We start from the raw sequence: 119,223 nt of genomic DNA on the forward strand, positions 1-119,223 counted from the left end.
GGACTTTTAATTAATGGTGTAACCCACCATTTCTATAATTCTACTCCTACAAGAAACTTATGCAAACGAGTTGCAGTATCGGTAATGAGTTTGCCTCTCGAAAAAAAATATTTACCTGTCGGTGTGGCTCTTTAGCAACTCGGATATGGGAAACATAGACACACAAGAGCAGTATATCGCAAAAAGCCTAAAAACGGAACATCCTACTATACAGGAATTCTAGTTGTCATGATAAATCAATTAATTAAACCAATACCAAGATCTTTAAAACTATGCGGATATAACGTCAAGATATCTATGCCGGACAAAACAAAGAAGATAACCTAAAACCAAAAGAAAATTTTAAAGAAGTGACCGAAGAACCTAAAAAAAAGGTAACGGAAACTAATGAACCAGAAACATCGGAAGAAATACCTGAACCAACAATTAAATTTTCTAAACCACAAGAATCAGAAGCCCCTATGGTGATATGCCAAAACTCTCTCGAAAACCAAATTATAAACAACGATACCAATAACTTAGATAAAACAAAACCAAAGACACCCGAACAAATACCACAACCGCTTGAAATAAATTCTCAAACACAAGAAACAGAAGCTCACATGGAAGAAAGCCAAAGTTTTAACAATAATAATGTTGAAAACAAAATCGAACCTCACAACGACAACATCGTAAATGAAGCAAACATAACGCTAAAAGAAAAAGTAGAAGAACCAGAAAAAAAAATCGAACTTCCCTCAGAATATCTTTGCTTAGATTATATTGGGAGGCATATTTACAACTTAAATTTATTCTACGGCTTCGATAAAACAAAATGCTCGGAAGATGAACTATTAATATTTAAGGCATACAAAAAAGCAGAATATGATTCAAAATCAGAGAAAATTCGAAAGGCAAATAAAAAGGAACAAAGCAAATAAGATACCCGTCGGACAATCAAGGGATTATATTAAAAGCAATACACAAATCCAAAATAGTTTTTCATACAATCATGATTACTGGACTTAAAACTAAAACAAAAAACAAAAATAATACTTCAGAAATTAAAACTATAAAAATTATATTAGAAAATAAAAAATATTGAAAAAATTAAAAAAAAAAAATTGTAAAAATTAATAAAAAACAAATTAAAAAAAAAATACAATATCCATAAGCTTTAAACTAAGATAAAAAAACAAAGGTATAACATTAAAAAGTAAAACTACAAAAATTACCAAAAAAATTTTTATAAAATTTAAAAAAAAAAAAAAAAAAAAAAAGTTTATTTTAATTTTTTTTTTTTTGATTTTTGTTATATTTTTACAACCCCAAGGTCAATAGGACTACAACAGTCTAGGACTCTTGTTTTTTTGAATACAACTCTGTTTTAACTCTTTAACTTTGAAACTCAAACCACGTGATGGGTTGCTGGGTGGAAAAACTAGTTAATTACAGTACTACCTGGGATTTGGTGAGGATTAAACTTGGAACTTCACACAAAGCAAGCGCTTTACCACTACACCACTACCGCATGATAGCGTACATAGCGTTAGTTATATTTAGAGCTGTTTGTAGTTTTGAAAGTCACGGTTTCGAATATCTTTTACATTTATAATTATGGAAGTTACATTAATGAACTTGTAACGTCGATAAACATTTTCCTTTTTTTGATAACAATTGATTCATTGTTTTACAATATATAACTAAATAATAAAGTTAATGTTTCTGTTCAAAAAAAAATTTAACATTAAAAAATCACTATTCTATCTGATTGGCTATAATTTATTGTATTCTATTTTAGTATTTATGTTAGTGCTTACATATGAATACTATTCATTTGTAAGCACTTACATAAAAATTATAATTATTTTTTTTTTTTTTATAGAAATTAAAAATTGGACTTTTTTTTTTTTTTTATTAATTTTGAATTACTAAATATGTATTTTTACAAGTATAATTTTAGATGTATTTTTTAAAATTTTAAAAATTATTGGACATTAACAATTATTTTATTTGTACATAATTTTTTTTTTTTTAAAGTCATTTATTGAAAGCGTATTTGTAATGTTTTTATCAAATCTTTTCTAATTTAGGATAACTAAAGACCTTTAAAGAAAGTTTTTAAGTAATTGCCACTTTAGTATATGCTCGTGACTTGTGACCGTGACTCTGAGCGTGACTTGTGACCGTGACTTGAGCTCGTGACCGTGACCCCTACCCCCTCCTCCACCCTTAAGATGGTGATTTTCAACTTATAGTCAGTTTTTTGATGAATTTATTCTGCTAGTTGGGTATTTGAGACAATTCAGTTAAAAAAAAAAATTTTTTTAAGGACTCAGACGGTACTTTTTAAGCATTTCTCCCCCCTCCTCGTTTTTTTGTGGAATTGCCTTTGATTATATGTCTTTATTGTAAATATATAAAACGGAAAAAAATATTTTTAGATATTAAAAACAAACCATAATTCTTAAATACTGTTTTAATGGAGGAACAAGACGCAACTCAACTTGGTATACAAGCAGTTGGAAACGACCCCGCTTTGTGGAAGAGAGTTATATCCAAAGTCGAACGCAATCTAGTCATACCAAATTACCCCACTCAAAACCCTGCACTTTTTTTAGAGATTATACAAACAGAAAAGTTCACCCCACCGTTATTTAAGAAACTTCTCTCAACGGAGAATAGATCAGCAGAAAATGGATAATATGAAACTGTCAAATCTTTCGTTTTTTTCTGCTCTATTTTTGGACGAAGGCATAGTTTTGGCTCTGGGTTTTAGTCTTTCCTCTTGATACTGAATGGTGAAATAAAAGATATTAGGCAAAAACTAAGAGAAAAGATTAAAAGCCATCAATCCAATTTTCAGCACAGAAATCACTACATTGTCAGAAAGACAGCTTTTGAAACCTTGAAAAATCAAACCTGGATCAATTCAGAACTTGAAAAGTCAATAAGAAATGTGGCATCTAAGTGGTATGAAATTTTACGCTGCATCCTGGACGTCGCTCTCTATTTAGCTTTAACTAGTCTAAGCTTTTGAGGTATGTTTGCAGTTTATGTTCATAAAGTAACTTTAATATTGCTTGGAATATTAATCTAGATGAGTTCATTATGGCATGTGGCGAAAGTGTTATTGCTATTGTCAAAGTGATCCACACAAACATTTATTTTTCCGTTATTATTGATGAAACTATGGATGTCTCATTCTAAACAAATCACTTTTGTTCTTCGATTTGTCCAGTAGTGAAAAAACATTTTCTGAAGATAGAATATCTGGAGATTAAAAAGGGTTTTGACATTGCAAAGCTAATTATAGACGTTTTGGATCAAAACCAAATTGAATTTTAACTGTAAAGGCCAGGGCCATGATAATGGGTTTAACATGATTGTTTTGTATAAAGGAGTGCAGTACAATCATAATTCTCTAAAAAAATGCTCATACTTTGTACATGCCATGCTGTTGCATTTTCTCCATCTGGCTGGTGTTCATTCTGTGGAATCCTCTACTGTAGTCAAGATTTATTTTGGTAACATCCAATTATTGTATAACCTTTTTAGTAGTAGCTTCATGCGCTGGAAAATTTTGACTGAGGCAACTGAGCTGTCTTTTGGAGTGCGCGCATAGGTTCTGTGCAACCATTGTCAAAACGACCTAAAGAAATACTGAATTCATTTAAACTGACTTTAGTTAAGTTAGTTAAAACTGATTGCATCTTGGTTAACTTAGTTTGGGTTCAAAAATGATTTTGTTAAGAAAAGGAAAAGAAAAAGGAAAACACTTCACGGCGAATCGATAAGTATACCCGATTTCCACGAAAAAGAAACAAAGAGTTTTAAATGCGAATTTATTTAATGCTGCTCTTAACACGGTACACCACTAGCATATAAGAAGCAGAGCGGACACTGCTAAAAAGACAACGGACATATTTTCGTTCATTTTTAGTGATGAAGAAAAACTTAGTGAGAAAGAAAAATGCAAATCCCTAGCAAATCTCTACGTAGATGATGTAAAAGAAGAAGAGTTGATTAAAGAAATCCGCCATTTAGATGTTCATGCAGAAAAAAAGAAACCTTTTATCTATCAAGTTCCAAAACTAAAACTACCAAAAAGGTCTTCAGTCAAAGTTTTTTTCCATCTGCATTTTGCTTCGCATTTTCAATACAATCCTAGATTCAGTGGCTAAAGGAGAGCAGGCATTAAATACAAATTGGATCAACTATGACTGAAGAACACCTTACTAAAAAACGGTGATTTTAATTAAGGACAACCTCGCTAAGACTTGATCGTACAAAAATTTCATCTCTAGTTTCGCAATGAAGAAAGTCCGAAAAATAAAACCAGTGTAATCTGACTAGCCTTCGTCAGTGATGGATCCAGGAGAGGGATCTAAAATGTGAATCTGAAAGTACTAAAATTTCTTAGAATTGAAGGATTATTTTTGGAGAAGCAAATGTGATAAAGAAAAAATAAAACATCTTTCCCCACTGAAAATTCCCCCCTTTCCCATTGAAAATTCCTACGTCTGTCACTGGTCTTCATAATTAACATTTGCTGATATATATAATTCCATTTATTTTAATTTATATTTGTGTTTGCGTTTTATCATACATAACAAAGTTCAAATATTGAGTGTTGTTATGTGTAACAATACTTTATACAAAAATAAATATTGTTTTCATTAAATTGTATTATGATAGTAGTCATAAATATTTATGATAGTAGTCATAAATATTTATGATAGTAGTCATAAATATTTATGATAGTAGTGATAAATATTTATGATAGTAGTGATAAATATTTATGATAGTAGTCATAAATATTCTGAGAAACAATGATATGACTCTATAAAGTAATAACAGCGGTTTTCTTAGCGAATGATAATATAAGATTACTAATAGTAACAACATAAGTATATATATATATATATAGCGATTTTTATATCTAGGTTAGCGCTAGCCTCAGAAGCTATCATGTTGCCACCGCTGGGTAAGTTTTATTATATAAGGAAGGAGGCGTGAACTTCCTTTCAAATGCTCTTCAGCGGTGTTCTGTGATAAGACCTTAAGAACTTCTTGAGGAACCTATAATAAATAATATATGTAATAGATTTTAATAGATTGAGCCGTATTTCCACCATTTGATGGAAATACGGCGCAATCTATTTCAATCTTAAAGTTATTCAATCGTTCGTCACTCATAGTAGATCGTAAATAGTTTTTTATTAGCTTCAATTTGCTAAAATCTCTCACTACTTGCAACAGCACTTGGTATGGTAAGCATTAATCTTAATGAAATGTAAATGTTTGGAACCACATTTTGAAATCCACTGAATTTTATTACATTATAAAGTTTAATACATTTATAGTTTGATACATTTATAAGAGGTTCAAAAATATCTTGACGTGAAGGGGTGGGTGCAGATTTTAGCTCATCAAATAATTCTGCGTCATTGGTATTGCAATTACTAATTTTAATTTCAAATGCAGATCTTTGCAAAACTTAAGTAAGTCACTATCACTAAGGTAAATTCTTCAGATTATATAAAATTACCCAAGTTTTATGAAATTCATTCAGTTGTTGAAATCTTTCTTGAAAAGATGCTATGGCATTATTTAAAATTACACTAAAAGCTTTGTTATTAAAATTGTTCTTTGGACTTATTTCAATCTCTACTTTCATAAGCAAACATTTATATTTTTACGGCATAATCTTATTTCAATAAAAATTGGTTCAACTTCCAAAGATTCAGCCAACTCTTTTGCATCAATTAGAGAATTTTTAAAACCAATTACCCTTTATTTTGTCACAAATTTTGTAGATGATTTCATAAGTGAAACTACCGAGGCTATATCCATGGCTGAAAAGGTGCTCATCTGTTCAGAAAATGTGTAAACTTCATGATTAATGGAAATATCAGAAGAGTCTGTTTCACTCAAAGTTGCTGAAGCATCGTAAAGTTCCACTACTTGCTACCGTATTAGTTTTAAAAATTCAATTCGACTTTCCCATCAAGTGTCACTATATAGTTTAAATGTAAAAGTGAATACATGATTTCTCAGTATGTTCTATCTAGATACTGAAGCTAAAAATAGTGTATATATTTGCAGGATTATTCCAAAAAATGATATTGACTCAGTATAAGGTGTTGCACAATCGCTTATAACTAAATTAGGAGAATGACATCCACAAGGCATAAAAAAAGCTCTTGGATTTAGTTCACAAACTCGAGCTTGTACGCCTTTATTTTTATCCTTTATATTTGCCCCATTATCAAATCCTTGCCCTATACAATTCGTTAAATTTACATTTACATCCTCCTACAACTTTTGTGCAGTTTCAAATAAATATTTTCCAGTGGGTTTTTCAACAGTTTGATAAGTTAAAAAATGTTTTTTAATAAATAAATTAAAATTTAAAAAAGTTAAAAAATGTTTTTTAATTAAATCTCTTTAAGAAATATCAACAAATCCTAATGTAATGGAGAGTTGTTCGGTATGGCTGACATCAGAGGTGCATCCTAGAATTATACTAAAATATTTTGCATCTCTCACTCGTCAAAAAAAAAATTGTTTTAAATTCCAAATGCCAATAAAGAAATTAAATTATTATGAGTTGTTTCTCCTCAATAAGTTACATGAGATTCTTCAGAAGAAATATTTCGTAAATGCTTGTTCAAATTTGCATTGTATTTGCTCAACAGTTCCACTGGGCCTCAAAATTTCCATTTTGAGGAGTAAATAATCTGTCGGAAGAACCACAAAAAGAAGTTGCCTATGCGATCTAACACAAGTCGAAAGTGATCTCTTTCTCTAATAATTAAAGGTTGCAAACTTTTGTCAATAGTTTTATTTGTTTTACGCCTACGACTAACATAAAACCAATTACCAAAACACTTAAAATGTTCGGATGATTTTTCCTGCAATTTTAAATATTCAGTAATGTGTTTCCAGTTATTTATTCCAACAGTGGAATTAATAACTGGACAGTAAATACTCTCTCTTTCTCTCTCTCTCTCTCTCTCTCTCTCTCTCTCTCTCTCTCTCTCTCTCTCTCTCTCTCTCTCTCTCTCTCTCTCTCTCTGTATATCTCTCTCTCTCTCTCTCTCTCTCTCTCTCTCTCTCTCTCTCTATATATATATATATATATATATATATATATATATATATATATAATTAATTAGTAAAAAACGCTTATCTAACTTTTATCTTCGACTTGAAGTTTCACCATTGCTGGATCATCAGGAAGAGTTACTAAATCTCATAAGTGTTTTTTACTAATTAATTATTGCTCTGTTCTTTAAGAACATGGAGCACTCTATTTGTAAAATACACTAACATAATTTACATATATATATATATATATATATATATATATATATATATATATATATATATATATATATATATATATATATATATATATATATATATATATATATATATATAACCCTTAGATGTTGTCCGAAAGTTTTTTCGATATTTTGTTGAAAAAAAGTAAAAATTAAAATGCAAGACCGGAATTTTTTTTTTTTAATAATGATAGACTGCCTGCCCCAACCAAACCCTCAGTCGATGTAGCAGCACTCCCTTGCGGGTCAGGCTATTTGTCAGTCGATGTAGCAGCACTCCCTTGCGAGTCAGGCTATTTGTCAGTCGATGTAGCAGCACTCCCTTGCGAGTCAGGCTATTTGTCAGTCGATGTAGCAGCACTCCCTTGCGAGTCAGGCTATAAGATAGTCGATGTAGCAACACTCCGCGCATGATTTACAGTAAAAAAAATAAAAATAAAAACATTTTATTAAAAAAAATAAAAATAAAAACATTGTTTATATTGTTAAAAACATTCAAAATGTTATAAAAACATTCAGAATGTCTTTAAAAACATTCTGGTCAATTAAATTTGCGTTTTTGTGGTTTTTTTAAAAAACGATTAATTTGTAATTAAATTAATGGTTTTTACTTTCGTCCAACACGGAAATGTTGGACGAAAGTCAAAAGTAATTAAAAGTGACGTATGTGTTGGCGTAAGAATCACTTTTTTCCTTCCGCTCTTCCTAAAGCCAACAAACTATAGAACTATATATATATATGTATATATATAGTTCTATAGTTTGTTGGCTTTAGGAAGAGCGGAAGGAAAAAAGTGATTCTTACGCCAACACATACGTCACTTTTAATTACTTTTGACTTTCGTCCAACATTTCCGTGTTGGACGAAAGTAAAAACCATTAATTTAATTACAAATTAATCGTTTTTTAAAAAAACCACAAAAACGCAAATTTAATTGACCAGAATGTTTTTAAAAACATTCTGAATGTTTTTATAACATTTTGAATGTTTTTAATAATATAAACAATGTTTTTATTTTTATTTTTTTTAATAATATAAACAATGTTTTTATTTTTATTTTTTTTAATAAAATGTTTTTATTTTTATTTTTTTTAATAAAATGTTTTTATTTTTATTTTTTTTACTGTAAATCATGCGCGGAGTGTTGCTACATCGACTATCTTATAGCCTGACTCGCAAGGGAGTGCTGCTACATCGACTGACAAATAGCCTGACTCGCAAGGGAGTGCTGCTACATCGACTGACAAATAGCCTGACTCGCAAGGGAGTGCTGCTACATCGACTGACAAATAGCCTGACCCGCAAGGGAGTGCTGCTACATCGACTGAGGGTTTGGTTGGGGCAGGCAGTCTATCATTATTAAAAAAAAAAAATTCCGGTCTTGCATTTTAATTTTTACTTTTTGTCAACAAAATATCGAAAAAACTTTCGGACAACATCTAAGGGTTCTATATATATATATATATATATATATATATATATATATATATATATATATATATATATATATATATATATATATATATATATATATATATATATATATATATATATATATATATATATATATATGTATATATATATATATATATTTATATATATATATGTATATATATATATATATATATATATGTTGTTAGGTCAGGTTATCCTGTTACTGGTAACATGTAATGTATAATCTGCTTCATGTCCTGCTGCCTTGTAGGATACGACTTTTTAGGCAAAAGCTAGGAGATGCCAACCTCGACTTAAAACACCCCCTACTTTGAGGCATTTGTTGAGTAAAGGCTAGAGATGATGCCTCAATAAAAATACTCATCCTGGGCAGATGTTAAATGCATCAGACTACTGTCTTGCAGAAGGCCTTCTAGGCAAAGATTTATGGCGTAAACAGGTTCTATCCGTTGACTAGCCTCGCACCCCTTCTTCATCTATTAGGCTGGTGCAGATGTATTTTTAATACATTGTTTCCAGTTTAGGATGTTGAATGCTGGATCTTCTTGACTCAATGCACCGGTTTTGCTTGTGTCTATGTTTTTATGATTAGGCAGCCCATTAAATTATTTATTGATGAGGGTACGGCTCTAAAACTCAGTTTTTTGGTTCTAAGGCCGGCTGGTAGTCTGGTTTCCCGAACTCTGTGGTAGCTCTTAGAGAAGCTGATTCTATCAACAACTGAAAAGTATCAAAGTATTAATAGTACCATGTTGCGCATGGATGGTGTCCCTGTTTCTACTTTTAATGTGCATTGCCGAGGCCGCATTTGGAGCCCTTTGTTACGGCTTAGAGTTTATTTATAGTAATGTGGCAATAGCTTGGGCTATTAAACAGTGTTTTGAGTATAATCTATGCTTTGAGTCAAGTTCTTTAACAAATTTAAAAATGAATAAAGTACCAAAAACTGTAAAGCACAAAAAACCATTACCATCACCAAGTTTTCTAAACCTATCATTCACTAATATTTGTGGTCTTCGAAGGAACTTTTTTTCTGTTGAGTCTTATCTCTAGCAAAGTTTAGAAGACCTTTTTGCTTTTTGTGAGACTAATTTGAGTTCAGCTGTCTCATCTTGCGATCTTAGTGTTTATGGTTATCTTCCTTTAATTCGTAAAGACTCCAATAGTCACATGCTTGGCCTGGACATTTACATTCGTAAGAACTCACCCATATGTCGTGAAACTGTAACTGTAACTGTAGTGTAAATCATCAGACTATTCTTTTATGTGCTTTCATTTAGCACCACTTCACTCTATCGCCTTTCTCTTTGTTCTATATTGCTCTCCTTTATCTCGAGAATGCACTCTTTTTTACGTTATTTCTGATCAAATTGACCAAGCACTCTCTCTTTATCCATCAGCCTATATTGTTGTTATCGGTGACTTTGATGCTCATCACACTGAATGGCTTGGCTCTAGTGTCAGTGATTTTGCAGGCATCAAATCCCACAACTTTTGCCTTTCTCAATCCCTAACTCAAATAGTCAACTTTCCAACTCGCTTTCCAGACAACCCAAATCATTTACCTTAGCATAGAATCTTTTGTTCCCTCTCGACAATTCCAGGTCAAACTTCACTCTCCTCCATGGTTTTCCTCACATTGTGCTGCTGCGATTGCCAATTGAAACCGTTACTTCCATGTTTATCAGCATAACAATTCTCCAGAAAACAGCGTCTGTTTATTACTACAAGAAACCATTGTAAAAAGTTTTTGTCTCACGTCAAAGCCCGCTTTTCTCAGGTCATGAAATCTTGTATTTCATCTAAAAAATTAGACTCTCGTGACTTCTGGAGAATCTTTGATAGCATAAATGATAAGGGCAAATTTTCAATTCCTCCTCTCTTGTATAGTTCAGACTTTGTCACCTCACCTCAAGACAAAGCTGAATTTACTAAAAACTTTTCATTAATATCATTTCTTGGTTCCACTAGCTGCGTTCTACCTGTTATTGCCAACGAACAGGTTGATCATTTGCTTGACATTCGGATCACTCCAGTTTCTATATCTAAAGTGATTTCCTGCCTAGACTCTTCTACAGCCTGTGGCCCGGACAGCTGTCGTCAATACTCTCAAAACTATTTAACAAGTGCTTATCAGAGTCTTGTTTTCCAGCCTTATGAGTTTTTAACAATAGAAATCATTAGTGAAAAAGCTAATTCATTGTCATTGTATGAAAAGTATAAGTCCTCCGAGCGGTACCGTCAAACCTTTTGAAGATTTATAAGAAGTATAATAGTTAATAATAAGTTAATAATAATAAAAAATGTCTTTTCGTTGATATAAATTTAAATTCACTAACTTATGAAAAAAATCTAAATACAAAATCGTTTTTTGATATGCTTTTTAAATATAATATATACTAGAGTTGCTAACCGGAATATATCGTACAATTCCGGAAAAATAAAATTCTTTCGAAAGGGTATTGAGAATCAGGAATTTTTTTTTTCGTACCGAATTTTACGAAACAAAAAAAAACCGTCGATGTTGATTTTGCAAATGCTACTTATGAAATGCAGCCTTTCGCAAGTTGAATTACGAAATAAAACTATTTTGCAACATACGAAAGTAGTGGTTACGGAAGTCGCACTTAAGTAGTGGTTACGGAAGTCGCACGAAACGAGCTCTTTTCATAAACAACGTTTCAAAGTCTATAAAAAAATTTTTGTTGGTCAAACGGATATAATTGTGAAAAATAAAATTTTTATATACCAAAATGTTTATAATAAAATTTTATTTTCAGTATTGCAACATATGAACATTTTGAGGTTTTATTTTTTAAAATAATGATAAAAAACCAAATTTCTTTCGAAACGAAACTCTTTTGCACCGCAACTTGCGAAACAGTTTTTATCGGAAAAAAACTTACGAAACGCATAATAAATATATTTAATTACGTTTAATGAATCAAATACGTATAATTAACTAAGACTTAGTTAGTATAACTAACTAAGACTTAGTCTAAGTAATTAATACTTGGACCCTAACTAACTAAGTAATACTTGGACCCCTGCTGTTTTTAATTTATATTAATGATATTTATTTGTCTTCAAAAATACTTAATTATATTATTTTTGCTGATGACACAAATGTTTTCTTTTCTGACTCAAATTTAAAAAATATTTTTTATATTGTAAACGCAGAATTAATATATCTTAATGAGTGGTTTGAAGCAAATAAACTTTCATTAAATATTGAAAAAACGAAATATATTTTGTTTGCTAAGTCATCTAAATCCGAGAACCTTCCACTCAAATTACCTGAACTAACAATTAACAATATTAAAATAAAAAGAGTTTTTTCAATGAAAATACTAGGAATAATTTTCGATGAGAATTTAAATTGGAAAAGCCAAATAAAGCTAGTCGAGAACAAAGTTTCAAAGACCCTGGGGATTATGTACAAGACAAAACATCTTTTAAATAATTTATGTTTAAAAAATTTATACTTTTCATTTATACATAGTCATTTTAACTATTGTAATATTGCCTGGGCAAACAATCATTTATCTTTCCTAAAAATTATTTATACAAAACAAAAGCAAGCAAGTAGATTAGTTTTGGGCGCAAGTAGATACGAAAGTGCCGAGCCGTTACTCAAAGAAATAAATGCTCTAAATGTATACAAACTAAATATATACCATAACTTGTTATTTATGTTTAAACTTCAAAATGAAATGATTCCAAAATATTTTTTTAAAAGTTTCACTCGAATTAATCATAAATATGAAACAAGACATTCAATGAGTAATTACTACATCCCACTAACATCACTCAAAAAATCTGACTTCTCGACTATATGCCGGGGACCACGCTTGTGGAATTCGGTTCTTGACGAAAATATGAAAAAAATAAAATCTATTGCTACATTTAAAAGAACTATAAAAAAACACTTACAAAATTTAAACATTACGTACATTCTCTCATTTTTTTGAAAAAAAAATCGAAATAGTTTTGTATTTTTAATTTTTTATGTACTTTATTTAATTTTAATATTATATTGAATATGTATATGCATATGAAGCGAATTAATTTTTTTTTTTTTTTGCCTATTGTCTTTAATATGTATACGAATATGTGCAGATTTGTAATTTTTTATTTGTTATTTCATATTTTAACTTTATCTTAAATTTCTTCTTTTTTTAACTTTAAGTTCTTTTTTTAACTTTAAGTTTTTCTTTAACCTTCTAAAATTTCTAACCAATTTTTTTTCTTTAAACTTAATAATTTCACTCTTTTATGTAATATTGGAAAATGTAAAATTTAATTGTATTTTTTTTTTTGTATTTCACAAAGGGGCTTGATGATAAGTCATTTTGACTTCTACTTGCCCCAGTCAGCTTGTAATTATATATATTTGTTTAAATTTATAGATAACATTGTAAAATGTGTAAAATGACGAAATAAATAGAAAGAAAAAAAAAAAATTAAAATACTAATTTTTTATATGTTATTGATAGTTTCAGTTTTAAACTTCTATAAAGAATCAAGACTTGCATAAGATATACTTTTTAAATGTCATTTAATGAATAAGAATTAAATAATGAAGATAACTTGAACAACGTTAATATACAAATGGAATTGCGAAATCGGGAAACAATTACTTTGTTGAAATCAAAAAAAGACCTAATTTAAGTGATGAATGCTAAAACTTAATTATATAATAAAATGCCTAAAAATAGCTCTTACTTGTTTTCAAATAATATAATTTTATGTTTAGTCAGTTTCAATTTTTTTATTTTTGAGGTGCTCCGTTATATGCTGCTTTGCTTGTATTACCTCAATAACAACAAGTAAATTAAAAAAAAAATTAAACACATCCTTTTCAAAGATTTTTTCTTAAATGTTTTCCTTAATAAATAAAAAAAGTTATGGTGGGATGAGCATTTGTTGTCCCTTGTACCATTGGCCCTAGAAAATGCTTTGATCTTCAACATCCCAACGTTATTGGGACTATGCAACTGCTGAAAGTTTTAAAGCTTTAGCTGTTTTGGAGAGAAGTAAAAAATTAGTTGCGAGATTTTGTCGCAAAAAAACAGGTACGTACAATACGACTCTTCCCCGGGTCTTTGCACCTGGAAAAATTTTTAACATAGAAGCTCCCCAGGACTTGACAAGCGCTGAAAGATTCAGAGCTGTAGCTAGTCTGAGAGGTAGTGATAATTTATTTGCAAGATTCAGTAAAAACTGACAACGGCCAAACAACACTTAAAGTTCAATTAAAATGGAACCTAATATTTTATATATGAGAATAAAAATAGTAAAACTCCAATTCTGTTAAGCCAAAGGCAATAAACAACTGAGTAGGAAGTTAGTCAAAGTCTGTACTTAATAAATATAAACATATATAAACACTGGCATAGGGACATGTTGCGGAGGGAGCATTCTAACTTTCTTAACCTTTCTAGGTTATATATAGATATTTTTATATATATATATATATATGTGTTTATATATATATATATATATATATATATATATATATATATATATATATATATATATATACATATATGTATATCAGATATATATGTATAAATTATTGAAGAATCATTTAGTATGAGAATCATTTATTTATAAGAATCAAATTATAATGCATTACGGAAGGTGAATTTGCGCACGTACAACTTCCGCAATAGCAACTTGAAATACGGAAGATAAAAATGCGAAATTTTTGTAAGTTTTTTTTTACGGCGAACAACCCTTATATATACCCACTTATTGATAAACCAACTAGGATAGCTAAAAATTCAGCAACTACGATTGACAACATCCTTTTAAAACACTTTTTAGAAACGTCATTGAAACATTGTTTATTGTTATTGTTTATTTTTACAACATTATACTTATCATTTTTTTAGTAATTTTCTACTTTGAGGCTCTTTGTTTTCCACTGGACATCTGTCCTTTTGTACTTTTATCTCACTCTGCTCAACTCTTTTTAACTTATTATTCATCCCTAAGGCGTTCACTGCTCGGTGCAGCTTCACTAAAATGCTTTGCATTTACAACAAAAATTTATTTTCCGCGTTGACTGCGGAGCAACGACTATCTTCCTGACTACCACATGCACACTAGGTAAATTTATTTACCTAACAAAACCTACAAAGAAGATAACCTACTACATTAACAAACACATGCTTATGCACATACACCTCACATCCTGAATTAACGCTTTACTTTTCTCTTTTTAATTTATTTTGATTTTCTTCTATAATTTTTCTTTATAACATATTTTTATTAATAAATATTCACTGTATACGACACAAAGTCAGCCATGCTATACATACAGTCTGTTCAACTGACTAGAGGCTACCTGCTAACTGTTTTAGAAAACAAATAATTCTACTCCACTTCAGATACTCCTGGTTTCATTACAGTCACGTGACATATTCACAGTTAATCTTATAACTAAAACAAAATTTTATACAATCCCAGATTATGAGTTGTAAAATATATATACAGATTATTAGTTTGTTAAATATATACACAAGTTATTGTGACTATAGTGGTGTAATTTTATTTCAATTTTCCAGATTATCAAGTTGCAATAGTTAGTTATTTTTTTAAAATACATGTTGTTGTAAAATACATGTCACATAAAATATAAAATGTCATATAAAAATATAAAATGTCATTAAAATATAAAAAATACGTTACACCATTTTTAATGACCTTCAACCAATATTATACTAACAGCTCATACCATCGAGACAATATATTACAGTAGACACACACAAAGTACGCTGCATTGACTGTCTACATTACATACACATCTTTAAAACTCAAAACAGTTCACAAATCTCACGGACACTCGTGATACTGCAACAAAACACTGCACTTATCGACACTAATGTCAACAAAGTGACTTACAATTGTATGCAAGTTGTACTGAGCCCCACGAAGTGTCCTCTGGTCCCAGTGTCAATTCAGAAGTCTGTGGCAATCGTCCTTACAGGATACTCTGAGAATAGTCCTTTTGGGATAACACAATGGGATACCTTAACAAGATACCCGGGTGTATACCCAGAGTGGAACTTTTTTTGGGATGCCTGTCTCGGGCGAAAGTTGGACAAAACTTTTGTTGGGAAAGTTGTGCGAAACTTCTTGTGTTCATACTGTACCATAAGGCACGAATCCATACTGTACTCGAGACGTCCATGACACACTTAAATCGATAATGTATGTTTACCACCCTAATAATACAGACCACATGATAACTACTTATAAAACGAATAATTTTGCTCCATCACTGATATTGTCTACACATCACACTTGACACTAACGACAATTTAGTAATACAACAGTATATGACTCTTATCTCGACTATTGTTTATTTTTATTGCTTATTTTTACAACATTATACTTATTATTTTTTTAGTAATTTTCTACTTTGAGGCTCTTTGTTTTTCACTGGACATATGTCCTTTTGTACTTTTATCTCACTCTGCTCAACTCTTTTTAACTTATTATTCATCCCTCTTTTTAACTTATTATGGTTTAACAAACAAGACATTTTCTTGGATAAAAAGCTACCTTACCGACCGAAAACAATATGTGATAAATCCGGATTCTGGTAAATTAAATATTCTGTGCGGAGTACCACAAGGTTCAATTTATGATTTTCACTCGAACTAATCATAAATATGAAACATTCAATGAGTAATTACTACATTCAATGAGTAATTACATTCAATGAGTAATTACTACATCCCATTCAATGAGTAATTACTACATCCCAGACATTCAATGAGTAATTACTACATCCCACTAACATCACTCAAAAAATCTGACTTCTCGACTATATGCCGGGGACCACGCTTGTGGAATTCGGTTCTTGACAAAAATATGAAAAAAATAAAATCTATTGCTACATTTAAAAGAACTATAAAAAAACACTTACAAAATTTAAACATTACGTACATTCTCTCATTTTTTTGAAAAAAAAATCGAAATAGTTTTGTATTTTTAATTTTTTATGTACTTTATTTAATTTTAATATTGTATTGAATATGTATATGCATATGAAGCGAATTAAATTTTTGTTTTGTTTTGTTTATTGTCTTTAATATGTATACGAACATGTGCAGATTTGTAATTTTTTATTTGTTATTTTATATTTTAACTTTATCTTAAATTTCTTCTTTTTTTAACTTTAAGTTCTTTTTTTAACTTTAAGTTCTTTTTTAACCTTCTAAAATTTCTAACCTAATTTTTTTTTTTTTTTAAACTTATTAATCACTCTTTCATGTTATATTGGAAGATGTAAAATTTAATTGTATTTTTTTTGTATTTCACAAAGGGGCTTGATAATTAGTCATTTTGACTTCAACTTGCCCCAGTCAGCTTGTAATTATATATATTTGTTTAAATTTATAAATAACATTGTAAAATGTGTAAAATGACGATATAAATAGAAATTCTTAAAAACGTTTCTATGCATTTTATTTTTAATTGTATAAACAGCGAAATAAATGTTAGAAAAGAGAGAGAAGAAAAAAAAAAAAAATATATATATATATATATATATATATATATATGACACAAAAAGATTTTAAAAAAAGTGATACTTGCAAATGATAGGAAAATAAGTAAACAACAACTAAACTATAAATACATAAAAAGAAAAGCATTGATTTAAATCTTTTATGCATCTCATGCTCAACTCTTAGAATGTATAACAAAAATCATACCAGAAATGAAAAAAATTATTGCAGAAATTCTTGTGATATAAAATGGGGCTTTTTCTTAACTTTATACATGCTGAGTCATACAGGGTTTTTTTCGAAGCTTTATAAATAATGAGCCATACAGGGGCATACCGAAGAGATCATAAAAGTTTAGGGAGAAGGGGTGAAGTATCTGTTTTTTGCAAGTTGGGATAATATAAAGACTTGCCAAATGCAGGCCAACTAATTTTTGAATTAAAATTTTTTTGGGATTATAGATACCCCTCTGCCCCCTAAGAGACAGTCTTTATTCCATATAAAATTAAAATAAAAATAAATAAAAATAAAAATTTTAGTTTCGTTTATAAATGCTAATAAAACGTCAATAAACTTATTTAAAAAAATACGAAGACTTTATAAATATACTTGGTTTTTATGAGTTTTTTTCTGGCTACTTTTCAACCTCTCTGCGGTCCATGACACTCTCATTAATATAAATGATTATAAATTATATAGATTATAATTGATCCTACGTACCTTTTTCATGAACACAACTTTTTAAGTCAAGGAATACTAAGACAGTTTTAGCATAATGAGGTGATAGTTGGTCAGAATGATCAATGACTGTTAGATTGATAACTGATCAGACCATAGTACAGCTTTCTAATCTTTTATAATTGCCAGAATGAAATTATAACTGCCGTGGCGTAGTTGTTAGAGCGCTTGCTTTATAACCAAGTGATCCAGGACTCGAAGCGAGCTCTGGCCATATTTTGCGTTATCGGTAAGGAATATAGCATTAACTTTCTAGTTAATGCTTTTTCGCGGTGTTCTGTGGCAAAACAGTCTTTGTGCAACTAAAACAAAAATTAAAAAGAAAATTAAACTACGCTCATTTTATTTAAGTAAAGATGTTGATTTTAACATTTTTAAAGGTAGCTTTAGTTATTCAAACAAGTATATCTGGTTCAAACTCCGAGTCAAACTATATTTTACTTTTTTGGAAAAGCTTTTATATTATCTGTGTGTAATCGATTGTTTTAAACAAAATTCATACCAGTTTTTATTTCTTGAAGTTCATTACTTAAATTGTTAATATAATGTTGCAGAGATTCAATTTTTAAATTTAAGTCTTTCAGTGTTTCTTTGAAAAACGACATTATGGTTTCTTCTTGATTATTAAGTAGTTCTCTCATCATTACAACGGAGACATATTCAGTTGATTTGCTCATTTTATTAATGTTAACTTTTAAATATATAAGTAATAAATAAATTTGTAGATTTAAAATTTCTTAAATTTATCCACGCGAAGAAAAGAAAAAACATGTCCGATCACAATTAAACTTACTTATAAAAAATGTGTTTTTATATGAGCCAGCATAATATTGTTAAGGTTTTATGCTTTGAACAGATTATTACTATAAATAAATAAAAAGAGGTCCTTATATGGATGCTTGAGGAATTCCGCATATGTTAAACAAATTAAATGATTTTCTTTCACCCTCAGCCACAACACAAACCAACTGCGTTTGACTATTTAGTTAACTTTTGAACCAAATGAATATATTTCCAGCTTTCCGTACTACTTGAACTTTTTTTTTTAAATTTGTAAATATAGTACCTAAAGCTTTTCTTAGTGAAAACATCCACATGAAACACTCACAGAAAACACCCTCTTTTTTAAAAAGAGGGCGTTTTTTGGCTATTTAAAAAATTTTTAAATAGCCAGAAATATTTCTTGTAAAATGAAGAATTTAGAAAGTGTAAATAGAATTATAGTTCTAAAAATGTCTAAATTTTTAAAAGCTTTTACATTTCTAATCAAATCCAGTTTGATCGCTGTCATATTGATCGATGTGTAAAAAAATTGTCAGAAGATTTTAAATTTGTGATGTCACCACTTGGTAATATTTAGAGCAGCCGTGGTGCAGTGGTAGCGCACTTGCCTCAGAAACAAAGGATCCCTAGTTCAAACCCTATCTCTGGACAAGTTTTGCAACATCGCCGTCTAAAAAAATTGTCAAAAGATTATTAATTTGTAAAGTCACCAAGTTTAATATTGGTATAATTTATGCTGCAGTTAAACCATGCGGAAAAATTTATTGTTTTAACGAAACTGAAAAACCTTAAAGAGTAATATTATTTATTATTAACAGTATTTGGTAAAATCATTTACTCTCACATTCTTTATTATCTTTAGTTCTTCTTTGTTTTGTTTTGCCTTTAAGTTATTTATTACTCCTCAAGTCCTTTATAGTATTGGAGACGATTTTTATATATAAATATTTTTTTTTTTGGTTATTATTAAATCCTTTCTTTGGCTCTTTAACCAATTTTTTACACGAAAAAAAACGTTTTACAATATAGAACGTTTGATGATAAAGATTAATTAGTTTTATGTAAAATATTTTATGTAAAATATGTAAAACGAATGTTTTATTTGATTTTAGAGCTGCGTACTTCTTTGTAAAAACCTGGTACACCCTATAAATTAAAAATTAAAAATAGATTATAAGCATTTCTTTTTTTATCTTAAACTTAATCTTGATATAACGTGACCATAAATGTTGCAGGAAAATACGAACATCCTTGTAAAGCATTTTATCTTTGGAATTCGGAATATTTGTACTGAAGCTCAATTTATTGTTAGATTTTTTTTATTATTTCAATGCATAGAGAAATAGATTTCAAATTAAATGACATGAGTATATATATATATATATATATATATATATATATATATATATATATATATATATATATATATATAGATATATATATATATATATATATATATATATATATATATATAATATATATATATATATATATATATATATATATATATATATATATATCAAAGTATGCTTAAACTAAATATGTAAATATATTTAGTTTAAACATAGATTTATAGGTTATTAAAGCACTTATAGACCGTTTACTGAAGATCAGCCTAACTTACAATTTATTGCGTTATTTCTGACGTGGGCATGTTCCCGTATAATGAAAATGCCTTGATGCTACGGTAATGAAATATACATGTCAGTTTACTTCCTATCTTAATCAAAATATGTTCAAAAACAGTTTGTAGGTACTATGGAAAATAAAGATGAATTACAAAAAACAGGGAATGTAAATAAAAAGCAATATGCCTAAAGAAATGAAAACAAGTATAAAACTTATAAGTATATTTGAATTAAATATATTAATGCTTAGCTAAAAAATAATCAAAGCAATTTTTTTAAAAACCAAACTTTCTTTTTTAATTATCTTATACATAACATGGTGTTAATAATATTAGTGATCCCCGGTTCAAATTTGTTATTGATATTAAATTCATTAGCATAGCATTCATTTAATCATTATTGCGTAACTTATTTCTCTTTGTTAGGTTTGATTAGTATAATATTAACATTTTAAACGACATTATGTCTATGCCTAAAAGCACACCAATTACATAAGGTACATGTACATTTACATATATATATATATATATATATATATATATATATATATATATATATATATATATATATATATATATATATATATATATATACATATATATATATATATATATATATATATATATATATATATATATATATATATATACATATATATATATATATATATATGTATTTATGTTTATTGAATTAAATAGTAAATTAAAACTAAAAAAAAATGATGTATATTTTTTTTGTCAACCAAATAAACAATATGGGAGTATCCTTCTTTTATATATATATATATATATATATATATATATATATATATATATATATATATATATATATATATATTTATATATATCTATCTATATATATATATATATATATATATATATATATATATATATATATATATATATATATATATATATATATATATATATATATACATATATATATATATATATATATATATATATATATATATATATATATATATATATTCTCTTCTTCTTTTTCTAACAAAATATTACAATGAGTTACTCTATCTAATGAAATTAATTATATTTAAAGTTTATTATTTTTAGTACTAGGGCTAAAAAACACAAAATATTTTTTACTTGCTCGACAAATAACTTTTACTCAATTTATTCTTGTTATTCTAATTTAAAAAGTTTGTTTATGTTTATTAATGTATAATTACAATTATTTTTAGAATAAAAATGATTAGCAAAACTATTATTTTGGCGGTCTTAATGATGGTGTCTATGATGAGCAGCGTAATAGCAATAGGAATCATTGAAAACCAAACACCAATAAATTTTATGACATCGGCATGGCAATCAACAACACATAAACTCATTTCTCATAAGGCAAATAGAAAATCTGGTATTGATATTTCAAAACTCTCTCTGCTCGAAATTTGTAAGACTTTTAAAATTTCGACACAGAACTGCTCGTGTACATTGCTTATGATGAAGCCATTATGTGACTTTTTAAATATAACAACTGTATCGATAAAGTTTAAGTGTGATTCTGTAAGTAACACAGGAATAGCCATTGCAAATATTATATCTTCGGTTCTCGGACTTTTAGGCAATGGATTAGTAATTGTCTTTGCTTTTATGAACCGAAAAGATTCCTCGAGATTTAGACATTTAATATCTGGTCTTGCGCTTGCTGATTTTGCATTTGCTGCTGTTCTATTTTTGATGAGTGTACCTCAAACATGGACTTGCAAATGGGTATACGGTCTAAATATGTGCAAGTTACTACGCGCATCATTGGCTGGTACTGCAAACATTGCTGTTGGATTTATAGTCATAATTGCAATAGATCGATTCTTTGTCATCATGCTACCATTTAGTAAATTATTAAGTGCAAACAGACTGCGTTTTATTATATATTTAAATGTTTTGGTGGGAATCGGATCTGTTATACCTCCCTTAGTTGTGCTTCAGGAAGGGGAATTTACAACATGTGTAGAAGTTTGGAGCAAGGATAAGTCGCGCATTTACACATGGTCATTGTTTGTTTTGTATTATGTTTTACCAATAGTTTCTCTTGCTGTGTTATACGGCGTCATAATGGTGCGGTTAAAAAGATCATATCAAGACAATAACATTTTAAGAGATAAGCAACTTAAATCTCGATATCGAAACAATAAGAATGTTATGATGATATTTGTATCAATTTTAGTATTATTTGCAATCTTGGTTTTACCTAATCGAATCTATTGGATTATCAACGACCAATATAATCTTAATAACATAAAAAATGCGCAAATTATAAGGTTTCTCAAAATGTTTTCCGATATACCCTACGGTCTTCATGCCGCTGTCAACCCCATAATTTATTCAGTAGTAGATATAAAATTCAAACAACAGTTGAAGGTTTTTTTTTGTGGTAAAAAGTTTGCTAATTTTTCAATTTATTCACGCAAAACAATTATTTCAACTATCTTGACGAACAGTTAAGTATCTGCTTCAACCATATCAATGGACAGTAAAGTTTCTACATCAAGTTGTCAATAAACCAGTTTTAGAAATACGATACCGAATTATTACACTCTTAATATGAAGAATGTTTCAAATTAGTTATATATAAACTTGGCTTATTATAATAAATTCAAAAAAATTTGATTGGATTTAATTTTTTTATATATTTATCTAAAATGCTTTTGCTTAAATATCAATGTAAATGCATAATTTATACTAACATAATTTTGTGGTTGTATAATTAAGTAGAATATTTGCATTTCTATATAACTTTAGATTTGTATATAAATGACTTAGTGTAACCTGGGGCTCTTTAAATTTACTTATATAGTTGTTATTTTTTTGTTATTTCTAGTTTATGTATTATTTTGATATATTACATGAGAATTAACATATGTAAAATAATAATAAAAAAAAAAGAGTTTATTTTAAATAAAAATATAGAAACAATGTCAAACTACAAAAACTTGAAATATTAGCTTTATTTAACAAATCGAGAAAATTATTAGCGTATTTGACTACGGATTAAACTAAAGTTAAACCATTGAAAACTTGAACTGATAAGACAAGTAATTTTTTTCTATCTTGAACTATTTTTATATTATAGAAAGGCTTTTAGTTTCTTATAACCTTTTTCGCAAAATGCCGTCAGACCATCGATGCAGACTGCTTGGTTAGCTTGCAGACGAGCTTCATCTTATTGTATTTAAATCTTGATTTACTTGCAGAGGTACTTAAATGCTATGCAGCCGTAGTGTTGTGGTCAGAGTTCTGGATTTAAATCTGGTGGTCTGTGGTTCAAATCCGACTTTGGCCTTATATATCATTGATAAGAAATAAAGTGTGATTTTCCTAGTTCTATTCGATTCCGCGCAGGACTGTGATAAGACTACTACGACTTTTTGTAACACCTAAATAACTAACCCACCCCACCCCTCCAAAAAAAAAAAAAAGAATTACAATAATTTTTACCAATAAAAAATAACATAGTTTAATAAACAAGACTAAATGAATTATTTTAAATTGGCATGAATTAAATAAACAACACTTAAAAAATTCAAACAATTAGTTTTGATCATATCACTTTTGAAAAAATAATGAAGTTTCAAGTAAGATTAAACAAAATAAACTTAATCTTATCTAGCGCCGTACTATCGCAAGTGCAACAAGTGCAATCGCACTGGGCCCCCTATTAAATAAATTAGAAAAACTTTTCCAATACCATAAATTACTACGAATTAAAAGAAAAAAAATTTTGTTTAGTTTCTGCACAGGGCCCCCAAAAGTTACAGCACGGCGCTGATCTTATCCCTTATAATATTTGAGATTCTTGAGATTATTAATTGAGAGTTTTCTTTTAAAAATTTTTGTGTCATTTATTTTTCACATTGATATTTACACATCGATGTGAAACAATGTTTGATAAAACATCAATGTTTTGTTTTGAATATGTTTACACGATTTTACGTTAATTTGAGAAGATAAGTTTGCTTAAACTCAAATATTATCTCATTAGATATCAAATAGTGACGTTTATGGACCTTACGTAAAGTTCCTGCACCATTCGTAACATTTCTGGACCTTGCTTTTCACTCTTTTTTCTTTAATGAAGTAAATTCCAAATGCACAAAAATGTTATGTAAACATTTTTTAAAACAGTTAATTTCTTTTTTTTTATGATAAATTAGTCAAGAATTTAGTTGATTAATTAAAGCATTGTAAACATGTTCAATTAAAAGATCTATTGCTTTAAAGATGTCTGTGTAAATAAATATATAGTTAATATTGTCAAAAAATATTATTTTAGTTAAAAGGCTTTAATATTAAAGAGCTTTTTCACATTGACGTTTCTATTCAATGGTTTTTATTTTCATTAAGTTTTTACAGGACTATTTATTAAGATTTTAGAAAGTTATAACTTTTAATACCAGAGTAACAAGGCTAATTTCATAAATATGCAACAAAAATCAGAAAGACTAGAACTTAATATATTAAAAATCAGTTAGTAGTTATAGCGCAGTGGTTAGAGTGCTGCCTAAGACCCTAAAGGTTCGAAGTTCGATGCCAACTCTGGCCAGATAAACGACGTTTTTTAAGGGGGAGGCAAGAACTTTTTTGCAGTGCTCTGTGATAAGACCTTTTGGTTTTCTTAGAGCAACTTAAAAACTAAAAAAAATAACAACTCAGATTGAGGAGCTGATAAAATTTGGCAAATATATGATGTCACGGTTAAATCATTCATTTCAGGTAATCCAGTGGTCATACGTTGTCCACAAGACACCCAGAGAACGTTACAATTCTTTCCGTCCATCCCCGATTTAAATGATACGTCATTAAACCGGGAGCGGAGGGGTACTTTTTCAATTGCGTCCGTTGGACGTCGTTATATACGTTCGAAGTATAATGTCGTTAATTAAATACCGAAGAATATAGATAGTTTTTGATCAAGTGATCTTAAAAGTTGCCGACATACTATATAGCAAACAAAGCGAGCGTTTATTAGCATAACGTATTTTATTACAGTATTTTATGTTAGATTTTGATTTTATTGGTTATTTTTGGTTCGTGAAGAATATAATTCTCTATCTCATCATATAATCAATTTATTTATGTTTAAATTAAAACTCAATGACAAATGTATATATAAATATACATTTTCAGTAATTCAGCATATTGTAACATAATAGGATATTATTATATTTTATAATTATTCTAAATAATAATTCTAAAATATTACATATAATAATCATATTCTATTATATAATGATAATTTACTAAAATTGTTTTACAAGAAAATTAAAATTACTTTTTTTTTCAATAACTGAAACTATATTTTATTTTGCAAAGGTACTTCATAAGTGATTTTTTTCGTCTTTAATTTCATCAACTCTTATAGCGCATAGCAAGTTACATAACTTTTACAACTAATATACTTTTTTTTCTCCCTCAAGTCCACACTATATAAATAATAATTCTAAGAAAAATTTAAAACTGTTTATTAATTTACATTAGATATTGTTTATTAATTTACATTTAATAATTGTCTAGGGTTTTAGAGTTGAATATTTTTTTTGTTTTTCCAAAAAAAATCCTCACATTTTAAGTCTGGTTTAAGAGTTTAAGAAATTGCAGAACAAGAAGGAGTCTTTTAAGATTGTTAACATAAATAAAAAGCACTGCCAAGAAGAGAATTTTCCAGACTTCACATATAGTCGTCATCTTTTTTTAATTCATTTATAAAAAGAATTAGGCCCAATATTCCAAAACAAGATAAAGAAAATACTGCAGCACTGTCAGACACTTTTTAATCTGTTAAGCAGAAGCAAAACTACATTACCTACTCTAATTACATTATCATCTTTATATCTCAACAGCACAAAAATGTGGAAGATGATTTAGTTAGCCGTAAAAGTTACTTAGGAGGAGTTGTATACTTATCGAAAGACTTGAAAATGTTGCTGGTTGTCACTCAAACTATGACTTAGTAAACGAAAAGACAACCACTTTCAGATTACCAAGGTATCCATAAGAACATCAGGGATGAGTGAAAGCAATACCAAAATAAAATTTATCAGATAAACATGATACTGTAGTTCGTGGAAAACATTTTCCATCAAACTTCCAAGTTATTACAGTAAAAGAAGAGAAAGACCTCGAAATCCACTTGTGTATTAGAATTAATTCTCGAGTGTTTAGTGCTAAATCCTCTACTAGAAAAAAGAAGAATAACACAAGCTGAATGCTCTGTTAGATCAATAAAAAAAGATGAACTTTCTTTTTTCAATTTTCAAAATTTGTAGAACTTGAAAAAATTAATCCACAGAAAGCATGAGTAACATAAATTCTTGAAATATTCTTGAGTAAAAATATTAACATGAGGTTATTGTTCGAGCTTTTGAATATTTTGCACGGTCGCTTAGTATATAAAATCAATTAAGAAATCGTTTTCAACTTTTTAGTATTGCTACCCTGACACATATAATTTCAAAAGTTTCACTTTTGAAATTATATGTGTTATATCAATCGTTATACTTTTATTTGTAGTGTTTTTTCAAAACCCAACATAGGTCAAAAACAATGTATAATATTACTAGCTAAAGTTTATGTTAAAACATATGCTAACTTATCACCGGGAACAGTTGTTTGATAAATCATTAAATGATGGATTGAATCTTGCAAAAAGCTATATTGGCTTTCATAGTTGTATGTTTTTATGGGGGACCAAAATATTTAGATAAAATGTTACAAGTAAAAAATTTAGGCTCGGATTTTGTATATAATCAAGCTATTATCCTAATCGACCAAATTAAGAAGGCTAATGAAAAGTTATGGTATAATTAATGATAATAATAGAGAAAATCAAGTATTTTTCAAAAGATTTGATTGCTGATCTCCATGGTTAACAACTGATGGGATTTTTTTACTTTTTAATTTCGTGCGTTTATTAAAGTGTATACGAAACAATAGGATAACTGAAAAACCTGGTGAAATTGAGTTTTATTATAGAATAAAAAAAGTAAGATACATTTTGTTCAATTACATTGGCACATCAGACCTTTGTCGATATTTCATGTCCTGTTTATTCTTGTATATTGCATGTATTTATAATGTCACCATAATTACAAGAAATTATTTTCATATTCTTACAAATATATTATTTACATGTATGTGAATATAACAATTATTGTTAAATGCATTGACCTGCGTCAAACAAGAAACCAAAGAAGCTTTAAAAATGTTATGTTAGCTTTTGTTGGAGTATATAAAATGTTTGGATTTTAACTTTTGATGATATTTTGGTTAAAAGTATTAATTTATATTTTTACTTTTTAACTCTTGTTGTCAATGTTTCATTATACATAAATATATAAAAGTATTTTTATTATCTTTTATTTTTGTAGGTTATTTTTTGACTGTCTTTTTTGGAAATGATTTTAACATTAGTATAAGTTTCGCCGTTTTGTTGCTGTCTTCTCGCAATATTTTGACGCGCACTGATATGGGGCTAAACAAGAGTTACTGTTTTTTAAAAGTTTTTGAAATGAAAAAATTGACTTCTTTATAAGACTAAAAAAAATTATTTAGTGAACAACGGTCTAGAGTAAGCGTTCTACTTAGTCTATATATTTTTAGTTTTTTATTTAATCAGTTTCTGCTTTTTGAGTAATAAACTTAAATAATGAAACCACAACCTCCACAGCCTCTGATTAATTATACTTAAATAAATATACTAATCAAAATAAATAATTTTTAAATTGATATTTAAATCTTAAATAAAAAAATTATTCTAATAGCTGAGAGCATCAAACCAAGAAACATAATCCTCCACATTTTTCATGCCGTTGTATACAATGAGAAAACCTGTTATTTTAGTACGCCTCTGACTAAAACTCTTAGAAACAAAACGCGCTACAATAAATAATAGTCTTTAGATTTGGCGTATATTATGAGGACTATTTGGCCTATAACAAAACGGAGATGGCAAGTTTCGAATGAAACAAAAAAGTTAGTTTTTTTTGGTATACATTTATTCATTTCTTTTAAAGAAAAAAAAGTCAGCTAAAACTTTTTTTATTTTTCTCTTTAATAAGAACACAACATGTCTTGGCAGTTTGGGATCCCCTAAAGTCAAATTTACAATAATATTTTAAGTTAATCATAGTATTTTTCTTATTAACTAGCCTTACATTTTGTAAAGCCTGGCAATAAACAAATTAGTTATAAGTATGAACATTTTGAATTATTTTTTTATGGTTTCAAACTGCTGTTTATGAAAATAAAAAAATTAGCGGATAACCAAACCCAGATCAAAAATACATTAGCATCATTGATTCATAGTGGTGAACGTGATACAAATGTTGGAATATCCTCCACACAATAAGTCTATGCCATCAATAGAAGAGTTTGATAAAGAAGAAGTAAAACTTTAAAATAAAACATATTGTGATAAAAAGGTAATCGAAATGCTTGCATTATTATACGCAACAAATGGCTTTTTTTGATAACTCTGAGATTAAATACCTTCTTCATTAATACAAATTTTCTATGTTAATAATTTTATGTTATTGACATTAATATTCTAAGAGGTCTAAGAAATGGCTGTTTAGTGGTAAGCCTGAACATTTGCAGATTGTTTTAATACATACAAGGAGAAACCTTAATACCATATACCATTTTTTTATTGTATTCTTTAATAACATTCTATAATGGTTTGGAGACAGGTATATCTCAGTGGGCATGCATCGTCCAAGGGACGTACGTCGGATGTCTTATGGACGTCTGGACGTCCAGGAGACGTCTTACGGACAACCTCCGGACGACGCGTACCCACTGGGATAATACTTCATTCACCATATATATTTATTAAGTAAAAATGTCTTTTTACTCAAAAGAAATGACCTTCATAAACTATATTAGAATAAAAAAAAAAAGTTTAGATAGAAGCTGTAACACCTTACATAGTTGTAAACTTACTTAAAAATAGCTTAGATACTTGTAAGGTACATACAATTTAATAATTCCTTGCATAGCATATCGGATATTAATACCTCGATCTATACTTTTTTTCTTTTAATTTTAATTTCTAATTTAGTTTAAAAAGGTGGCGTATATTTTTTGCAGACACCTGAATTCCCTAACTATTCCTTGTCTTTTAATTTTCTTTTCAATCCATCTGTTTTAAAAAATTTTCTTTTTTAATTTTATGGTGTATTTATTAGCAAATTTTGAATGGAATATTTTTACTTATCAATTAAAAGTTATAACATTTATTAAATAGAAAATGGCTATAAAGGCCTTTGGAGGAAGGGATGCACTGGCAACTTTGAGGCTTGGATTTAATATATTGATGGCTTCCTTTTTACTTTACAAAGAAAATATTTAGTCGTATGAAAAAAAAATTATTGTAAAAGTTCCAGTCACAATTGGTTTACTATATCCAGTCAGACTTTTTTTTCAAAGCTGCCGTTTTTCAGTATCTATAGACTGTTTATTAAAAAAAAAGCTTTTCGGGTAAGTTGACAAATTTTTCACGGGGTAAGTTGGCTCATAGCATTTACTATGGAAAAAAATATTTATTTTTATAAAATTATTTTTTTTTATTATTTTTATTTTTAACAATATTGAAAATATTTATTCTTACAAAAAAATTTAAAAAAAATTTTGTTTAGTTTTTTTTTCCACAGATAAAAGGTGGGTTACTGTTTGGCTTTTATACGGACTAATATTTGGTACCAGCTAAAAGTAATATTAAATTTTGGGATAAAATTGTTGCAAAAATTAATTTTAAAAAAATTTCTATTAGTTTTGCACTTAATAGTGCATTAATAATCATTTTTATAGTTTGCGCCAACTTACCCCGTGGTGGGGTAAGTTGGCGCAAATTTTTTTTTTTGTTTGAGGGTCCGGAACGGCCCCAAGAATTTTTTTTTATAAATGAATACAAATTTTATAAGATACCCTAATCTATACTCTTTAAGACTACACTTTAATATTTTTAAAAAAATGTACTGTTAGGGCTACAGAGCTCATAGAGTAAAAACCGAGCCAACTAGCCCCGGTCTCCCCTACTATGGCATAAGGGATCAACTATTGAAAAAAGTATATGTTAAAGAACGACTTTATTTTGTACCGTCATATAACTATTCAAATCAGCTTAACAATAACAACGTAAACCCAACTAATTATACTAATGGACTAAATGAAAATGATCTTTTATTTATTCAACCTTAAACTTTTGATACTAACGAAGTGACTTCAGTTAATAATGTCTTTAATAATAATAGCAACATTTCCATAATTTAAAACTTAGATAACTTTATCCTCTCTTTTGATTTCACGAGGAAAAAATTACTATCGATTTTGCATTTAAATATAACTCAATTAAGTCGAAATGCATCACAAAAATCAAACCAATACGAGATTTAAATTTGATAAATATAATAACGCTTAATGAAACCAAAATTAACGACACATATCTAACTAAAGATATTCTTTCAAACAATTATGAGACTCTATTTAGAGACAGAAAAAAACAGCATTAATGGAGGTGGCAGTGGAGGTGGAGGTTTGTCTTAAAAATTACGTTTAGTGATCACTGTACAGTTTTTGGAGCGGTTGATGGTATTACTGAAATAGTTAATTACTCAAAAACAATCAAAAGCAGGCAACTAAGTAATAAAAATATAACAATCATATCCAACACAATCAATAAATCTAACATACAGTTCAAAATAAATGACAACTTGACCAACATGTAGAACAACTTCAAACTCAACATTTAAAATCTTACCAGTTTTTGACAAATATTTTACGCTTGCGCATTCTCAGCATTCTATATTATTCAAAATAAAAAGGTCTTATTTTAATATATATTTTTATTGTTTTTTTATTCAATTTTTTAAAGTTATTTAAAATTTTATCTTATTTATAAAATATTTGTTTTCCAATTACTGTCAAGGTATGTCATCTGACCTAAGACACGCTGCGAAAAATCTTTCGCAGTGTGTGTAGCAGTTAGATAGGTTAACATTAGGAATAGATAAGCATGCCTCACGCATTCTTATAATTAATTCATTTCTTCCAGCTGGGGTCGTATTTCTTCGCATGTTATTCTTAAGATAAAAAAAAATCTCTTCACACGAATTCAAGAATGGTGAATAAGGTGGCAAATATTTTATTTGAATGTTCTGAGCCCTTTATCTCAACATAATGATGATATCTGACATTATCCATCATCAGGGCGAACTCTTTCTCTGTTCCCAAAACTTGTACAACTTCATCAACATTTTCATGAAACAAAACTGTGTTGGCTGACACTCTGATAGCTTTGCAGTGAATAATATTTAAACCATTGACGGCCAATATCATCGAAACGTTACGCTGCCTAGGGCTAATGATCGGGTTTTGTGTTACTCCTCTTCTTGCCCATGAATGACTGCAAAACATGTGTAAATTAAACCAACTTTCATCAATAAAAACAATATTTCGATAGCGATGAATAGGCAAGACTTAAGAGTACCACCTAATATATTCAATTCGAAGATTTCTTACATCATTGTTGTTTCTTCTTTCATAATTCGTTGAGTAATTTTATATGTGTATCCAAGATTGGTTACCCATCTCCAGACAGTTGAAATTGATAAATTTACATTTAAAGCATATTTAGTTTTAATTATAGTTGTCGTTGTATTATGTTTATAAGTTCTTTAATTCTTCTTCTAATCTCATCATTATAAATAACTTGACGAGCGCCACCTTTAGAACCAGGACGTGTTGAATTCGTTTGATTGTACCTTCCTAAAATTGATTGTATTGTGTTTCGATTAACTCCTGTTAACGATGAATCTTCAGATTTTACCTTGATCAACTAGATTTACAATAAGATCTCGCATGTTTGGGAAACGGAATTTCGCGGCATGAAGAATCAGATTAAGTTTTTCGCAGCAATGAAGTTTCAGATTGAATTTTTCTTTCATCAACACCAATCTTAAAACAAATTTTTGCGTATTTTGGCAAACAGAGTTTTGCTGCATGTTTAATGAAATTCTAATATATGTGCATGCGCTAAATGTTTTAATAATGTCTTAATAAACCTTTGACCATATAAACTGCTAGACACGCTTTACTGTAAATTAATATTCTCAAAATTTTGAACCAAACATCTTTTAGCACAAGACGTCACATTTGGGCATTCAGCAACTTATAATATCGTTTAGGTCGAAAATAGCTTAATGTATTTAACAATTTTAAAGTTTTAATATTAATTATATATATTATTTTGTTTAAATTTTGATTTTCAAATAGAATATAGGTATATAAATATCATGATTTTATCTTGTTCTGAATGTAATTACACTCAAAGTTATACTAAAGGGGATTCTTTTAATGTGTAAGTAGCTACAAATTATTCTTCGCTAAGATCCTACCTTATATTTCAAATATAAATAGCATATTATTTTGATATGCCAATTTTTTTGTTTGTAGTTTTTCGAAAGATCTGGAATTAAGGAGAAAATGAATACAAGTTATGTGGAGGGATGGTTTTACTTCAAGTAAACTGTCTAAACTATGTGGCAAACATTTCACTGGTATGAAGGAAGTCTTTGGACTTCACAAAAGAAGTTAAAAAAAAAGATTTCCTCTATATTTGATTTCCCAAAACTTTTATGAAAAAGTATTAGAAAAATACTAAAAAGCAGGCAAAGTATTATTTCAAATAATACCACAATTGATTCAATACAATAAGCGTAATGTAACTAATCTTTTTGCAATGACATATGTTGATTTAAAACTTTTAAGTTTACTTTTTGTACCATGTATATTATGTACCTACACATATAATATATATGTAGGTACATAATATACATGTTACAAAAAGTAAACTTAAAAGTTTTAAGTCAATATATCTCATTGCAAAAAGATTAGTTACACTAGATTTACTGTATTAAATTATTTGTGATATTATTGTTTACATTAATGATATAATTATCAACATGTTGTTCCTAAAAATATATATATATTTTTAGGAAGAATAATGTTGATAATTATATCGTTAATGTAAACAATAATATCACCAATAATTCAATACAGTAGGTCTAATGTAAATACTTTACAATGGCATACTTTACAATTACTTTTATAGTGGCATTTATTGATGTAAATGTTTGAGTTTACTTTTTGTGACATATTACATCTTTATATTTTTAAAAACACTGTTGGAAAGTGTAAAATCAATCCTAACACCAATGGTTAACGGTAAATTGGTGTATTTGATGAAAATAATATGGAAACACCAGAAAATAGTAAAAAGTTTTTAAAATTAACTATTAGTAATCTTGCTGCTAAATAAAAGGCAATTAAAATGCTGCAGCAATCCAACTGTTGTTTAATAAAAAAGATTAAAGACTTACGTTCATTCTTTCGTCATTTTAAATCAAAAGATATGAATCAAAATCATGAATCATACTATGATTTCTGAAGAAGTATCAACAACTTAATGGTAAGATATCGCGACGTTAGAATTATTTTGTTCCATCTCCACTTTTTGAAAAAATCGAGTTTTTATAGTTTTTGAATAGTTTTGCACTATGTTTTTCTATTTTATTTATATAGAAAACATATAAAAATTTTAATACGGTGTTGCATGCCATATTGCATTGTTCTATCTCCTAAATAAGCAAATTTGAAAATGTTATCTTATTTTATCTCCGATCAACCAATCATATATTTACAATTACATATTTGTACGGAATAATTTTGTTGTTATTGTAATTTTCAAAATGGCAACTAAAAATATTGACCAAAAAATGGAACAAGCTCTAAATCAAAACGAAGGTATTTTTTCACTTAATTAGCGTTATAATTTTGCCAATTATTTATTTTGATTATCCAAAATGCATAAAAAATAAAATAATTTATTATTTATGCATCCTAGATAATCAAGTAAAAAAGGTAATGGAGTTTTTTAATCTTTAGAGTCGCTTGGTATTACACCTTCTCGTAGGTCACCCCATAGTGGAACATCTAGAAAACGTAAAGCTGATACGAGTAATTGGAAACAAAATATAAGAAAAAATGCAACGTCAGTCGGGTAAAGCTTATAAAAATTCAAAAGGTAAACCAGTGCCTGAAAGATCTATCGCAACGCTAAAAAGTTGCAGAAATTGTAAGTTCAAATGCCCTACTAATATAAATAAGATCGAGCGTCAAGTTATATTTGATAACTTTTGGACCTTAGATGATAACGGTAAAAAACATTTTTATTCAAAAACTACCGAAAAACTAGAGAAAAAACGCTGTCGGACAGCTGCTGGTGAAAGTTCGAGAAGAAAAATTATAGCTTATTATTATAGCTTCTTTGTTTCTAATACACAATATAGAGTTTGTAAATCCTACTATCTTTCAACATTGAATATTAGTAGCCAAAGAATATTTTACTTTCACAAATCTAATAAATACTTAACTACTGGAATGCCAATGCAATCAAAATTTGGAAGACATGTAAAAAAAAGCTCACCGGAAGATTCTAAAAAAGTTGTACGAGACCATATAAATCTTTTCCCAAGAATTGAGGCCCATTATTGCAGGAAAAAGATATTTAAAGAGTATATGGAAGGATCACTCAATATAGGTAAACTGTATGATCTTTTAAAATATGTTGTGATGAAAATGACTATATACCAGTAAAAGAACATATGTATCGTTATATCTTCAATCACGAGTTCAACATAGAATTTCAAAAACCAAAGAAAGATTTATGTGACACATGCTATGAATATTGCAACATTGTTAATGCAAGCAATGAGCAGACAGATAGTTATAATAAGCACATAATATCAAGGAATGATACCAAAACTGAACGTGAAAAAGATCGTCAAAATGCTGATCCTAAAACTGCAGTTGTTTGTATTGATCTTGAAAATGTTTTAAGTTTGCCTCGGGCTAATGTTGGAATCTTTAATAATAAACGGAAACTTTCAAATTATAACTTAACTGGTCATTGTTCGCTTAACAAGAAAGGTTATTGCGTCCTTTGGCATGAAGCTATGGCTGGTCGTGGAGGAAATGATCTTGCCAGTGCTGTAACATGTCTGCTTCTGAAAATCATGGATGACCTTGACATAAATAAGTTCATACTTTGGTTCGATTCATGTGTACCACAATAGTTTCATGTCAGCAGCTTTATGTGAATTTATTATACGATACCCACAAATTAAAGTCATTGAGCAAAAGTTCTGCGAGCCAGGTCACTCTAGCATTCAAGAATGTGATAACTTTCATAGTCAAATTGAAAAATCTCTCTCTGTTGCAGAAATATTTAGTCCGCTTGGACTAGAAAGAGCTATTAAAAATGTAAACTGTAAAAAACCATTCTCTGTTTACCAAATGCAATTAATAGATGTGAAGAATTTTTCAGTTGTTGCTGGTTTTTCAAGTTATAAGTTAGTGCCTTATACAAAAGTTAAAAATCTTGTTTATCGAAACGGACTGCCATACCATGTTTTTTTTAAAACCTTTTTTTCAGACAATTATTCACAAGCTCGTATTAATAAGTTTGTCAAGCGAGCAGCATCAAGCATTATTACCAAACCATTAAAGACAAATATACCAATGGCAGCTTGTTTACATGCTCCTTATCAGTCTTTATTTGCTGAAAAAGCCAATGATATCATTTCCATGTATTCATACATGCCTGATGTTGTTATTGCATTTTACAAAGCATTAATAAAGTGATTTTATATATGACTTTCTCTGTTATTTGTTTAGTATTGATATATAAAACATATAATTATTATTATTATTATTTAGAAATCTTGATAAAATTTCTTATTTAGCTTATTATTTATAATAGTTTTTAATAAATACTTAAACTCTTAAAATAAAATCAAGTTCATCTTGCATAATGTTTGTAATTAGATTAGTTTAATTGTTGTGTTAATATCTGTAAGACTTAAATAATTGATAGGAAATTTAAAAAAAGCTATTTCTTTGATAAATATTTTTCATCCCTTTTCTATACGCTATATATTACCCTTTTTTTATTATGTAGCGAAGTGTTCTGTTTTAAATTAGATGTCTTAGTCTTGTTCAGAGCCGGCGCGAACAGGTATCAAACAAACTTGTAAGAACAGTGCAATAGCTAGTGGGTCGGAGCCCCTCTCAAAATAAATTTTAAAAAATTCCATTTTTAGGTATTACAAAAAAAAAAACTCCTTTTACTTTAAAAAGAGTTCCCATAGATTCGCCGGGTCCCAACCAACCCTAATTTAGGGGCGTGGGGGTGCAACAGCACTGCGTAAGAAGAATGACTACCTAGAACAAAATTTCATCAATTTTCAACATATCTTCGTTAAAAAATGTAGTTAATATATTTAATATATAAGATGTAACAAAATAACATTTTTGTATCTTACAAAATACCAAAGTTATTTTGTTATATCTCCAAAAGTGGGTGGGAAAATATGGGCGTTAGCGAAATTTTTATAAGTTTTTTTTATTTAAAAATAAACAACGGAACAATCATAAATCTAAAGAAAATCTTTAATTCCCAAATAATTTTTTCAACTTAGCAGCAAACAAACTCAAACTTTGACATCGATTTTCTCAGTTTGCAAAAACATGGACTTAAAACAAGATAATTCTAACGTCGCGATATATAGTTTTTAATAAGAGTAGTTGTTAAACATAATTATATTTGTGACTTTTTTATTTTATTTTTCTATTTAATTATTTTAAATATTTGTTACTTATTTAAGTTATACCTTTGGGATTAATTTGTTTTAGTCAACCTACTGTTGAAATATGGTTTTAATTTAGTAAGTTTTATGATTAATTTACTGCATTAATCATTAGATAACAGTTAGGGAAAAATTTAGTTCATCACAATTACGGTAGGAATAGCGATGAGTTAAATATTGTATTTGTTGTAACAGTAATAATTGTTGTTATGATTGTAATGTTGTTGTGATAACTTGTGTGTGTGTGTTTGGGTTGTGTATCATTTACATATTCTGTTTGTCTTTTTACTATGTTATCATCTATTTCTTGATACCCCAATCAATGATGCCCAATTTTACTTGATTGGGTTTTCAAGTATAAATATAATGTTGTAACTAAAAATATATTTATTTAATCTATTTAACTTTAGAGAGCTATGTCTGAGTCTACAAAACAGTTATTTTGCCGAGTTTTACAAGAAAAGTTAAAAAGCATTACCCATCAGAATAACAAAGCTTTGCTATAACATTACATTTTTATTTTACTTGAGCATATAGTTATGTTAGGAAAACATTTATTAATGCACTTCTTCATCCAGGAACTATACAAAAATGGTATGCAAGTGTCGACTGTTCCCCTGGATTTTGTAAAGAAGCTTTAGTTACTCTTCATAGCAAAGTAAAAGAGGCTCAAAAAATTGATTAACGTTTTGTGTGTTCATTGATGTTTGATGAAATGGCCATTTGAAAAAAAATTGAATGGACAGGCGATAAATTTTCTGGTAAAATTTATTGATGGTGCTGATTTTAATAATGATAGTTTACCCAAAACAAAAGAAGCTTTAGTCTTTATAATAAACTGTGTAAATGGACATTGGAAACTTCCTGTTGTACATTTTTTAATTGATGATTTAGGTGGTTGCGAAAAAGCTAATATTGTTAAGCGTTGTCTGCAATTTAATTACGAAAGTGGTGCAGAAATTATAAAATTATTATTGCTAAATATTTAAAGATAAGATTGCACCACAAAGCTGACTCGATTAACGATTTACGACATAATAAACGTATACAAAGTGTATTAACAAAGCAAATTTTATTTTCGAATCAATAAAAAGTTATTGTTTGTATTAATGTAATGGATAATAAAACACATAAAATTGTATTAACTGTTACGTTTTCTATTCTAAGAAATCTAAGAATGCATTAAATTGATAATTGATACAAATAATAAATTTAATAATATTTTAAATAATAATAATAATAATTATAATAATAAAGTTTACAACAAAATTTAACATTTAACAAAAAGTTTTCTATTCTTATAGCTTAATTTCGTTTGTATTGCGTTTTGTTTTGCCCAAACGTAACGTCACGCACTAAAAGATGGTTGGCTTCAAAATATTTTATTTACGGCGAGTCTATCAGTTTATATGGTTGAAGTTTTAAACAATATCTTCAATAATCTTAAAATATCTAATTAAGTTAAAAATAAATTTTCTTATTTCTTTCTATTAAAAAATATGAAATCGTCAATGTGATTAAATCTCGAAAGAAAAAAGCTGTTGTGGTTATTCAGATATTCCAACAATAATTTATTAAAAAGTCATATGATTCAACTTCCCCTAATTAACAAAAGAATCAACTTTTCCGAACTAACAAAAGATTCAACTTCCCCTAACTAACAAAAATATTTAATTGAAAAAATGTTTGAAAACATACCAAATATCAAAGGAAGTGACTTACAACTGATTTTCAAAATGCAATTTAATCTAAACCTTGTTATTTAGCTATAAGTTTTGCAAACCGAGAACTTCAACCGAGTGGAGAGAAGTTGTGGAACACTGTATTCAATAATGACCTCGAAACCAAATATTTATATTTATATAAATATTTATGTTAAATGAAAAAGCATAAAAGTCCTGCTAAAAGTTTTAGAATACATAACAGTTATAATAATTAATTAATTTATTAATTATTTGGTTATTTATTGATATGTTTGTTTTATTATTTTAATAAAATAATATCTTTGCATCGTAATTATTTTATTTTTTAAATTAGTTACTTTTTCTATTTAATTTTTGTTTATTTTGTAATACTTTAACTAAAATAAAGTTGGAAAAATTGAAACTTTAATAAATAATAAAAACTAACAATAAAATGGTTTCGTTAAATTTTTTCATTTTGCAAACTAATTCTTAAAGTTCACACTATGAAATGCTAAATTTTTTAAACGACACTGTTATCTTTTTTATATAATATTTCAACAAACTTATATCATTTATTAAAATTTGTAGAAAACTGACATTTTTTAAAAATGTATTTAACTATATTTTACCTAATGATGTTTTACCTTTTAGGGCTAGGTGATAAAACTAACGTTTTTCTTTTTCAGGACGAGTCATTATTATTAAAGAAATTTATCAGTTATACTAAATTTCTTAAGTTGAATTAAAAATTTATAAAGAACTGAATGTAAATATTAAAGTATTAACAAATAATGCTTACTTAACTTGAAATATCAGGGCGGTTAAGTAAATAACGCTTAAACTCATGCTCCACCCCAAGCGTTTACAAACATTTAATATTATTTTTAATTTTATTATTAAACAAGAAGGTAAATTCAGCAAAAGTTATGAAGATAATGATTTTTGTAGCGGATTTTTCAGTCATTAATATTTTCTTAAGTGTGCGGTTTGTGTGAATTTATTGCAAAATTACTAATATGATATTTAAAATTATTATTATTCAAAATTATCTAAAAAAATAATTATTTATTCAACTATTACCCTTATAGAAAAAGATAAAAGTTTTAGATTTCAATTCAGTTTACTAAACAATTGTTTTTAAAATAAAATGTTTGCAGTATTTAATATATCTGTATTAAAGCAAATATTTGTTAATTTTTTTATATACATAGTGCTCAAAAACGATCTGACTTTTTTGGGCGTTTTAACTCGCTGTAATTACACGAATGCCAAACTTTTGTTACCCTTGTTATTTTTTTTTCGCTTTATTGGGGGAGGGGATTTTCATCTCATTGTAAGCAATGTGTAACAGATTTGTTTTGAAAGATAATTTTATCAGGCTAAATGATTTTACAATGAAATTTGAAAGTAATTAACCACAATATAGATTTGTTGCTTAGCAAAAAATTGGATGCTAATGGAAAAACAAGCATTTTAGGCGGTCCGCTACAGTTTTGCTCTACATAGAGGACCATTAGTGGTCCACTATGTAAAGCCAAACTATAGTGCTGCTGGGTATATTAGACCCAGGTTCAGATACTTTTAAAGAACCTTTTTATTTGTGATAATATAAGGAAAACGCCCAATGTTCAAGCAAATCTAGTAACCAAATTAATTTTTTGTAATGTCGATAAACTGCAGCAATTGGTTTTTAATTTTTTAACATAGCAATCGGTTTGTGACAGTTTGTGTTCATTTTGTAACTGGTTTTAAGAATAGAATAAAAAATGACATGTTTAAATATAACTTTAAAAAGGAAAATCGTTAGAATATAATTAATTAAACATGTTATATATAATAAAAACACTTTTGAATTATGCAGGTTCTCGATTTAAATAAGCATATTTTTTCAATGTAAAGTTTTACGCAGTTGCTTTCAAACAAATGGCATCACCAATAACTAAATAACTTTCAAGACAGCCCAAATCAGATACAACTTTATAGCTTTATTACCATTCAGGAAGCAGATGCTCTTATGATAACGGCAGATTTTTATTTTATATGCAAAATTTATTTTTACTTTATGTGGTTAAAATGGGAACTTTTCTTTTCAAACAGTTTAAAGTTTATTTTTTGGGAGAAGCTAATATCTATGTTCTATCAAAGAATATATTAGAAAAGTTTTTTTTTTCTCTTTTCTAATCATAACTTACCTTTTTTTTAATCTGTCACTATTCTTTTTTAATCTCTTTATCGTTTTCTCTATTTTTAATTAAGATGAATAAACGGAGCAGTTTTCATGATCTACGAAAAGTAAGAACAACAGATAGAGTCATTATAAATGTTGGAGGAGTAAAGCACGAATGCTTTATACATACAATAAAAGCTTTTCCGGACACTCGTCTATATTGGATTGCTGAAACAGCTTTAAAAGTAAAAGATTTCGATCCCGGATCTAACGAGTTTTTTTTTGATCGTCACGCTGGTTGCTTTCAGAATATTTTAAACTACTTTAGAACAGGAAAGTTACATTGTCCAAATGATGTTTGTGGACCACTTTTTCAACAGGTTATTTTTTTTTTTTATTTATTTACTTAAATAAATACCTTTAATTTTTACTTGCGCAGTAATCAGGGGCCGTAATTACTGGAAAAAGTGAAGTGGTACAATTTATAAAAAAAGTTCTCTCTACCTAAAAATTTCTTCGAAGAAAAAACAAAAAACTTTCAAAAAAATTGGAGGGGGGAGGGCAGTTTCGCCTGACTCTTATGGTGTTGTCGGCCCTGGTAATTACTATATTATTAAATTATTAAACTAGTTTTGATTTAAATAAATCGTCAAAGTGTTGTATTTTTATTTTATTTTATAAAAGTTCTTTATAAATATTTTATAAATCTAAAACTAAAATTATATATATAAAAATTACATTTACATGCTTTTTACAGTTTCTTGCTGCCTTCTCCGTTGCCGCAACTATGTTGCTTATATAGCAAAAACCACAAATTTTTTGATTCCAAAGTCCTTCTCTAAGCACTTGCAGTTCAGTCGCTTCCTAATATTTTTTAAAAAAATAGTTTGCTAAAACTAGTTCGCTTTAATCTATAAACAAAAAACTTATTATGTTATATTTTTAAAATATTAAACTTATAAAATATTTTTAATGAATTCTTTTTTATGATATATTATGCATAAATGAAAAATTAAAAAAGTATTGAGTGCAGAATATCAAAAAAGTATTAGGAAAATTGTTCGATTGCTTCTTATAAAGTGACGTTTTAGGTACTAAATTTAGTACTTTTATTGGATTTTTTGATACTTTGAAACTTCTGTTTCTTAATTAATTATTCATAAAATGCCCTCCTATTTTTATTAACATTATTATGAATTCAAAAGTTATTTAATAAGCGCATAGTGAATTGCCCACCTCTTGAGTGGGATAGTTGTATTAATCAAACAGGCAATAGTTTAAATAAATAAATGTTTTTTTGTTATTTTTGTTGTTCTTAGGTACAAAAAATAAAAAATGACTATATTTAAGAATTTAACTCAATTTAAAATAGTTAACTTGAGTATGATGTTATAATTAAGATATTATGTTTGTCAATATGTATATTTTTTTATAAATAGCCATTAATTTAATTATAGGAACTTGAGTTTTGGGGAGTTGATGAACTGATGATGGAACCTTGTTGCTGGGGAAACTACACGCAGCATCGAGATGCTCATAAAAATTTAAAAATGTTTGATGAAATGGTTAAAAATGAAAGTAATGCTTACGAAGAACTCGATAATAGAAAATACAGCTATACCAGTAGTTGTTGGAAACAAACCATTCAAATTTATCGACCAACAGTATGGGCACTGCTAGATAAACCGTTTTCATCAAAATATGCACAGGTATTGATGAAAAAATTATTATCAAATAGGTTTATATAAAGGATATAATTTGTAATTGCAATTTAATTACAACTTTTTTTTTAATTAAAAAGTTTTATACTTTTTATTAAACATTTATATCGTTAATATTTATATTGATAACATTTAATTTTATGGTGAATATTTTAATTAATTTTTAGTCTTAAGTTAATAAATTTGTTTTGTTAATTACTTGAGGAGACTCTGGCTTTAGGGTCCAAAAAATTTCAATTGAAATTTGAAGCATGTTTGAATACAGAATTGTCTGGAAAACATTAAAATTCAAAAAAGAATTCTCAAAAATATTTAAAAAACTATTTCTTCAAACTCAACCTAAGAAATGTTATAGCTATGCATTTAGGGTTAACCCACTTTAAAAACTTTAACTTTTAAAGGTTAGAAAACTTTATTAACTTTGAAAATTAATTTTAGAAAATGTAGTGTATAACAAGTGCCCAATAAATTTTTAATCAGTGTTTTACATCTACAACATATATAACTCATATTTTTAATCAGTGTTTTACATTTATAACATATATAACTCAAATTTTAATCAGTGTTTTACATATATAACATATATAACTCATATTTTAATCAGTGTTTTACATATATAACTCATATTGCTATAACTATTTTAGTAATAAAGTTTTTGATTTACCGATTTCGTTTTTAATATATTTAATTTTTGTTATGTAATAAATTTTTTTGTTTTGCAGTGTAAATATATACATTCCGTAAAATAATAACAGTTTATACTGATAGCAGGCTCTTATTGAGCAATAAATTGTAAAGAATAATAAGTTTTGTACACTAAATAAAATATATTAAAATAAATGAAAATTCAAAAATAAAGAGTTTAGAATGTGAATTTAAAGTAAACATTGAATTGTTAATAGTTTATGATTGAGAATTCATTTATTAAAACAAATTTCAAGGGGAAAAAAAATGAAACTAGAAAAAACAAAAAATAAAGTGACTTTTTCTTTATAAAACAGAATATACACTTTTCATGCATGAATGAATAATCATAAGCTAATTTCACATCTTCTAAAAGCTTTGTATCATTTATAACTAATCTCTGTCTGAATTTTGCCGTAAACAATGCTCTTTAAACGTTGGTCTTTTTATATTTTTTTGGTGTGAAATGAATTACTTCCAGGGCTGTCCCGAACGTGGGGTATAGGGCGTATCCCCCCCCCCTCCCTCCTTCCTCAAAGCTATTATATATGCATTTGAGTTGATACATTTAGTTTCAGTTGACAAGTTTTGTTGGCAATTTTCAAACATCAAGGACCTTTTTTTTTTGTGTCTTTAGTTGGCAAAAGACACAATTGACACCCCCTCCCCTCCTCCTCATAAAAGACATCTTTGGGACGGCCCTGATTACTTTCAGTAAGTTTTTCGTTCTGGCCTCGTTCTAATTTATACCTGCTCTCCTTTTAAATGTTTTTGCAATTTTACTGCTGATAATAATATTACTAATAATAAACTTTTCAAATAAGTTTTTAGTTTTTATTTTTTAACAATTTTCCCAACAAAGTTAAATCCAAGCTTACAATACTTATTTTTTCATTGATAACTTATATTATAATATATACCAAATATTATAATTTTTCTCGTCGTTATTTTAATATATTTTTTACGAACTACATATCAAAGTATTTTAGACATTCAGAGTTAAATGCTTTTTAGCAAATCAGACAGGAGAGACAATACAGGAGAGTATAATGATCATTTATAAGAGTTAGAAAAGAACTTAAGAATAATAAAAAAGCACCAGAAAATCTTTTACCACTCTAGGTGATAAAACTAACTTTGTTCTCTACTTGCTCCAGTCATGTAAATATATGTTTTTATTAATTAAGACTGTAAACAATTTTCTTAGTGGCAAAGACACCAAAACAAAAAACAAAAAAAAACAACGTAAAAAACGTTTTTAAAAATGTTTTTTTTTGTTTGTTTGTTGTTCGTGTATTATCTGTTATTTTATGATATAAATTCAAAAGGTTTATAAATCTAAAACCAGTTTGGAAAAAAATAATTTAATTAAAATAATTAACTAAAAAATCTTCGTATACTTTTGGATATATTACACTGTAATATAGCGTAAATGTTTTTTAGTTTTTATTTATCGTTATTTTATTTTAACGCAACGTTTTGTTTAACGTTTATTTAACGAGTTACTTTGTTTTGTATTTTTATTATTGACATTTTTATTTAAAGGGGCTTGGTGATAAGACAGAACTTGTCTTCTTCTTGCCCCAGCCATGTATTCATATATTTGTATTGCATAAACTTGTAAACTTTTCTTATCGGCGAAATACATAATAATAATAATAATTCAAATATTTTTGTAAGAAATGTTTTTTACCGTAAGTTTCTTTTCTACCACGAGATCTGACTGCGCATAAAAATGAAATTAGTGGAAAAAGGTAACTTTCTCACAAAACGCTACTCCACTGTAAACTGTGGTAAAAAAAAAAAATTCAATTTGATATATCTGCAATATCTAAATGCAACCACTAATTTTATTTTCAGGTACTTTTTGTTAATGAGCCAATGTCCAGCACTGAATTTTGTTTAAATATAAAAACGCCCATAATAATAATTATTTGTTTCCGTTTTATACAAACATTTCGTTTTATATAAACATTTATATAAACAATTCGTGTTTATATTTTAAAAACAAAATTTTTTTTACTTAAATTTTAAACAGTTATAAACAGGTTTATCTGTTCCGTTATTTATCAATTTTTACCAAAATATCAAAACAGAAATTAAAGTACAATAAAAATTTAATTTTTTTATATTTATAAAAAAATTCTTATGACTTTTTTTATCATACTCTGTTGATTTAAATGTTTTATAATTTTTAGTTTGTAGCATTTTTTTCAATGGTAGTGATTATTGCTTCAATGATAACATTTTGTTTGCAAACTGTACCCAGATTTTTTAAATATCAGCGAACATTTGAGTTACTTGAATATATTTACTGTGCAATATTTACTGTAGAGTTCTTTACACGATTAGCTTGCTGCCCTTCTTACAAGTCGTTTTTTCGATCTATTTTGACCTATGTGGATTTTGTTTCAACTATTCAATTTTACATATCTTTTGTTTTGAAAACCAGTAGTTTTGACTTTTTATTTGTGACCCGCCTAATACGAATATTTCGTTTATTTCGATTTTTTAAACAACTTAGCGGGATGCAAGTTATTGCTCAAACGTTAAAAGCAAGCATGAATGAGCTGATGTTATTGTTCTTGTTGGTGATGATTCCAATGGTTATTTTTTCCACACTCATCTATTACGCTGAAAAGGTAAATACATTTGTTTTTTTACTTTATTAAAATTATGGTCAAGAAAACTTAAAAAATATCATATTTAAAGAAAATTAAAATCTATTTATGGTACATATTTCACCTTTGGGATAATAAAACCATTAAAATGTTACTAAAAAAATACTTTTTATTGATTGCTACCTGATTGCTGATTGAAACCTATTTTTATTTGTTACATATCACAGAATGCCTTATGCGCATTTATACAAAGCTTTAACAAATTATGTTTCACTTAATACTTATGTACTATGTAATAATTGAAAATAGACTTATTGCATTTTGAAGCTATTTTAGATATCATTTGGATAAATTTATATTTTCTTGTGGCACTTTTATCAGTATTTTATTAACGTACCATTTTTAATTTTGTACTTTTGGTTTTTTAAACTTTTAGAGTAAAATATTTTTTACTGGATAAACTTACGTTGAAAAGTACTTTTCATTCAAATAGTCATTATAATGGCTTAAGTAAATTAAAAAACTAAAGTTATTATAATTATTTAATATTCATTTAAAATATAAAGAACTATAGCCAAAACAATCATGGCGCAGTGGTTAGAGTTCTGGCTCAGAATCAAGAGATTCGAGTTTCGATACCGGCTCTCTGCCCAAATCTTTTGGGTTTTTTGAAAAGAAAACCAAAAGGTTGGTTTTTTTGAAGCACCTTAATAAAAAAAATTAAAAAAAAAAAAAAGAAAGTTATTTGCGTTTTCCTAATTGTTGAATTTAATGCTTACCTTGATTGAACGAAGTGAAAATTTAATCTAGCTTTTTAAAAATGCTAAATTAAATTTTCTCCATAAAATCTTTATTTTACCGCTGAACTTTATATTCAGTTTTCCTCGTTAAAAATACACTACTCTGTACTTGTTAGAAATATACATTTTATATGTAAAAATACGTGGTATATAATTCAGCATATTGTAAGCTATTCCATACAGATAAATAACTGCGTTTGCTTACTATTTTTGCTTTCGCATTTTGCTTTCTGATAGGCTCACTTTCTTGCTTTCTTGAACAAAGGGTAGAAGGGTAGTAGAAGCTAATTCTGACCTAAAATACTTCCTGCTTTGAAGCACTTTGTTAACTAAAGGCTAGAGATAGACAAATGTAAACTGCATTTGGCAACTGTCTTGAAAAAAAGAATCCTAGGTGAAAACTTTAAGGTAAGCAGAAATTTTCTGCTGACCAGCCTCACACCTCTCCTTCATTATAAAGTTTTGTCTAGATGTAACCTTTTTTTAACTTGTGTTCTGCTTAAGATAATAAATAGTTACTCTTTTTGACTCTGCTCAAGAATTTTTGTCTTGCCATGTAGGTTTATGTAACTTAGTGCGGTAGTGGTGTAGTGTTAAGAACTGTAAGTTAGTGCGGTAGTGGTGTAGTGGTAAGAGCGCTCGCTTTGTAAGCGAGAGGTTCGGAGTTCGACTCCCACCACGTCCCTGGAAGTACCGCGCTCAACTTAGTTTCTCCGCGCAGCGGCCTTGCTCGGCAAGGTTCGTGTTTCGGAGTTAAAGAGTTGAGAGAGGGTTGCACCACGAATAACGACTAAAAAAAAAAAAAAAAAAAAAATATTTAAAAAAAAAAAAAAATGAGTATCCTCCTCGACTGTAGTGGCCCCCCTCGGGCCTTGGGGAGGTGAATAATCTAAAAAAAAAAAAAAAAAAAAAAAAAAAATCTTTCTATAATCTATTAACGAGGGTAAGCTCTAAAACACAGTTCAATGATTCTGTGGCTGGATGATAATAAGGTTTTGAAAACTGTATGGTAACACTCAAAAAGGCAAGTTTTATTAAAAGCCATGTTGCATATATTGTCTTTGAGTCTCATCTTAGATATGCTTGTCAAATATGGGGACAAACCCAATCTCTAACATTTAAAAGATTATCTCACCTCTAAAATAAAGCCCTAAAAATATTCTACTCTCAGCATTTTAACTCTAGTCTTAATATCCTCTACTACATATCAAAGATACTTAAATTAAAAGACCTTATTCAACACTCCAACTGTTTTTTTTTCGTAAATAGCAACATGAAACCTTATCTTTTTGGAAATTGCAACATAAAACCTTATCTCCTCCATTTCCTGATTTTTTTACTTATAAAAAAAATACTCGTTATCAACTTTGATCAGCTAAAAGCTTCAGATTATTTATTCCTAAACATAGAGCTGTTTATTATAGCCGCGAATCTATTAAATATCAGAGCATATGCACAAGGAATAGTCTTCCTCACAGTTAAAATCTCTCCCTACATTTTCAAAATTCAAAAACAGACTATTTAATTTTTTATTAAAAAAATTAAATAAGTCTGTTTTCTCAATTTATTATTATTTTTTATATCACTATTCTATTTCAAACTCTCACTATTATAAATATTGCTATTTTTATTATTGTTATAATTGCTATTATTATTACTACGTTATTTTTTTATTATTATTACTACGTTATGTTATTATTGTTATTATTATTATTATTATTGTTATTATTATCATTACTATTATCATTATCAGATTTGTTATTTTTATCGCTAGTATCATTATTATTATTATTTTGATTATTATTACCAATAACTGTTCTTATTATAAGTTTTTATTATTATTGCCTATTATTATTACTGCCTTATTATTATTATTGCCTATTATTATTACTGATACTTATATTACTATATTATTTATAATGTTGTTATTGTATATTATAATAATCGACTTCTCTTTTATTGCTATATTTTAATTAGGTATATAAAAGTCTTATATTCTAGATAGATTTATAAAAGTAAATTAACTTTATCCTAAATATATCAAACTTCTTAATTATTATTCCGTACAGTTTTTAATTTAAGTATCGTACTGTTTACGTTTTTTTTTTAGTTTTTCATTATGGTGTTTACTCAAAATTAGTACTTGTATTATATGTAAAATTAGTACTTGTATTGTATTAATATTCCTTGAAATGTAAAATCTATTTCAGAATACATTTGATTTGATTTGAATGTTGCCAATGTTAGTGCTTCAGTGTGCATTTCCTTGAACACATAATGAGCTCTTCGTGATGACTTTAGGTTAGTTAGCAGAACTTAAGCGGATAGGTTATTACTATAATTGCCAAATATTATCTGTTTGAGTTTTCTATAATAATTAAAATTGTGTCCATATATTAATTAATAATACTAAATATGAAACCGTCATTACCATCAAATCGCTTCAACTATCTTTAAATAATAAATAATTTGGATCTTTGAAGTAACTTTTCATCATAGAATCTTGCCTCTAACAAAATTCACCAAAAATGCTTGCTTGCGAGACTAAATTAAATTATTCAATTCCAACTTCGGATTTCAATTTTGATAGCTATTATAATTTGATTAAATATTAATAGTCACATACCTGGTCTAGAAATCAACTTAATTATCAATTCACTTATTTTTGTGAAGACAAAGGTCTAAATTATCTGACAAATTTTTATTGTGCTTTTGTTTAGCGCCGCTTCACTCGATTACTTTTAACTTTTTTTTCCATTGTTTTTATAAAAATATGTTCCAAGACTAAACCCTTTTTAATATTATTTTATGATTAAATTTACAAAGCTCTTACTTGCTTCTTATACTCAAATATAGTTATTATTGGTAGATTTAATACTCATTACAATGAATGTTTTGGCTCTGGTACCACTAACTATGCTGGTACTAAAGTTCAAAATTTTTGTCTCTTTTATCCAGATAATTTCTTCTCTATTTTTTACTTAGATAATTAACTTTACGAGCCGCTTTTCGAACAACACAAATTTTATTTTTGCTTGTTAATTTGCGTCTTGTCTTGATAACCAATAGCTTGTACGTAGTTCTCTTTCGATCTGCTTTAGGTGGTTGAGACCTAATTATGATCTTATTATTTATTTATTATCATTTAATATTTATCAAGTGCTTCTTTTACATCGGATTCATGCTTATAATTATCCCTATCTTCTTCAAGCAATTCAAAAAGGTCTGACGCTAAGGTACATCATTCAGAAATCACTAAATCTCGTGTTTTGTCTCAGGAACTAGGTTCTAAAGACTTGAGAAAGTTCTTTTAAAAATGTTAGGAATTTCAAAGAAACTGAAGTAAGGCTGTTTGTATATATTAGGAGTGTGACGCTCTACTCCACAAAGAAGACTTTTTTAACTTATCGTTAGTTTTTTAAGGAATATAGTTGGCTGGATGGCATTTGACACATTTTAGTCGCCAAATTTTTAGTTTTTGGCAGTTTTTAAAAATTTGCTATTAGAGACGATTTTAGGAATAAAATTAGGGTATTTTACTCCTAAAATTATCCCTAATAGAAAAAAAATGAACAGTAAGCTAAGAGAAATAGAGGATTAATTAAGAACCATCCGTTAGAAATGAAATGAATTCCTAAATGTCTAATGACTAATATCTAATGACACCTCTATCTTGAGCTGTTGAAGTTTTGAGTAAGGATTTTTTTATTGAGGGTATAATAGGGAATACCGTTGACGTGTTAATAACATCAAAACTTATTTTTGAAAAAGATTTTTTTACCATCTTTTTCAAGCTTGATAAGATAACTTGTTGAGTGCTCCATTTCAAACAGAACAAAAAATACGAAATTTATTCACTGAGTCTTCCTCTTTACATCTTCTAGGATTATTGTTCACAACGGACCTTTCATGGAAACTATGTATTTGCGAGATTTTGTTTTACAAAACTAGCATTACAAAATTTAAAAAATTTATAAAATTAAAATTTTGATTTGAAAAATTCAATCATTTGACATTTTGTTGCATTTAATTGCACTACCCAAAAAAAAATTTATTTAAAAAGCGATTTATAATTTAAAAATCAGTTACATCTTTTAAACGAATTAAATTATAAATGTGCATCTGCTTACATATTCAAATTACATACACTGCTACATACACATGCAAATTTACACACACACAAAAAAGTAAAACTTAATTTTTTTTAGAGTGCAAACACATTGTCTTCAGCAAGTATTCCAGAATACTTTTGGTGGGCAATCGTTACAATGACGACAGTTGGTTACGGAGATGTGGTATGTCATTTTACGCCCTGTTTATTTGTTTCACTCTAAAACATATCTATACATCATGCTTCACTTATTTGCAGTTACTTAATAAGAGTTGACTATACTTTTTGGTTTATTATTATATTACTTAATAAGACTGTAGTTTTTGGTTTATTTATTATAGGTTCCCCAATCAATTTATGCAAAAATTGTTGGAGCAATGTGCGCATGTTCAGGCTTATTAATAGTTGCTCTACCAGTTTCGGTAATAGGAAGCAACTTTACATTATTTTACTCTTATGCGCAAGCTAGAATGAAACTTCCCCAACGAAAGAACCTTTTAAATGTAGATAAAAGTCTTGTTACTGATAATCAAGGTGTGATTTGAAAAACTCGCAGTAAATATAATTTGATTTTAGAACGTAATTTATTCCCGTATCTTTTAATTTATTCAAATTTATGCAGCTCTCGATGAACATGCCTATTTGTTGTTTTAGAGGATTCCCTTTTTACTAAAATGCTTAATTTGTCAACATCAAGTCAAAAGAGACGTTACGCTATTCAACCACCAGTGTTTCAGCATTCTTTACAGGTTATTCTATCATCAAGATCATCCTTAAATTCTGTAATAGAAGATGCTACTTTAGAAAATGCTACATTAGAAGATTCTCAAGTTGTTATTAAAGATAATAAAGTTCTAAAACTTTCCGAATGATTGCATGCAAAAAAAAAGGCAATCGTAATTTCAATAAAGTTTTATTTCATCTTTAAATAATTCTTTTTTATTATTGTAACTTGGTACCTAATTATATACATACTTATAGAGAAAAAAAACTATTATTTATTTTATGATCGGCAGTCATTTCATTTCTGGAAATTATGTTGTGATCTCTGGGTTAGCAATAAATATTAGTATAATTTTGCTTCAATTTTTAGGCTAACAATAAACATAGTATGTTTTTAAAATTAATTTAAATGAGACTTAAACTTACTTATTAAACTTACTTAATAAAAAAAGCGATTAAATTTTATTCAATAACTCCACATTATTTACTTTATCTATTATTTTTACCACTATTATTACCTTTATTTACCTTTTTATTATTGTTTTCAAAGTCATCGTTTTAAATCTAGCGCTGCCAATTGAGATAACTATCTACTTGAGATAAAAAAAGAAAAGTTTAAATATTAGCATTTAATATCATAGTTGAACAAGAGTTAGTACATTATATACATACATACATACATACATACATACATACATACATACATACATACATACATACATACATACATACATACATACATACATACATACATACATACATACATACATACATACATACATACATACATACATACATACATACATACATACATACATACATACATACATACATACATACATACATACATACATACATACATACATACATACATACATACATACATACATACATACATACATACATACATACATACATACATACATACATACATACATACATACAAAAATATTTCATCACCTTTCATCAACAAGATATCTAACTTCCATGTCTGGAAGTAAGATATCCCAAAAACCAAATTTACTGGCCCTCCTCCTCTGGCTTCCACTTCCTCTATAAAGCAGTATAAAAATTGATCCATAATTTCATTTATTCGATGGATAGGTCCAATTTCAATAAAATTAGAAAAACAAATCCAAACCATTGCACCACTTCCAACACTATGCTTAAAAGTTGTAACCGTCTGTAAACTGTATTTTCGGACACTGAAAGTTTCTGTTTTTAATCGGTATTATTAACGCTCTCAAAACAATTCTTTTTGATACGACGAATAATTTTCTGTTAGAGAAACAAAGTATTTTCCGTAGTCTTTCGTCATTATGTTCCGTTTCTAAGAGACTGCTTTTATTTATTCATTTCATTACTTAACATACAATTTACTTGTTTATGTAGTACTTGGTGGCAATTTCTTTTTAATTATAATTACATGCCGAAGCACTAGTTGAAGTACCAGTTCGAAACCAGTGATAAAAGCACACATCTTTTAAATTTGACATTAAAACTCCTTTAAAAAATGTTAAAATTGAGTAAAACTGCCCGTGAAATAAACGTGTTTTTGGTTTACGCCTGCGACAAATATGTGTCTATACAGCTTTTAACTTTAAAAGTGAACCTAGATGTGCCGGCTCGGTAAACCCTTTGAGTACATTTGGTTGAGAAAGCTTAAACTATGTCCATAAGTGAAAAACTGAGTGGCCGTCGTGCAGTGGTTAGAGCGATTGATTTAGAAGCAAGAGATCCAGGGTTCAAAGCTCTGGGGATATTTTGCGCCATCTAAAAAAAAAAAAAAACGAAGACTTATTTAAGATATTAAGATGTAAAATATCTTTTATAAAATTGTCTATTATCTTTACTATGGTATTTCACAAGCTTTTATTCTGCCGGTTCTTGACAATTAAACCAGATGAAGAAGGATCTTGAAGAAACAGTTGAAGAAGGATCTTGAAGAAACAGTTGAAGAAGGATCTTGAAGAAACAGTTGAAGAAGGATCTTGAAGAAACAGTTGAAGAAGGATCTTGAAGAAACAGTTGAAGAAGGATCTTGAAGAAACAGTTGAAGAAGGATCTTGAAGAAACAGTTGAAGAAGGATCTTGAAGAAACAGTTTTCACAATACCAATTCTAGTTTTCATAAAATATTTAAGCGTTAAAGATATTTACTTCAAGTCAATGTTCAGGGATCTCATGGAAAAACTGCATTTCCAAGTTCAAAGATTTGCTATCATCATGCGTTTTGCCAAAAATCCTGTTTTATAGTCAAGATAAATCATTTGCTTATCAAGGGTCAATTTTTTAGTTAAAACTAAAGCAACAACATAACGACACCACTGATTTACCGTGGTAATTTTGCAATAGTTTTATAGCTGAACTGACCGTTTGGTTTCTTACATATTTATTTATTTATTACAGAAATTAATAAAACTTGTACATAATAAGTTTAATAGTGATAAAGGAAATCAACATCAAGTTTTCATATTCTGAAAATCAACATGATTGCAGCCGAAACATAATAGCATCATAAACATACTTTTAAAAAGAACTCACTGTAGTTTACATTAACTAAACTCTGCGTTAATTTATTCTTACGGTTTACAACACAGTTTGTAAAAAAATGCTGAGGTTCTGGATATTCATTGATTCGTTGGGGCCAATTTTTTAAAATCAGGCCATATTTTTAAAGTTATATTTTGATTAAATTGATAAGATAGACTCTAGATGTAGAATATAAATTTCAACGTATTGTTAATATTGAGTAATTTTGTATTGCATTATACTGATTTGACCAAGCTTGCATACAAAACTCTATGTATAACTGGTTCATTTCTTTTTTCATAGCTGGAAAGCTCCGACACCTTAATAACTTGTCGAGACAACTAAGAATTTGATTGCCAATCCAAGCTACTACTTTTACTTGTACTTTGATTTTGAAGTTGTTAGATATTATAACTCCAAGATTGCGCTAAAAGCATATTGGAAATATATTGTAACCGTTACTGACAACGTCAGCCAAAAGCGTTGATTTATTAATTAGTTTTTCCGACAAAAAATTTGCATTACTTCAGTCTTCTTCACGATGAAATTAATTAGGCAGTTGTACGAGCAATATCAGCTCCGGACAGTTCTGTTGATGTCCGCTTGCAGTTTCTCATAAGCGGACATCGACAGACATCATAGCCGCAGCTAAAGATTGAGAACTAAGTTCCCGTCGCGGATATAATCATAGATGATTTTTAAGTTATAGTCAATTTTTTGAGAAATATAGTCGTTTAGTCGGGTTTTTGACAAATTTCAGTCGGGTAAATTTTAGTTTTGAGGATCTATTTTATTTTAAGGAACCAGTTGGTATTTTTTAAGCATTCATTGCCTCGTCATTATATTCCTAAAATTGCCAATGGTTCAATTATAACTTGTTTTTTAAATTTTATATAGTTTCACACAATAACAATAATCAATACGTACATAAATTGACTGATATAGCCGTAGTTGCAGTGTAATTAGTTCAACTGACTTAAATAGGTGTGGAGGAAGTGGAGCGTACATATATTCTTTTTCTGCACTCCTATAATTCCATATAAAGTTGTATAAATAACAGTGACTAAAGGGACTAATAACCTCCAAAGATATATTCAATTTTTGATAAATATATTGTTTAAATAAATTCTTTATCAACATGTTAGTGTCACAGGGCAGGTTATATTAACATTATAATATTTTATGCTAATGAGTGTTAACTACTCAGTGGACACGGGATTTAAAACTATAAGACGTCTTTTAAACGTTTTGAATGTTTTTTGAACGTTTCGGTCTATTGACTTCGGACGTTTCTAGACGACAAGAATTTAAGAAAAATTACAAAAAATCAATTACAATTTATATTAAATTGAAAAAAAGTTTTATGCAAGACACTCTTTTAATCAATAGAAGAAATTTTCTAGATTTGAAACTTTTCAAATCTAGAATATATTCTTTTGTAGAAAAATTTCTTTTTTTTCTTGCAATAACCAGAAAAGGTTTATCTTAAACAATAAAATGTTATGTTCTGATAAGATCTAATGTCTATAGACTCTAAATCTTATCAAAGCAATTTTTCCAAAAATGACTTATTGTGTTTCATAAATGACCCGTTCATTTTTTTTCTTTGCTTGGTGCACACCAGGGCTGTCCCTAAGGTTGGTAGCGCCTCGGGAAAACGTAGTTACGGCGCCCCCTCACTCTCCATTAACAGTTAGAGAGGCCTGACTAATACTGAATCAGACCATCCCTAGGGGGAAAGCAACAGGGAATCGGCACAGCCTTTCCCTGTTGCCCTCCCCCTAGGGATGGTCCTGTTTCTCACTAACCAAAGAAAGGAGCTAAAGTTAAACTTTCATTTTTAAATTTTCAGAATTAAAATTAACGAGTTAATTTATTTTACACCAAATCAACAAAAACAATTTTTATACTTTTTTGTAATTAAAATATCATCATGTTATCAGCACCGGCTATATTAAGAGCGTGGGGGTGGAGATTTGGGCGAGTCGTGTGCCGGCATTTAAATTGGGGTGAAATTTTTGTCATTTCACATGTTATAATTTTATACTTGTAAATTTAAAAAAATTTTATATATATGAAATGTTCTTTTTTATGTTATATACAAATTAAATATTTCATTCAATATATTATTTTCCAATTTGATTTGTTATTATTTTTCTTAAAACTTACCAGAAATTTTATAAATTTGTCTGGAACAGCTGGATAAATTTTGTACACATAAGCGGCAAGAAGGCTAAAGCCGGCACTACATGTTATATAAGGTTGAAAACCCAATTTAATTTTACACACAGTTGGCTAATGAAATGTAAATTTATTTTTTACAAAAGTAACTAAATTTTTACCTTATATTGTAGACCAAATATAGGCACTTGGAGACACTGTAAACAAATATATAGAAAGCAAAAAAAGTTAAAATTAACTGGCGCCCTTTATTAACTTGGCGCCCAAAGCACGGATGCCTTTTTTTTGCCTTTCCCTTTCTGCGGCCCTGGATCTTGTGGGAGATGCTTTTTTCCATGTAAACATGAGCTGAAGTTTCTCATTTATTCTTTTTTTTTATCTGATTAGTACTCAACAGAAACTTAGTTTTATCTTTTTTAATATATATTTTGCCGTTTAAAAATATTACAATAACCAGATTAATTTTACAATTTCTACATTAGTAACGACAGGACTTTTAGAAGATCGTGAGGATTTTGTCATGAAGCCCTTTACAATATATGGTTAATTTTTGACAACAAAAAAATATAAATATTACTATAAAAAAAAACAATATCTGTTGTGAAATAATAATAAACCTTATGCAAAAATGTTAAAAAGCCAAGATAAAATGTTAAACCAAATAATACACAAAACAAAAACACAAAAAAAACAATTAAAAATAAATCAAGATATTTTCAACCAAAAATATAATTTTTTCAAGTTTCTGTTTTAATGAAGTAAAAGTCAGTTTGGTAGAAAAATCAAAATTTGGTTAGACTATTATGTTCCTGAGATAAGGACCTCGGTAAGAAAGAAAAAACTGGTCTTTTCTTTTGTGGCAAAAAAGACAATAAGATTGTTAATAATATGTGTTTCTGATGAAGGTAAAAAGATTTTAGCTTTGTTCTATGAGTGTTTTCTCATATAATGTTCGCATAGTTTATATGACTATGTATAAATGAATAATAAAATCGTGTTAACTGGTGTTTTTCTAAATATATTTCTTTCTTTATAGAGAATCCCGTTGCATTTAGGTATTATCAATATGATTTCTCCAAATATGATTTTCACTAATATAATCCGAGAAACTTAGTAACTTTTTCTCTTTTGATTACTATATTATCAATTAAAAGGTCTGACATTATATGGGGCAGTCTCTGTTTTTTGGATAAAAAGTGTCCATTTAGTTTTTTCTATATATAGAGGCTATTTTGTTTAAACCAATCAGAAACTTTTTTGAATTCATTTGTCATATTAGTAAAAAGCATAATAATATCTTTATGAGACTAAAAAAAGTATTTGTCATCTGCAAAATTTTTTGTTGGTTAATTTGATGATTTATGTATATTAAAAAAAAAAAAAGTGGACCAAGTATGAATCCTTATAGAACACAACATGTTATATTCATTAATAGATGAGATATTGAATCTTTATTGCAAACGAACTGTTTACGGTTTGTAAGATAACTTTTGAACCATAATAGGGTTTTATATTTAATATCATATGATATTAGTTTTTTTAACAGGATTTGATAATTGACGGTATCAAATGCTTTAGACAAAGCAATAAACACTCCTATTGTAAAACAAGAGTCTTTAAAAGAGTCAGTTATATTGCGGGTAAGTTGAAAAATGGTATGCTCGGTTGACTTATTTTTTTAAAACCAAATTGATTTTCGTATAGAATTTAACTTTTAACAAAATAAGAGTAGATTCGATTATACATTATTCTTTCTGAAATTTTTGAAAAAACTGGAAGAACTGAAATAGGGCGATAGTTTGTTATACTTGTACGACCCCTTGTCTTCAAGATTGGAGTTACTTTTGTTTTTTTTAAAGTATTGGAAAAAGACCCTTGTGCAATGGGTGCTCTGAAGATTTTATGAAGAATATTTTTTATAAGATCGTAGGAATTAATTACAATATTTGTGTTAATATCATCATACCCAGTTGCTTTATTTCGTTTTAATGACTTTAGGCAAACTCAATTTCATTAAAAGTTAACTAAGTACAATTTAGATTAGAGTTTATTGCTGTTTCAAACTCACCATATGTGAATAAATTTATACTTGGTTTAAGTTTTCCAGAAACCTGCTTGATGATTTGCCAGACGCGTTTAGAGTTGTGATATACTTATTAAGCAAGTTTGAGTATTAACTTTTTTTTTACTTTTTTGCGATTTCCAAATAAGTTTTTATAAGTTTTATAATTTTGTTAATGTTTTTCTGATTTCGATTTTAGGTATTTAATGTATAGCTTCTGCTTAATTTTGACGATTTTCTGAGACCTTTTGTAATCCAAGGAGATGATATTTTTATATCGTTTAAAACAGATTTCAATTAAGGGAAAATTAGAATCATAAAATTGGTAAAAGGTTTTGAAAAAATTGTTGTAGATAATGCTAATACTATCATAAAAGTTAATATAACCCCAATCTATAAGTGATCATTGTTTTTTGAAAAAAATCAAATTATTATTGTAGATGAGCCGTCTTTTTATTAAAACCTTTCCCTGCTTTTTTTTTTTTTAAGTGTCAAGATAAAGAAGTTGAAAGTTATTCAAACTTTTAAATTATTAATTATCAAATTGATCATCAAACTAGAGCTTTTAAAAAAGACTATATCTATATATGAAGTTTTACACGTCATATATAGGTGCTCATAAAAAGACGGTTCACTGTAGTTTATCTTACCGGTTATTTAGTAGAACATTAGTGGCAGCCGCCAAAAAGCGGCTAGCCGATGACTGACCACTATATCACATGTAGAAAAGTTATTGGTTGCTTACTTAAAGGAGATGCCACTAATGATCTACAAAGCAACCGATGATCAGTACTTTAATGAACCACTCCAAATGCCTTTATTGGCCCACTGCAAATCGACTACAAAGATGTTTGCTGGTGTTATTTTGACACTACATATTTAACTTACGTTACATCACTTATATTACCATGTGATTATTAAAAAAGGTTTCCACCGAAATCAGCTCATATCTCTGCATCAATAAATATTGGTGACATTTGGTGAAAAAATTTCTGATAGTTTACATAAAATCAGTTTATTGCTTGTGGCAGATAAAAAAAATAGCCAAACTTATATTAGGTCATTTTAGGTCACTCGTCAGTCCATGTGTTGTCATAAAATATTCCTTTATTATAAAACATCCGCCATTTTGGAAGCCATTTCAAAAAAATGGAGTGGCTTCTAATTTAAAATAATGTCAAAGAAATATGTTACTGATTGATGATGCTTACAAGTAATTAATTTATTACAAAAAAAAACTTCCATCTAAAACAGAGTAATAATTTTATTCAAAATAACAAAAAAAAAAAATTTATAGTGACTTACTTGCCCAATTTGTATAATTTTATAATATATCAATAATTTCTTTAACACTTTAAAAACTGAATTAAAACTAAGACAAAGGCAGTTCTGCATAAATTTTAATTATCAAAATATCTTCTATTTATTTCTATTCATATTTTGTAAAGACTTTGGAGCATTTTCAATGCAAATTTAGTTACATGCATAAGAAATGTAAGCGCCTCATTAATCAAAAATTTAATTTTCATAGTTTTTTTTCAAAATTTATTTTACTTTGAATCCAAACCTTTGGATTTTGGGGCCCAGGGTTTTAGCTTCCTGTTCTCCCCTCTCTTAATACTGCACTGCATGTAAAAAATGCAATTAGACTTGTGGTTACCGTGTCGAATGTCACTTATTCTCTTTAACTAATTTAGGAAATATTTGAATCATTAGTGGCCGTAGAGTATACACCGAGATTGGGTATTGCTTTTGGACAATGTAATAGTTTCATGATTTAAAACATAAGTGGACAAAATATCGCCACAATAACGTTGCTTGTATTGTGTAATTGTATAACAAAGTGTAATTGTGTCCACCACTTCCATCGTAACCAAACGATAATTTTTTTTATTTTATGGACATTTAAAGTATTTCTTTAGAGGCCATTAATCTACAGCTATTAAAAACAATCATAACATTATACAATAACTTTAATTAGAGTTATTGTATGACTTTAGAAATATTTTTAATAAACATTAAATTATAAAATAAAACAAAAAATATAACCTTTTTATATACATTTTTATAATAACTCCCCTTTTATATACATACGCACCTAAATATATATAAATATATATATATATATATATATATATATATATATATATATATATATATATATATATATATATATATATATATATATATATATATATATATATATATATATATATATATATATATATATATATATATATATATATATATATATATATATATATATATATATATATATATATATATATATATATATATATATATATATATATATAAATAAATATTTCCGCTGAAATATTTTTGTAATATCAAATTTATTTTAAAGTTTCATATATGGAGTCCGCCGAAATATAGAGAATAAAGTGTTTACAAATCTTTTTATTAATAAAAGTTTAGAATAAACGTAAAACTTTCTATAAATTTGGGAATAACAAAAAATATCAAAAAGTGTAGAAAGTTAAAATACTTCTTCTTCGGCATCATTATACACTTTCCCATTGTCAAAGTATGAATCTTCGTATGAGTTTGTTTTGGGAACCTTTTTTAACTTGTATTCACTTCTACTTATCATTTTATTAAAAACTCTTGTAAACTCTTTTATCCAAAATGCATTATTTTGGGCGTATAGTTTTGCATATGTATGAGCATTAGAGTGACGGCAAGGATTTCTTCGTGAGGTTGGTGTACAAGAAACTGTACCAATATTATCTGTGGGTGTAATAATCCATGAAATACTCATATCAGAGTTTAAAAGTAATGGACTTCTTTTTGATTCTGGCAACTTATCATTAGGTATTGGATTTTTTGGTTCTTGCCATTGGATTCTTGTTCCATTGATGTTCACCTGAATCCACGGAACTATATCAACAATCATTCGGAAGTAAGCATTATCGAGAATACTTGTTGGAGCCAAAGTTTCACCCGGCAACGCTGTTGAAAATCGGTTATCAACCCAGGCGCCAACAAACCCTGAGTTTTGCAAATGACATCTTCCGAGTGTGTGCGCACCTAAAATAGCAACAGCCTCTCTAGTGTTGAATCCAAACTCCCGTTTAAAAAACCCTAATGTTTTTGATGTCCCATCGCTTCCTTTTGGAAAATCGGAATTGGTTTCAGAATCAACAGGTGATGTATTGCAATCTTTTCTGCCTACTTTAAAAGTTTTGAGTCCATCGTATTTATCAGGAACATTGGCTGTAGACCTAGTTAGAGCAATAACTGCTGCTAATGCATAAAAATCGGCTCTTGACATTTTTCCTTTGTAAGAAACATCGTATAATGCATCTAGTCGATCCGTTACTCTTTTTAACCCTTTGTTGGATGATAATGAATGATCTATACAACCGTTACATTTTCCTTTACCAATGCAATCGTGAAACGCTACACGAACAGTGCCAGCAATCATCGGTAAGTCATTACCATGTTTAACAGATTCGATTAGATTTAAAAGATCGGTTTTTGCTTTTTCAAAATAATAACTTGTAGGAATAATTTGAACTGAATTAGCGAACAAAAAAAAAGTTAGCGAATACGCAATTGTTGACCAAACTATTTTGTTTTTCATTGTTGCGTTGAAAGTAATTCCAAAAAGAATTTGAAGCTGAAAAATATATCAAGCTTTAAAGTTAAAACTAATTCAAAAGTTTGAGTACAACGTAAAGAATAAATTAAAGCTATAATAATAACTTTAACTATATAATAATAAAACTGATTATCCTTAAAACTTTAACTATAATAAAATAATATAATTTATTACTGTATAAAAACTTTTCAAAAAAAAAATAATATAATTTTGTGTATTAAGTTATACAGAAGCTTAAATTTAAATAGGGTCTTGTAATACAACTATTTCAATTTCCAATAGGGTTTAAAATAGGGCTGTGTAATATAATTATGTTAAATTTATATAATATATATCCGTAAAAAAGTTACCTAACAAGGGCGTCTAATCGGTTCAGTCTTAAATTTCAAAACAAAAACAATATATTTTTGCTTCATTGAAAATTTAAACATACGAATATTCATATCCATTTGTAATTATATATAATAAACAACATTTGGGAATAATTAAAATCAAATTTTTGATGACTATTAATGGAAAAAATTCTTTTTAAAAAAAGTACATTAGTGAATTAAGTTTAGTTGTTTTAAAATTAAATAAAAAGCAAATTACATTACAAAAAGTTAAATGAGTCATTGAACGATTGATTATTGAACTATTCGCCCCCAATGGGTAATTATTTTTTTAATTACCGATGCGTTTCTTAACTGGAACGCTAATATAAGGAGATTTCTGTATTGTTTTTGTATTATTGAAATAGTTATTATTAAAATATTGATAATTACAAAAATATCAAAAAACGCTAAATAACTCTTATCTTGATTGATAAGAGTCTTATAAGACCTTTTTATCTTTTATAAGTTTGGGGTGTTCTTTTAGCATTTATTACTATTAAGATTATAAAATATTATTATAAGATTATAAAAATTTATTGTTATTAAGGTTATTATTATTATGTAGATGTAGAAGAATATTATTATTATGTAGATGGATTGCGTTATTGTTCACTTTTATACGTCAAAAAATATTTGATACTAAATTCTTTAAAGATTGGATTTATTAGAAGGTAAGAACTTGGCTATAGTTCAGCTATAGCTGATCATAGGGGTGAATAAAATATTTCAAAAACTAGAGGTGCGTAATTGAAATGGTAACTTAATCCACAACAAATTTTCATGGGTAGGTGGCTTGAGTGGTTAAAATGTTGCTTATGTTTCCCATCTAGCTCTGCTCAACCCTTTAGTTAATAATTTAAGTATTTATAAGTAGGGGAGACCGGGAAGGCTTTGGACAACTTTCCTACATTGTTAACATTATGACCAAGGTTTAAAATAACGTGAGACTTATTGAGGCGGTTTCCCTAAATGTGAAGCGAGGCGAAAGCCTTACGATGCTTGAGGCGTATGCCTTGATTTGTTTGAGAAAAAAAAAATTTTTTTAGTCAATGAAAAACAATGAAAGTAACATTGAAGTAAAATCATTCTAATTTTAACACCACCAAAAGACACAATGTAGGAGCAGTTTAAATAAAATCATTCTAATTTGAACATCACCAAAAGCATAACTATAACAGAAAATTGTAATTATAAAAGTTTATGACTCCATAGTGTACAATCCCAGTATCATAAAAAAATTAGAAGTTCCAAACTTCCACAGATTCAAAATAAACATGGTCTAATCTCATAAATCATAACCCATTAATCACTGCTAATTTCACTAGCACTAGTGTTACTAATAGGATCCTTGAGGAAATTATCTAAAAAATTCACATCACAATTTATATTTTCTACTTCCTTTCCTCCACGGCATGTGGAAATACCTGCTCATCAACATTAATTGAAATTTTTTCTCTACCTATAGGAATTATATATAATTCAGTTAAAGTCCAAAAAAAAAGTAAAAAAACATTAAAATAAATATTTTATGCCTTTGTTTTTTTTTCTCTTTATTGTACGTTGAGATCCTTCTTTGACTTCAAGATGGTCATCAAGAGCTATATTTGCATCAAGATCTTCATAGGCCTCCACCTCATGATTTTGTAACTCTGACATTGACTCATCACTAGAGTCTACAACATCTAAACAAAGGTGATCTTCAATTTTTTTCTACTTTAACTCCCTGTGTTTAGTTTTTGAGCATAATGTAGACCAAATCATCGAGTTTCACTTGCTCCAAGCGATAACTTTTCTTTTTATGCACTTATTCATTAAAATTTTATAGCTCAGTAACATGAAAATCAAAAACATATAAAAACTAAATTACTTTATACTATTACTTAATTGAAGGACTTCCAATTCCGTTTACATCCAGAAGCACTGCAAGTCAAGCTCAAGAATTTAATGGCGAATGTTTCAAGATCAGGCGTTTGATCTCCAAAAGCTCTCCACCAATCTGCTGAAAATAGTAATGTTTTTTTAGTAAATGGATAGAATATAAAAAAACAATTATTAAGTTGTTGTGGATGTGATCCCACTTAGGGTCCATCCACTGGCTCATCAAAAAATTTATATATATATTGTCACTGACATACTGAAAATAGTGAAAACACATACCTAGACTTTTCTTCTTCTTCATGCTTATTGCATTTCTCCATCCAAATAAATCTTGTGTATTTCAAAGAGAACTGCAAATCCATTTTCTCCCTTTCTTCTGAATCAAGGATCAATCTCTCCATGCAAGAATAAAGAATGAATTTAATATCAAGATGAGTAGAGAACAAAGGTTCATATTAGAAATGAGGATTTAGAAAATATGCAGCAGCATGGAAATGCGTGTAAAGCTGAGAAATCCCACCGGCTATCTATAAAATCTCAAACAACCTGATACTTTGTAATATTGTTGTTTAGACATCGAGCAATTTTTTCTTTTGCCCTATCCATAGCTTCGTAAATGAATTCCATTGGAGGATACTTCTCAGAATCTACCGTTTGAAGAACTATAACCAAAAACTTCGTTGTGTTAAGCACATAAGCAACACATGGCCAAAATAACTTGCTTTTTAGATTTATCTTTTGCACATTTTCCCCCAATGATCGAGATGCATAAACACTGATTTTCCACTTTCTTGAAGTAAAAAATGATCCATCCCTTGCTGAAAACAAGCTTTGCAAGGTAAGAAATGCAGTGGTAAATTATGTAACAGTAGGTTTCACCAAATCTCCATCTGTAAATTTTCTTGCCATTGCGAAGACCCATGCATAGCCGTGGATAAAATTTATTATTTTCTTGGCCTTGGTGAACACAGGAGCATGGAGGTGAAAATTGAGAATATTGTCCCACATTAAGTCAATACAGTGAGCTGCACAAGGTGTCAAATACAAATTTTTCTCTTCTTCATCAAGATTCGCGTAGCTGCTTTAAAAGCCGAGGTATTGTTATCACTCGAACAACATTCTTTTCTCCAACTTTCTCAACGACTTCATCAAGCAATCTAAAAAGCAACTTTGCATCATTCGCCTAATCCTATCCATCAATATACTTTATTCACTTTTTGTCAGTTCAATCATCAGACATAACACAACAACCGATCTCAATCCACGAAGTTTTCGCTTCATCAACAATGACAGCAATAGCATTTTTCTCTATTTTGTTTTCAACTCATGCATAGATGGGGGCAATCCCTTTCCAAATTATATACTTCATTCATTATGGCCCAATATGATGGGCTCGTAGCTACATTAAACGGTATTAAGTTCTTTAGTTTTTCTTTCAATTCTCATTTAAAGTAACTTGATGCATTTGATAACATGTGAAACATTCAACACTCCCGCAACCAATATTTGCTTGTTGTATAAAGAAATCCATGGGTCCACGAACTTTTTTGTTGATCTTGACAGCACTTGAGCTTTTTCGTGTTTTTTGTAATTTTGGATCACCTTCAGTAGCTAATGGCTTTTGTATTCCCACTCAACAAACCTCCTTTATTTCTTCGAATCTTGTTCCTTTACCCTCGGTCTTTTTCAACATAAAAGGTTTCATTTCTTCTTGAACCTCAATGGGAACTTGTAGACAACTTACAACATTCTTATGCATTTTTGCAAGATGTTCCTTTAGTCTTTTAATTCCACCAGTGATCCTCTTCTGACAAAAATTGTAATCAACATAAATATAATTTTGCCTTCCTACGACGTGATCGGGGAAGTTCAACGTAATACTTCCAACTGGATCAGTCCTACATTTTTTTGACGACTCTGCCATATCTTTAAGTTGCAAATTTGCAAGTTTGCAAAGCTGCAAATTTTAAAAGTTGCAATGATCAAGAAAAAAAAACAACGACAATAATAGTGAGCTGCAATTGATTTTACAATTCCATGTAATGAATCTAATGATTAGTTAATACGATTATGTGGGCATATAAGTATAACTTTAGATTTGATTATAAAATTTCAAAATATATATGTTAGATATATATTTTATAAACTTGACTAAATCCCCCATTATCATTTTATTATATTCATTTTCTTAGTAAAAGTAAGATAAAAAAAGCAGAACTCTGTTACATTCTTTATATTTAGATTAATATATAGATTATATAGATTAAATTGTATTTTACTTATAACAATATATTAAAATCTTTTTCAAATCTTTTTTTTAAACTTTCCGTTTTTCGATTTTTAAAATGGGTTCCATATGAACGCACTCATTCAAATCGATTGTAACTATGTTACGTATTGCGTAATTAACAACTTCCAACACATTCCTAGAACTGAATATTAGAATCAAAATTTGAAGCAGGCTGGAATTGTTATAACTATTGTCGGAGTAGAACCAATAGTCGGAATCGAGCGCTGGAGTGGAACATTGTAAATAACCATAAACATTGTAAATAATAATAAATTACAATAGAATCTCCGATCCTATTTTAATAATTGCTATATATATATAGTAATTATTTTGGGTTTACACCCGAAGGACACCATCAGTTATGAAGAACCGAAACTAAAGTGTTTTTTTTAAGCGGCAAGAGTAAACTCATTCGTATAAAATTGCGTTATTAATATTTAAAAAACCAATTGGCATTTTAAAGTACAAAATGTAAATACAGTTTCATTTTCACACATTTTTAAGTTTTTTTGTTGAGTTGTAATATAAAAAGTCATTTTGACCCCGTTTACTCTACTATAAGAGAAAGGAGGGTAAGTGTGCGCAGTCTGTTAAGAGTGCTCATGTGTAATTCCGACAATTGGCAACACTGCAAGGAAGAGTCATTTTCTTGTGTCTGTGTGACTGTCTGAATAATACAAGAGCACGTGTTGTTTAGTGTAATTACTTATCCGTGTTTTGAAATACCAGGTAAGATATGATTTCCATACTTGAGCATGTACATTTAAAGAAAAGGAGTTTATTTAATATTCGCATTTATTATTTATGAAATATGATAAATTTTATATTGAATAATTTTTGTTCCTATTAATAAGTAAGGTTAGAATTTTAATTTGCGTAAGCTGTTGCGATCTGGTTATTACTTTTAAAACACATTACAAAAAAGCGACCAAGAGTGCGCATATAAAATGAAGCTTGAAGACATAGAAAATACGAGTCAAGAATTAAATAAGGCTAAAGCCAATCGAGCTAAAATAAGAATAGAATTTTCTTTAAAAAAATCTAGTTTTAAAAACGTTAAAAAATTTAAAAATGTTCAAAAAGCCAAAAATGTTGAAAATGTTAAAGTTATTAAAAATGACGAAAATGAAGAAACGACTTTTCCAGCTTGTGGAGAAGCAGGGCAAATGGATGAAGAATGGATTCAATGCGGACTTTGCAAGAATTAGTGGCATGAAGAATGCACTAGTTATGAAGGAACTGGACCATTTATTTGCGATCATTGTTAGTGCGCAATCCTACCCTCTCATATGCAGACTCTTACCCTCATGATCGGTTTAAAGTGCGCAATTCTAATTTTTTATAAAATTTATATTTTCAAGCTTTTCTTTCAACGCAATATTATTTGTATAATGTCTAATTTTTTATAAAATTTATATTTTCAAGCTTTTCTTTCAACGCAATATTTTTTGTATAATGTCTAAAGTTTTTTTATATATTAAAGATTATTGTATACAAGTTTTAACTGTCTATCATTTTAATTACTCTTTTTATAAATAAAAACTCTTTAGGTGCGCACTCTTACCCTCCTTTCCCTTATATCCAAAAAATTTAACATCATTAAGGTGGCTACCCACTATTTAAAAAAAATCTTTAAACGATCCTTTTATCTCCCCATATTTAAACATTTCAATTGCATTGGAATAAAATAAGACAAAAAAATACAAAAAAATTTATAATTTTAATATTACGTCATTAATTATGCGCATAATTAACTCAAAAATAGCATATTTTCTAACAAGGATAACTAGTTGCAGAGTTTTCTAAATTAAGTGAAACTTTTTAAAAACCTTGCTTCTTATATGAACTGTGTGCTGAGTTAAAAATAAGACTGATATTTTTATTTAATTCTCTGAAATTTACAGTTTAGTATAAATCCCTAAAAAATGACCCCATTGACCCAAATTTTAATTTGAATGGGATACCATAATATATATATTTTTGACTCAGCACATTCATCTAACTAAGTTTTATCTCTGTAAAAAATTTCAAAGAAAAATATTGAACAAAACCAAAGATATCTTTGTTAGACGGTAGAAAATCTTTAAATGGAGAAAAATGCATTGGAAAAAAAAATATTCAAAAATAAAAAGCTACAAATTCAAATAATTTTAGTACTTTTGATCTATGTCATTTAGCTCGGGAATAACTTAACAGTGTTGATAAGAACTTGGTAAAAGGTACAGTAAAAATATGGAGAAAAAGTGCATATTAGTTCTGGAGAAAAAAAGTTCCAATTGTCACTAAGGCCGTTGCTAAGGAACTTTTGGATGTTTACCCCTTTTTAAGGAACAAAATTAGGGCAAGCTTATAAATTTTTCTTCCATTGTTATACATTTTATTATTTATAAAGGTTAAAACTTCCAAAAAATAGAAAGAAAAATTTTTTTTTTTTTAGACTTTTAATAGTGGGTGGCTACCCACTATTTAATAGTGGGTGGCCACCTCAACAAATTCTTTGATTAGGTAATGTAACAAAAACAAATTTTTTCTCTGTTTATCGAAATTTTTTGATATTTCTTATTTAATTTGAGTATGCTGAGTCTGAATACAACATTGGTTTTTTTATTGCATCAACCTTTTGATCATAAAACCAAGAATTAAATTAAACATATAATTAATATTAATCATATTGCATGAGATGCAACTTTAGTCAATATATTACATTTTAGCTTAAAAATGTTATGCTATAATACAAAACGTTATGTTGCATCACGTTACATACATATATTTCATAATGTTACATTATGTTCTAACGTAATAGTCTCCCAAAATCTCAAAAAACACAAGAAGTGAACAGTAGATTGTGGTTTTCTTTTATGAAGTTTGTCAACATCGCGTATCAAACACCAGATGAACCACCCATCATAGCTGCATCCCTTCTGTTCTGGTATCTTTTCTCCATTGCATGGAGATATCCTGATGAAAACGTTCTCCATGCTCTTCACTCAAATCACCCAAATTTGATCTGAAAAATTCTATGTGTGAATGCAGACAATGCAGCTTTGTTTACATTCTGCATTTCATATCTCCGTACTGTACAATTAAGTTTTCCGCTCGCTCTTTATAATTATCACTTTTATTGTTGCCTAAAAAACTATTAGCAACATGTCTAAACGCAATCCATGCTTCTTTTTCAACAGTAGACATTTTGTCCTCCAGCTCCTTACATGCTAACATAACTTTAATCTGTGGACCAACGAATACAGCTGCTGAACTTTTTTCATCTGACACCTTTGGAAACATCCCATAAACAAAGAAAACATCAGTACTTTGTGTATCCTCCTTGTAGACTGAGAAGAAATGCTAGCATCTTAAAGTCTCCACATGCATCCTTCTTGTAACTGTTGTAGTTGATTTTCTCAAGCAACAACTTCACGTTCTTGTAGTCTTCCTTTAGAACGGAATGAACTGCTTGAATCGAAGAAAATTGGTTTCCGTTAGGGAGAAAAACTGCCTTTAGACTTCTCGTTGAACTGTCAATGAAGAACCTCCGCTCTTCAGAATTGTGAACAATGTCAATGTCATCGAAAAGATCACGAGCGTCATGACAGTAGTAAAGTTATTCTGATACTACATAAAAGGATGCAAATGTTTCATGTCTTTTTCGGTATTTCGAAGTTCTGCAGCTTGGATCTAATAAATTCCATTCTTTCAAACGTGATACCAGATGTTCGGCATTTGATTTAGTGAGACCTAAATCTCTTACTAAGTCATCAGTCTGTTGGTTCGGGAAATGAGGTTAATCATTCGGTTCCCTGAAATTATAGTCATCACGGAGTTCATCCGGTGTGTCTACATCAGAATGGTATGCAGCTGCTTCTTCGAATTGAGGTGGGTTAGGAACAGGCAATTCATCACTGTGTGGAACTAGTCCAATAGAAGAGGGTATACTTGGATAAACTAGAGTCAGCCTATCCTTTGGCTTTTTAAACTTTGAAATGTCAACCATGCAGAAATAACAGTCACCATGATGGTTCGTCGGTTCTTTCCATGTTCTCGGAATCGCAAAGGGCATTGACTTTCAGATTCCACGCAGCCACCCTTTCAGAATTGATCTGCAGCTGCCACAACTGTAATGTGATGCCCACGATTTTTCCTAATCTCCCATAGCCATGCCAAAATAAGCATGATATGCAGTAAAGAACTTTGTACCACTGACAATCTTATGTTTAGTTTGTGTTGGACTAATATAGTAACCACAAACATAACAGAATAAGTCAGGACAAAGCTTGCAGGATCTATTAGACATATTCACCATTTCATATAACAGTTATAATGAATTAAACTGAAAATAAAAAAAAGAATATAATTAACTTATTCTCTTAGTAGCATTTGTTAAAAAAATCGTACCCAAAATGTGCTAATATTTATTTAAAAAAATGCTTTAAATCAACATAAATCAACATAAACAATAACAAAAGTAGTGACCTAAAAAACTAGAATCAGGAAAAGGCATATTAAAAGTGGGATTATAGAAAAGACACAAAATATACAAAGCCACTGACAGTGGTTCGCCGGAGAGAAAAACAAATCCACGAGTCACTGTGAATGACTCAGTGGAGAGAATGAGTTAAAATCTGCATATATAAATAATGTTATAAATGCATTACACATATACGAAAACTCCGAAATATACTTTATGCTTTTTCTCAGGAAATCTTGATGATAGATCAAAATCAATGGTACCACTGAAATCAGCATACCAAAATTATGTAAGAAACATTCAAAAATTAACATTATCAAAAATGTTGTTAGAATAGAATGTAATAAGGGGATTTAGAAAAAAATAATTAAAAGTATGTTAATAAATCATCAATTGTAAAAATTATTTTTTTAGGCTTTGTTTAAATACGGTGTAGATACGTTGTTAAATAAAAACATGAAAAAAAAACTCTTCAAAAATATTTTGTTCCATAAAAATGGTCTGCGAAAAGTAATGCAAAACTTACAATAATTTGTTTGAAAATATGACCGCTTAATAAAATTACCATTGCGTAGATATTTGTTTTTATATTTTGACAAATACAAATTATAAAAAAGTACTTGGGTAAGAATAAATTTTTCGGCAATTTTTACCTCTCCTCCCTCTTGTCAACAACTTTTCAAACTTCCATAGACCCCCAATAAAATTACGCCAACAGTCATTTCCGCCCCCCCCCCCTCTTCCTTCCTTCAAAACAAATAAATTAAATTAAAAGGGAAAAAATATATAATATAATGCAGACTATGTACTTACCTGAATCATTTTTGTTTGCGCACCAGACTGAGGCAACAACAACTTTAAAAAAATAATAGCGTTACGAGTAAAAATCTCGTGTGTAGTTATTTATTTCCGTATGTGTCAGTTTTTTTTAAAGTTCAACGCAGTTTTTACAAAGTAGGAATATAAATAGCTATATTAAAATACTGAAGGTATTTATTATTTTTAAAAACATGATAAGCTAGAGGTAAGTCGAAGTTAGGCAAAGTAATTTTGTTCCAGAGATGAGCTGAACGATAAGTGATACAAAATTGATTGAATTTTGTTGGACAGAGTGGTTCATTTAAATAATAATTATTCCTCAAGTTAAACTTGCTTAATGGTTTCAAAATAAAAAGGTCTTTAAAAATTAAAGGATATAAATCATACTTCCACATATAAACAAAAGATAAATTTTTATATACGTTTAGTTTATATATATCGAGGATTTTCATTTGATTAAAAAATAATGAGGAGTTTGCGAACGGATCCGCAGAATTAATTAAACGGATCGTATGTTTTTGACGGCAATAGAGACTTTTTAACTTGCTTTGATCAGTGCTACCCCAGGCAGCAACTACATAACTTATATAACTATAAATAAAAGAGTAATAAAGTTTAGTTAAATTATTTTTAATTTATTTAAGTTAATTTATTTTTATCTAAATGATTATGAGTTTATATGATGTTTCCATGTGATATTTTCGTCAATGAAAACCCCAAGGTATTTAGTTACAGAATCTTTTTTTATTTCAATATGGTCAATAAAGAATTTTTGGAAGATTTAGGGGTAGAAAACGTTTTTTGGAGTGCGGGTGGAAAAAAGATATTGAAAAGGGATGACATTTTATTTGAAATTAATTTTTCCTTAGAAGGTGGATAAAAGAAAATCTAATTAGTTTTTTTAGTGATAAGTGATAATTTGCTTGATTTAAAGCAGTAAAAAATCGTGTTTAGTTCTAGGTTCAAAAGTTGAAACATTGTAGTAATGTTATTATGATATAAAAATAGGTTTGTACCGGCAAACATTATTGTCTTTAATCTGGATAGGTTATGAAGATCGCTAATATATATAAGAGGTCCGAGAATAAATCCTTGCGGAACATCACAGGTAATTTTTAACAAACTCATTAGTGAAGGAGTGATAATGAATACAAATTATTTGCGATTAATTAAATAACGTTTTAACCATTTAAGAACATCTCCATTTATTCCACAATGTTTGAGTTTTGTAAAAAGAACTTTGTGGTCAATGAAGATGTCTAAAGTATGCTCAGATTTTTCAAACGATTCAGTGATACTACGTGTTAACTGGAGAACCGCGTGTTCTGTAGAGTTATTTTTTTTTACCCATACTGATGGTTACCAATGATTTTCTGTAAATGTGTGTAAATTCTGTTCTACATAATTCTTTCTAGAATTTTGAAAAAACTGGAAGAACAGATATAGGGCGATAGTTATTAACATTTGTTAAATCTTCTTTTTTGAATATCGGTGTAACTTTTGCTATTTTAATTTGATCAGGAAAAACTCCTTGTCCTATTGATGAAAAAATCTTAGAAAGAATGTCTTTAATAACTCCTTATGAATTATCAATTATATTGCTATTTATATAATCAAAACCACTCGCTTTGTTTGGTTTTAGCATACTAAAAGCAGTTTTAAATTTCTTAAATGATAATTCAAAAGATTAATCAAGATGAGTTGTTCCAATGGGCGAGATATCAATTTTTTTATATTTGGAACTTTTTTCTAACTTTTGCTAACTAACTACTTTTGGAATTGTCTCAGTCCGACCTGAATCAAAAAATCTTTAATTAAATAAAAAAACTTTTTATTTTAATATCAATAGGAGTAGTTTCAAAAACATTTTCAAAAATCTCGTAATGTTGTTAGGCGAAATTAAGCACGCCTTTTAAATAATTTTGGAAAAATGATGAAATAACATCAAATTTAAACTAACCATGAGCGAGACTAGGTTTTTTCAAACCGAGACGAGACCGAGACGAGAAGTTAGTTCATCTCGTGAGACCGAGAACGAGACGAGAAGAGAAATTTAACAATTTTTGAAAACAAATTTATTAAAATTCAAATAAAAAAAAAAAATGAAAACATGGTTTTGACAAATAGACATTTGTCAAATGTAAACAACTTTTTCAAATATTAATTCAGAATTTTTTTGCCAAACTTTTCCAACAAGACAATGTTTTCTCTGATTAAGATGATTTGTTCTACTTTTTCTGGGTGTAAGTTGTGTCTGGATGATCGGACGACATTTCCACCTGAGCTAAAAACTCTCCCTGATTTAGTTGAACTTGCTGGAATAGCTAAAATTTGTCAAGCTAATGAAGAGAGTTCTGGCAATGTATTTGAATGCAATTTTCACCAATCAAGAATCGGAAAGTCATTTTTGGCATCAGGGAGATATTCATACTGGCACATATTGCTCAAAATAGGATTCAGTTCAGATGTTGGCTCTTGTGTTTCAAGTCTGACGTTTAACTTGCGCTTCAGTTTTGAATTAGGGGCCAAATCTGCTAAAAGGACTCTGGCAACAGATTGGCACTCAACAATATCCTTAACCTGTGAGGCTAACCATTCTTTTGTTGTTTGAAATTTTTTGAAGAGCTTCAAGTGAAGTCCCTTTAAAGCAGGATTTAAGTAGTTTGCTGCAGCACTCAATAAGTTTCCAGTGTGACAAAGAGGAAATCTTTTCTCAATGCAGCTTTTCAAGTTTTTTGCATACAAGACACCGTAGCCATTTTTTCCATCCGTCTCAATAAATTGATCAATTTTGTCATGGATTAAATAAAGAGAATTGGCAACAGTGTTAACTGTTGGAATAGACTCAGCCGACTACGTTTCTGTAGCTTCTTTAAGTGGTGCCAAAGTTTCTACTGCTCCCTCGATTGATTTCCTCTGTGATGCACTGATGGTCTTTGAAGAAAAAATATCTTCATTTGCACATAAGCTGATAATTGCACTCTTTACATGTAGGACAGAAGCCATGCAATCCAGTTCACTATTCCATCTTGTGTCAACAGGTTGGCGTAACTGTCTAAAATTGATTCCTTAAGCATCTGATTCTGATTCAAGCAACTCAACTGCAACTGTTGACTGGTGAGTTAAAGAAGCCAAATCTTTGCATGTTTGCAACGCATCATCCATTCCAGCAGTCATTCCAAATGAGTCTTAAACTGCACATTGCAAAATATGATTGTTGCACAAGTATTGGTCAAGGCGCTTTGACAATTTGACTGCAAGTTTCATGTTTCTTGCCTAGTCGTTCACGCACTACATTGGCAAATCAGCAGGCAAATTTAGTTCTTCTACGAAAGAATCCAGCTTTCCTTCAATTAAGATACCTGTGTGTCTGCCAGGAAACTGTTGGACATGGGGTGTCCAGTGATGTAGTCTCCAATTTTCGTCAATAGCATGAAAAGTCCAAGAGATGTAGCTGTCCTGAGCTCTAGAAGGTCAAAGGTCAGAAGTAAATGCAGCACTTTTTAGATTTGGCGTAATCTCCGTTATTATGCTCTTCATTCCAGCTTGAACTTCTCTTGACCGAATTGAAAGCTTTCTTGAATATGTTGTTCTGTGATGAAGGCTCAATTTAGGGTTTGCAATGTCAAACAATTTCTTGAAACCTTTTCCTTCGACTGCTGAAAAAGATGCCAGATCAGTGCAAAAGTAATCCAGCATTGCAGAGTCAAACTATTTTTGAATGGAATTGTCTTTGTCATATTTGGACTTTGTTTCAAGCATTTCGACCATGGTTCGTTGTTTCTTCTTAGGAGGAGAAAGAACATAGTCGTCAGTTTTTTCAGAATACTCAACGTAATCTTGGCTGTGTTTTTTTTTTTGAGGTGACGACGAAGTCCGCTTGTGTTTTCATCTTTTGTTTTCAAAGACTTTTTGCACGCCTTGCATTCAGCACCGTCACTTGTTTTTTGAAAATATCTCCAGATTTTGTTTTTTCTTGGTGACATTTTTTAACGTTGAAATGAGGCAAGAATATTTCTTTTCAATATGAACAATGTGTCAAGTTGAATTCCACTGGTAAACTAATGAAATTAAGTCAAAAGTGCACCATTTTATACAAAAAGTTTTTGTATTTAAAATCTAATTAAAAATATTTAAAATCTAATTAAAATTTTTTAATTAGATTTTTTTTTTAAATCTAATTAAAAAATCTAATTAAAAATTTAATTTGTTTTTGTCAAAAACAAATTAAATTTTTAATTAGATTTATTAAAATCACGGAGTCAAAATATTAATTAATTAAAAAAACAAATTATTCAGCATTTTGTAAATTATAATAATTTTTAATTTGGAAAATAATATAATATTTAAGTCTCGTTCTACTTCTCGCGAGAATTTTCTATTTCTCGTTACTCACGAGAATTCCCATTTCTCACGAAAAACGAGAACGAGACGATATCTCGCTCATGGTTAATTTAAACTAAAAAAACCTGCACATCTGTTCATCAACCGCGAGAAACTTTTACCGACTTAGGCGTGAATAGTTTTATTCTCGATTTAATTAACTTAGTTTTACGTAATATTACGTAAGATGATTAATCATCTGGAATTTGTATTTCGCTTTCTTTTAACTTTTTTTTTGAGAACGGTAAATTTGATTGTAGAGACAGTTCTCGTTTTAATTTCTTCCTCGTTTTTTATTTTTATCAGCTGTATTTTTCAGTTATATCAACGGGGCTGGTAGATAAGAACTTTTCCTCTGCCAGCTCCGGTCGAAATATTTAAGCGTTATATTTTTATGCTGTACAAACATTATTTTAAATGACGAAATGACGTTTATTTTGTATGACGACATAAATAAGTTAATTAATGAAGAAAAAAAAAATCAAAATTGAGTTCTTAAAAAGTCTTTTAAACATTGATTCTGAGAAAAATATTCAGTTTAAAACGGAATAAATACGATGTATATTACACACATATTTTGATTTATTTTATTATGAGTTTCTTTTAAAATATATCAATACAGTAAGGTTAACCAAAAACTGAAAAACACTGTTATTATTTTAATTTAATCTGTAAATAATATTATCCTTTAAATTAAAAAAAAGTTTTAAAAGTATAAATGATATGCGTATAAAATTTAACAAGCTCTATATTTCTCAAGTGATTGTAAAACTTAAAAAAATATATTTTTATATTACTTACATTGACCGCTGTTCGAGATAATTTGAGAAATAATGCTCTATAGCAGGCTTTTTCTAAAACCAACAACAAATTTGTTCATTATTTGCAAGTCATAGTCTTTACTGATCTTAAGTTTTAATGTGTTTAATATTATCACCAACTCATGTACGGTTTTAAATTGAGTATAACTATTACTTGATAAGGGGATGACCATTATTTATGTCAACAAAATAGGGGGAGAAGGTTTAATATACATAACAATTGTTTACAAGAAAAACAGGGGGAGGTCATGAAAAGATGACGTAAACAACAATACGTTTTTAAAACTTAATTACTTTAAAAAGGGGAAAAAATAATTTTTAATTCTATTTCGGACAGAGGGGGAGGTAATCAATCGTATTTATGGTAAGGTTATTAGAAGTTTGACAAGTTGTTAATGGGTCGAAAGGGGAGGGGGAGATAAAAATCGCCAAACAATTGTTGAAATAACTAAGATACAGAATTGTTAATCGGTGATCACCTTGAGGTAATTGTGTTAAATTTTATAAAACAACAATTGAAGAGGATTGACGTTGTATTTATATTAATTTGTTTATAACATAAAAATTTAAGGATGAGATATGTTAAATTGGTATATGTTCATTTATTTTTTATAATCAAAATATATGTATATATAATAAATATATAGTAAACTCAATACATGTTTTTACTTATATATGTTTACATATAATACATGTTTTTAATATATATGTTTATATATATATATATATATATATATATATATATATATATATATATATATATATATATATATATATATATATATATATATATATTACCTGTAACAACGCATTTTAAAAATATTCTAAAAGTTTTTAAAAAAATGTCAGAAAAATTTTCAAAATTTTTTTTGGAGAGTTTATCTACATTTTTTCCACTTTCTTTAAAAACTATTTTTTAAATAATAGGAAAAAAATATAATTTTTTATATTATAAAAATAAAAGAGAATTTTTTTTAAAAAATAATCGAGTAGATTGCTTTATTTGTTAAACTAACTAAACATAAACAGAAAAATAAGATAATAAACAACAATTAAAATCAAATTAAGTATTAGAATAATTGGTTATATATTAAGTAGTTAATTTAACGCAGTTTTTTTTAAACTGTAGAGGTTTCTTAAATACCAGACCTCTTAAACTTCTAACGGAAATATCCAATGAAAAAATAGAAATCAGTTTTAGGTCAGCGTATGTTTTGGAAAAGTTTTTGAAAACAGACCAGTCAAAAAAGAATTGAAAGATTTTATTTAACAAAAGAATTATAACAAGTAAGGGGAGTATATATTCATTATTAAGATTATTGGCTGTTCAGTTTTTTCCAGTTTGTACGTTACAGTAATCCTAAGAAAAAACATTTTTTAAATATGAAAAATTTACGTAGTGTTGTACCTTTCAGACTAATTTAAATGACGTATTTAAAAACTTTAAAAGCTGATGTTGATGCTTCCTGCCTTAAGGCTCTTTAAACAATTAGTCTTTATATTGCTTAACATGTGTTATGAACATTGTGAAAGTTAATGTTGATTATTTCGGATTTTGTATGAACTTTTGTAAGGCGTATTCAAATGTCAATATGGTTGTTTAGTTAAATTAGCATTCTTTCTTTTAAATTGGCAACTAAAACATTAAAACTTTTTTATTAAAACATTAAAATATCAAGCTAAATATGACGTTAATGCAATTGGGGTTTTTTTGCAACTAGTCATTAAGTTCCAGTCTTCAACGGAAAATAAATAATCTGATTTAAGGACTGGAGAAGTCGACTTTTCAAGACTCGAATTTTACTGAAAGATAAATTTATACTGTATATGTACATCGAATTTAATTGGAAGACGAATTTAGCCATATGTATAACCCGATTTTAACTAAAAGACGAATTTGGACTTTTAAACCGTATTTAACAGAAAGCCAAATTTAGATTTTAAAAACACATTTAATTGAAAAAAAAAATGGGGCTTTTATATCAAATTTTAACTAACTTTTTATGTATTAGCTATGTTAACATGGATTTAATAATATTTAAATAATGCAAGTACACCAATTTTTAACCAATTATAGAAATATTACGAGTTATAGCATTTAAAGTTTATCATTTGATTATATTTTTTTTTGCACTTTAGAATAGTTCTGTTTAATGTAGACAAGCTTTTTTACATTGTTGTTGTAAGATTAGTATGGGTCCAAATGACCACTTGGCTTCAAAAAAGACTCTTTCTGAAACTGCTGATGAGTCTGAAGAAGAGGACATTTTCTTAATAATGAATGCCAGCTTTGGATGTTGTAGTGCCATGCTCTTCCACCACTGTAAAACAACAGTTTCTTTTGCTACCCATAGAGATAAAAGATTTTTTTACAGTTCTGCTTAAATGTCAGAAGTGTTTTAGGATTTTGATTTGGAACTAATATCATAATGAAACTAAGGGTGAGTCAATTTTCGCAGATGAGTCTAGATAATATTTAATTTTGATTTATGTTTCGGTCATTTCATATCTGTCAAGCTATATTTTAAGGTGTTTGCCTTGAATAATAAATTAGTTTTTAGTGTTTTTTTTTCTTTATTAAATTCATGTTCTCAAAGCTGAGGGGAACGCTTTAGTCCAGAAGACTTTTTTTTATAATTATAGATATTTTTATAGCAAAACTGCAGCCGTGGCGCAGTGGTAGCGCATTTGCCTCAGAAAAAAAAGGATCCGTGGTTCAAACCACATTGGGTTTGAACCACGGGGCAAGTTCTGCGACATCGGTTAGGAAAGAGGCGTAAACTTCCAATTAAATGCTCATCCGTGGTGCTTTGTGATAAGACCGTAAGGACTTCTTGGGGCACCTAAAAAAAATTAAAAAAAAAGCAAAAAAAAACCTCTCTCGACTTTTTAACTCTACAACACGAACCTTGACTTTCAAGGCCGTTGCACGGAGAAACAGGCTCATATACATTAAAAATATAATATATTTTGTTATTCGAACTTAATTGAAAGTTAAATGAAATTTTACAATTGTCACCGAATTTAGCTGAAATCCGAATTTCTATTTCAAATTCGGCACATAAGCCGAAGTCAACTTCGCCCTTCAGTAAACTTTTTAGTCAAAATTTCAACGATTATTCGCCGATCCTTACTAACATTATTTACTTAAAATTGTTAGAATCCTTGATTCTATCAACTTTAAGTATGTAATGTTATTGCAAAGTAAAGGTTGACATTTTTTTGTAATACAAGTGACCATGCTGAGAATGCAAAAGGCAGTCAAGTGAAGTTTTTTAGTCCTAAAAACAAAGTTATCATTCGGAATTATTCCACGTACGTAGGGTAATTCCAAACATCGATGGTTTTATTTTTGCCGTAAATTTTTATTTTATAATAAGATTTTTAAAATTGCTTTTAGGATTTGGGACTGAATAGTTAAACTAATTGATAAGCAATAAATATGATCAATTTTGTATAACTGGTGTCTTTAATTCGCTTTCCCCAAATCCCTACTCTCCCCTAAACTAGAAATTCTTATTTTCATATATTCTTTGCATACAATTTGTATTTATATACTTTGTTGTATATATATATATATATATATATATATATATATATATATATATATATATATATATATATATATATATATATATATATATATATATATATATATATATATATTGTATATATTTTATTTTGTTGACGTATTTTCCATGCACCTTGGTGTATTAGATATATTCGTAAAGTCTCAAAAGAACATGACGATGTTTTTAATGTTTTGTAAGATATGACATGGGTTGATTATTTGACATTTCTTGGATATTAAAAAACATGTTATTACGATAATCAAATAAATTTGCCGTTGGTCAAAAATGTTGCAATTTTTTATTATTATTATTTATTTCGTCAATTATAAACATTTTTTCAATGTTTTTGTTTTACAACAACATATAAATAAAATTTAAGTTTGACAGGAGCAAATAAAAGACAGAATCAAGCCCCTATAGTAAGCGTAAAGTATTTTTACAATTTTCTCGTTATATAAATTTACAAATACTCATTATATAAAGTTTTATATAAAGTTTATTAATAACTACAAGAGAAATACGATAAATTGCAATCAACTGAATAAATAAATAGATAAAGTAAGAAATATAACAAATCTAAAAATATTAAAATATCATTTTTTATTGCGGCCATACTTTTCATATTTTTATCAAGAACTATGTCCTATTGACTCATTCTTCTATATGAAATTGAGAAGTCGGATTTTTTAGGAGTTGGTAAGTTAAATGGGGTGCAAAATTGGCAATACAAAATTGATTGAACTTTGTTCTACAAAACGGTTCATTTAAAAAAATATTATTTCTTATGCGTATTAATATTTGGTTTTAAAGAAAAAAGGTCGTTAAAAATAAATAATGATAAATTGTTTTTCCTTATAAAAGTAAAACATAAAACATTAAATATGTGAAGTTTATAAACATCTAGTACCTCCATATAATAAAAAAGTTTGAATGTGAAAAGCTATCCGCATAATTAACTACGGCAATAAAGATGTTGTAATTACCTTTTCTTCATACATCCCCAGTCAATAATTCTATTATTTAGATAATTGTGTATATAATAAATTGGGTTAAGTTTTTTTGTTTCGGTAATTTTGGGCTTTGCATAAAATGCCAATATTTTTAGAAAGTTTGGTACTTACGTGATTAATAAACACCTAAGAATTTTATAAAAATATTATTTTTAATTATAATTTTATCAATATAAATTTGTGGTATATTCTTTGGTAGAAAACGTCTTTTTGCGCGTGAGTAAAAAAATCCATTTTGTTTTGTGAACATTTAAAGTTAATTTATGAGCTAGAAATTAGAAATGTGATTGAGTTCTTTGATTGTAGTTGAAAAAAGTTCATAAGTATCAGTATGGGATAATAAAAGGATTAGTATCATCAGCGAACATTTTTTTATTTATTTTGTTCTTTAAAACAATTATATGCAATTTTATTATTTTAGATTATCTTAGGTTATAATAATTACAATGTTTTACAATATATATGTTTTCCAACTGTTAAAAATTTTATATACATTTTCTACTTTATATTCATGTTATAGTGTATTTTTTTTTTCTTTTTCGATTTTTTTTTTTTTTTTTGTATTTTTCGATTTTTTATTTTTTTTTGTGTTTTTTGATTGTATATTATTTTGCGTTTTTTATTAGTTTATCCATTGTGCGGAAAGATGTCGAGAACTAGGTAAGGTTTAAAAAAAATTTATATATTTAAAGATAGTGTTCAATGTTAGTTAAGAATGTTTTGTAAGGAAGGAATATATTAATTAAGAAATTATAGAAACCTTTACACAAACACCACTTAACAATCACTACATGTAACACTTGGATGTTGAAATTATATATCATAAAATAATGGCTGGTAGTACTTTTCTAATCATAAATAACAATAATTTTGTTGTAAAAAAAAGCTTTGCAGAGAAACGGAGGTGTTTACTAAACATTTATTTTTGAATTTTGAGCCAGTGTATTAATTTAGCTCATATGCTTAGTTTTAACTTCCCGTTCTCTACTTGGCAAAATACATTACTGATACAAAAAAGTTGACAGAAAATGTCCGTAGTGTTTCTGCGGACATGACAATTATATTTTAAAATAATAATGTTTCTGATATTCTTGATTATTACCCTGATCACTCTCATTGGGTCAATTTTTATGTTACTAAAAATGTGGTGGCATCTACTGTTCCATATTGCACTCATGATGGTTTGAGTGATTGTCAACAGCAGCTGCGAAGTAGGGTTTTTCTCCGATAAATTCGCTGTTTCTATCGAGAAAATCGAATTTATCGGAGAAAGATTTTTTTGGGATGTCAAGGAGTTATATACATGTTTAAAATACTCCCATATTTTAACAGAAGGAGGACAGTTGGCAAAGATATGAAGATTGACCTCAATTTTACCACAAATTTTGCATTTGTTATTTTTAACAATCTGTTGTCTTGTGTATTTGGCAAACAAGGTGGCAGAAGGTAGACTGTTGTGTAAAAAACGAAAGAGGATATTTTGCGTCGGTCCGAAAGCGTGGGAAGTAAATTTTTTTATCCAAATTTGGGTCCACGGCATTGTTGTTTTTGTTGAACTGTTACAGAAAATTTCTGCTGGCACGACTGTCTTTTTATTTTTTTCCACTTCTAGGTAAAAATTCTTTGTTGATTTTCGGGGGATGTTAAACAGGGACCCGTTTTTGCCTAATACTTTAATAATTTTTTGCTTTTAAACCATTTTAAAAATCTATTTTTTGGATTAAAATGTGATGATCGACCATTACAAAAGCTTTGATAGGTCAATAAAAATGCGTAATGTATATTGAGACTTTCAGAGATGTACAAATTGAATAGTAGACTTTCAGAGATGTACAAATTGCTCAGTTGAAACTTTTCTGAAACTATACTTATTACTCTTTAGTAAGTTGTTGGAATTAAAAAAGTTTTAAACCCTGTTTAACGTAATTCTAAATTATTGTTGGAATTAAAAAAGTTTTAAACCCTGTTTAACGTAATTCTAAATTATTGTTGGAATTAAAAAAGTTTTAAACCCTGTTTAACGTAATTCTAAATTATTGTTGGAATTAAAAAAGTTTTAAACCCTGTTTAACGTAATTCTAAATTATTGTTGGAATTAAAAAAGTTTTAAACCCTGTTTAACGTAATTCTAAATTATTGTTGGAATTAAAAAAGTTTTAAACCCTGTTTAACGTAATTCTAAATTATTTTTGGAATTAAAAAAGTTTTAAACCCTGTTTAACGTAATTCTAAATTATTGTTGGAATTAAAAAAGTTTTAAACCCTGTTTAACGTAATTCTAAATTATTGTTGGAATTAAAAAAGTTTTAAACCCTGTTTAACGTAATTCTAAATTATTGTTGGAATTAAAAAAGTTTTAAACCCTGTTTAACGTAATTCTAAATTATTGTTGGAATTAAAAAAGTTTTAAACCCTGTTTAACGTAATTCTAAATTATTTTTGGAATTAAAAAAGTTTTAAACCCTGTTTAACGTAATTCTAAATTATTGTTGGAATTAAAAAAGTTTTAAACCCTGTTTAACGAATTCTAAATTATTGTTGGAATTAAAAAAGTTTTAAACCCTGTTTAACGTAATTCTAAATTATTGTTGGAATTAAAAAAGTTTTAAACCCTGTTTAACGTAATTCTAAATTATTGTTGGAATTAAAAAGGTTTTAAACCCTGTTTAACGTAATTTTAAATTATTGTTGGATTTAAAAAGGTTTTAAACCCTGTTTAACGTAATTCTAAATTATTGTTGGATTTAAAAAGGTTTTAAACCCTGTTTAACGTAATTCTAAATTTTTAGAAAATTATAGAAAGAATAGAGATAGAACAATAGTTATTGAATCTGCCACCTTTTTTATAGATAAGGGTAACTGGCTGTTTTTAAACATTCAGGAAAAATACTTTGATGAAAGAGTGCTTTGAAAATTAAAAGGAGAAACTTTTTTAATTGTTCTAAGCAATCTATAACAATATTTTTATTTCATCTGCACCAGTTGTTTTATTCCTTTTTAAAGGTTTGAAAGCTTTCTCAAAATCATCAAATAAGAGTTTGGCAAATAATTAATAAAATATTTATTGAATTCATGAGCTATTATTTGTGGCTCATATAACCTATTGTTATTGATTTTAAGCATATGGGACAAAGAGCTTGAGCATGTTTTTTGTTTTCTAGTAATTTCTTTTAATACTTGCCAAGTGCTTTTTGAGTCATTTGTAACTCTATTAATAAGTTTTAAACAACTATTTTTTTTGTACACTTATTTGTAGTATTTGTAAATTTTTTTTGCTAGCTGGTGTTTTTGCTTTCAGATATTTTATGTATACCTTTTACTTAGCTTCGGATGATTTTTTGAATCCCATGGTAACCAGGAGTCCTTAAAGTGTTTTTTTTTCCCTTAAAAAATCCCTTGGTAAACCAGGAGTCCTTAAAGTGTTTTTTTTAAATATAATTGTAGCAATTGGAAAATTAGACTCATATGCAGAAGTATGTTTCAAAGAATTTTTCATAAACGTTGTTTGCATTATAATTAAAGTGTTTCCAATGTAAAAATGAAAGCTGATTTTTAAACCACTCAATATATAATGGTTTAAAAACATGTTTGTTTATAATTACATTGAAAATTTGTTTTGGCTATATTTTTATAGCCCTTTAGAATGCCCTAAACTAGAATATGGATATGGAATAAAGTTTACAATAATTATACTGTCATCTGCTCCTTCGATTTACCCAAGACCACATTTTAAGTTAGTGGTTAGTGTTAAGTTAGTTAAGTGTTAGTGGTTCAATAAAAAATGTTAAAAAATGTAACAAAAAACTTTTATTTCTCTTTTTATTGAAAATTTTTAATGTTTCCTAATTAATTTAAGCTAAGCATGAGAATGACATTTGTTTTTTTTATTGCATCAACCATTTGATCATAAAACTAATAAATCATCAACCATCTTATCATAAAATCAAAAAGATCATAAAACCAATTAAATATATAACAATACTGTTCGTTTTTGAAAAAATACATGAGAACTTTAGTCAGCATCTAAAATGCTATGTTTTGTTACGTTTAATACATTGAGTGACATACATATACTGCATAATGTTACGTTATTTTGTAATGTAATAGTTTCTTACAATCTCAACAATAGAAGTGAATAGTAGAACGTGGTAAAGAATTTTGTGTCACTGACATTCTTATTTTTATGTTTGACAAAACTATGTTTGTGTTTAATTAATTAAAGTAACAAAAAACATCAGAAAATGAAAAACATTAGAAAATGAAGCAGGGTGAAAGCTCTACAAAACATGTTTAAGCTAAAAACATGTTTACCACAAAGCTAAAAAACATGTTTACCACAACGTTGGTTGTAATTTGTGCAATCATAGTCATAAAAATCAACATTTTAACCTAAAACTCTGGACAAATATTAAACCACATGCTGATAAAATTTTGTCATAATTTAAAGTTATTGTTCGGGGTAAATTATTACTAATACAATAATTCTTTGAAAAAGACAACGCAGCATAATTGATAGGCAACTCATTTTTCTTAAAACCAGCATAACTCCTCTATCATAACCTGTACTTTTTGTAATTTTCTATTAGAAAATACTACTCAACAATTTCTTTCTAGTAGTAATTAAAAGAAAACATCTGTGAAAAACATATCCATGTTTTTTTGATGGAATGCATGAATCGTTATTTTACTTAAAGTTATACCCTCCAGCATGAGTTATTTTTTAACACTTTTTATTATTAAATTTTATTTGCAGTAACAACATCTTCTTTTTCTTTTTAAAATAAAAATTGCAATAGTTTTAATTAAGTTAATATTAATAGTATTGACTCCTAATAGTATGTAGTAAAAACAATAATGGTAATAATTTATAAATAATTGCAGTAATATTGTAAATATAATTAATTAAGATAGCACTATAGCATTTTGAGATTTATTTTCATAATCTATAGTATTCTTTAAAAATTAATTAATTTTTCTGTGAAATAAAATTTGAAAAGTTAAATTATTAAAAAACAACACATAAGAAACTTTTGCATTTATTTTTTCATTTATATTTTTTATTTATAATATTTTATTTATATTTTTTTTTAATTTTTTTTTTATTTGTAATTAGAAATTTCAGTATGAGAAAACTTAATTTGCAAAAAACTACCGAAGGAAATTTAAAACGGTTAGAGACATTTTTTCTTAAAAATCAATATCCAGACAGCAATGAAAGACACCACATTGCGAAAACACTTGGAATGCATCCTAAAAAGGTATTCTGAGTTTTTAAAATTTATAAAATACCAAAAATAATTTAAAAAAATATAAAATAAGTATAATGTATATACAGTATAAACAATTAAATACTATAAAGAACATACTGTGCCACAATTTATATTGTTTCAAATCATTGGGTTTTTGTAAATTATTAGAATTAATTAGACATTAAGCTTGCAAGTTAAAGAACAAGTTAAAAATATGGGTATGACCAAAGGAATCACGTTAATCATAGATATGTAACATAGAACTATAAACATACAGCGTAGAAATCAAAATATGAAAGTTGTTGCTTAAAATATTAACTTTGAATAATAATAGTTTTATGCTTTTGTAGTACTTTTAACCAGAGGCGATTCTAAGAATAAAATGAATGGGGGCGGGGTGGAGAATTCTTTTATTTCTATAAAAAGTACCGACTGGCTTCTTAAACAAAATAAAAAAAGATCCTCAAAACAAAAATTTAGCAACTAAATTGTGTCAAATACCCGACTAGCCTATTAAATTCGTAAAAAAGCCGACTATAACTAGAAAATCACCTTCTTTGGGGGTGGGTGGAACACCCACTCCCGTAAAATTGCCCCCTACCCCCGTGAAATCGCCTCGGCTGCTAACGGAGCTAGAAGCTGAAAAATTGACCGGGATTTGTTTAACATTATTTGAAATATTATCTGGAGTTTATTCTGTAGGTGAATGCTGGTGAATCATTTTAATAGTTAGGTGCCAAATGGTTCGTTGCTTTTACTGTAACGCATGTGCATTGCAATAAGCTTAAGGTACACAATTGTTTACCCAACTTTGTTCAAGAAGCTGCCATCTTCAATTATTTGATACTGATTTGCATTAAAAAGTTTTCTAATGTATTTTATATTTTGGTTTTTGAAAAAAGTTCATCTATTTCTCAATTTTAAACTTAAAAACTAAAAAACTTTTTAACAAATATAATCAATAAACATGCAAAAAAAAAAAAGTTCACAACTCAGCCTAAAAAATTTCAATTTTAAATTCAAAATCAAAATAATGAAAAGATTTTATAATATAACAACAGATCAATTATAAAACATTCACAGGATGTCACTGGAAATGTACTTTAGATGCGCACACTCTTTCACGTGCGTAAAAGAGTGCGAGCATTTAGAAGAGCTTCTTACTTCAACAATGAAGCTGGTAGACACTTTGGTTTCGGATCTTCCATCTGGTCGTAAAGTTTCTTTAGATAAATAACTTTTTCATTCAAGAGCCCCGACAAAGGTATTGTGTTGCACTAAGTTTTTTAAAGTTTATAATTTTTAGAAAAATGTAGTTTGTATTTTTTTTAAAGAAATAATTAACTTTTAGATTAGAATTGAATTAATAAATATCTAGATAAGAATTGGTAATATTTTTGCTAGATTTAGAAAAAGGTATTAAATAATGCAGCTTATTTTTAAATTCAGCAAAAATACTGTACAAAATAAAATCCTATAGAGATACAATAAGTTCCTTGCCGAATGCAAACCTATTACTAAACGGGGAAGCAAAAGGTAAAGTTCAAACAAGTAGTAGAGATTGTCTACAACTTCGATATTTATACCTAGTATACGTAAACGATTATTTACGCAGATTGTGATTTTTTGTAGTGATTACTTCTTGAATTCAACGAACAGTTGTTAAAAACTTTTGCAGTAAAAAGTCATTTTAAGAGAATAAAGCTTTCAAATAACATTTCAAAATTTTCTCTTATAAACGCAAAGGCTCCATTTTGAATTACTGCTGGAATAATTATGCTACTAAAACTGTACCACCTTAGGCGCCTCTGATAAAGATACTATCACCTTTCTAAAATTTTCCATCTTTTTGATTTATAATTTAAACAATCGGGATATTTTATCACAATCTTGTCATATAACTTCCACAAATATCTAAGCAGTTTTGCTCCTTTGACTCATTACTCATTGTTAAGGAATTAAAATAAAATAGTAAATTTGTCGAATGACATGATGTTGAAAACTTATTTACCGATTTCATTTAAGAAAGTCATCAACATAACTGATTGGTTTTTAAAAACTGATATATGCTTAAAATTTTTATTTTAAATTTTAAACGATATTCTTTTTTTCTCTGTATTTTATTAACAGTTTGCATTTTATTACTATTTTACGTACGACAATATTTTAAGTAGGACAATATTTTACGTAGGACAATATTTTAAGTAGGACAATATTTTACGTACGACAATATTTTAAGTAGGACAATATTTTACGTAGGACAATATTTTAAGTAGGACAATATTTTACGTAGGACAATATTTTAAGTAGGACAATGATGCAATCTTTGATTCAATAATTTTTCAAGCATCTCAATAAAAATTCACTTCAAAAAACACTTCAAAAATAAAATTTACTATAGAAAAAAGAACAAGATAATGTAATTGCTTTTTTAAATCTATTTTCTAAAATCCAATTTTACCAAGAATAGAAGATTCCCTAAACTTAGCTGGAATTCGATTTTAATAGAAGTTCAGGTTGAATAAATAATTTATGAAGCCGTATATTTAAACTTTTAAGCAGGGATGGCACCAGCATTTTTAGTCTTCGAGATATCTAACTTCCAGACATGGATCAAACTCCAAACATTTATATGTTTATACTTATGTCAAATAAAGATGCTTTGTAAAAAAATTTTAATGATTGGAGCCTAGGAACAAAAAAGCCCCAAAGGTTTAGCCCCTCCCCCTTCTCCTGCCCCGAACGTGATAGCAACAAGTTGATGAAATATTTTTTGAACTATTTTCAACTAGACTTCATCGATAAATTTTAAGTTTCATAGTAAAATATTTTAGCGTTTAAAATATATGACCATATAAACTCCCCTCAATTTGAGGGGGTTTGCAAAAAAAAAGTCTTTTTCTGTAGCTAATTCAAGGCGGATCCATAGAGTAGGTAGGGGGGATGGAGAGCGATGGGAGCGATTGCCCCACTAATATAATTTGAAAAAACTTTTTTTTGTGATTAATACTCAGTGTTTGCATCCTTTTATTAAAAAAGCATGCAATGTTAACTAAAATATTATAGTATCTTGAAGTAATTTAAATTTAATGAAACAGAACTATTGAAGAAAGGTTAGAGAGTTTTGTCGTTTAACTAAATACGTATTTAAAACCTTAATTTGTTGATTATTTTAACAGCTCATATAATAAGTTCTAATTTACAATTAGCCGACAAAACACTGAATCACGTTTTTAACATTTGCTGAAATTTTTTTAAAACATTAAGTAAGGCCGATCAGACTTGTTTGTTTTCTTTCATTCGTGTTCTAAGCCAGTTTTAAATTTTTTGCAGTGTTAAAAAGCTACGTTTAGCACTGGAAACACTTACAGGACATGAATTAATAATTTGAAAAACTTGTGAATGATTGGGTATTGCTCCTGGTAACATAAAACAAAAACAACAGTAAGATTAGTTGGCAGTGATGTAGTTCCTCCCTCGTCCTTATTTCTTAAACATTTGCGCTACCATAGTTTAACTTCCGATATAAATTCTGGTATAGGTAAGTTTTGGATAATAAACCCAAGAATGACGCCTTTGGTATAACTGATTGCAGAAACTGTATCAACAATATCTTTATGATTCAGTGTAATAATATTTTGACATCGAATAAAAGATTTAAAAATACTTCAAATTTTCATTAGAAAAACTTGTTTATGCACAATATCAGCACATGAAGTATATGAGTATAAATTGATTGCCTGAAATATTTCTCCGTTGTTTTTGAAAGTATATATTGACGGTAAAACTATTTTTATTTTTTTTTTTTAGATTATTCACCTCCCCAAGGCCCGAGGGGGGCCACTACAGTCGAGGAGGCTACTTTTTTTTTTTATTTTTTTTAGTTGTTATTCGTGGTACAACCCTCTCTCAACTCTTTAACTCCGAAACACGAACCTTTCTGAGCAAGGCCGCTGCGCGGAGAAACTAAGTTGAGCGCGGTACTTCCAGGGACGTGGTGGGAGTCAAACTCCGAACCTCTCGCTTATGAAGCGAGCGCTTTTACCACTACACCACTACCGCATATAATAAATATTATCTTTTTAAATTACTATTTTTCTGCTGCTCTAAAAATTTCCTAAACATTTCTTCGCAGTTTTCTCTTTTTTTTGTTTTAAAACAATTAACAGATATTTATTGCAATATTTTACTTTTTGTAAATCTAAACTTTTTTTTTGAAACAAAACTGACTGAGCCCATTTGTTAGAGAGAACACATATGCAGCACAGCCTAAAGACACAATAAAATCACTTTCTTTAACTGATAATAATAAAATTCATGCTTTTGATGAGGATGTTGTGTCATTTCGTTTAGATATATTTTCCAGTGCATCAATTGTTTATATGAAGCTTCAACACTAAATGTTGGCAAAGCCACGTTTAGTGTTGAGGTTCCATAAACATCGAGCATTTCTAACAATTGTTGGATAAACCTGAGTACAAAAAAAAGATTTGTTCCATCCCAGATTTTTCTACTCGAGAAAAATTTTTGAAACTCCATCAAATTGTTCTCTTGGATTTTGTTTTAGCTGGAAAAATTAACTCATCAGTAGGTTGCTCGATTTTAGGTTCAAAAATTTTACAGTTAGTTCCGACGTGAGCCATAATTAGATGTATTATAAAAATTTTATTACTTTCGTTTTTTGCTTCCTTTTTTTATAGAATTATCATTTAGATGTAAGTATTTTTTTAAATAATTTCAGCTACTAGAGGGTACTTTGTTTCATTAATGTAATTTTAAAATAGACAGAAACGTCTGTATACTAAGTAATTGGTTGGTTTTGCTTGAAGAAGTAGCAATTTTTTGGACACTATACATATTGGCTTATTTAGCACTAGCCTCATTTCGTTCGTTTTTCCATAACATTTGACAATAGCTGGATGTTGTTAAACTGCTTATATTACTTAATAGAGCACAAATTCTCATACCGCAATAATCTGTATTATTATTAGACGGTTGGGACAAGCATTATCTATAAATATGACTGTCATAGTTTAAAAGATCATAAGCTTCTATATTATTATGATTTTTATCAGCCTCTGTTTCTATTTGAAATATTTTTTTTTTTTTTTTCTACATTTTTTGCCGTATAAAAATATAAATACAACCAATATTTCCAATATACAGATGGCCGGGGCAAGAAGAAGACACAATTTGTCTTATCGCCAAGCCCCGAGATTGATTCCGTAAAAAATAAATAATTTCGTATAGAGTATATAAATGTTGCCAATATATGTAAAACAAGACTTTATTTTTAAAAAGATAAAACAAAAACAAAAAGTTACAGGGTCATAAAGAATTTTTTTTTTTTTTTTAAACTTAAAAAAAATTTCCTTTAAAGTAAAAAAATAATCAATAAAAAGTAAAATAACAAATTCTTAGCAATAAATATTAAATAAATAAGTATATAAAGATTAATATAAATTTGCACAAAGTAAAACTTGCAATAAAAAAAAAAAAAAAAAAAAGGTTTTTAACAACTTTTTTTTTTTTTTTTAAATTAATTAAGATTAAATACTAAAATTATTGATAAAACGCAGAATTGAGAAGAAATTGAACCATTCCAATTAAAAAATATATATATTTACATGTATGTTACATATATTACATGTATATTACATATATTACAAAGATAAACTTTAAACTAAATCGAAAAAACTTATCTGTGTCACCCGAAAATATCAAGCACTCCATCCCTAACTAGGAGCATTTGCTTCAATTTTACTTTAAATTCGACAAGAGTTTCAAGAGTTTTAAGTTTATTAGATAGGATTTTATTCCATACTTTTGGTCCTCTAATGGATAATGAAAACTCAGTTGTGGCATAAAAGCTTTTGGGCTGAATATAGGTGTTGTTTGAGTATCTGGTTAAGTATCTATGTTTATTTATTTTGAACAACGAATTAAAAAGGTTTAGTGTTGTTCTTTTATTAACTTTATACATGAAAATTAAAAGATGAAAAATATTTATTTGGTAGACGTTGAGAATATTCAGCTTTATAAATAGTTCTTTGGAGTGAGTAAAAACGCCTGCATTAGATTTCTCATTGCATGTTTTTGTTTATTAAAAAGTTTTTTAAATTTGTTTTGATTTGTGCTACACCTAGCAATGTTTGCGTAATTCAGATAACTATGAACAAAGGAGAAATATAACAATTTTAAACTAGTTTGATTTAAAAATGGCCTTGCATTATAAAGTAAGCTAATATTTCTTGAGATTTTACTTTCAAGATAATGTATATGATTTGTTCAAGTAACTTTTTCATCAAGGAGTACTCCTAAAAATTTTAATGATTGTTATTTACATTATTATTATTTTTTTTTTTACTTTTATCACACTATTCACTATTTTTAGCGGTACTTTAAATTCTATTTCATTTTTGTTTTTACAACCTTTAATATCTGACTATAAGTCATGAAAATCATCCTGGGTTCAAACAAAGAAAAGAGCTTCTTCAGTTGTAAATGCGTTTTTCCTGATCATATTTTTACTTACACTATAACGATAAAAAAAAGTTATAACAAAGAGTAACAACAACATCAACAAAATAAAATATTTTTAACATCTTATGAGAGAGCATTAAGCAACTATTAAGCATGATAAACGGTTGAATAATTTATAAGAGAGAATCATTACAGTTTTAAATAAATTCACACCTAAAGTATTAATTTATATGTTTCTAAATGTAATGATTTCAAGATAAAATATATATGTAAAAAAAAATAAAAATGTTTTAACACATTCTGTTTGTTGTAGCTGTATGGGTACCTTGAAAAAAATTTTTCATAAACAGATATTTTCAAACACCTTTAGCATTTCCTTTTTTTCTTTATGCAGACCAATCGTTTAACAACATTATTTTTCATGCAACCATATTGTATTTCCATATTTGTTTGTGGACGTTTTTGTCAAATTATTGAATAAAAATTTTTATTAAATTTTAGATAAAAAATAAACATAGACATTATACTCAATAAGAAAGAAAATGCTTTTGTGAACAGAACTGCCCGGTTGGACACGCCTCATCAAAAATATTTTGGCAAAGAAAGATCTCGTTATCTTTCATCTGCGTTTATGTTTGTAAAACCAAGTAAAATACTTAAAGCATATGGTTGTCTTAGTAGAATCTTGAAGTAGTTCCAGGACTCTAGTTCTCTACTCGAATTATGTACTGTTTCTGATCCTAGTCGTGTTCAGTTTCTCCACATTTACCCTAAGGTGCTGCTGATCACGGTTTGATCTCTCTAAAATTATTATCTCACCTCACCTAAAGACGAAGCTAAATTGTTTTCTAAGAACTTCTCATCAATATTAGCTCTTTATTCCACTACGTTCTATCTGATATATAAATTGCTTGACGTACGTATCACTCCAGCTTCTGTATCTAAAGTGATTTCCTGCTTAGACGTTTTTTCAGATTGTTGTCCTGACGACATACCTGTCATAGTCTTGCGGAAGTGTTCTCCGAAGCTGTTGTCTATACTTTCAAAGCTATTTAAAAAGTGCTCATTAGAGTCTAGTTTTCCAGCCTGCTGAAAAGCAGCATCTCTTATCCTTTTTTCAAAAATTCTGGAGAGCAATCTGACTCGTCTAATTATCATCTTATTAATCTTTTTCCTATCATAAACAAAGTTTTTGAGTCTTTAATTAACAAACGCTTGATCTCTCATTTTGAATCTAATAACTTTTTTCCTGATTATTAATGCTGTTGATTTGTTAACGGTAATAAGCGATAGATTTAATTGTGCATTCGATAAATGGGGAGAGGTTGAGGTTATTGCTCTTGACATTTCTAAAGCTTTTGATAAAGTCTTGCGTGCTGGTCTTCTCCATAAGATTTCTTTTTACGTTGTATCAGGTAACATCTTTAATATTATTAAATCCTTTCTTACCAATTGTAGTATAAAAATTGTAATACTACCATTTATTCTTGTCTTGATAAGAAGACAACACTCTCTGATTGCCTAAAGGGGAATTTGGGCTTGAAAAGGATCTCACTTCTGCTACAGCATGGGGCTCTCAGTGGCTAGTGAACTTTAACTCAGATTAAATCCAATTTTTTTAGCTAATCGTTATTGCAATAATCTAGATCTTCCTAGTAATGGTAATGTACTTGATGAGTTATCTACCTTTCGTCTTCTAGGATTAACTCTTAATTCTGATCTTTTTTGGAAACCATACTTCAAACTGATTGTAAAATTAACATCTGCTAAAGTTTTATCTCTTTATCGCGCTCGCCACTTTCTTACTCAGGATTCTTCATCTCTATAAATCTCAAATCTGTCCTTTTACGGAATACTTTTGCCATATTTGGAGCGGATTTTCCAATGATGCCCTTTCTCTTTAAGACAAGGCGCAAAAGCCCATTGTAAACGTAGTTGGACCTACTTTTACAGCCAACCTCCAACCATTATCACATTGTTGTAATGTTGCTTCTTTTTCTCTTTCTATAAATGCTATAATTAGTGCTGTTTTAAACGCTAGTAGGGATGGCTCTTTTAATTATCAAAAAGTAAATTGCTTAAAGTAATTTTAAACGTTTTATGTAAATTTACATTTCCGTATAAGTAATTTATTTTTTTGAAACAACTTTTACTTTATACTGTAAGTTATTTTAATTTCAAATGTAAGTTATCTAAAAGAAGATTACATCAAAAAGTAATTTACTTTTACATTTAAAAGTTAATTACTTTTGAATATTACATAACTAAATATATAAGTTCCTCAAACTTTAACTTATATTTACTTATAAAAGTAAATTAAATTTACAAATAAAATAATATTTTTTAAGCAGGAATTTTTTATTTTAAGAATAATAATAAATCTATATTAAAAATAAATTATATAAAATAAAATTTAAATTACGTAAGCTAACATTTTATATAATTTGTAAAGTAAATTAAAAGTAAGTTATATAATGTAAGTAAATAAATTTACTTATATTTTACAATAACTTTGACAGGATCTCGTACCAAAGTAATGCAAAAAAGTAAAACTTTAAGACTAACATTTAGTTTGCCGCAACACTTGATTTGCGCGGTTTTAGTTATTTCTTACCTATAAATTTTGAAAATACCAATAATAGGTTTCTGCCCATGATTAAATTCCTCTTTTGTTCCGGTCCATGATAGTTTTAGCTATAATAACCATTCTCTGAATCAAACCGTCTCAAAAATATTCACTCTCTGGCCAGCCATTCGAAAGGTTTTAGACAAAGAATTTAGACAAAGCTGAAACAAGGCAGTTAGCAGAAGGTGCATATACCCATCGGATACTCAGAAAGGGTAGTTTATTTAAACGGAAAATAACCGGCGCAATTGTTGGTTCTTTTTTACAAGTTTTTTGTGCAAATATATTTATTATTTCAAAAATTAAGGAGATAAAGTTTAAACTTGTCCTGAATTATGGGGGCTGTAACACCATGCGTTAAAGATTAAGGAGCCCCGAACTTTTTAAGAGGGCGATTTATTTTTGTAAAGATTTTTGCCACTTTGATACAAAAAAAGTCAACATGCTCAAGAATATCCCTTGACTCTTAAAGTCTTGGTTTAAACAATTACGGTACTTTTATATGGGCATGAAAAGTTTAGAACTTTTCACGTAAATATCTCTATCTGCGTGTAGAATTAGAGGCCTAGCTACCGCAAGGCCAGTATAAGCAAAAACTACAGTCCCACAAGCAACTGAACCTAGAGCCGCAAGGTTTAGGAGCCCTATGATATATTTAAAGAAATTTTTTTAGAAATGTTATTGTTCCAGAGAAATAGAAATTGAGCAACTTGCCCACGTATGTCTACTGACCAAAATATTTTGCTACGCCACTGTGTAATATACGTATAACCCGAAATGTAGCTAAGCAATGATTTATACGTAGATTAAGAAATAAAGCTTGTGGTGTTTGGAGCCTGGAAAAAAAATACCATAAAACATTTACCACCCCTACCGCAAATGTGAGGGCAACAAATTAGTAACTTTTATTTTTTAATTTCTTACACCACATTTAAGCCGACAGTTTTTAAAATTCAAAGCTCAAGTGTTATGATTATATATAGTTAACACTTCAACCAAATAAGGTGGTTGTTTCAACATTTTTCTAAACATTCTAATGTGATATAAACAAGAACATACTTAAGTTTGGCACTTAAGTATGTTTTATTTACCAAAAGTATAACTATTATTCAAAAACATTGATTTTTTATTATTATATTAATATTACATCTCAGAATTTACGCAAGTAGACATCATTATATTATTGGTTACCATAAAGTCTTTAAATGAGTTTGATATGGTTTTTAACTACATATTAAAAGACCTCATTTATACGTAACTGTTAATAATACTATTAGTTAAAAATGCTGTTGATTAAGAAATTCTAATCGGTTTGGTGATAAAAGGAATCGCCACACTTTCAAATTATAAAACCTTTTACATTGCTTTTCACGTGGTATAATACCACGCAATACTTGTATTTAAATCAATTTAAAATTAAATCTTGTATTTTGTTTAATTTATATTTTCATGGATATTATTTTTTAAACCATTTTATTTATATGGTAAAAAAATTAAATTATTCAAAATTTCTGTTATTTATGCAATATTTCTTCTGTTTTTAGTATGTTTTTTTAGAAATTGATTTCTCTTTTTCTAAAATAACATACTAAAACAGGAGAATTTAGTATTTCAGCTACACATATATTAAATTTTTAGACATCCTCCCAAAAAATACAAAACTATAATTGTCAACTAAAAAAAAAACTTATTAAACTCAAACTTCAGAAAAACACATTATCATCAATTTTTAATGACAAGTTTTTAATGACTTATACGTAAATAATAATAATAATATTTAGGGACTCGGCAGTAAGACTATTTTTGTCTTCTTCTTGTTCCCGCCATTTGTATATTTTACAAGAGAAAAATAATAATTTGGAACGGCAAATTTAGAAAAATAAAAAATTATAAAAATTAATAATCAATCACTGCATTAAAGAATGTCTTTTAATAAAGGCTCGTTATGTAATAAAAAAAACAAAAATCAATGACGAAATTAAATTTGAAAAAAAAATTAATTTGATAATTTTTAAATTAATAATGATAAAATAAGAATAATTTGAACAATATTATATTACTTTTTGATAAATACAAATGATCTTATAGATTAAAGTCACTTATAAAAACTTAATTTTCTTCGTTATTCTTTAAGTCTGCGTCATTTGATTACGTATTCACGAAAAAAGAGTTAAATTATCTTTCGCTCCGAACTTTTGAATGAGGAACAGAATTTCATTGTTAGACAAACTTATAACTTAATTAAAGATAGTATTTTAAATCCCCTAAATGACTGGGAGTTTGTTCAAAATTTATATGGTGATGGTTTTTAAACACTAAGAGATTATTGCATGACATTAGAGACTTGTTAACGAACTTAAATTTAGCTTAAAATGTTAAAAAAATGTAGAGCGGGACTAGTTGAGCACAGTTGGGCAAGTTGTTGGGCAGTTAAAATATCTCAAAAACTACGTATCACATGACAAAACATCTAATGGATGAAAAGATCACATGACAAAACATCTAATAATGGATCACATAACAAAATATCTAATCGATGATTTATGCTATTTTTCTCTTATATGCTTTTAAACTTTTTATCTGCCATCACTTAAGTGTTTATAATTTACCAATTTATTGGACTTTAGATTAAAATTAGCTGTTTTTTCTTAAATTTTCTTTTTAAAACCTACCTAATGTCCCACCTTGTCTTGTAGGGGTAAGTTGAGCAGCTTTGAGGAAAATAAATAAAACTGAACTATAAAACACAATGAAACAACTTTGATGAGAAATAATAGTGCGGTACATTATTTATATACATTTTTTTAAATTAGTAATTTTTAAATTGGGTTTCAAAGGTCAAGATAAGTTGTATAAAATTTTATTTTTATATTTTATGACACTTTCTTACAATTTAATTTTTCTCTTTTTAACTTACGTCATTAAAGTGTATAAAATAAAAAGTTTATAAACTATACACACGCTTACTGTTAGTGAAAGTTTTATTGATGGTTCACCCAAGTTTTGTACCATACATGTTCATTTATTTGATAATTTTTTAACTTACCACGCACTATTGCTCAACTTACCCTGCTGAGGGAGGTTGTGCAGCTCCGCAAACTTTAGGCAATATCTTCTTAATAAAATCAAAAATAATACTTTTTTCTTAACAAACTTTTAGCAAGTTAAATTATCTTTCAAATGTAGAAAAAAATTATGTAAATCCGACGCACCTACATGAGATCTGTTAGATTTAGTAAAAATTACTAGCCCTGCTCTACCCTATATATAAATGTTATAAACTCATCGCTCTTACACTAATGGTATGAACGGGAAGTTATCATTTTAGGGGTTTATTGTTGACAGAATCCGATTATCGCAATACTTTTGAAAAGCTTTACATAAGCATGAATATATAAATGTTTGGAGTTTGCTCTATGTCGTTACATAAAGTTAAATTCTCAAACAAAAACAAAAAGCTTGCTACGGGCCTGATTTTAAATATGTGATTGGAATCTGGTTGTTTAAATATTGTGATTTGCAATTTAGTAAACTTTTTTACTTTAAACTTTAAAAAATTTAAAATAAAAAAAGTATCAAAAATTTCCTGAAAGAAAAAAAACTTGATTGAAATTGAAAAGTGTTTTGAACATCGAGACACTTTTCTTTACAATCGATCGTATAATTTTAAATTTGAAAGTGTGCTTTTTGAACCATCCTACTAAATTTGCAGCATTAAATTAATTAAAATAAGCGGCTGTTGTGGCTATGAAAAGTTATAAATTTTTTTTAATTCCTTTTACTTTTACTTATATAACTTTAATTTTTTTTTTATTATTCTTGATGCTATTTACATCAGTTATTTTAAATTTTTTTTAAAAAAACTGTCTTATAAAAAAAACTCTATATTAAAAAAACTCGTTTATTGTTCTTGCTTTGGAAATGGCTCTGCATTCTGCAATTTTATCCTAAAATTTGTATTTTGGATTTTATTAGGCGTGGTTGTAGTCAAAATCCAATCTTACCAAAATGAAAGTTATTTCTGTAAATAACTAACTAGAATAATTGTAAGATAATAAAATAATAAAGGAATAATTGTTGTCTGGAATAGACTAATTGAAATTAGTTCATTCCAGAGAACAGTTTTATATTTTTTTATATTTTATATTTTTTTATATTTTTTATTTTTTTATTTTCTATTAATAAATAAATTTGAAAAAAAAATTAATTTTCATTTCTGTTAAAGTGGTTGTAACGACCAGGGCTGACCAGAGCCATCCCGAATGGGGATGAAGGGGTATCCCCATCCTTCCCTCAAACTGTTGTATATGCATTTGAGTTATCACATTTGTACATTTAGCATTTCAGTTGGCAAGTTTTGAAGTATAGTTGGCAAATGTCAAATATAGCAGAACCTTTTTTTGTGTGTGCGTGTGTCTCTAATTATCAAAAAACACATTTAACCCCCTCCCCTCCTCCCCCGATGAGAGACCTCTTTGGAACGGCCCTGACAACAACCACGCGTAATATGAGAAAAGCAGCAGCATAGCTACAAATATGCCCGGCTCCTTTACAGTAAATTGTTATCAGGGCCACTTACCTATTTTTGGGGAAAGGTAGTTGTACCCTTATTTATATATAAATAAGGATACAACTACCTTTCCCCAGAAAACAAATTTAACACGCATGGTAGTGAAAAATTAATGGCAAGATTCTGGGACAACTGATAGCCGAGAAAGTGAAGTCAATCTAACGTTTGAAAAAAATACAAGTTTATTCTAAAGCACCATTTTAATTTAATAAGTTTTTATTTTTCTAATCATTCTTGAGCGGGTTAAACACCAACGCAACAAAAAACAAGGTTATTAGTGTGCCCGCAACCTATAATAGAAGATTGAACAGCTTTCCTTACCATTTTTTCTCAAATAGAGTATATATGATAAAATACAATAAAAGATTATATCTGATAAACACTCCTTTAATCATATAAACTATATCAGTTAGTTTAAATGATTATAGTAGAACTGCCGTTTATGATATATGTGAAAAAGTTAGTTTAAATAATTATAGTAGAACTGCCCTTTATGATATATGTGAAAAAAAATCCTTTTCCGATGCCCCACCACAAACACTGCCCACATACATCAGATTATTACCTTAAGCATTACCCAGAAGTGCCCTCAAACAGGCGATGGATTTGAATACGCTACCTATCTCTAAATTTATGTTAAATCAACATGAAATGATTTTTTTTAAGAAAGTAAATAATATAACTTACATTTTACTTACTTACAAAGTAAAGTATAAAATTTCAAAGAAAAAGTTTACTTTTATTTGTTAAAGTAAATAACAATTTTTTTCAAATTACTTTTATGTAAGCAGTTATTGCTAATTAGTTACTTTTACACGTAAAAGTAATTTTTTGTTATGATGTAGTTTTATTTTACTTTGTAAAGTAAATGTTATGTTTTTTAAATATTATATTTACGTAGTGTACTTCATTAATAGCTTTTTTTACATTTAAAAAGTAAATTACATTTTGACGTACATTTTTTACATAATTATAACCAAAATTACTTTTCAAAGTAGTTTACTTTACATAACTTACCATTTTTTTCCTCAAACATCAGTCCTTTGACATTTGCTCCCTTTTTCTTATTTTCGTGATTCTTATAATTTGCAATCTTATAAATTGACTGTTAATCGTTATCTTGCTCTATAAACGGTATCTTTTCTCTTCCAGTAACTTCCAACTCTAATAGTGGATGCTTGCAGCCTTGTTGGAAGTGAAGATGTTAAAAAAAAAACTTCTTCAAGATCACATGCAGAAACTTGAAATATTCAATCTGACGAGGTGCTTCCAATTAAAAAGATTTTATACAATTGTTCAGTAATCTGAAAGCAAACATATAAAACTACAACTTTAATGGAGTTGATCTTCAACACTTGAACAGAGAGTCAAGTATTCGTTAGAGACTAAGATCAATAGTGAAATCTTTTCATGAGAGTATGTATCTACTAATTGTTTTTCCGAACTTTTCAGGTAACACACATTAAAGTTGGACTCTTTTATTATATGAAATTTATATTAAGATTATGTTACAGTACCATGGAGGAACATGTTTTAGAAAAGCAGTTAACAAATTTTAACTTGTCTGAATGTATTTTGTAAAGAAACAGTCAGTCTCTTAAAGTGTCATCCAGAACTAAAAGATGCTAATGATACTAATTGTTTTATCTCGATTAATTTTGAGTAGTATTCATAGTTTTTATACAAATGTATGTATGTTTTGTCGAAGTTTTTTCTTCTAGTGGTTTTAACTTTTAAAAGCTGTCAGAATTGGGAAACATGACTAAACAAATGTATTCTTCTCAAAAAGTTTGTTTTTAAAGTTTCAAAAAAGATAATCAAAAATTCTTCATCATATTTGTGATGGTCATGTGATGTTGTCAAAGTTTCTTTTTCTACAAAGTATAAGTATGTTTTTCTTGTAATATCTTATTATTTAGAAGAGAAATCTAAAATTATTACTGTATAATAAATACTAGAGAAAATTGGAAATATAAAAAAAAAACTATTTTTGATACTAATCAAGTTTTTTTTTCATTAATATGTCACTGTACAATTATATATGCCATACAAATCGTTTTACAATTAAAATAGTTACAAATTTTAATTCAATATTATACAAATAAAAAAAATTACACACACACATACACAACCACATACATACATATTTATAAATATATATAAATACATAGACATAAAAATATATAGATGTGCACATAAACTAACTCTTAACAATGAAATATAAGCTAGGATCTGAAAGAAGATAATACGATCTTGTCGTCAGAACCTTATAAAGAAAGAAGAACCAAAATAAAGACAAGTATAGTATCTTAAAAAATAAAGTTAAAAAAAAGTGCAAAAATTCAAGTTGTATAACAACTTTCATAATATTAGAATTATTTAAAATTATTATTAAGTCAAGGAATTTTTTAGGTGGAGTTTGGAATGGTAAAAAAATGTTAGTCGGTCAAATTTCACAAAAAAATATTGTTCCATAAGTGGGGTCCACGATAAGCACGCTAAGCAAAATTGATTAGACTTTGTGTGAACATCGAACGTCAAATCTCTTGCTATTGAGCTTGAAAAAACAGAGTCAACACAAAAATTCAAACATCTTGCTACTGTAATGCATAAAATGCAATAAGTAACCGCTGTCTAAATGTAATCCGTAACCGCAACCGCAGTTTAAGATAATCTGATTTACATAGTTAAATTGTCCAAAATGTTGAAGATTCAGATGACTTGTTTTTTTATAATGAAAACATGTTTCTTGAAATAGCTGCAACTACGTGCATTTTTTCAGTTAATGATTTCGATAAATAATGTTTTAAACCATGGTGTTTAAACTTTCTAAGATTCATTTAAAACTGTAACTTGTATTCTCTAAGGTTAAAAGAATTAAAAAGTTTTGAAACCATGTGTTAAATAACATAGACCAACATAAGACTTTTTGCTCCATAAAATTGAAAAAAATTAAAACATTGCAAATAAATTAAAAAAAAAAATAATGACCATTTATTTAAATATTTTTTATGCATTTAACTATTTAGTTTTTTTTTTTTCATTGAAATTTTTCATTAAATTTCAAGTAAAATTCATGTTGATTAAATTATTTTTTGTCATCTCTATGACGTCATTCGCACAATGAATATATCTAGTGTTTATATTAACTAAATACTTAACATAAATACATAACATATTTGAACAATAAATATCTTCATTGCTCCTGTGGTTAGACGCATCTTTCATATAAGTTCTATAGAACTGAAATGCAATTTATGAATATGAAATATGAGTATTAACGTTTATAAAAGGTGAGTATTAATCATAAGGGCTATAAAAAACAATTTTAGAACTAATATGAAAGATATATCTTAATCGTAGAGGGTATGAAATGATTACTTTGAAATTTAACTTTGCCTAACATTCTGAAACAAAGAGTCTAGACTTAGTTAGTAAAACTAGTAAATAATAGTTATATAGGTAATAAAAACCAATAAATGAAAATAATAATATCAACAACATGATATTTTTAGGGTAGAAGTAAAAGTAAAAACCTTGAGAGAAACCTTGGAGAGTGTGCGTTGCATTTTGGATGAACAGGCTTTAGTTAAAGAAAGTAGATGCTCTAGGTTTTATATTAGAGGAACAGTATATGATGATAGTGATGATGATGATGATGATGATGATGATGATGATGATGATGATGATGATGATGATGATGATGATGATGATGATGATGATGATGATGATGATGATGATGATGATGATGATGATGATGATGAGGATGAGGATGATGATGATGATGATGATGATGATGATGATGATGATGATGATGATGATGATGATGATGATGATGATGATGATGATGATGATGATGATGATGAAGACTAAATAAAACTAAAGCTTGTTCATCCAATATGCAACGCACACTCTCCAAGGTTTCTTACTTCTACTTCTACCCTAAAAATATCATGTTGTTTAGCAACAGACTTATCAGAATATTAAATAACTACAAATAATAAAAAAATGCTACGAAAATATTTTAAAGTTAATAAATACAACCTCTGATGTTATTATTTTCCTATATTATTCTTATTTACCTATATAACTATTATTTAATAGTTTTATTAGCTATGTCTAGACTCTTTTTTTGTTTCAGAATGTTTGGCAAAATTTAATTTCAAAGTAATCAATATTTCTGTTTATCTTAACCATTTAAATGACTATGCAGTGCTGGTCTGTTAAGGGGTGGATCGATCATTTTTTTGCATATTTTTAAAAGCAAATTTTTGTTATATAAACAGGTTCACATATGGTTTGGGAACAGACGATCGCGTTGGCATTCGATGAAAGCAGAACAACTAAATGGAGAAAATAAAAGATTGAGAAAAAATCAAACAAGTTTTGGTAAATGTTCCTTTGAAATGTACTTGAAATTTTTAAAGTAAGTTAAGTTTCTCTAACTCTTTTATTAATAGAAAACGACTTACAAAAGCCAATCAAATTAATCCATTCACCTCAAATGCTAAAACCAGACGTACTCGATAAATTGAATAATGATAAACAATTTCTCGGAGTAAGCAAAGAAAAATATTGCAAAAAAATAAAAAACGATAAAGTAGAAAAAGATGAGAGCTACGGAGACAATAGATCCGACACAGATAAGATTCATTATGAGTTTAGAATAAATAAAGCAGTAGTTAAAAATTGATATACCAAACTAACAAACAAAGAAAAGTTAGCTACCATTTTTTCTGAAACAAGTAATTTTATTAAAGGTAAGCTCTTACATGTTTCTATATTTTATACTGTAGTTTTTTTGACTTTAATTTTTCAAACTTTCCCAGCGGGCATTTTTTTTTAAAAATTTATGTTCTAAATGTATTTTAAATGTCTTTTAAACGTCTTTTAAACATTCTTATTTAAAGAACGTTTAAAAAACGTTTAAAAGACATTTAATACGTAACTTTTAAAAACAATTGCCCTAAGGCTTATATAACATTAAAAAAGTACAACTTAATTCTTTATTAGTGTATTATTAAGACAAAAAAAATTTCGAAATTAAAAAAAGACTGGCGACATTCGTCCGACCAAATGGACGAATATCACAAATCTGAGGATATTTGTCCGACCAGATTATATATATATATATATATATATATATATATATATATATATATATATATATTTATATATTTATATATTTATATATATATAAAATTATTTGTAGAATTATTATGTACTATTAGTTTAATTTAGAACACATGTTGCATATCGTTATGGCTGACGAAATATCCGACCAAACGTACGTCAACCCCGTAACTACTTGCGAGGCAAAGAGTATACGCCAGGTCAAATGTTGCATGGAGCCCATACCGAGTTAAATTAATAATATCTTAAATATTATACAAATATGTTAACTCTAAACATAAAACTTGTTGAGAGATATTTACTTTTTGAAATATATTATTCTTTGATAAATTCTTTGATATATTTCAGATATCAAGAAAAAAATTCAGTGGTTTTTTAAAAAAAATATGTTCTCTATAGATAAATAAAAACTTTTTTCAAAGCATTAGGTTTCAAAACAGTGTTGTTGCGTGACTGTCAATCTGAAATCAGCAAGCTAACATATATAAAATGCATTTAAAATATGCCTAAAAACGGATTTCAAAGATGTCTACTAAGTTTTTTTTATGTTTTTATTTTTTTTATTTTTATTTTTCTATTTGTAAGTAAATAAAACTGCTGGCTGGAATAAAATGTACACAACATTATTCTGTGTTAAGTTTTTATATGATATTCACGTCGATGACAACATCTTGACTTTTTTTTAACTCATCTAACATTTTGATTATTCTTTAAACTTTTGAAATATTGTAAATATATAATAACATCAAAATACATTTAAAACAAAAAATTTATACGCTGCCGTCTTAATTAAATTCAACAAATATGAAAATATCGTATAACAAGAATATGATTTTAAAAGATCTTTAAACTTTATATTTTAAATTCAAATAAAAGTAATTTAAAAAAAACTACTTTAAATTGAATTTGCTTTGAAAATAAGAGTTCATCTGTTTTATTTATTAATTTTGTCAATATGCACACATTTAACAATATTATCCTTAAGATCTAATAACAAATAATTACAACCTGACTAATGCAAGTAGAACACAAAATGTCTTATCATCAAGCCCCTTCGTGAAATAGAGAAAAAAATTATAAAATTTGCAAAAAACGAAAAAGTATATAAAAAATATACATCTATTTACAAATAGGTACATATGCGTATACATATTCGTATACATATACGTATTCGTATACATAGGTATACATATACGTATACGTATACATATACGTATACATATACATATACGTATACATATACGTATACATATACGTATACATATACGTATACATATACGTATACATATACGTATACATATACGTATACATATACATATACGTATACATATACGTATACATATACGTATACATATACGTATACATGTGCGTATACATATACATAGATATTTTTATTTTCACAACATGCAACATTCAAAACAAAGTCATAAACAACGATATAAGCAACCACTTTCCAATTGTTATATTTTTATATCTCTTCCAATTTTTATATTTTTATATCTGATTTTTATAAAAAAGAAAAAAAAGCAAAGTACTAACGAAAATAGAAAGGCAGATTACTGAAATTAATATTAAGGAATTTAGAAATTATTTACTCAAAGAAAACTGGAAACACCTACATAATTGGAAAGATACAAATAAAGCCGATGAATTTTTTAACAACGAGGTCTTTAATGCGTACGACAAAGTGCTTCCGATGAAGGAAATTAATTCCTTGGATTACGAAAAGATTATTAAATCTTCTTCCGAAAGCAAATAATTTTTTTTTCAATTTTTATTTTAGGTGCCCCAAGAAGTCCTAACGGTCTTGTCACAGAGCACTGCGGAAGTGCATTTAACCAGGAAGTTCACGCCTCCTTCCTTACCGTGACGCGAAAATTTGTCCAGAGCTCGTTTCGAACCTGGATCTCCTGCTTATAAAGCAAGCGCTCTAACCACTGCGCCACGGCCACAAATATACTCTCCTTTCTAAATCTTTTAAATCTGAAACGTTGCCCTCAAAACTCCCGGATATTTCAATAGATAAAACCATGTTGCAACGGACATTCTGTGTTAAAATCTTAGGCGCTTTAATTGATGAGCAAATAAGAGCATATTAATCTAATAGAAATTAAAACTTCAAAAAGTATTGGAATTATGTATAAAAGTAGATAAATGTTGGATAAAAACTGTTTAAAATCTTTTTACTTTTCATTTATTCATATTTCATATTTATTCATTTATTCATTAGTTATTGTAACATTGCATGGGCAAGAACTTATCCGTCAAGACTTACGTGTATCTTAAAAAAACAAAAACAAGCGAGCCGCCTTATAATAAATGCTTATAAATACACCAGTACCAATCCACTGCTTAGGAAGCTTGGAATGTTGAATGTTTACTAAATAGATATTTATAATACTCTTTTATTCATGTTTAGATTAAAATATCATATGCTGTCTAATATTTTTGAAGACCTTTTCTTTATTACAGATCATAAATATCAAACAAAGCATTCGTTGCTTAATTATCAGGTACCAAAAACTTTGTTAAATCAATCCAAATTCTCAATAACTTACCGAGGGCCACATTGTGGAACTTATTCCTCCCAAATAACACTAAAACTACAACTTCAATTCAAACTTTTAAAAGTATCTTAAAAAAACAGTTACTTGATTATGACGTATCTCAAATACAACTTTATTTTTAATTTTTATTTTATTCTCTTTTATTTTTTAACTTTTTCTTTTGTTAAAAAGCGACATCACCCTTTACATCGTTACTTATCTTTATATTTTATTTATTTTTTTATTTTAAGTTGTATTTTATTCGAAAAAAAAAAAATAATAAAATGTAACACTTTTATTTAAAAGTATTTAATATTATTTTACTGAGATTGTAATATTCTTTTTAAATGATAGATTATTTTTTGGTTAATATGTAAATGATACAACGGGGATGTTAAGACTTTGTCTTCTACCTGCTCCAATCACATTTCAACTCAAAAAAATATTGTAAAATTTATTATTCAGTACAATACGTATTATATATTCATATATATTTAAATATTTAAAATTTAAGAAGATTCCAAGCATTTAGAAGATTTCAATTCATCTATTTATATTTTTTATACAAAATAAAAAAGACAAACAATAACAACGAGAAAGATATATCATAAAATAAAACTCTTTTTTAAAAAAATTAAAGAGTGTAAGTATTGTTTAAATTTAGCGTTTTTTTATTGTTCTTTTAAATATATCAATATATATATATTTTTTTTCATATTTTCGTCAAGAACCGAGTTTCACAAGCGTGGTCCCCAAAATGTAATTAAGAAGTCAGATCTTTTTAGTGATGTTAGTGGAATGTAGTAATTATTTATAGAGTGTCTTGTTTTATATTTATGATCAATTAGAGAGAAATTTTTGTAAAAAATTTTGGAATTATTTAATTTCGAAGTTTAAACATAGATAACAAGTTCTGGTAGATACTTAGTTTGTATACGTTTAGAGCATTTATTTTCTTGAATAACGGTTCGGCACTTTTGTTTTTAGCTTAAAACTAATCAACTTTTACACTTTTGTTTTGCATGAATACTTTTTAGGTAAGTATTGTTTGAAACTTTGTTCATTGAAAACATTGTTTTCTTTGAAAAATTTTATTTCATTGAAAAAACTTTTTTTTTAACTCTTATTGTTAATTCTTAGTTTTGGTAGTTTAAGTGGAAGGTTCTCAGATTTAGATATAGATTTGTCAGTATTCAATGAAAGTTTATTTGCTATAAACCACTCTTTAAGATATATTTATTCTGTGTTTACATGATAAAAAATATTTTTTAAGTTTCTTGAGTCTAAAAAGAAAACTTAAGTGTCATCAGCAAAAATAATATAGTTAAGTATTTTTGAAGACAAATAAATATCATTTATATAAATTGAAAACAGCAAACGTATTTTACTTGGAGTTACAATACTTGGTGTTACAAAGGTAACACCAAGTATTGATCCTTGTGGAACACCGTAACTTATTGATTTAATCGTGTACATATTAAATCACATGGTACACTTTGTTTACGATTTTCAAAATAGCTTTGCAGATACTTTAAATTAGAGTGAACTACTTCAATATTGAGTAGTTTATAGATGAGTCTCTTGTAGTTGACAGTTTTAAATACTTTTGATAGATCTAGAAAAATTCCGAGTGTTTAACTATTGTTTTTAAAACCACTCAAAATTTAGGTCAATTATTGCATGTTCCGTGCAATGGTTTATGCAAAAACCAAACTGCTTATGATGAAGAATGTTATTTATTTAAAGATAACTGTACAGTCTGTTGTACATAATAGGCTCAAGTATCTTGGAAAAATAGAAAAGTATGAAAATTGGTCTTTAGTTATATTTTATCGAGTCTTTGTCGGTTTTTTATATCGAAATTATTTTTGCTAATTTTAAATGGTGAGAAAAAATGCAGTTTTTTAGGGAAAGAATAAAATTTGTAAAAATAGATTTCTCTATAATATCATAGCCCGGTTTTAGAACATCAGGATTAATTTTATCCAGACCTGCACTCTTATTTGTTTTTAGAACACTAATCGTTAACCGAAGTTCATCAACCGAAAGCTTCGATTCATCCATGAAGGAATCTAATTTTTTCGAAAAAGATTTAAAAAAAATTTTTCCCTCAGTTCATTGCACCGGCTAGTTTTTTTCTATATACAGCGGAGAAAATAGAATTAGCCTCACCTTTATTTTTTGTTCTAATTTAACAAAAATTGCAGGTAAACAATTATGAAATCTACTTTATTTCTTGTTACTTCTACTACAACTAAAAAGTTTATAAATTGGTATGCTTAATTAATTCCAAATGGAAAAAAAAATTAAAAATATTCAATTTGTGGAGAAAATAGAATTAGCCTCATTAGCGTTATATACAAAAAATAAAGAAAATATTTTGTTTTTTCGCTCATTTAGTATTTAGTATAGCTTCCTGAATTTTTAATGACTTCAAATATGCGGTTTGACATACTAGTCACAAGATTTTGGATAGTTTCTATAGATATTTCATTCCAAGCTTCTCTGATACGAGTTTTCAGCTCCAAAGTGCATTCAAATTGCTTACCATTTTCATAAACCTTTCTAGAAAGTATTCCCCATAGATTTTCAATTGGGTTAAGGTCTGGACTACGTGCGGGCCATTCCATTACGTGAATATTTTTTTCTCTAAACCAAGCTTTTGTAAGCTTTGAATTATGGATAGTAGCATTATCTTGTTGGAAAGTGAAAGTTTCACCCATCAATTCCTCACCATGTTCAAGTAAACTTATTTCTAATAAGTCAATGTAGTCCTGTGAATTCATTTTTGTTGAAATCCATGCCAGTGGAAGTTTTCCAGCAAAGGAAAAAGCCCCCCAAACCATAACATTTCCACCCCCAAAGTTACGACTCATCCGAGTTTCTTTCTCTTTTCGAAGATCGTGCCAGTAATATTAATAGCCATCAGGACCATCTAGATTGAACTTTTTTTCATCACTGAAGAGAACTTGATGCCACTCTTCTTGCCAAGACATGTGTTCTTTCGCAAATTGTAATCTAACTTTTTTATGACGAGCAGTAAGTTTTGGTTTTGGTTTACGCTTTTTCAAAACTGTGTTTGGATCTTCATGTAAGATTTGTCTCACACGTTGAACAGATACAGGTAATTGTAAATCAGCACGAATTTGAGATGCAGTCATGTGCTGAGCAGCAGCACGACGTACAATAACTCGTTTAGTACGATTATCAATTTTACGTTTGCCACCACTTCCCTTATAGGCTCCATAATTAACGCCAATCTTGAAGTAATTGTTAACCACTTTTGGAGATCTTTTAATTTTCTTTGCAATTTCCCGATTAGATAAGCCTGTATCTTTGTATGCTTTGATTACTGCTAATTCTTCATTTGTTAAACGCTTACCACGTCCCATTTCAAATAAAGGTATCAAAAACCAAATGTTAAAAACTTTATGAGCACTGATTTCACAGTCTTTGTTTAACTTACAAATAATAATAAAAAACTAACTCACAAATGCGTATCACCAGATCAAAATATACAAGTAAACTGAAAATAATTATTGATGAGGCTAATTCTATTTGTTACCGCAAATATCAAGTATTATACATTTTATGGTTTTATCAAATGTTCCGCAATTTAATTATGCTATATTATAATCTAAAAAGTTGTTGTTTGTAACAGTAATTATATGTGTGTGGATACAAAAGTTGTACCGCACAAACTTGTTTACAGATTTACAAAATATTGGATCAGCACATGGTGAGGCTAATTCTATTTTCTCCGCTGTATATGAAAATGTCATTAAATGTTTCTGCTATTTCTTTATTTTTAAAAGCATCTCCTCTAATATCATTTTTTAACAACCTTTTGGCAGGTTTTCACGTTTTCCACTCCTGTTATTTCTTTAATTACATTCCATGATTTCCTTGTATTTCCACATGTTTTATTAGGCATTGAGGATTAGTAAATTTTTTTTATGGCTTTTTTAACTTTTTGAAAGAATTTTTAAATTTTTATATCTAGAATGTGAGAAAAATGGTTTTAAGATATTGTGGTTTATCCTTCTCCAGTTAATTGCTTTACAAGTTCAACTCCTAAAAGAGTATCGAAATCCGAATCTGTTTACCAAAAATAAGCGAGTTTCGTCAAAATTAGAGATTATAAAGGGTAAGTGAGAAAAAGTTGAGTTGGAAAGAGAGCATAAAGTAAACCAGACAGATTGGTCAATTAAGAAATAAAACAACTAAGAAAACTTTCTACACTTTTTGGATTGTCTATGTGCGTTTGCTTTTTGAGTATTGCTCTCCAGTTTGTAGCCTTCTTGATAAGTTCGCTAAGTTAAACTAATTTTGTTTGGCTATTGACAAAATTTTGTTTGACTAAATTAGTTTGACTTTTGACAATTATGAATTAGCAAAACGTTTTTGGTGAGTTTTGGGCTAATTAAATGTTGAATGTTGAATGTTGAAACGTTGAAACGTTGAATGAGAAGGAATTAAAGTTAGTATTAAAAAAGTATGAAGAACTTAAGTTAAGTCAATTATATTTATATCAATATTATTAAATCTCATTTTCTTTTTCCAGTGGGTTTTCTTTACATTTTAATTTTTGTATTTGATATGTCAATAAAAAGAGCCTTAAATTCAACGCATTGATCGGATTTAATGGTCTACTATCTATTGTAATAATAGCTGATTTAATATAAATCTAGAAATGCGCTCAGATAATTTCAATAAAGCGAAATATCAACTGTGACAAAAGAAAAAAGTGTTGATGTTTTATAGACATTATATATAGGCAAGCGGAATGTGGAAAGATGGCGAATAGGGCAAGATGACTTTTTCAATAACAACTCAACAAAAAAGTTAAAAAAATTTCGTGAAAACAAAATTGTATTTATAGCTTTTATTTTAAAATACCATACGGATTTTCTAAACATTGATTTAAACGTGATTTAAACGTGATTTGGTTTTTCTAAACATTGATTTAGGCACTGATTTAAACGTATATTTATTAGTTTTTTTTTTACGCTCAAGTTAAAAATTACTTTTAGGTTTAGTGCTAATAGGTGTAACTCCAAAATATAGAATGTAACTTTTTAGTAGTGATTATTTTGCTGTTAATCAAGAAAAATTAGTTGGTAGCTTTTAAAACTTAATAAAATTGGAGGGAAATTGAATTAAGTTTTCTTGCCCCGATCACGTGACCTGAAGACAGATTTATAAATTTTACATTTTAAGATTATTGCAAACTTTTCTTGTTGCGAACTGAAAACTTGTTCATATTAGGAATGATTATGATAAAAAATTATTTCATAATAGTTTTTTTTTTAAAAATAAAATACGACGGTTCACAATGTTTTTGTAAACCGTCATATTTTATTTGTGTAGTGTTTTATAAGTGTAAAAATATACCAAAAGTAAATTTATTACACATTCAAATTATATATGTTACTGCACGACAAACAATATTCTCATTTATGGCTCATTTATGGGTTATGAATTATTACAAAAATTTATGTTTAGGAGATATTTTTTTTCAATTGGTGGTTTATGCTGGAATTTAATGTTACTGGATGCTCAACGGATTCTTTTTCGTTGTGTGATTGGCACACCTTGGAGCAACATCTTAACAAAGTTCTTTTAAAGTATCTTTTAAGATTTTAAATAAATTAAAACAAATATTTACTTTTTTATTATAAACTTTTAATTGGTATAATAAAATTAAAAAATAATTAAAGAATTTATAAAAACTCTGAGGATTTCTCTTTGTTTAAGATATGTATATACACACACACACACACATATATATATATATATATATATATATATATATATATATAAATATATATATATATATATATATATATATATATATATACAGTGCTCGAAGTGAGGCGGGATGGGGCGGGATGCCATTCCGTTACTTTTTTAAATTTTGAAAACAATCCCACTCCTTTTTTAATGCATATTTTGGGGTGGGATGCCATCCCGGTACATAATAAATTAATGGAAATTTTATTTTATTTTCCTCCTATAAATAAACTTGTAAAAACAATTTTAAAGTTTGCGGCAATATTCGAATTTAAATGAACTAAAGTCTCAGCTGTTATTTAAAAATTTGCGGTTGAAAGTTCAAAAACTAAATCGATAATTATAAAACACTGCATCTTTTCTCTTTTATTTTAAATAAAAAGTTACTAAGCAACAAAAAGCGACATTGGCTTTTTTTTTCGTTAAAGTATCATCAAGTATCAAAGTATCAAAGAAAGTTAAGCAGTGATAGTTCTAAAAGTATTTTGGAAAATGACACTGAAATAAATAAAGAAGTGACAGATTTTTCGAATATTTAAACTTGCCAATCCTTTCCTCAATGTGATGGTATTTTTCCAGATTACTGGTCTGATTTACAGTGGTAGGAGAAATTAAAAACATTTGACTGGTTGACAGTTTCATTAACAGGTCTTGGTTGTTCTGTTTGTAAGTAAGCAAATAATTTAGGTGCCGAAAAATCTCAAGGAATAAAATTGGCTAGCGAGTGAACGCTTGGCAACGTTAAGGAGTATGGCGAAACAAAAGGAAAAAAACAACAATCAATGAGGAAAAAGCTTTCTAGCCATAAACTATCAGTTGCACACGAAAAGGCTTGTAAAATTATTTCTCAGCCAAAAAAAGCACCATAGAGACGTTTAGTTCAAAAATGCAGATCAATCAGCACGAAACTACCTACCACATATTTCGCACTGTTTATCACATTGCAAAAAGGAATCGTCTATTTTCTGATTTGAAAGAACTAATATTATTACAGGTAGAAAATGGTTTAGGCATGTGACGTATTTTACAATCTGATCACGCATGCGCTGATATTGTTTATCACATTTCAAATGAAATGCGCACTAAGCTTGTAAAATATATTCTTCATAACTATACTAAAGTAGGGTTTATGATAGACGAATCTACCACGATGAGCAAAAAGTCTGCTCTGTCAATCTGCTTGAGAGTGAACATTCCAGAAATAAATATTGTCGATAGTATTTATTTTGATCTTATCGAATTAACAAATACATAAGCCTCGTCTATTGCAAACTGTTTTATATGTGCTTTACACGATTTTGGTTTTGACAACAATTTTTTATTACGTTATTGGGTGTCTTTTGCTTGTGATGGTGCTTTTAATATGCTTGGCTAAAAAGCAGGCGTGGCCCAGATACTTTTGAATCAATGTCCTAATTTGATTTTATGGCATTGTAGCAATCACCGATTAGAGTTAGCAGTAAATGATGTTGTGCGCGATATCTTACCAATTTGTCACATGAAAAGCTTTTTTGATAAATTATGTTCCATTTACAGTGCATCTCCTAAAAACAAAAACGAACTGGAAACTGCTGCTATGGCTTTAAGTGTAAAACTAAATTCCATTGGACGAATTCTAGGCACTAGATGGGTGTCGTCTAGCGTTCGATCTGTGATGGCTGTTTGGAATAATTATGCAGCATTGTATCAACACTTTCATGAATCTTCATTGGATTTAAGGCGTAATGGAGGAGATAGAGCCCAATATGCAGGTCTTAAAAATAAATTATGTGATATCAATTTCATACTCAACATGCGACTAATGCTAGATGCTTTAATAGAACTAGAACATCTTTCTAAAAAATTACAAGATAGGCAAACTTCTTTACCTGATGCACATCGCCTTATCACCTTAAAATACCATATATTTCAATCAATGAAAAATAATTCAGGTGAATATTATTCGCAAACGCAGCTTGCAGCAGAAAAGTTTGAATTTAAAGGCGTCAAACTACAGATCGGAAAAGTTTCTAAAATTAATCAAAATGAACTTTTTAGTAAACTAAGTGAAAATCTTGATTCTAGAATGTTTACAACTAGAGCTGCGCATAAATCTTTACAAGACAAAGAAAATGATCCAAACAAAGAAAAATACGATAATTTAATAAAAAATTTACAAATTTTTGGTAAGCCACAATGGTTTGCAGACCAAGATCCACGCTTTGGAGATAACGATATGAGACAATTAGCAAAAACTTTAAATATTTGTGAAATAACGGCAGTCCAAAGGTTTCGTGAATACATTTCCACTGGTGACTGTAATAAAACCCCTAATGATCTTCTGTCTCTGAGAACTGCTATAAATACCTTGATTGTTTCAACAGCTGAATGTGAGCGTTCTTTTTCTACTATGAATATAATCTTATCTTCCTTGCGAAACTCTTTATTAATAAAAACTGTGTCGAGTTTAATGTTCATTTCATTAGTAGGTCCACCAATTACGCATTTCGATCCAAAGGATTATGTCATAAAATGGTTTGGGAAAGGACATTGCGATGCTAATATTAGGAATTGTGAAGCGCCGACATTAAAGTCTATAAATGAAAGTGAAACATTTTGGAAGATATTCTGACCGATTTTTTTTTCAATTATTTAAAAATTGGTAAATACAAAAAAATAAGTTTAAAAATAAAATGTTTAGGTTTTTGTTTCATGTTTCAGGTTTATAATCAGGATAACTACAATAATTTGGCAGCCGTTTGCAAAGATCACTCAAAGGCAATAAAGACTTAAAGGACTTTTTGATCGGTTGAACCGACTCCAATCCCAACTCAAAGGTCAAACATTTGTGCTGAACGTGCAATTAAAGTTCTGCAGGATTTACTTCCATTGTGCAAAAGCATTGAAAAAATTAACATTAAATTTCTTTTGACGAATGAACACTAAAACCTGTATGTTTGTATTACTGATTAAAAAAAAACATTTTGTACAATGTATAATTGTATATATTTTTATTAATTTAAATAAGGGAGGTGACATCTTTTTTAGTGTTGACACTTGCCATTGGATTTTTCTTGATCTTTGCATTAAAACTCCACAAAAAATGACATGGGAATAGGGTCTTTAAAAATTGTCATATCCTTAATATACATACATACATACATACATACATACATATATACATACATACATACATACATACATACATATAAATATATATATATATATATATATATATATATATATATATATATATATATATATATATATATATATATATATATATATATATATATATATATATATATATATATATAGTATCACTTACAGGGACAGATTTTACAAAAAAACGAATACTTACGGGGATATTAGCATTATCGAGGACATTTTAGTGTACACGTTAGTTTTTTGTCCCCGTAAGCATCGTTTTTTTTTTAAGAAATTTCCCCGTAAGCAACTTTTATAGAGAGCAAAAAGTACATACATCGGCTATCAAATAGCCTGACTCACAGCGGAGTGCTACATTGACTGAGGGTTTGGTTTGGGTCAGCATCAAGGTCAGGCGTAGGGTCATGGTTACGCCAAGGTTTAAATATGGTTATATTACTGTAGTTGTTTGTTTTTGCAAATAGATGAAAATAAAACTGAAATATAATATATTATAAATAAATAAAAATAACGAAAATGAATACAAAAAAAACATTTTTATAATAAAAAATGAAATTTAAATATGTATAGATAAAAATAAAAACTTAATGAAAATTAAAAAATAGTTATATTTATGATAAAAATAGTATAGAAAAAGTAAAAAAAAATTTCATGTCTCTATTAACGCCGACTAGGAGTGTAGATACATATATATATATATATATATATATATATATATATATATATATATATATATATATATATATATATAACGACAAAAATTATTGGGATATTAATAATGCTTTATGAAGCATTAAAACACTAGTTACTGAAGTAGTCTTCCTTCTTCTTTTTCAATGAATCAGATAGCACCATTTATTTGTCCAGTAATGACATCAGTAACATCGCACCCAACTGCTACCAATTTGTTTAACAAAATTTTATTAGCGCAGAAGTAACTTGTATTACCTAGTTTGATTTCAATAGCTTTGCCATTAAACGTCAATAGACATGGAAGAAAGCTCTTCTATTAACAAATTTTTTTGTGTGGTAATTATTCGACTGTGGTATTAGCCAAATGGTTTGCCTTTTTTCATATTTGCTAAAGGTTTATCCTTGCATCCATCAAAACAGAGGCATTGCGCAAAATTTAGCTTGTCTCGCGCTCGTACTTTGTAATGAATTTTCATTCTCTAACGTGCCATCTATTTTTTATTTTTTTTTTAATAACATTAGAGGTATCCCAATGCTGTTACTCGTCCAAGGTTTTCTAAAATCACTTTCTAAAATCACTGTTGCGGCCGATCTGTCTCGGAGCTCATATCTGGCGCAGGTTTTTGTTAATGCATGCATTTTTCGTAGAAGTACTGGTGGTAGTTGAACGGAGGATATTGAAGTACTTGTCTAATTACTCTTAGCATTTTCACTTTCAGAACCATAATCTGAACTCCGAACATCAATAGTATTAGAATTTTTGAAACCACTTGTCACAAAGCTGTTATTCCCAGTATTAGATACCTTTCGATATTTCTTAGTTCTTAAAACCTTTTCTGTTTTCCGTTTCTAATGTTGTTTAATTTTTTTTTGTGTCACTTTGTCTTCTGCGCCTATAAATATTAGGCAAAATGTTTGCTGGTCCAATAGAAATGCTTTTTCCTTTTTAGGAACACTGTCCTCTTTACTTCAGTTGTTTAAAGCACACTTCTACACACCCTGAAAATCTGGGAACAAATATCCCATCAAAATCCTTTTAACCGATGATTGTGTTTGTTATAAGTTTCTGATAACATCAAAAACTGAAATCATAGTTTGAAATCCAACAGAGGTGCTTTAATTTGGATATTTTGAGCAAAAAGTTAAGTTTGAACGTTATTTAATAATAGATATCGTGATATCACGTCTAATGATAGACGTGACAATTGATCACACTAAACTTTGAGTAGGTACTTATAAATAGCCTCTCTGGAATTTCAATCGAGTTTTATGAGCTTAGAAAATTTAC

General features: G+C 28.2%; 4 protein-coding genes across 6 annotated transcripts; 3 read left to right on the plus strand and 1 right to left on the minus strand.

Moving 5' to 3' along the window:
• The first annotated feature begins 20,914 nt into the window (after positions 1-20,914).
• LOC136091566 (apelin receptor A-like) lies at positions 20,915-23,404 on the plus strand. The gene is made up of 2 exons (XM_065819249.1): positions 20,915-20,951; positions 21,657-23,404. Exon 2 carries the CDS (start codon positions 21,664-21,666, stop codon positions 22,915-22,917), a length of 1,254 nt encoding a protein of 417 aa, XP_065675321.1. The 5' UTR covers positions 20,915-20,951; positions 21,657-21,663; the 3' UTR covers positions 22,918-23,404.
• Positions 23,405-41,116: 17,712 nt separating this feature from the next.
• LOC100206775 (potassium voltage-gated channel subfamily C member 1) lies at positions 41,117-51,924 on the plus strand. The gene is made up of 6 exons (XM_065819338.1): positions 41,117-41,407; positions 42,485-42,736; positions 45,631-46,074; positions 51,062-51,148; positions 51,306-51,498; positions 51,619-51,924. The coding sequence occupies exons 1-6, from the start codon at positions 41,117-41,119 to the stop codon at positions 51,834-51,836; spliced, it is 1,485 nt and encodes a 494-aa protein (XP_065675410.1). The 3' UTR covers positions 51,837-51,924.
• An 8,940-nt stretch (positions 51,925-60,864) lies between these two features.
• On the minus strand, positions 60,865-62,630 carry LOC100212883 (putative ascorbate peroxidase). The gene is made up of 2 exons (XM_065818962.1): positions 62,434-62,630; positions 60,865-62,101 (listed from the first exon to the last, which is right to left on the minus strand). The coding sequence occupies exon 2, from the start codon at positions 62,063-62,065 to the stop codon at positions 60,959-60,961; it is 1,107 nt and encodes a 368-aa protein (XP_065675034.1). The 5' UTR covers positions 62,066-62,101; positions 62,434-62,630; the 3' UTR covers positions 60,865-60,958.
• Positions 62,631-78,259: 15,629 nt separating this feature from the next.
• On the plus strand, positions 78,260-106,287 carry LOC136091595 (uncharacterized). 3 transcript variants are annotated; one of them, XR_010644103.1, is made up of 7 exons: positions 78,260-78,400; positions 82,322-82,355; positions 86,809-86,953; positions 101,776-102,510; positions 104,910-105,012; positions 105,084-105,383; positions 105,865-106,287. XR_010644103.1 is itself a non-coding variant. In XM_065819288.1 (6 exons), the coding sequence occupies exons 2-5, from the start codon at positions 82,342-82,344 to the stop codon at positions 105,314-105,316; spliced, it is 495 nt and encodes a 164-aa protein (XP_065675360.1). In that variant the 5' UTR covers positions 78,260-78,400; positions 82,322-82,341; the 3' UTR covers positions 105,317-105,383; positions 105,865-106,272. The 3 variants fall into 3 exon arrangements, 1 of the variants encoding a protein (XP_065675360.1); XR_010644104.1 differs by having other exon boundaries at positions 101,776-102,075; positions 105,865-106,282; XM_065819288.1 differs by lacking the exon at positions 101,776-102,510 and having other exon boundaries at positions 105,865-106,272.
• The last annotated feature ends 12,936 nt before the right edge of the window (positions 106,288-119,223 follow it).

This window comes from Hydra vulgaris, chromosome 15 (genome assembly GCF_038396675.1).
Source record: "Hydra vulgaris chromosome 15, alternate assembly HydraT2T_AEP".
In the NCBI taxonomy this organism is placed as follows: domain Eukaryota; kingdom Metazoa; phylum Cnidaria; class Hydrozoa; order Anthoathecata; family Hydridae; genus Hydra; species Hydra vulgaris.

What these genes read in the sequence shown, in the direction of transcription:
- LOC136091566 (XM_065819249.1), top strand. Translation starts at nt 21,664, where the DNA reads ATGATTAGCAAAACTATTATTTTGGCGGTCTTAATGATGGTGTCTATG.
- LOC100206775 (XM_065819338.1), top strand. Translation starts at nt 41,117, where the DNA reads ATGAATAAACGGAGCAGTTTTCATGATCTACGAAAAGTAAGAACAACA. An exon ending in GTGGACCACTTTTTCAACAG is followed by an intron (nt 41,408 to 42,484) that starts GTTATTTTTTTT and finishes ATTTAATTATAG; the next exon opens with GAACTTGAGTTTTGGGGAGT. An exon ending in TCATCTATTACGCTGAAAAG is followed by an intron (nt 46,075 to 51,061) that starts GTAAATACATTT and finishes AATTTTTTTTAG; the next exon opens with AGTGCAAACACATTGTCTTC.
- LOC100212883 (XM_065818962.1), bottom strand. Translation starts at nt 62,065, where the DNA reads ATGAAAAACAAAATAGTTTGGTCAACAATTGCGTATTCGCTAACTTTT.
- LOC136091595 (XM_065819288.1), top strand. An exon ending in TTGGAATGCATCCTAAAAAG is followed by an intron (nt 86,954 to 104,909) that starts GTATTCTGAGTT and finishes TTATATAAACAG; the next exon opens with GTTCACATATGGTTTGGGAA. An exon ending in AAAAAATCAAACAAGTTTTG is followed by an intron (nt 105,013 to 105,083) that starts GTAAATGTTCCT and finishes TTTTATTAATAG; the next exon opens with AAAACGACTTACAAAAGCCA.